General features: G+C 49.4%; 3 protein-coding genes across 6 annotated transcripts; 1 reads left to right on the top strand and 2 right to left on the bottom strand.

Annotated features, from left to right (window-relative positions):
- Positions 1-711: 711 nt before the first annotated feature.
- GTF3C4 (general transcription factor IIIC subunit 4) lies at positions 712-18,735 on the bottom strand. 2 transcript variants are annotated; one of them, XM_070292333.1, is made up of 6 exons: positions 18,215-18,735; positions 10,721-12,532; positions 7,634-7,764; positions 4,717-4,805; positions 3,569-3,855; positions 712-3,325 (listed from the first exon to the last, which is right to left on the bottom strand). In XM_070292333.1, the coding sequence occupies exons 1-6, from the start codon at positions 18,557-18,559 to the stop codon at positions 3,221-3,223; spliced, it is 2,769 nt and encodes a 922-aa protein (XP_070148434.1). In that variant the 5' UTR covers positions 18,560-18,735; the 3' UTR covers positions 712-3,220. The 2 variants fall into 2 exon arrangements, with proteins under 2 accessions (XP_070148434.1, XP_069438202.1); XM_069582101.1 differs by lacking the exon at positions 3,569-3,855 and having other exon boundaries at positions 18,215-18,706.
- A 110-nt stretch (positions 18,736-18,845) lies between these two features.
- Positions 18,846-91,904, top strand: DDX31 (DEAD-box helicase 31). 3 transcript variants are annotated; one of them, XR_011255431.1, is made up of 20 exons: positions 18,846-19,376; positions 23,896-24,152; positions 24,260-24,335; positions 25,315-25,358; positions 26,656-26,726; positions 27,594-27,658; positions 34,054-34,098; positions 35,395-35,436; positions 36,235-36,299; positions 37,820-37,939; positions 38,067-38,173; positions 39,537-39,772; positions 40,515-40,691; positions 43,260-43,319; positions 54,654-54,704; positions 56,193-56,332; positions 60,247-60,328; positions 66,852-66,963; positions 72,800-74,232; positions 74,389-75,174. XR_011255431.1 is itself a non-coding variant. In XM_069582103.1 (20 exons), the coding sequence occupies exons 1-20, from the start codon at positions 19,281-19,283 to the stop codon at positions 90,361-90,363; spliced, it is 2,052 nt and encodes a 683-aa protein (XP_069438204.1). In that variant the 5' UTR covers positions 18,846-19,280; the 3' UTR covers positions 90,364-91,904. The 3 variants fall into 3 exon arrangements, 2 of the variants coding, with proteins under 2 accessions (XP_069438204.1, XP_069438203.1); XM_069582103.1 differs by lacking the exon at positions 74,389-75,174 and adding an exon at positions 90,327-91,904 and having other exon boundaries at positions 72,800-72,968; XM_069582102.1 differs by lacking the exon at positions 74,389-75,174 and adding an exon at positions 91,222-91,904 and having other exon boundaries at positions 72,800-72,968.
- Positions 91,905-96,628: 4,724 nt separating this feature from the next.
- BARHL1 (BarH like homeobox 1) lies at positions 96,629-103,050 on the bottom strand. The gene is made up of 3 exons (XM_069586267.1): positions 102,585-103,050; positions 98,500-98,722; positions 96,629-96,923 (listed from the first exon to the last, which is right to left on the bottom strand). Exons 1-3 carry the CDS (start codon positions 103,048-103,050, stop codon positions 96,629-96,631), a joined length of 984 nt encoding a protein of 327 aa, XP_069442368.1.
- Positions 103,051-106,113: the final 3,063 nt, after the last annotated feature.

Raw genomic sequence — 106,113 nt, forward strand, 5'->3', positions numbered from 1 at the left:
GCATCCACACCTATAGAGCCACAGAGCCTACAGAGCAGTGACAGCTGAAATTAACTTGAAATACACCCCCCAGGCCAGGGACATTTCAGGATGGAAGAGAGCGTACGGTACAAGTAAACCAGGAGAGACGGCCGGTCTGAAGACTCCCGGTGTCCCACCCGCTCTTCCAGGGCTTCACTGCTTGGCACTGTCACCATGTGAGCTGACGTTTGGGACATTCAGAAGGGTACTGTGTCTGTGACGCTGCCATTAACTCACAGTCACCTCTCACCCTCACAGGTCAATGGATTAACCTCCATGGAAGAGGGGAGGGGTGAGGAAACAGAGGAGGACTCCTGACTCAGTGGGCAGAAGTTTAGGCTGAGGCAGGTGTCAGCTGGACTTCAAAGTCTTAAGAATGCTGTTGGGCAGAGCCCCTGTACAGAGAAGCCACTTTCCAGTAAAATAGTTGCCAAGTTTACCCCTACAGATATACAGAATAATAACTCAGGCAACCCTTTTTAAGTTCACTCCTAAGAGTCAAAATTTCCCCCCAAATGCACAATAGATTTGAATAAAAACTTAATGTAAGTTTTAAATGGCAGCCCCACAAAGTTCCGCAATAAGAACAGAACAAGCACTAACTCTGATCTGTCGTTGCTGCTCAGTCCCTCAGGCGTGTCTCTTTGGGACCCCACGGACTGCAGCACGCCAGGCCTCCCTGTCCTTCACCATCTCCCAGAGCTGCTCACACTCACGTCCATTGAGTCAGCGTGCCATCCAATCACCTTGTCCTCTGTTGTCCCTGTCTCCTCCTGCCTTCAATCTTTCCCAGCATCAGGGTCTTTTCTAATGAATCAGCTCTTCACATCAAGTGGTCAAAGTATTGGAGCTTCAGCATCAGTCCTTCTAATGAATATTCAGGACTGATTTCCTTTAAGATTGACTGGTTTGATCTTGCAGTCCAAGGACCAAAAAAGTAAGTGAAACTAAGCATGCTATGGCAGAGAAGGCAATGGTACCCCATTGCAGTACTCTTGCCTGGAGAACCCCATGGGTGGAGGAGCCTGGTAGGCTGAGTCCATGGGGTCGCACAGAGTCGGACACGACTGCAGCGACTTAGCAGCAGTAGCAGTAGGCATGCCATGGGGCTTCCCTCGGGTCACACAGAGTTGGACACGGCTGAAGCGGCTGAGCACACACACAAGCAGGCACACTACGACTGTAACAAACCGCAGCAAGGCCGCGACAGGACCTCAGGTTTTCCTGCCATGCCTGCTGTAAAGGCTACAACTTTCTGGATTGTGCGCTCCATGATCTTCATGAGATTTCCCTGGTGGCTCAGACGGTAAAGCGTCTGCTGGCAATGCAGGAGACCCGGATTCGACCCCTGGGTTGGCAAGATCCCCTGGAGAAGGCAATGGCAACCCACTTCAGTACTCTTGCCTGGAAAATCCCATGGACAGAGGAGCCTGGTAGCTACAGCCCATGGGGTCGCAAAGAGTTGGACACGACTGAGTGACTTTGCTTTCACTTTCTTTCTTCATGATCTTAATGCTGCCTAGCTCTCGTTCTCTTGATAATCAATTGAACATGGTGAACCCTGAAGTCTGGACAAACACTCCACTTGAAATTGCCACCAAAATGAGAAAGACAAGCAGAAGACACCAGCAGAATGAAACAGCAGCAGAAATGCAGAATTAAACACAGGGGACAAAAATGTGAATGGGAAACAAAAGACATTTCCAAGCAGACTGTTTGGAAGCGCCTCATAAAGGCCCGTCTCCAATATGTATGGACAGAGGGGGAAGATACTAGGAGGCAGACACTACAGGAGGGAGCAGTGCTTGTATTACATGCTCTCAAAAGAATAAGAGTTTCTCAGCAAGTCACCTCTGGGAGACAGTGGAGGACAGAGGAGCCTGGCGGGCTGCAGCCTGTGGGGTCGCAAAGAGTCAGACATGACTGAGAGACTGAAAAAAACAACTACTCAGTGAGGGCAAAAGTCTTTCACTAAGGACACAAAAATGAAAGCATGAAGAAGTGTTAGTATCAGTTAAATTTCACATTTTGTATTTCCTATTCAACTTCTCAGAAACAGGCACCTTTTCAAGGTGCGGGCATTACAGTCCTGTTAATAATTAGCACCAATCCCTCAGATACTTATTTAAAAATCCAAGAACACTGTAGTTCTAGAATGTCTATTTTTGATTTTAGGTTTTAAGACCAATTAACGTCTAACATCTCTTAACAGCCCACAGAAAAATACCTGTGTTATAAATACCAAGGATCTTTGCAGAGAGAAGGCATTCCCAGGCTCTGGTTGACCCAGCCACATACACCATAGCACCAAGGCTCAAGGGTCCACATTCTGAGCTGTCCAGCTCTCTCTAGAAGTCTCTAGACAGACTTGGGATAGAAATGAGACATCTGAACATGTCAACATGAAAAATAGTAAGGGTTTTAATACTAGGAGAAAATAAAGGAGAGAATATTCTTTTTCCTCTATGTACAAACATCTCACCTGGTCATCACAGTTAAGTCTGAAGAGAGGTGTGACACAGGTTAACAGGAATACTATGACACCCTCATACACATGGAGGAGTTGGGGCAGAACTGACGACATGGGAGAGATCGTTAAAAAACAAGTCACAATTACGAGAGTCACCTGATCTTCCGACACATTAAAACTAACTTTAGTCTTGGCTTTAACCTCTTAAAAATATATAGTTTTAAGAAAATGGTTTCAATACGCACGAAAAAAAACTGGCGGGATGCAGATCTGAAGCTATTTGTTGAGAACAAAATATCAGGCCCACATACTGTTTTAGACAGTTGAGTATCTGCTAGACACCATGTGCCATGTGCCTGGTAACTAAAGCCTCCTGAAGCCACTAGACAGTTCCAGACCTGGGCCAGGATTAAAGCCTAATTCGGCCTAGCGAGGCCCTTACCCACACTCCCTAGAAGAGGTCACTCTGTTGAGAAACAACAGGGTATCCACTGTGTTCAAACTGCTTCAGTCAATATATTTCAACACTTGAAAAATAAGTGGTAGGAGTGGGGGCTAACATTCATCTCAAAATGACTTAAGATCTCCGCACACAGTCCCTTTACAGATATCCTGTAGTCCCTGGAGATGGAGCACACACTTCAGCAGGGAGTTCCCAGGCTTACCGACCGTCACAAGGGCACCTTTCCACTTGTGGAGGCCAGGCCTGCGCCAGCGCGTCCCAGTGCTTCAGGATAGACGACACTCTCTGTCTTCCCACCGTGGACACTCAGAAGACAGGAGAGTCGCAGAAAGGGCAGGGGCTCTGCAGTAACCTCTTGATCCAGTCAGGGTCTGCCAAAGGGAGACGAGTGATGGTGAGTGCACACTTCAGAGAAGGCAGTCAAATGGGACACGCCCTGGGCCGACCAGTGTGCACATGTGGGTATTCTGGCCCCAATGCTCAGAGGTCCTCACTGTAACATTCCAGACGAGGCTGGACTAAATCTGTGGTTCCCAAAGTTAAATGTGTGATGAAACAGGAAAATAAAGATAACAAGCAAGTGTTTCTCATACATGGTTAATGTTAAAACTTACTCTGAAAACACTGTGTCGACACTCTCCTCCTTTTACAGAACTCCCTGGCCTGTGAAATGCTCTGCTTACTGGTGAGTACTCTCCAGAGCTCAGAGATTCCCATTCTCCACAGGAGCTGTATGTGGCTCGGTGCAAAGTCAACTGGCAGGTGTGCTTGTTTTTGAGTTTGTTCCCATCTTCCCTGATTTCCTGTCTAAACTGTAAACCAATTCTCAGTTGCAACAAGTGTTTAAAAGTCCCCCAAATTTGTTTCAAAATACTGCAGCCAGAGGAGAGGGGGAGGAGGCCTAGAGAGGAATCAAAAGATTATGAGCTGACGATTTCTGAAGCACAGGCACATAAAAGTTTCTCATCCTCTTTTTCTCTACTTTTAGGATTACATTTTCCACATTAAAGAATTAAAACAGAACATAACATGCCAACACGTCCACTTCTCAGAATTAGAGAGCTTCAGCCAGTTTACAGCAAAAATCAAGAAGGCTGTGTGGTTTTACACAGAACATTCTGTGTAAAACATTTGAGACCACACGTTACCCCCAAAGTGTACACTGCCGTACACGTGCTGTCTAGTAAGCTCATTTGGTTAGTGTGATATTAATGAACCTTAGGTTATAAACTGGCATTCATGTGACTATTTAAATCGTCAATTCCTGGTTCATGTCTATGATCTTATTCCAACAGTTGATTCAGGAATGTGCACTTCGTCACTAGGGCTATCAGGAAGGAGAATATTGATGAACCAGAACAATAGCCCCACCGTGTCTACTAGAAGGATGCCTCCAGGTGCATGTCCCGTTTCAGCAAGGCTGTCTTTATCTATGTTACCAGCTGCAGAGTTTTCATTCAAATATAATCTACATATGCCATCTAAAACAAAGTCACTGACATTTTTTGAATGAATAATTTGCAGTGACAGAACAGCAAACTGCAGCCCTACTTACTCACATAGTATAATGCTATTTGGATGTTGGTGATTCCAGTGATCGTATGTTAATCGGTGGTGGGTTCATAACAACACTGTACAGAGTAAAGCGAACCTGCTCACTGTTCCCAATAGCCAAAGACCGAGGTGGGGGAGAGGGGGTGCCCCCGAGGCATCAGCATGTGAGTGTGCTCAACCCCCCTGCCAAGGCCAGGGGAGCACCCACCTTCTGGAATTGGATGGCGAGCGATGCTGTCATGGAGCAAACACCTTCTGTATATCAAACTCTGGCAGGACTGGTAGGTTAGAAAGCACCTGAAAGCAGAGAGATGGTATCATCAGTGCTAGCAACAGTGGAAAGCAGCACAGCGTTGAGGGTTAACTCACCACGGACAATTATCCTCAAATGAGTTAACTAAGTGAAGGGCAAAAATGGTTGACAAATTCACAGCAACCATGTATCCCCCTGCACAGGACAGCTGGCTAGACCCACCACACATTAGTAAAGGGGAAGTGCCTGTGTCAGGCTAAGCCAAGAGATACAAGGCTTCTGATCCAGACAGTCACTGCAGCCTGGGAAAGAATGCAGTCTGTTTATACCCGACGATACTGTGAGTTTTCATACGTTAAAAAAAATCAACTATATATCAGAAATTATTGTTAGTGATTTTTAAGATTAGGTATAAGCACAATGTTTAAGACTAATGGCACAGTGGTGAAACCTTGAAAGATATAGAAGACACAATTAGCGGTACAAAAAAATAAGGGCCATAAACAAACGCTCAGAGATTCAATTCCATCCAATGACCCTTCACTGAGCATCGGCCAGGATCTGGCAAGTAAGGGCAGGTGGGAGCAATGGGAAGTCAGAGAGAGCTGCTGGGTTCTGCAGGGAAGGGTTTCTGAAAGCTAACAGGATTTAGGAAGAGCAATAACGAGTAAATCACACAAAGAAGGGAGGTGGGGGAAGGAGTTCCTCGTCGGTTCACCTTGAGTAAAGACCTGGGTGCATAGGAAGAAAGACTATACCTGAATGAGAGCAGGCAGCCATTCTCACTGGAAGTTACTTCAGTCAGCAAAAATGCAAATGATTTTTGTGGAAGAAGCCATTCGAGTGACAACAGAGGTTATACATGAAAACTCTGGAGCCAGAAGGCCAGGTTCTCAGCTCTGCCACTAACCACCTGTATGACTGTGGACAAATTACTGAACATCCCCAGGCCCCAGTTTCCTCATCTGTGCCCAACATGTGGCTTGAGGTGTGTGCTGCTGAGCACCGTGCCTGGTGCACTGGCAGCACCAAGAAGTGCTGGTTGCTGTTGTTACAAGACCACTACTATTCCTAGTCTCCCCTGAAACGTAAGTCTGAACAGTTAAATTAGAAAAAAGTATAGGTATACAATAAAGACTGGAAAAAAATCCCAATATCAGTCAACAAGTGAGGAAATAATGGAATATCCATACAATGGGAAACTCTACGGCTGTTAAGAATGGAATCTATCCACTGATATAGAAAATAACCACAACATTTTGATAAGAGAATTGGGACATTATTAAGGTAGTTATATGTAGTAAAATCCTGTTTCTATCGAAAATAAAAGTAAACAATTTAGCGAGTGCCTATCACATATCAGACATTGTTCCAGAAATAGCCAGGAACAAAACAACAAAATTCCCTGTCTTCACGAAGCTTTCTACTCTAGAGGGAGGAGAAAAATCCAAAGTAAAAGAATATATTAAGTAGTGATAACTGCTAAGGAGGGAAACAGAGCCAGGATGAGGGATGAAGGCTACCAAGAGGGGAGAGGGATGTCATTGGGTGTCATGATGTTAGGCAGCCTGGTTGGGAAGAAGCCCTGCTGGAAGAGCGGTCCGAGCAGAGAGGACGGCCAGTGCAGATGTCCGGGGTGGGAGGGATGTCGCGTGTACGAGGAAAGACATGGAAGATGGGTTGGGAGATAACTGTAATAATCTGGGCAAGAGATGATGTTTCTTGGACCAGGGATGTAGAGGTGGAGGTAGTGGGAAAAGCTGGATTCAAGTCTGAAATGCCTTTAAAACTTCCAAACAAAGCAACTGAGCAGGTGCTTAGATATGAAGCCTGGACTGAGGGAAGAGATTCAGACTAAAGTGATGTTTACGTCGCCAGTGCACAGATCATACGCAGCAGCCCAGGGAGAGAGCTGTGGGCTTCCCAGGCGGCTCAGTGGTTACAAATCCACTTGCCAGTGCAGGAGCTGCAGGCAACTTGGTTCGATCCCTGGGTTGGGAAGAACCCCTGGAGAAGGGAATGGCAACCCACTCCAGTGTTCTTGCTTGGAGAATCCCAAGGACAGAGGAGCATGGTGGGCCATAGCCCACGGAGTCGCCGAGAGTCGGACATGACTTAGCACACACACTGTAGGGAGAGTGCTGATAGAAGAAAAACAGGTCCAAAGATGGACATCAAGGAGATACTGTGTCCAGGAAGCCAGACGATGCAACGGTGCTCTATGGAGGAGGAAAAGGGCGGGATCAACAGCGTCAAACACAGCCCACAGGGCCACAGAGTGGTCCTCTCAGAGTGAGACTGAGGAGAGAGGAGGGGAAGACTTCTACCCTTTGTTAAACCAAACAGTACAGGAGCACTTTATTTCCTATTAACTTTATTGGCCTTTGCTTTCATCATAATGATTTTTTAAATTTCAGCACTAACTTCAAAGTAAAATAGTATTGTGTGTTAGTCACTCAGTCATGTTTGACTCTGTGACCCCATGGACCATAGCCTGCCAGGCTCCGCTGTCCATGGAATTTTCCAGGCAAGGATACTGGAGCGGGTTGCCATTTCCTTTCCCAGGGCATCTTCCCGACCCAGGGATCGAACCTGGGTCTCCTGCATGGCAGGTGGTTGCTTTACCATCAGAGCTACCAGGGAAGTCGAATATAGTATTACCAAAACTAACAGAGAAACCCCTATTACAACAAGCAGTTACAAAAACACTACTACTAAAGGGTTTCAGTCAAACAGATGGAAAAAAAACCACAGCAGGTTTTATGGCAGCAGCTTTTCTCCAACCTGATGGCATGGGCACCATACCCTTTGGATAAACACTTGACAGTGGTCTGTGGGGCACAGAGCTGGAAAACGCGCAAAAGCAGCTTACCGGAGCCAAATGTGGCCATTGGAGCAGACGGCCTGCTTGCGATCTGTGAACGGCAAGATTTCCTTACACAAACTACAGTGCTCAGGGAAGGTCTGCTTGTTCATCTTCTTTGAGATGTGTCCAATCAGCACCTAGTAAAACAAAGGGGTCAGTGGCACTTCATGGTGAGCACAGGGCTTCCCAACACCAAGGAGAAAAGGACAACTCCGTGGCGTCTTCCACCAGAGAGGAGTGCTGCGTCCCCACGTGGGCCTGCCACACTGTGTAGAAAGTAAAGAAGCTGGACCTTCAACTTGTGTCAACTGGTTGAGTAAAATAAAATAAATTCAGTCAGGCACCCCTGTGACAACGGTGAACTTTACTCACTAAAGGAGAAATGTTCTGAAACACAAATCTTATTATTTGCCTTTACTTGCTTCTGAAAGGACTTCAGAGTTCTGTCAGAAGACAAAGTATTCAGCTATCCTTGCAATGTTTGACTTTTAAGGAAGAAAAGCACAATCTGTACAGGCAAAGTATCATGTGAAATACTAACTCTAAAACAAAACAAATGTCTGTTCTTTCAGAAAAGCTTACAAAGTAAAAAGATGATCGAGATTAAAAATAATACCTTCTCCTTCTGATGGTCCAAAGACCCACGACCAATCTAGTGAGCCCGCGATAGGAGACCCGCCAGCCCCACAGCAAAGGTATGGGGGACCCGCTGTGGAGTAGGGAGGTAGACAGGGGAGCTTGCAGCCTTGGCCCTACTTCAGTTTTGCTTCTTTCTCTGCTTTATTAGGATTGCATCACTTCAATGAAAGTCTGAAAAACACTAAATCTACTTCATTATCTTGTTGGAAAAAACCTTCACAAGCTACGTTTTTGGGAGGCATGGAATATGTCAATCCTTAAGAACCACTTTATCTTATTAGCAGATAATGGCCTTCAAAGTTATAACCCATTTACACTTGAGCTCTCGTGTAAGAAGAACTTACTAGTTTGCCATTCACTAAAATTAGCTCACTCATGTTCTGAAGGGTATCTTAATAGCTCAGAAGGGTGTCTTACCTACTGTGCATATAATTTGCAAATTTAAAGTCCACTAACTTTTGACTTTTTTTAAAGGTCTTGAGAATTCTAATTTATGGTCCCTTACAGCAAGGACAACTACTGTACCAGGTTTGAAAAGATTCATTTTAGGTACACAGAAGGATTTTAAAACAAGACATGTATTGTTTTCAATCTAAACTCAGCTGCTGTAGCTGGGCAGAGGTATAATCTTCCTTTCTTTAAACTGGCTTTGTTGGAACCAAGCCAACTGTGCTAAATGTAGCTTTTCATGCTCATACAGCATGTGCAATAATTATGCTAAACCACTGCAAACCAACCTCCATTTTTAGATTTACTAATAAGTTTTTGTTAATATTTTACACTTATAATATCCTTACTTGGTCCTACGAACCAGTGGTAACCAGAAAACTCCTTCACATCATTGAGATCACAATGAAACGATCTTCAAAAGTTGACTTTCGGAGATGAAAAGTCAGTTACATGAACAGTGGATCTTAACTGCTCCTGAGTGTGAATGAACACACGGCTGCTGTACATCAGTAAACAAAAGGTGCGGCAGCCAGGAGCTATCACGTTACCGCTGCCCAAGGGTGAGCCCTGAGGGAACTCAGGATGGAGGTAGGATGGGCCCCATCCAGCTTTCAGCCACTGCGGTGCCCCCAGTGGGGCATCCTAAGGAGACTGAGGCTGAGAATCACAGGATATGTGGCCCCAGACAGCTGAGGTACACATCACAGTAATGATTTTAGTGAGCCCAGACCCTCTTATCTTCCCATACAGAGAAAAGCCCTAAATTCCTTAACCTGATACGTCTTGGTTTCCTTATTTGCAACAAAGACTATGGTCTTTTGTGTAAAAACGCTTATATATCCTAGCTCCACACCCTTGCCCTTCTGGTGCAGTCTCTCCGAGTTATCTTAGATGCTGTGTCCCAGGCTTAAGTCCTCAGTTTTGCCTGATGAATAAAACATAAGTCAACTTTTAAGGTTGTGCTTTTTCTTTTCCAGTCAACATCAGATTGTTGCAAACATCCTTAAATAAGTTTAGGGGTATTTGGATACATACACACAACTTTCCAACAGAAAAATGCAACAAGTGACTTGTGAATGGTTTAACATTATGCATGAAGATACCTGAATTTATTACCTTCAATTAACACTTTAGATTTTAGATAAGACTTCAGGCAGTGAGAATAAACATCAAATTTCAGAGTAAAAAGGACCATAGTCTTGTCTTCTTGAATATTTTTAGTATACAGTATGTTCCTTAAAACAATTTTTCAGGATTTTAGAAGACGTTAGCTTAGGATTCCTGATTAAAAAGTCTACACAACACTGAACTGCACAAAATTAAAGGCCTCTTTCCTCTAGGAATTCGCAGAACCTTTAGAAGGACGATGTATACTGGAAACCTCGAACAGAAATAAGGCTTGGGATATCCCAAGCTTGGAACCCTACTGTTCTGTCAGAGAACTTTAATTCTGTGAAATACGTTTTAGATAACACTGTAAGGTTGTTTACCACCAAAATAAAGATTATACTCAGTTTTTGCGGGGGGTGGGGGTGGGGTGGGGGGAACAAACACACAATGGATAATCGTTTTACTTCCTATGCCCTTGTAGGCTAAATCAGAAAACCTCCTGAAGTCCTATCAAATGCAAAGAATCCCCGCCACAGGCCTCCCCCTCCCATCTTTCTGCAGACAGGAAGGGGAGGGCGGGCCTGTCATCCTTCCCCTGCAGTGTCTGCCCAAGTTTGCTCCTGGAGCTTATCCACAGGCTGAAATCGCCAACAATCAAAATTTTGACCATCAATCAAAGCGCCAGTAAGAGTAAGAACTGACATAACTCTTAGTGGGACATGAATATGTCCTCTGCGTTAACCTGTTTCCTATTTATTTTCCTGCACCTCTTGCTCATCAATTACCTAAAAATGTCAAAGCAGAGGTTGAGTTTTACGAATTAAGTTTAAGTCATTTCTTTCTCGTGAAGCAAGCAGATTTTTTGGTTTTCAGTTTTTGTCGACAAACACCTACCCGTGCGGTTCTGTCATCATACTCCTCATCAGACATCAGGAAGTTACAGAGTCCCCTGGTGGGGATGCTAGTGTTTTCTGTAATCCAGGTGTGCAGGTACACTTCGCCCAGGACTCGCTTCATGTGCTCCCTCGTCAAGTGCATTTCCACTGCTTCAATTTTTCCCTGGATTTCAAGGAGTTTCTCTTCCATTGGCTCTCGGCCTCCAGTATCCCCAGATTGAGGGAGTGAGTCCTCTGTGGGGTCCTCTGGATCCCCGTCTTTGCCTTGCTTACTAATCTGTTTGGAAGAGGTGCCTTCCTCCTGCTGTTCATCCTCAGCATTGCCCATCCCAGGTGAGTCAACTAGTAAGATTTTTGAGTCCTCGTGGGTGGGTTTGCATAAGGCTTCTGAAGGGGTTTTCTGCATCGACTGGTATAAAATCCTCAGGAGGAAGAGTTTGAAACGCCAGTAATAGGTGGCCCCACTGCTTTCAATCTTTTTTTCCAAAGCTTCATGTAAAAATTGAGGGATATGCTTATCCTTTAAAATCTTCCAGCGTACTAGGTCTATTAAATCTACCTGCTTAAAGAGATTCTGGACAGAAGACTCCAGAAGCTGAGCAGCTGCCTCTTCAAAGGTTTTGAGAGTAACGAACTGAACCTGGTAGTTTTTGTTAACAGGATGGAGGCCGTTGACCATGCCCTCAGTGGTGATGACGGCCAGGTACGCGCCGCAGGGGCTCACGGCTATCCCGTGTGTCCTCACGGAGCCAAACACATCAGAGAGTTTAATCAACTGGTGCTCAAACTTCAACGCCACATCTGTGAAAATGGGGATCAGCTGCCTCACCTTGCCGTCACTGGAGCAAGTATACACTGTCCCATTCTGCTTGTCGGCAGTCATGGAGACGATGGGCAGGGAGTGCAGGCCTGTGACGTGAGAGTTGTGAACATTCAGACCTGCTTTGGAGATCAGGAGAAGACACCAAAACACATAGGATCCTCGTGCGGCTACCACCAAGCTACAGCTGCACTTCTGGTAAGGGTGATACAGCGGCACGCACTTGATGCTGTGGACTGGCAACTGGTCCATTTCTTTCCACAAGACGACAGGCTGCCTTAAGGTGAAATAGCCTTTGACTGCTTTAAGATTGACAGGAAGGATTTTTACAGGCCCGAAAGCACTCCCCACAATAAGGCCGCTCATTTTCCGATTGTTGTGCTCGTATTCCCACCAAAACAAAACGCTAGGAGAGCTGATTCCTGACTCGATGGTGTTGCATGAAGAGATGGACTCCTTCCCTGCGAACGGGAGCTGGAACTGCCACACGGCGATGTTCCCGTTCTCGAAGAGGACCGCCAGGAGCACGCTGCCCACGTCGCGGCACTCGTTGTTGTGCTTGACCTGCTGGGTGGTGCAGATGCCCGACCACTCCATCCGCACCGGCGCCTGCATGCTGTGTCGCCTCTGAAACTCGGCGAAGTCCCTGAGACTGCCCTCCGGGGCCTCATTTCTGGAGAACCTGTAGCTTGTCTCATAGAGACGCTCTCCGTAAATCTCCGTCAGGTCCACCAGCTGGACCCACTGCAGTCTGTTGAGGTTAGCCTGGATGGTCAGGCGATTGTCCATGGTCAGTGCGGCCAGCAGGCACCTGCCGTTAGCGTCACAGCCCACGGGGGACCAGCTAGTGTACTTGAACCCTCTCAGCGGTGGCAGAGCCTTCCCCTCAGGGTTGAACACCCTATCCAACATGAAAGTCTGACTGACTGTGGGGTCTTCAGAGGTGGCAAACCTCTGTTTGCACTCGGCAACCTCCCTTTTTGAGCCAACCTGAAAATAAGATATAAAAACTATCAGATAAATATTTCATTCGAAGAGGAACAGATTTACATTGCATAGGGTGGATTAACTGATCCACATACATATGTACAGTAATTTGACATCAATTCTATTAATACTGACACGACATGCATTTAAAAGATCAAGTACATGTCTAAAACTTAAGCATTTACTCAGGAAATGGCAATTTTTAAAATTTTAGTTTGTTTACAGGAAATGGCAGTATTTTTAAGGGTCAGAGAAAGTGCTGTGGTTACTCACAGCCTGGTTCCCACCTCCTTCTCAGAATTAACAAACGCAGTAGCAATGACAGAAGTGTACTTGATTCTAAAGAGTCAACTAAGCATTCTGCTAAACTAGTCACCAACAGTAAAGGAGTTCAAAAGTCATGAAAACACATGTATCTATATCTATATATAAATATACATATATCTTTGATACAATTAGATGTTTGGATTTTTAACAATGCCTTTGCAATATAAGTCTTCCATCTGAAATTTCACTGACAGATTACTCTGAGAACCAGCTCCAATAGCTCTTTCCACTGTTTCTACAGAATAATGTCCACCCTGCCTTCCCTGGCTCCCTCTTGTGTAGAATTATCTTTCTTCCTGTCTGAACCCATCTATCCTAAAAGGTCAAGCTCTATGAGACTTTCTGAGAACATTCTCGCTTTCACTTATCTCTCTCTCCTCCAAGTTTGCAACATACACGTGCAGTTCTATTTATTTAATGTCGAGGTGTACAATGGTAAGCTCTTTAGAAACATTTTTAAAGGAACATTAAAGATAGAGGAGAGAGAAATGACCAAAAGAAGGTGATCCAGAGTCATAAGAAGATAGCCAGGAAGACTAGAGCCAAAGAGAGCAGAGGTCGGAAGTAGGAAGTAGGAAGAAGGACCTGATCTACTGTCTTGTCTTCTCTTCCAAAGGGAAAGGGTACAGTAAACATGATCAATAAGGGATTCTAGCCTAAATATACATGGATATAACAACAACAACAAACTCACTTTAAATGAGTTTAAGCCCCCAAGCCCAGAAGAATTACACTCCAGAACATAGAAGATGAACTCAGAACTATAACATTCCTCGATAAAGCTCGGACAACCAGAAATGTGTCAGAAAACCATAATGCAATGAATAGTTAACTGCTAGATCACACTAACAAATAAGCTTATAAAGTGGAAGGTAGATAAAGATGCCCTGGAGAAGGAAATGGCAACCCACTCCAGTATTCTTGCTGGGAAAATCCCACTGACAGAGGAGCCTGGCAGGCTAGTCCATGGGGGTCACGAAGAGTTGGACGTGACTGTCCACACAGACATAGATACAAATCCAACAAATGAATTAGAAGACTAACTTTTTCTGAAGCGTGTTAAACAGAACATCACTCTACCAAATTGCCCCTTGAAAAAGTTTTGTAACTAAAACTGTTTTGAAAGTGCTGTTTATTACACATTATTCCCCCTTCAAGAGTTACAGCTGGGAGCTACTATGGAGTAGCTCTGTAGCTACCATAGAGCTACAGAGTTACCTAAACTTTTTTTTAACAACAGAACCTTATGGCGTTGGTGGAGGGGCGGGGCAGTGCAGGGGCAGTTATCTTTCTTCATCCTAAGTAACACTCTGGAAATGGGCTCTTAGGCAGTGTATCTTAATTGCAGGGTAGTCTCTTGGATACACCTATGGATATACTGGAGAAATACAGACCAGAAATTCCAATTAAATAGAGGTGTCACTTGCTAGTCTGTTAATAAAACGACGCTAATCAAAGCCCACAGCTTTGTATGGGGTAGATAAAATTTGATTGAAAATCTGCAGATTGCCTGGATTCAAATCCTGGCTCTGTCACATACTGGCTCTGTGACCCTGAGCAAATTGTTTAAACCTTCTGGCTTTAATTTCCTCATCTATAAAGAGTGCAATGACACATTCTCGCAGAGTTAGGAAGGTTAATTAAGTCAATATATGTAAAGCATATATTAACAAATACTCAATAAATATTATCTGATGACAAGTAGTAGTACTCTCTGAGGATTCAGTAAATGTTAATGAGACCTAATAAAAGTAAAATGCAGGTTAGGTAGGTATTAAGTTGTCTGCCAAATGGAGGGTAGATATAAAATTATTCACCAAATCCCATAATACTACAAACTAAGCAATAATCCTCAGACTAGGATAATTTACTACAATAAAAACTACTATAGAACTGAAAATAAAGAGAACGCATAACTCCAAACAGCAGTACAGAATGAAATAAAGGAAGCTCAAGCTTGGTCCTAACTCACAGCAGCAAGAATCCTTGATAGGATGGACAGCAGCTTGGATGTCAGCCAGTAAGGAAAATCCTTAGGGTTTTGTGCAATAATTTCCATTTTAGGTAATCTGAATTAACCTACTGCACCTCCCCTCAACTCCACACATCACAAAACTGGTTAATGAATCAAAACAAGTACTCAGATGCCCCAGGAGCATGTTAGTTAAGAGTCCAGCTCTCAGAGGCTGACCCCCAGTCAATCTTTTCACTATATGCTATCCTGTTTCTAGTTGGCCACTATGACAACTAATCAGCACATACTTTGTAAGCACCTAACAAAAACTCACTTGAAGCTCGTAGACAGTAAGCTTCTTGAGGGCAGGAGTATAATTCCAAAGACAGGAAACAGTTATTTAACTTAGTGGAGTAGATGGCGTTGATACTACTAAAGTTCCTAACAGTTGAAACAAACAAAAGTAGTCATGCACGTATTATTAGATTTTGGAACTGTCTGCAACTAGATGATTCACTAAATCAGCAGTCCAGTGGGAAGAGAAATTGCAAACTTGTTCTTAAGTCACTACTTCACTGGTTCTCAGATTTATGCCATTCGCTTTTATATCAATGCCCAGGACTGCTGCTGTTAAGTTGCTTCAGTCGTGTCCAACTCTGTGCGACCCCATAGATGGCAGCCCACCAGGCTCCGCTGTCCCTGGGATTCTCCAGGCAAGAACACTGGAGTGGGTTGCTATTTCCTTCTCCAATGCATGAAAGTGAAAAAGGAAAGTGAAGTCGCTCAGTCGTGTCCAACTCTTAGCGACCTCATGGACTGCAGCCTACCAGGCTCCTCCATCCATGGGGTTTTCCAGGCAGGCCCAGGGCAGTAACTTGCAAAGAGCAGACAATATGTGAACTATTATTATAACTGTGTATTTTCCTGAAAAAACACATAATCTAAATAACGATCAGAGCAAAAGCTTTAAAGAGGTTTAGCATCTAGCCTTTTAGCAGTTCTACACACTAAAACTGTGATCTAGGTTGTAGGAGTCCATCTTCCTTGTTGGAGCAAACTGGCCAGCACCAAAGAGATTGCAGTCCCCAGGGCCTACCAGTGGGCAGCGCCACCAAAGCACAGACTTCCTACACTCCCACCATCACTCCAGCGTTACCCTTCAGAGGCCTCTCTCAGAACTGCAGGGGCATCTCAGCCTTCATTTCCCAGGCAGGGCCTGCGAATTAGACTGCCAACTGACCAGTGCTTTCTGTGAGGTGCACACCAAAGCAGAAGGGGAAGACACCACTGACTAATTTCAGGAAAGCAATTGATTACTAGAGCGATATAGAAGGATTTCCTGTTACTCATTTTCCAGTTGTGGAACCAATGACAAGAATCAAATTTTTATCAGAATACAGTGATAAGAGATAACTTTGTATCCATAGCCAAAGCATTAACCAGAGTCCTTCCTTCATATTTGCATGACTGTTTTTTTAACCTGAGCATTTACAGTGTGCCAGGAGCTGTGCTAAGTAATCACATGTGTACATGTGTGTCCATATAGGTTGCCATTTCCTTCTCCAATACATGAAAGTGAAAAGTGAAAGTGAAGTCGCTTAGTCGTGTCCAACTCTTAGCGACCCCATGGACTGTAACCTACCAGGCTCCTCTGTCCATGGGATTTTCCAGGCCAGAGTACTAGAGTGGGGTGCCATTGCCACACTGAGACACACTTAAAATTTTCTCTACCTAATGTGCAAATAGTTAGCAACAGTAAGTTCCTTTTCAGCAGAGGAGACACCTTTTAAAACCCCTCTGTTTTGCCTCCTTCCTTGAGTGTTTCTCAGTTTCATAGGATTATCAACATCTATTCACCTGACTGGTTTATCAGTTGAGTTGCTCAGGCGTGTCCGACTCTTTGCGATCCCATGGACAGTTGCACGCCAGGCTTCCTTGTCCATCACCAACTTCCAGGCGATTGGTTTATACTTGAATCAATTTGTTCACACCCTGTCCAAGATCTTTGAAAGCTGTCATACAAACTTATCAATGATCTAATTCAACATCAAGCTGTCACTTTCAAACTTGGATTAATAAAAGTGGTGTGGGTTCTCTGCACCCCATTCAGTTACTGATCTATATTTTAAATGGCTTGGCAGAGTAGTTTTTTTTTTTTAACTTCTCATTCACAGAAACACTTTCTCTCTATATAGATACATATTACAACTTATTACTACCTATTATTACATTGTTGTTTCTGACCTGTCAAAAGAATGAATGCAAGCTTCAAGAGGACAAGGATTTTGTTTTTGTACAATGTTTTACTTCTGGAGCCTAGATTGATGTCTAGCTGATAAATTGTTGCTGTTGTTTCAGTCACTAAGTCCTACCAAGTCCTAGCCCACCCTTTGGCAACCCCATGGACTGTGTAGCGCCCCAGGCTCCTCAGTCCATGAGATTTCCATAGTGGTACTCAAAAGTGTGTTGAAAGAATGAATGTACACTTGGATAATCACACATATGCATACAGGCCTATAAAGGAAATAGTAATAAAGTTTTAATATTTTTAAACCATTAAATGAACAACACGACTTACTACTTTAAAACTTTGAAAATGGTGATGATCGAACAATAAAACTTGAGCAGCTTTAAAGTTCTGAAGGCAAACTTAGTTAATCTGAAGCCTAAGGCACGAAATCTACATGAAGCATTCAATCTATACGAAGATCTTAAGTTTAAGAGTTGCATTTATTTCCAAAAGCTTTATTTTTCATTCTACATCCCAAAGCCTTTTCCTTACTGAAGAAAAACTGGAGTACTAACGCCCGACATCCAGTATCTATCCATCTGCCCAAGATGAGAAGGACCACACATATAACAAAGTCACTGAAACAGTTAAAGACAAAGCAAAAAAAAAAAAAACAAAAAAACCCATAATTTTCTGTCTTCCAAAGCCAAGGAGGCGGAAGAGGAGGGCACATCACAGTAAACAAAGCCAGCCAGGAGCCTCGGGGACCAGGCCCCAGACAATAGGAGCGGGTGGCAGAGGCAGGTCTGGGGTTGGGTCAACAGCTGGGTGGAGCCTAAGAAAGCACCAAGGGAAGAAATCTGCGCCAGCAGCCGGCCAGAAGCCGGGCCGTAGGGAGAACTCGGCTCCGGAGAGGGACGTTCCGAAATGTACCTGTGTCTCGGGAGTGGGTGGGCGATCCGGGAAACTGGGCATACACGGCGTCCCCCCCCCGCCCCCCGCCCTTAAGCTACGGCGGCGACCCTAAAGACTCAGGGTGCGAGAAGGCGGGAATCCCCGGCCGAGGCAAGGGCCCGGGGATTCCCCCAGGGACCCGCGGGGACAAGGCCGCGGGAAGGGAAGGAGGGAGGCGGGCAGGAGACCCCCAGAGCCCGGGGCGGCGGGCATGACTTACTTTGAGGAAGCAGCTGTGGAGAGGGGCGGGCACCGACGTGCGGTGGATAACCAGGTCCTGGCCCGGGTTGTGCACGTCGCAGATGAGTTCCAGCACGGCGATGCTGCGGGCGGTGGACACCGACACGCGGTGGTCCTCGGACCACGCCAGCGGCTCCAGGCCGCTCACCGCGTACTGCAGCCTCACCGCGGGCTCGCGCCGAGTCACCAGGAGGCGGAACGCCGTGCTGGGCCCCGGGGCCGCGTCCGCCGCCGGCTCCTTCCCGCCGGTCTCAGAGCCCTCCACCTCCTCGGGCGGCGCGGGCCTCTCGGCCGCGGGCCCCACCCGGGTCAGGGCCGTATTCATCTCTCCTCGGAGGCAGAGGCCGGGCCCCGGGGCGCGCGCCAACCTCCCCCCCCCCTTCTCCTCCCCGCCCCGCTCCGCCCCGCCCCGCGTCGCCGTCCAGTTGCCGCCTCCCGCACCGCGGCCGCCGCCGGGCCCCCAGATTTCCTCAGCGGTGGTTTCCCCCCTCAGGCCCGGAGCACCGCCGAACCAGGAAGGACCCCGCCGTTGCTAGGCAACCCAGCCCCTGCCGGGTGGCCAAGGCGCTGCCTGTCAAAAAAATAAATTAAAAAAAAAAAAATCTAACCTTGTAGTGGGGCCGGATCGCGGGTGGGCAAGGGTCAGGGAGTCCCCCCGACCTCCACCCCCGGCGCTGACAACTAAAGTGCTGAGGAGAGTCAAAGGAGGAGGCGTTGGTTCGACGGGACACGCCTCTCCTCTTTCCTGAGAGGAATTTCAAAAGAACGTCAAGAGCAATAACTCTGGGGTTCGGTGTGACTTGGCATCCCCCCACCCCCGGCACAGGCCGCGCCACGAGGGACGGCCCTGTGGCCCGGGGCGCCGCTGATCCGGCCGCTAGTGGCGCGGGCCCCTTCGTGAGGGGGGCGGGGGACCCCAGAAAGCGCGCGCGGGCGCGCAGGACTCGGCGGGACAGCTACAGCGGGGTCCTCGCGCGCGTCCCACGTGGGGTCTCGCGGCGCCTCGCTCCGGGTTTCGCGAGATCCGGACGCGCCTCTCTGTCGACATGGCAGCCGCCAGCGGAGTCCTTCCTCAGGTCCCCGAGCCCCGGCCCGCCGTCTTCAGAACCTTCTCCAAACCCCGCCCGGCCCACGCGAGGCGGGTGAGTTCTGATCCGGTTTTCTGGATGCGTTCGCTCCCGGGGGGAGGCGGGGGGGGAGGTGGGGCCTCGGTGCGCAGGGAAGCTGCCGTCCAGGCCTTCTCCGTCGGGACTCGAATTAATTCCGCGGAGTTGAGGTGGGGAAAAGTCAGACATCGGGCAGCTCCCGGAGGAGTCGCTGAGCCGCGAGTGTCTTAAGAGCCGACCACGGCCCGCAAAGACGCGCTCGGAGCGGGAGCGGGAGCGGGAGCGGGAGCGGGAGCGGGAGCGCAGCGGGCGGAGGCGGGCGGAGCTGGCTGGGGGCCGCTTGTTAGTTGAAGGCGGGGATGAGAGTCTTGTTACCCGAAGTTAGAAACGGACTGTCGGGGCGTTGAGTCCCTTAGCAGCCCCATCTTCTAATCTTCTCTCAGCCACTCTTATGGGTCAGTTTGTTTCGGGAATGAGGACTGGAGGCTAGAAATTTCTTTGAAGAATGTTCGAAACCGAGGTATACATCGACGCGCCATGAAGGGGTGGAAGGGCGGGGAAGAAAAATACAACTCATCAATGTAATATCTTCGTTAGAGAGACAAAGATGCCTGAAATTTAGCCCAAACCAGAGCAGAAAATTGGTTTTTAGGATGGCTGACTTAGTTCCTAGCTAAGAGGAGGACTGTGGGACGGAAAATCTGTTGAAAAATCGTGTTGCCTTAAATAACCAGGAAGGATACAGTTTGCTGCCAAGGAAAGTGCGCGTATGTGTGTGTTTTCTCGAAAAAGCATCATTTAATGCCGTTGAAAAATTATTTGTCAAAGTTCGGTTCAGTTCCTTTCAACTAGTGTAGTGCCGCTGAAGTTCCTTGAATTTACATCAGTTCATAGCAGCTGTCTGGGTTATTGTCTAGACTTTTTTCGTGGTAATCAAGTTTAGGGTTTAGAGGCTTGTGAGTAAAAACTTTTCGGCTGGGCCACGTTGTGGCTTCATCTATTCTGAAGGGGGAGGGAAGTACAAAAGAGCCAGTTGGGCACAGGGGCTTTTGGAATAGGACAGACCTGGGATTAGATGCCAGCGTTGCAACATGCTGGCTCTGTGACCTTGAAGAAAGTACTTCACCTCCCTGATCCTCACTTTTCCTACCTATAATATGGGAACAGTAATTTCGACTTCGTATAAGGTTATAAATCATATTGACTCCATTTTGGGTGATAGAATTGCTCCATCAGGTCACTAAGGTGCTTATACCAAGTACATGCACGACATAGAAAATACTTGCTAAAAGTTCATTGAGTGGGTTGAATAAGTAAACGTAAGATATCTGGTTTTATGATTGCTTGAACCACTGTATCAAAAGGATATTGTTAAACAGCTATCTGTCTGTGTTGGCCTTGTCTGCATATATGTTGTGTTTTGAATGAGAATTCTGTGTATGCTGACCAAATTTGCCTGAACTTGGCATGAGTAGCTAATTTAACTGTACTTGGAAAGACCTTGACAGCTTAAATTATGCTCTAACACTACATGGAATGTTTTTCCTTAAAAAAAAAAAGAAAAGAAAAAAAATATATACAGATTTATTGTAGGGAATTTGGAAAGTAGATTTTTTTTTTTTTTTAAAGCCCACAATTGCCACACTCAGAGATAACTCTGGGTAACATTGTGATGTATGTCCTTCTAGAAAAGAAGCAGAGCAAACTAGGGATCAAACTGCACATGATGTTTTCTAACCAAACAGGATACAGTTTCTAAATGGTATTGCAGCATTACTCTTAGAAACTAGGCTGTGGAATTAATGCTTGGGCAAAGCCTTGATCCCTCAGTGATGCGGGTTCAGGTCACCCCCCATCGCCACCTCAGTGTTGTTACCTTAAGATGGGGCAATACCAGTACTGTATGGCCCAGTGACATCACTCATGTAAGTACTTAGCGTACTGGCTGGTGCATAGTAACTACTTAATATGCTTATTAATATCAAAGACTGTTAGGCCTGGATGGGCCCTGGAGGTTGTCTGCCATATCCCCTTATTAGGCAGGTGGGGGAGCGGACACAAGGACTTGCATATTTTTAAAGAGATCCAGGTATATCTTTTCTCCTCTGTGCTCAGCTGCCACCCCATGAAGCGTTTCTGTACCTTTGCCTCCCTCCCCCTCGCCGTGGGCCACGGTAGTCTTCTTGTTTTGTGCCCTTAGAACGCTTTGTCCACATCTGTTCCGTAGTACAAATACAGGTTTGGTTTGCAGTCTTACACTTTTGTCTCGTCCACTTGTCTCTGACTTCTTCACGGGCTTGTCAGATCTTTGTACCTTTAGAACCAAGCTACTTGGCAGTTACTAAGTGGTCAGTTTTTTGTAATGAATATGTTGTGGATGCTGGGGGCAAGGGGACTGACAAGTAGAACAGTGTCCAGAGTACAGAAAAGGATCATTCCGTGATGTGTTGTTCATTCAGCCACAAGTATTTATTGAGCACTTACTTTGTGCCAAACACGGTCCTGTGCAGGGGATGCAGTGCTATCCAGCACAGGCTTGTCCATTTATAACAATCTAATGGGAAAGACAGACATCACACAGCGAATGACATCCTGTATTTACTGTTGCACTGAGTGCTACAAAGGAGAAGCGTGCCAGAAGAGCCAAGGAGTTTGATAGGTGGAGGCAGGAAGTCTAGAAAGGCTCCTCTGAGGATGTAGCAGGTGAGCCTGGATTTGAGGAATGAGTACAAGAGGGTGGGTTGGGGACTTGGGTTTGGGAGTAGCATGTGCAAAGGCCCTGAGGAGAGAAGGAGTTCGGGACATCCTCAGAATTTAAGGAAGACCAGGATGGCAGAGAGTAAAGCTGAGGCTGGTGAGCTGGACAAAGGCAGATTCTTCATAGCTCAGGTCACACATTCTGGATTTTAGCCTGAGCGCAGTGGAAAGCCCTCCTGATACTGTGTTTAACTCGAAACACTTAGAAAGACGTTGACATGGAAATAAAGAATGACCGGGGTGATAGGGGGTCTAAAGTTTGTGTCGTGTTTGGAATATTTGGTGCAAAGAAGGAGAAAAAAAATGGAATTCTATGGTGAACAGGAGTGTTGTGTATAAGAGTTGGTGCCAAGAACAAACTGCAGACGAGGACTTGGATCTTCCAGGAAACAGATTTTGCCTGAATGTCAGAAAGAACTTCCTGACCCCTGGAATTTGGTTGGGAACAGAATGGGCTGCCTCGTGGGGGTGGAGAACAGTAGGAGGAGGTGCAGGCAGGAGCTGCAGGGCTGCCTGGCAGGGCTCCTGCGATGGGAGGTCCACGCATGCGCAGCGGGAGAGGCCTTTAGGCCTTTTTGTGCTTCAGGAGCCTGTGATTCTATAAACCAAGCAAGATCTGCACATTTCATCCCATCTTGCAAATGAGACCTGATTCTTGACTTCATTTCTTTTTCAGTCTGAATATTAAGGATTTTGTAAAAATAAATTTGTGACATTTGTAAAATGAAGCAGATTATCAATACTAAATGTTAATACCAATGCTAAATATTAATACCAAATATTTGAAGTTATATATATTGAATTAGCTACCCTTAGGGTTGCCAGGAACAGAGAACTGTTGTTAATGCCGGGTTAGTCAGAAGCTGACAGTCACAGTTAAAGCACACAGAAGTCCTGATCTCAAGCCAGGAGGAAGATGGCATGTTCCAAGAGAAACCAGAACTCCAGAATAGTGAGCCCCAGCTACTCAGGGGATGTTTGTATATTCATGTGTAATGTAAATTGGACGAGAAGGTCAAGGAAAATAGAGGAATTGGATATTCTTCTCCTAGGGGAAGTTTGGACGTCATGCATTTAACAACATTCGTGTTATGGAAATAAGAAGCAACAGGCAAGAAAATATCTCATGTTGTTTCCCATAATCGGTGATCAGATGGGGAATGGAAAGGCGAGAAGTGTTGGAAATAATTGCAATGGAGGTGATGGATGGAGCAGAATTCTCATTTGGAATGGAAGCTGGGAGGAGGAATCGTCTCCAAACCCCCTGAATCTGGGGGAGCAGCATGAGGGCAGAGAATGACAGCCATCCAAGCGCTCAGGCTAGGCGGTAATGAAGGTTTCCGCTTCCTGGGCACGTGCAGTAAGCGATGGGCTTTGTTGGTAGAGAGGCAAGATTCATCGCTCCCCTTCCCCGTGCTTGCCGTATAAATGGATTCCTAGGGATTTGGATCACCTTAGCTGCACATTTCACTAGGTGGGTCCTCCCTTCCCTGCAAACAGACTCCAGTTGTTAACATTCAGCCTGAAAAATGTCTCTCTCTTGGTGGTCTTGGTGGAAGTAGAGGTTAAGATGATTGGTAAGGTCTGGTAGATGTATCAGCTGAGATTTGTGGGGGTTTTTTTAAAAAAGGGCCGAATTAAAGAATCTGATTGCATACCCTAAACTTGCTTGACATATGGGGAGTAATGATCTCTGCAGGGAGAGATGCAATTCTGTGGGCAGTCAGGCTTCACTCTGAGGTCTGTCTTCATGGACTGACGCATCTCTTGTCGCTCTTTCCTTTTGGGAACAACGCAGCAAGCAGCAGCCACCAAAAGAAAATGCCAGGCATCCAGCGAGGCTCCCCCAGCGAAACGGAGGAGCAAAGCCTCTTTTCTCCCGGCCAAGAAAACTGCCGCGAAAGAAACTCGCAGGACCCTGAAGGGGAAGGCACAGAGGACGTTTTCTCCCAAGAAGCCCTCAGCCGGCGCGAGGGACGGAGACCAGGAGCAGAAGCCGGGCGCCAAGACTTCATCGCTGTTCAAAAACAACCCTGAGATCCCGGAACTCCCCAGGTATGGCCAGGGGCTGACGCCCTGCGGGAACGAAAGGGATTAAGTGTCTTCTGCCCTTTTCTTTGTCTCTTGGAACTGATGGCCTGCATCTTATTCGTTATTTGCAGACCTGTAGTAGAGCAGGTGCAAGAGAAGGTGTTCACTTCAGATGCTTTTCAAGCCCTGGATCTCCACCCACATCTCGTAAGTATCCCTCCTTGTTTTCTGGGTGTCTCGATTTTGAGGGTCTGTTTGTTCATTCAGAATGTCTGTGAAGTGACAGTTCTAGGAAGAAAAAAAAAATCAAAGAAGGGTTATATCTGCTCCAGGTACCCAGCTAAACTGAGATTGATAAGATGCTTTTCCAGGACAGTTCACGTGAGCTTAGGAATCTGTTCACTGTCCTCACCCCTACCCCAGCCCAGCCCCCTTTTTTGTTTTTTGCTCACCTAACTCACGTTAGGGCTGGGACTCCACTTGCTTGACTTGAAGACCACCTCATATTACTGGATCAGTACGCATCAAGACTGTTTTGGGTGGCCAGTGTCACAGTGACCCTAGGAGAGGGGGATGAATTGTTGTCTTGCTATTAAGGGAGTTATAAGAACTGAAGGAAGAAGGGTCTTTTAGAACATGGACACTTAAGAAACCCAGACAGCCATGAGTGAGTGTTCCAGGCGTGTTTACGAGTAAGGCGAGAAAAGTACATCCACTTCTGGGAAGTCCAGCTTTTCTTGGCTCAGACGGTCATGGCTTCACCTGCTGCTGCTTCTGGGCAGGTTACCTTTGCTCGAATTCTCAGCACAGAGTGCAGCAGCTTTCCGCGTCTGGGTACTGTGCGCGCTGGGAGATGGGACCTCTGTGTCTCAGGGGCTGCCCCGCGTGTTGTAGGATGTTTGGCAGGTCCTGTGCTTACCCACTGCCAGGAGCATCCCTGCCCCCCAGTTGTAACAACCAGCAGTTTCTCCAGATGTTGCCACACGTCCTAGGCAAGCTGGCGGGGAAGCAGTGTGCAGAACCACCCCTAGTTGAGAACCATTGGTTTGGAGGAACTTGATTGGATTGTGATGATCAGTTTTTACCCCAGTATTTTCCCCTTCTTTGCATCCTTATTTGCATTAAATGTATTTATACCAAAAAAATTATATAAAGTATTTAATTTATTTTTTGTCATTTCTCTTAGATTTCCACGATAAATACAGTCTTAAAAATGTCTAGTATGACCAGGTAAGAGTTCTGGGTCACTTGATTTTCTCAGGATTTAAGTGGGTATAAGCAAATAAAATCTGAATTGTCCCTGGAGGACAGCAAACTCATGTCTTGGCTTAGAGAGCAATGCCAGGTTATTAACCCCTGAGGGCTTGGTAACCACTCGGCTTCCCCATGCAGTACGTGGGACTGGGTCTCCATCCCTGCCACCCTCAACTCTAAACTCTTAAGAGGTCTCTCGTCCAGAGGTGGTCTGCGTGGGATGCCACTGTGGTCTGTGCTGCCTGAAAATAATTTGTCTAAAATACAAAATTTATCTTGTCATTTCTTAGTAGTAAGAAGTAGAGTCAGCTACAAGATAGGAGTAAATACTTGGTTGGATGTAATGGGATGCTGAAAAAAGATTTTAAATGGTAGTGACAACTGGAAAATGGAAATGGAGTAGTGGGAGGGAGAGGTCTGGAGCAAAAATGACCCCCACCCCCCACCCCCCCACCGGCCTTGAGTATGTGTGCTCATGCACGTTTTCATGTCGCCCGTCACTTGGAACTGTTAGTAAAAGCATCAAAGAAAAAATGAGCCCCTTTGTTACTGATTTGTTCAGTTTTAGCAATCAAATGTGGTTTCCATATTCTTTCAGTTTTTTTTTAATTTTCTTGAAATAGAATTCGTTTATAATGTCTTAATTTCTGCTGTTACAGCAGAGTGATTCAATTATATATATGTATATTCTTTTTCATGTTCTTTTCCGTTGTAGTTTATCACAGGACATTAGTTCCCTATACTATGCAGTAAGACCTTGTCATTTTAGTTGTTTGTTTTTGAATACACACCTGGACACACATCTTACCGTGTCTGTGGCAGTCATATTTGGTTTTCTAGAGAATGGGCAGCAATTCCTGGCTGTCTGCGGGGCTCACAAGTCTCCCTTTCTCTATTCTGCTTGGGAATCTTTCCATAACGTCTTATTGCTTCGTATTCCCTGGTTCAGAAGATAATGTGATATGCTTTGTAGTGGCTCCAGCTTGTCATCATGCTGGTCACATTTTTCTTTTTAATTAGTGTAGCATACCAGCCAATCTCTGGGCTGCCTCAACTTTTTCAGCCCCAAAAGTTCCAAAAATTTAACTAGGGTTTTGCCCTTCTAACCATCAAGGGTTTCTCAGCCCTTCCCATGACTGTTCAGGTGACCTCCAAGGTGACATAGAGCCTGGGGCAGTTGCATTCTGTGGATCTTGTGTCTCTGCCTGTAAACCTGGGCAGGTAGTAAGTACATCATAGATAAGCATGTGCTCTTTCTTTCGGGCGGCCCAAGCGTTCAGAAGCAGAGCATCCCCGTGTTGCTGGAAGGCAGAGATGCCCTCGTGCGATCCCAGACGGGCTCAGGTCAGTCATCACTTGGTTTCTGCCCTTCCTCCACAGTCATGTGGTGAGCTGTCTGTTGATGATGGTGGCTGCTTTGTTTGGTGGGGGGAGGGGCGCCCGTGCTTGCTTCTGATCAGAGCCTTGAAAGGAGGGGGATGATCACTAGGACCACGATCAGGAATGATCAGAAGGGAGTCAGGTTCCACGGTCATTTCTCAGCGCTCTGGCTAGAGCTGTCCATCTTTACTCCAGTGGCAATGAATTTTTTTTTCTGGTGTTAAAGCACTCTTCCCGTGAACACGCACTGATCAGATGCCAGTTGTTGTGCTCAATCACGGAACACTGGTTTTGTTCCAAAACAGTCTGGAAGGGCTTTTCTGACCTTTTGTGCCTGTAAGAGCAGGTCAGCTGTCCTTTCCGCCCCCGCTCAGCCACTGTCCAGGTGGGCGGAAGCCCAAGGGTTTTGCCATCCATGGTTTCTCCTTGGTTTCTGGAGGCGGGCTCTGGGCTTCCAACTGGCTCCTGACTGTGAAAGCACCACCGAGGACACTTCTGCCTTCAGAAGCTCCTTTGAGAGGTTGAGGGTGACCCTGGGGAGGGGAGCTTCTCTAGTTCCTAGGAACATTCACTGAACTGAGCTTCTGTGAGATTTGGGGAGCGTGTCATTGTCTTCTTTGTTAGACGTTAAAGGAGCGAAGCTGCAGGCTTATTAGAAGCGCTGCATTCACAGAGCAGAGCTGTGACAGACAGGTGCCTTCCGTTTTCCCCTGAATGTGAGTGCACTTTTCCTATCCCCAGACTTCAGAGCGGTGCCAGTTTCCTTTACTATCTTTGGTTTTCTGACGTCCTCAGGCTCTGGTTTTAATTCCTCTTGTCTTCTTTTAAAAGGTAAAACTCTTGCCTATTGCATCCCTATGGTCCAGTCTCTTCAAGCAATGCAATCCAAAATACAGGTGAGTAGGAAGGCTGTCTTTCTGGGAGTTTCCTGGCGGTCCAATGGTTAGGACTTGGAGTTTCACTGCCAGGGCCCTGGGTTCAGTCCCTAGTTGGAGAACAAATGTCCTACAAGCTGCTCGACAAGGCCAAGAAACAAAAGAAAGTGCATTTTTTCTGTTATTGTTCATGGTGCATATGAAACCATCAAACTGAACCAAAGCAGTAAAATCTTTTCACTTAGCTTTGTTTTCCTATCTCTGTTGAATTCATTTACTATATAAGTGTGTTGCATCTAAAGATTGTGCCCAGAGTGGGAGATAGAATAAAAAGTAGAACAAATAATAGACAACTGTAACAGTCATTCTAGCAGGTCTACGAGGGAACATTTGTAAGATGCCACCTCTGTGTCAGACATGGTGCTGTATGCTTTGCTCAGGTTATCTTCTTGGCTTGCTAACTGCCCTAATCGCACTGAATTGGAAGGAATTACTGTTACCTCAATTTGACAAAAAAACAAGGAGACTTGAAGTTAAATACCATTCTAAGGCCATGCGGGGAGTGAGCCTGAAGTTGGGCCTCCACCTCCATTCTCTTTGGCTCCAGAGGCCAAGCTCTTCTTACCAGAAAAGGTTAGCATTGTATTAAAAACAGGGATTTGGCATGAATGGTAGAAGGGCAAAGAAGCACTCCGTTAGTGAGTGTGACAGTTGGGCCGCCTTATGTTTCATATTTTCTTGGACCTCTCTTTAATTGTGAAAGAGGGGCCCACTTAGCACCTGGGCCAGAGGGGCCAGAACTAGGTTCCTTGGCATGGATCCTGAGGAGGCCGCAGGAGTGCCGTGTTCCATGGGCATCAGGATCATCTCAGAACCCAACTTGGAATCTCACGAGTACACCCTGGTTATTCTGAGTTGAGAGGAAACGGTGAGAATAGAAATAGGAAGTGGAGTAGTTCACAGGCAGATGAGAAGAGCTGGTTGGTCACTTTTTTCCTTGGTTTGGGCACGCAGAATTGGATGTGTGTTGAGCCTTCCTGTTATTGCAGTGACAAAATAAATAGTGATAATGTTGGGTTCCTGTCCACAGTCTAAAACAAAGACCCTGAGTCCAAACTGACACAAATGAATTATTGGCTAAACAGACGGGACAAGGGGAAGCCCTTCCTTACAGTAGAATTCCGGTGAATTCGTATAGGACATCATCATATAGCAAGCAGTGATACTGCTTCAGGCAGGAGTCACCAGAGATGCGAGAGTGAGTGGATTAAAGTGTGATGAAAATGGGATATTTACACACTCAAGTTATCTTTCCAGGAAATAGAGGAAACAGTGGTAGCCTTATAGTGGGGGGCCTGGCTGTCACCACCTCGGCCACGTGGTCACGGGGGACCTCACCAGTGCTGGGTTGTGTTGACCTCACAGGTCTCCTGCTAGGGGTATGAAGGATAAAATTGTACTTCCCTGGTTTTCTTTCATGTATATATTTTTTTCTTTTTAATTTTCCTTTATTTTTGCTGTTTGTTTGTTTGTTTTTGGTTGTGCTGGGTCTCCATTGTTACACAGGCTGTTCTCTGGTTGCGGCAGGTGGGGCTGCTCTCTAGGTGTAGTGTGAGGCTTCCGTGGTTGCAGCTCCCAGGCTCTGAGCACAGGCTCAGTAGTCGCGGTGTGTGGGCTTAGTTGCTCCGTGGCATGTAGGATCTTCCAGGGTCAGGGACTGAGCCTGTGTCTCCTGCATTGGCAGCTGGATTCTTTACCACTGAGCCACAAAGGAAGTCCTTCTCTGGTTTTCTTGCCAAAAATGCACAATTCTAATTTGATCACAAACATCAAATAAAGCCAAGTCAAAAGACATTCTACACAGCAACTGCCAAGTACTCTTCAAAAGTATTAAGGTCACAGAAGACAAAGATACACTAAAGCTCTACCCGAGAGTAAAGGAGATGAAAAATACATGACAGCTGAGTGCTGTGTGCGGCCCTGAATTGGATCTGAGTCTGGAAAAAGGCGTGTTAGAAAACCAGGTAACAAAATTTGAATAAGGTCTTTGGATTAACTGATAATATTGATTCAGTGTTAATTTCCAGTGTATCAGGTTGGCCCAAATGTTTGTTCAGATTTTTCCATAAGATCTTAACACAATGATTTTGAGAATCAATGTCATATAAGGAAGCTGGGAGGAGGGGATAAGGGAGTTCTTTGAACTATTTGTGTAGTTTTGTGTAAGCCCGAAATTATTTCAGAATGAACATGTTCAAATTTATTTAAACTTTATTTAGATGATTTTAAGTCAATAAAACAAATCCTACACAATCATTCAAGTGACAGAACCTTATGTAGTTATTGGAAGTGATGTTTTCTTCAGTTCCTCTTTGTGAACTTGATAGGCATTCTTGCTGTGTTAACAAAGGGAGGTTACACAGCAGTGTGTATAATGAGAGTCCAGTTTCATAACTGATGGTGGCGGATGTGCACGTACGTATGTGCGTGCACACTCAGATGAGAAAGACACTTTTCAAACTAATACTGGGTTTCTCTGAGGTGGATGAGTGAGAATTCTGTTTCCTGTGGACGACTGGTGTTTCCTTCCACTGGGTACTTCAGAGTGCTGGGATTCATACAAGGGCTTTCACATTGTACCTGGTACAGGTTAGAGAAGAAATATGAATTCTTAGGTCAGTGTGGTAAAGTCTCAGCCCTTTATAGATACTCCAGGAGAACGTCTGTAGACAGTGGAGGGTTTTTTCCTTCTTGGAAAGTTGCAGGGTTTGGGCGTATATCTGAGTTGGCGTGGGTCCCACAGTTCCAGCGCAGCTGACTCATTTCCTGGACCTGTGAACTAAGGACAGCAGAGATGTAATTGTGTTCCTAGAGCGGACAACGTGGTGGGGCTCTGCTCAGAACCTGGGTCTGAGTGAGACGTTGAGCGCATCATTCCATCCCTGTATGCCCCAGGGGGAGTCACGGGGAGCCTGTGTCCTGGGGTTGCCAGGATTAAGGAAGGTGTTGCACCAGGAGAGTGGAGCCCTGCTTCCCCGATCCTGGCAACAGTACGTGCCCGCTCAGTGTCCTTGTCGTCAGCAACGTGGACTTGTATGAAGGGCAGTGTCCTGAATTGCTTATATTCAGAGCATTAACCAGCCGTGTATGTCATTGCTTTTATTTACTCAAGTGTTTTTTAAATATCAATAACAGCTCATTCTATTAAAGATGGAAGTATTCTGTAGAAACGGTTTTCCAAGCCCAAATTTATTTCAAGTAACATTCAATATAGGCCCTTGTGGTTCAATGTAAACGGATCCGGCCTCTTAAAAACCCGTCTGGAGGGAGCATCGAATTCAAGGCACCCAGCAGAGTCGTCAATTACTGTAGTGATAGGACGAGAATGGACCAATTTTCTGTGTTTCCACGCTTTCAGCTCCTTGGGCTCTCTTTTTTTTTTTTAACATCCCATCCATCCTTCCTCACTCCCTTCTGCCTTGCGCGGAACTGATTGTTCTTTCTTCTTCTCTGTGTAGTAACACCTTTTGAAATGTCAGAATCTCTAACGCTGTGGTGTTGATACCGTTGTACTAACATGTTTACTGTTCCCCGCCCGGGCTTCAGTGCCGTCTTGCAAAGATGTTGAGTACAGACACTCCTAGTTTGAATTCCAAATCTTTTTCTCCTTATGGGTAAATATTTCCTATGCAAAACATGAAAACCATCCTTGTAATTTGATTTGCCACTAAATCTGTGCTTAGCTTCTACACTAATGTGTTTTTTTTTTTTTCCCAAGATTTTTTTTTTTTATGTGGACCATTTTTTTAAAGCCTTTATTGAATTTGGTGCAATATTGCTTCTGTTTTCTCTCTTGATTCTTTGGCTGCGAGGCATGTGGGGTCTTAGTTCCCTGACCAGGGATCGAACCCACACCCCCTGCATTGGAAGGTGAAGTCCTAGCCACTGGACCACCAGGGAAGTTCCCTAACAGAGTTTTGGTTCCTCCCATGTCCCAGCACTTTGGAGACGCAGGGCACCACTGGACTCTTTTCAGATTACTTTGTTTTCTTCTATCATTGTTACTGTTATTTATGGATATAATGTATAGAAAGTGAAAGTGAAGTCGCTCAGGCATGTCCGACTCTTTGCGACCCCGTGGACTATAGCCAGCCAGGCTCCTCTGTCCATGGGATTCTCCAGGCAAGAGTACTGGAGTGGGTTGCCATTTCCTTCTCCAGGGGATCTTCCCGACCCAGGGATTGAACCCGGGTCTCCTGCATTGCAGGCAGACGCTTTATCCTCTGAGCCACCAGGGAAGCCCATGGTAAAAAAAATCTCTTGAAGAGTACCAGAGAACATGCAGTGATCAGTGAGTCGTTCTACTGCCCCTTGGCCCAAATGGCACAGCTCTTAGGATAGTGTGGTCCTTAGCAGCAGCTTCTTGTTTATCCTGCCAGGGATATTCTTTGAGTGTAAAGTAAGTCTGAGTATGCATAGTTCCCCCCACTTTGGCTGAAGTTTTTGTTTGTTTGATACAGAAATGGTTGCTTGCTCTGCATGATTTTGCCTTGCTTTTTTTCACTTAATATGTTTTGGGGATGGTTTCTTATCATTACTGTGTTGACCTGCTTTTTTTTTTATGGCCTTCTAGTATTCCACTATATGTTTGTACCATAAATTATTGAGTCATTCCCTCATTGATGGAATTCATGTTGTATTCAACATTTTGCTACAAAGCAATTAAACAACTTCTTTACACACACTTATGAATCTTTTTGAGAAATTCTTATAAATGGAATTTGTATTTTTATTTGGTAGATAATGCCAAAATTGATCTTAAAAGGAGTTATACCAATTTTCATTCCCACCAACAGTGTACAAGAGTTTCTGTGTCCCTATGCCTTTATCAACACTGTCAGCTGTTTTATTTTTGCTCATTGATGGGAAAAATATTGTGTCATAGTTTTAATTTGAATTTCTCTTGGGAGTAAAGTTGAGCATCTTTTCACATGTTTAAAAGTCATATTTTGAGTTATTATTTCCATAAATTAACTGTTATGCCCTTCTCCATTTTTCTGTTTGAGTTGATGTGTTTTTTATTTTTATTTTTAGTTGAATTACAAACATTTATAAACTAATAAATGGTCCTTTCTCTTATGTATGGCATATTTTTCCCCATGTTATATGATTCAATTTTGTTTAGGTATTACTTTTTCATTGTGAAATTTTAAATTTTTTGTGTAATAAAATTCTTCATGTTTGATAGTTTCTGAGTTTTATGTCATCTATAAAAAGGCCAGCTTAACTCCAACTTTATTTTTCTAGCTTAGTTTTAAAAGGGCATTTAAATTGTTCATCTTTTCATTGCTGATATAAATTGCCTCTTACTGTATTTCCTGACTTTTTATATGTATTTGATTTAATTCTGGACTGTATTTGCTATTATAATCTCTTATGTGCTAGCATCAATTTTTAAAAAACTACTACAGATTTAAGTTGTTTTAACGCTTGATGTTCAGAAATATCTTGATTATTCCTGCACATTTGTTTTTCCATGTGAACTTTGAAATCAGCTTATCTGGTTATGTATATTATTTTTATATGCATGTATATGTATATTTGTGACATTTTATATATGCATAAATATGCATGTTCATGACATTTTTATTAGAATTGTATTACATTTATGGATTGATTTAGGGAGATTGGCTTATTAATAATATTGAGTCTTCTTATCCAAGAATCATTTATTTAAATTTTATCTTATGTTCCTCAGAGGTATTTAACATTTTTTTATTGTATTTTTGTGAAGTGTAGTTTTTATGTTGAGTTTTTTTTTTTTGCTATTCCCAAACATGGTTCCATCTAACTTTCTGCATTGGAAGGTTATTGATTTTTATATATTAATTTTATATTCAGCTAGTTGACGGAGTTGTCTTTCTGTAATAGATTTTCAAGTGATTTCTTAAGCTTTTTTTTTTTCTTTAGGATAAAATATCATCTGCTAATAATGACAACTTTACCTCCTACTTTCCAGATTCATGCATATTTCTTTGTCTGATTGCATGGGTCAGGACTTCTAGATCATTGTTCCATGATAATGGGCTTCCCTGGAGGCTCAGACTATATAGAATCCCAGGGAGACCTGGGTTCGACCCCTGGGTTGGGGAGATCCCCTGGAGGAGAAAATGGCATCCCACTCCGGTACTCTTGCCTGGAGAATCCCATGGACAGGGGAGCCTGGCGGGCTCCAGTCCACGGGGTCACAGAGAGTCAGACACACTGAGCGACTGAGCCCAGGCACAGTGGACCGTCTTGTCACTTTGTTTAAGAAGACTGCTCCTGATGTTTACAAGTGGCTACCCTTAGTATCTCCAGATTCCTATGACCTGTGTTCATTCAACTCATGGCATTTCTTTCCTTCTGTTCAACAGCGTGGTGATGGCCCCTACGCTCTGATACTAGTGCCAACAAGAGAGGTAAGCAGTCCCACTTTCGGGATGTGTGCTGATCACAAGTTCTTTCAGCAATATCATTGAATAAGGTTCAAGTGTTTTAACTATTTTTCTCCCTACTGCACCAATCACCGCACTCTTTTCCTTTGCCAGGGAACCATCCTCTGGTTCCTGACAAGAAGAAAAATTTGAGTAGTCTTAGAAACCAGAAGTTTTTGGTTTTGGAGAAGTGTGTTTCTATTATCTAAAAACTAATGACATTATAGATTTCTTTTAAGAGGAATTAGAATAATTGCATTTTTGTACATTTTTTTTCTTTTACAACTTAATTAAAAATTAAAAGCAGTTGACCCTAAAAATGAACCTTTTTTTTTTTTTTTACTTGTTTTCTGAAAGTTAAGCTTTTTGATATTTTTCTTCTTTCTTGGTGGAAATCTCTTCTATCCAGTTTATTTTATTTGCCTGTGGAGGCAATTGCAGATCAGGATGTGTGTTTCCTATATCAAATGCCAATCACTTCCTTGCAGAGAACAGATCTCGGCGACGGAGGTTTCAGCCCAGCCTTTTGTATATCCTGCAGTGCCCTGTCTCAGCTCCATCCAGTGAAGGAGCAGGCATGGAGCTATTTAAATTTTTACAGCAGCAACCTTGCCTCTTCCCTGGGATGCTTCATGAATACTAAACACATGGAAACTGTGTATCTTCCTTGGATAAAGGGATTACGTAGAGGCTTTGTTGATGGTTGTTAATGGCTGTAACCTACGTTTATTTTCTCTTTCTCTGATTTCCACTGGGCTTGTTGGTTTCTGTGTTATTTCTGCCCCCCTTAATAAACTTGGGAAATGATCATCTCTGTCTTTAGCTGCTGCTCTGCCCCAACATTAGGAAATAGTCATGTCACCTCTACAGCAGCGACCCCAAGGCTAGCCTGTTGCGTCACCATACCCCTTCACACATACTACGTTCTCTCTTTCCAGAGGGAGCCAGATTCAGGTCACCTCTGCTTCATTTTCTTCCATCTTTATGCACCATAGACGGTACCTGTCTGCACGGTACTCTGGGAATTTGAGCCAGCAGAGGGAGCCCAGGACACTGTGTTTGCGTCTGTCCAAGAAATAGACTCTCCAGACTGACAGGTTTCAGCATCGGCCTGAGAACAAGATGTATTTCCCAAGGAGATCCTGTGCATAGGACTTTTTAAATCCTGGCTTGAGGTCCTAGGTTGCATCCTTATCACTTCACACTGTCTAAATTTTAAAAATTAAATGAAAAGGAAGGGCGGGATCTTGCTCATCATTTCTCACTTTTTCATGTTTACAGCTGGCTCTGCAAAGCTTTGATACTGTCCAGAAACTGCTTAAGGTAAGGCAAGCCACGAGTTCAGCTTTGTCTTTTTTTCCTGACTTTTTGAGGAAAGAGATCCCACAGTCTTTTTTTTATTTTCAAAGAGCTAGGAATCACTCCAGTGTCCCTCCATTCCCTGGTTGTCTCTGCTCTCCCCAGGTACAGTTTGTAGGTTTTTGTTGATCTAAACCTATGAATCACTGATCTCTGGCTTAGCGAGTTTACTAATGTTTCCTGGTACTTCCATTCCTATAATCTATTCATCGTCGTCACTAGCAAGCAACGTACAGAGCTTCACAGGTACAACCTTAAGGTGATCCAGTGAAAGCAACTTAACAGGCTGCAAGCAGGGTTTGTTTCAGAATGAAGAGAGAGAGAGCTTCCAAGTCAAAGCCTGCCAGCCCACCAAATTATAATGAGAATTGATCTCTCCTTTTCTTTCATCATGGGTGGCAATGAGGAAGCATTGTATTTGGGTTTGATCTTAACCAAAAAGGAAAAAATAAAAAATGGCAGTAGACTCACTGAAACGTTTTTTCAGTTCAGGCTCTATGGGGAAAGGCAGAGAAGCTCCTTGAATCATTTAAAAAGCTCATATTCCTCTCTCGCAGTGTCAGAAGCTAGTTGAATAGTTGTAATTTAAGTTAGTGCTGGTAACCACTGGCCTGGCAATGCCTTGGAACTGTGTCTGCACAGTATTGCCTCCTGCCCTGAGAAGCTCTCCCTCCCAACTTCCGGAAGGAGCAGGAATTTGCAGTTAGGCTCTGTTCTGTAAACGGGGCTTCACATTGATTATGGTCTGATGTCTTTCTGTAGCCGTTTACCTGGATTGTGCCTGGAGTGTTAATGGGAGGAGAGAAGAGAAAATCAGAAAAGGCCAGGTAGGGAGAGTTTTGTTTGTTGTTAATTCCTCTTTCAATCTGCCCTGTCTTCCTCTTCTCTAAGACTTTGGCCCTTCTCAGTCTGGGGAGAGCCTTGTCCCAGACGGTGGTTCCTAGTCCCAGGATGTACAGACAGCTCGAGTCCCCTTGAGGGATCGTTCTAAACAGTGCTATTTGTTTTAAATATTGATGAGCCTACCAGTGGCTCCCTTTTGATGTGATCAGTGACAGCTCCTTACTTTCTTAACTCGCACCCTCAACCCCTCCCATCCCCCCAATATCCATGGTCCCCCTTGCTAAGGATACATCACCTTAGACTCCCTTTTGTGACATTGGGAGTTTGGGAATTTGTTGTTTGATTTTACAAAAACAAGATTATAAACCTACATGATTCTTTACATCTTGCTTTTTATACCCAAATACATTTATTTGTAATGCTGTGTTAGAATTGGTCATGGGTGTCAGTAGAAAATTGTTGCAAAAAGTACATCCCAAATTGTCTGCATTCTCTTGAAGACGTTTTTATTTTATTGTAGCCTCATGCTTAGTAGTTATGTCCAGCCCTGTGTGTAATGTGTAACCAAGGAGCAGATACTAAACGTGAAATCTTCAAATATTGGCTAGGATGAGATTCCACTCCACTGTAAATAACAGCAACGGTGCCACAAATGATATGGAAGTTTTTTTTTCTTTTTCTTTCACATTTAAGAAGCTGGCTGGCATGGTGCATGCACCAGCATGAGCATCCCTGGCTCATTCTGTGTTTTCTGTGCCATTAAGTGAGGCTTTTGTTTTCAATCTTTCCTCATAGTGTTAGGTAGTTGTTGGAGCTCCAACCATTATATCTAGCTTCCTGTCATACCTCCTTCTTCTAAAGGTACTGAAAGGATTTGCATCTTTCCTTTTTCCACATATCTTATTGCTAGAACATAGCCATGCGTCCACTTAATGACAAGGGCAGCTGGACAATGTACTCACCTGAAGACTGTAAACTTTTATTACCGCGGGCTGATGGGATAAAGGACATCTGGGAAGTAAGAAGTTAAATTTGTTCTGCCTAGTCTATGGGGCAAGGTGGGGTACATTGCCTGGAAGTTACAACAAGGATTCAGTGTAAGAAACCTTCCAGCCATTAGAGCACATTGACATGGGATGACTCATTCATGTAAAGGGATTCCCTGGCACAAGCGAGGTGACAATCTGGAATGTTCTAGAAAGCATCTGTGGATCAGATAAAGGGCATTGGGTTATATAGTAAAGATTCGTTTGAGACTTAACGGTTTTACGATTTTAATAGAATTTCAGCACTTGCAATTATTTTCTGCAAGAAAGGGAAACTACAGGGAAAAGCTAAAACCTAAATGTATCTTTGTATCTCTCTGTTGTCGGGTTTACCATGACTCAGACTGGAGCACCGTGGCTCTGGCCAGGAAACTGTCTTCCTTAACCCTTTCGCTGTGTCTTCCATTGATGCGGCTCTGTCAGATTTACTTTCTGTTGTGATGTATACTTTTAAACAGGCTCCGAAAAGGAATAAATATCCTTATCTCCACTCCTGGGCGCCTGGTGGATCATATAAAATCCACCAAGAGCATCCATTTCCGTCAGATCCGTTGGCTCATTCTGGATGAAGCAGACAGGTGAGCCCTTCCGGGAAGCATGAGAGGTGAAGGGAAAGGGCTGTTGCTGGGTCTTCACTGAAACTTCTGGAGCCCTGTAGCATTCCATGTATTCATGGAGATTAAAACTCCTTCCTTGAAACCACAGAATCTTGGATTTGGGTTTTGAAAAGGACCTCACGGTGATCCTCAACGCTGTGAATGCTGAGTGCCAGGAACGACAGAACGTCTTGCTGTCGGCAACGCTCACGGAAGGTGAGTTGAAAAGAGACTCTTTGTTCTCAGTGAAGAGGAGGGGCTAGACATGAGCTGCCCCTCGGCTGTCTGCCTGGCTTGGTTCTCAGCCTCAAGGTAGGGGCCGGGGAGGCAAGGAGGAAGATGTCCTGAGAGGACTGCTCTCCAAACCGCATGTCCTGCGTGCCCGGCCTCCTCCCCCCACATCCTGACTCTCCAGTCCCTGGCGTCTGGGCAGAAGGAGAAAGGGCAGGTCCCAGGTCCAGCACCCTCACGGGAGGGAGAGGCTGCTGGCACTCACGTCAGTGTGGAGGTAGGAGGAGGCTGGTGGTCTCTAAAGGTTGTGATGGCGGGTGCTGCCCACTGAGGGCAGGGCTCCTGTCCTGAAGGAGGTGACCTTTCTGCCAGCACATTTCTAAGTATCATCATCCTGACTTTCTCCTAAAGACACTATGGTGGTGTTTAGTTGCTCAGTCGTGTCTGACTCTTGCGACCGTCAGGCTCCTCTGTCCTTGGGATTTTCCAGGCAAGAATACTGGAGTGGGTTGCCATTTCCTTCTCCAGGAGATCTTCCCAACCCAGGGACTGAAGCCACATCTGCATTGGCAGGTGGTTTCTTTACCACTGAGCCACCAGGGAAGCCCAGCTGGGACTTTTAAGGCTCTTTTTAAATTAAACCTGAAAAGTACATTCCGTGAACTCATTTCTGTCTTTTCATCCTCGTGAGATGGGGCTTCTTAGCTCTCTGTCGTAGATGGGAGCACTGAGGCTCCACCAGGATCCCCTGCACGCAGAGCACTGCAGGGCGCTTCAGCTCCCGTGTTCCTGTTTGACCTGGTTTACCAGCCAGTGCACGTGTATCAGACGCCATCCGCCTGCCCTACCAGCAGTTCTCAGAGTGTGTTCCAACTAGCAGTGACCTGAGAGAGAATCCGTGAAAAAGGGATTCTGTGCTCAAAGAGTGGGGGAAATGCCACATTCCTACCCCTTAGGAGGTTCATGGGCACAGTCACACAAGTAAAGGTCCTGACAAGGCCTGTAAACATGGGAAGCCCTGTGAAAGAATCCCAGGAAACCTTTTTATCAGGATTTCCATAATTTGCTTGACCACCGAAGCCTTTCTGGGGAGTGATGGGCAGACATCTGTTGCAGTGGTCTTCCACAGGTCAGAGTTTAGAGACATTGGTGGTGTATATGGGTTTTTAGACCCTGGGAAGAAATTGGTGGATCCCTGGGAGACTGACAGTGGGGCAGATGAGTGTTAGCGTTTGGAGGTACCCATCAGGGATTTCTTAGTAAGCCTGGATGTGTGGTGTCGGCGTCTGCGGATGTGGCGGTTGTACAGCGCACGCCTGTCAGCTGTTCTTCTCGCTTTCTCTCAAAGGTGTAGCGCGGCTAGCTGACATCAGTTTACACGACCCTGTCAGCATCTCCGTCCTGGATGAGAGCCACGACCTGTCGAGCCCAGAGAGCGAGGCCTCTCTCGAAGCTTCTCCTCCACAGGCGACTGACGAGCTGGACAGCTTCGCCATCCCAGCCGGTCTCGAGCAGCATGTGGTGGTGGTCCCCAGCAAGCTGAGACTCGTCTGCCTGGCGGCCTTCATCCTGCAGAAGTGCAAGGTAGGTCTGAGGGCTGGGCCTGACCTGATCCTGAAAGGACCACAGTATTGTTTACGTCAGGTATGGAGGGCAGTGAACTGAGATGCACGTGAAGTTACCAGCTCCACCGTGGTGGCGAGTGCAGGCCATAGCAGAGCTCTTCTCAGTCAGTGGTTCTAGAATTGCAGTAAGGACTCAAGGTTCACTGTGTGCAACTTGAGATCTGCCTCATAGACCAGTCCTAGACTGACACCAGGGACGTCACGTGGTTGAAGCATGCCGGATGTGAGCCAGATTACATGGGTCTGTGTGCGTGTTTTTAGAGACTCATCCTATTTGTGTGTTTACTGGATCCATGTGATAACTTTCTCTGGTACATGGAAAAATAGTACGTGGAAGGGCTTGAGGGTGCAGCTTCTAGACTGCCTGCGATCTCAGGGTCCCCATGAGGAGGGCTGTGCGTGGCAAGCCCTGAGTGAGTGAGGGAGGCCGAGCTCACATCAGCTTAGCTCTGAAGCGTATTTGTTTTCTCAGATGCAGGAGGCCTGTTTGAGGTGGCAGCTAAGTCATTTTCCTGTCCTGCATTCTTTGTATGAATAGTGTGGCAGACCAGTGTTGTTTTAAAAAATAATTCAAAGCCATCTGTCACCTCTGTTTCCAGTTCGGGGCCAGCCTGCCCACGTGTTTTATAGAGAGATTCATTTTAGTGTCACCTGATCTTAAAAATACATGGTGGTGTTTTCCCCCCTTTGTGTCCGTGCAGTTTGAGAGAGACCAGAAGGTGATTGTCTTCTTCTCAAGTTGCGAGCTGGTGGAGTTCCACTACACCCTCTTCCTCCAGACCCTGCTGAGCGACTCAGGGGCCCTGGCCCCAGAGCGTTTGCCAGCCACCTCCATGCCGTTAAAATTCCTGCGGCTGCACAGCGCCCTGGAGCAAGAGGTGAGCCCTGGCCTCCCCGGACTGGGACCCTGCTGGACCAGGGAAGAGCGTGGCTAAAGTGGGCGACCCCCTGGAGGCCACAGCGGGTGACACAGCCATTCTCCCGGCGGAGGTGGTGAGGAGCCCCTTGTTCCTGTTCACTTGTGCTCCAGGAGCGGGTCTCTTCCACCTGAGAGAGCGCGCGGGCCGGCTTGGCCGGACTCTGCCCCCGCCAGCTGTTAAGGCAACAGAGCACCACTAAGTAGCTGGCACCAGGGAAGGCTTTTGCCTTTTTAGTACCCAGTGTGTAATTAGGGCTTGATGTCTTCAAATTAAGAGCATTAATGGAGCTAAATTGTGGCTCCCATATGGTACTGCTGAGCGTGACTGCTGTCACTGTCAACAAGATGCAGAGCTTTCCCTCGGAGCACTCGGGCCGAGAGAGGACGCGGGCGCCAGGGGCTGCGGGGGCTCCGCGCGGCGAGTGGTTCTGAGCAGGAAGGAGGGTGAAACACTCTCTTCATCTTGGGTAGTTAGGTACTGAGCTGCGTTCACTCTCATTCCGCAGCTGGTCACCGAGCCAGCCGTTCGGGGAGTCGAGCAGGATGTAGGACAAGGTGAGCTTGCCGGAACTGTGGCAGGAGCGACAGGCAGGCCTTGAAGAGGGAGCCAGCTTGTCTTAGAGGAGAGGCTACCAGGCGGCTGAGGAAACGGAGAGCCCGAAAGCAGAGGATGGTTTGGCTAGAGCCACCTTAGGAAAGTCCGAGCGTTTTTGGAGCCAGAGAAGGCCGTCAAGTCTAGCCCCTGTTTATGTTATTGCTTTTTTGTTTTAATAATTAAGGAAATGGAGGCTCAGAAAAATGAAGTTACTCAAGGTCACTCAAGGACACAGCTTCTTAACATAAGACTATGCCAAATGTCCTGAATAGTCCAGCCTTAATGAGTTTTGTAAACTCTTGAGTTTTACCTCCAGGTTCCCCATTTCAGTTGAGTTTGTTGATTTCATAATGTAATGCCATTTATGGTTTGTTTTTTAACTCAGTTTACTAGTCCTCTAGGTCTCTTTTCTCCAGAGTCATCCCTCAGAGGAGGTGTGAGGATAAAGAAGAAGCTGAATGTGAGCTCAGGAGCATCTAGGACTTGCAGTTAGGGTGTTTCAGACAGTGCATCTCATAGGGTAGCAGGGCGTTTACAGCTGTGTGCGCTGGGGCAGGCTGCCATTCACTGGCTGTGTGACCTCAGGGAAGGATCTGGCCTCTCTGTGCTCGGTGTCCAGGCCTCAAAAGTGGAGAGAACAGTTGTACAGACTTCCGGAGTTGTGGCGGTTCACTGAGTTAGTGCAGACCGAGTGCTCAGTACATGTCAGGGGCCATCCTTGTTATTTCTCTTTGAGAAAAAGTAATTTTTTCATCATTAAATAATTTCTAGTATTTTATTCATGTTGTCCTGTTTGTTAGGTGTTTAGCCGTCACACCCTCCCTGTGAGATGGGCAGGAGGTTGAAGGGAGGGTCTCTATTTAGTTTTGTAAACACGAGTGAAGTGTGTTGTCCCGAGGACTAAGCTAAAACCAGGCCCATCACATCTTCCTGGCTAGTTGCCCTGCCCACTGTTCCACGTGATCTCAGTGTGGTCTCCCTGAGTGGCCAACTCAGTGCTTTACGAGCATCACAGAGGGGCTGCTGTTGAAGGAGTTGTCTCCTGATGGCCATGCTGAATCCTCAGGGGTCTGGTCATTGTATTCCTTACTCCATGTCTGCATACAGCATGTCCTGCCTTTAAGGTGTTCATGGGTTCTTAGGAACTTTTTTGGTTTTGACTCCACGGAGAAGCCATGAACTCCCAGGGTTCAGAAACCAGTTCAGCCCTTCGCTAACAGTGGATGCACGTTAGGAGGCAAGTCCCTTAGCCTGTTGCGCCTCAGTTTCTCCCCCTGGCCTGGGGGCAGGTGACAGTGCCTGCGCAGATCGGGCACGTTCAGGCTCGCAGAGCGCAGGCCAGCTCTGGCACCTGGGAGCCCTCCGTAGGAGCCCTCAGAGGGAGCCCCATGAGGTTGCCAGCTGTGCGGTTTGCTTTAAGAGGTGGGATGATTTCATTTCCTTCCTTTGACTTGAAATATTTTTCTCCAGTTAAGACATATGGTTCTTAACAATTTTACAATCATTTTAAAAATAAATTTTAAAAAAATGGCTCTATAGGAAAGGTTGGTTGCTGTTCATCCTCCAGACCACCTCTAGAAAAGGTGTTAGAATAAATTCTGAGTTGGGACCCCCAAGGGCAGGCACTTGCCTTCGGCACCCCTATTCTTGGTGTTGGCCGTCTCTGGAGGGTGTGCCCCCTCCCTGCATTATCTTAATGAAACGTGCTGCTCTCCATTATTTGCCTCTGTCTGGAAGAAGCCTAGTGCTGTAGGAACAGGGTCTTGTTGGATGATATGAAGAATCCACTTCTTCCTCTTCCTCGGCAAAACCTTTCTGTGCCTAGAAGTGGTTACAGTAGTAGGACGTCGGGAGACTTGTGAGAATCTAAGCCCACCACCTAGCTGGCATTGAGCTGAGTTATAAAGACCCTATTTTTTCTTGTTTTTGTAGGAAAGAACAGCAGTGTTTCAAGATTTCACGCATTCCAAAACAGGCATTCTTTTTTGCACGGTATGTATCGCTCTGTGCTCCATGGGAAGGTTGGAAATTGATGGTGGTGGTGGTGGTTGCAATCTTTTGTCTCTGGACGGTTTGCCTTGCAGTCAGCGCCCTACAGGGAGCAGGGTTCCCGGGGGCCACTGGCCGTGCTGGTCTCCTTGCCCTCCTGGTTTGTCACCCCGCTGCCACGGGTGGCGGGCTGCCACTGCCCAGAAGACTTGGCGATTTGCTCACTAATGGTGGCAGCTGTTGGTCTGAAAATGTGTGAATCTTGGTGATTTCTATCCACCAAGAACTTGTAAATTACAGCTATCGGGAGTAATTAGAGCTGAGAAAGCTTTTTCACAACAAAATCACTCTGCTTGCCTCTGCTCACCTTTTCTTAAAGGAAACTAGACACGCTTGGACAGATTCTGTGTGCTCTTGTTTAAACCTACCATTTGCCCTACAGTTTTCAGAGCCATTTCACTCGGCCTCGGTCTTGACGATTGTGGTTAGTCGGCCTCTCCGGTACCGCTCTGACCTTTTTCCTGCACATCTCTTGCGCTCTTTCAAGCTTGGAAACACACTTTCAATGTGCCCGCTTCTCCAGGGACTCACTTCACCAAAGGTGCTGCTCGCTCCCAAGATTAAAATGCCTTCCCCATGTGTTCCATCTCAGAAGATATAACTTAATCCCCAGCGGTTGTTTAAGAAATCCGTATCTATGCAGTAATGAAATCTCACCGTGGATTTAGTAACCCCGTCAACAAGTGCGAGGTAGAAACAAAGACAGTTGGCTCTTGGAAGGCCTCTTTAGGGCTCACTTAATACAGTTACTTTTGAAGGGACCCTTGTTTTCTATTTAGTTTTGAAGGTAATAGAGATGGTTTTCTTTCTAAATTGAGAGTTTATGAGTGAGTATAACTTTGTTACTTGTGTGTATGTACATACGATCATCTACAAGACAGGCCTGCCTGGTCACCTGCTGACGATTCTCAAGTGCACACGCGTGTGTGTGTGTGTGTGTGCGCGCGCGCATGTGTGTGTGCCCAGCAGTGTTTCTGCTGGCCCTGGTGATTCAGATCTTAGAGCAGCGACTGCTGGAACACTTGCCTGCAAAGGAGGTCTGAGTCTGGCCAAGTAGCCCTTGTCTTTATGACCCCCATCAAGTCAGATGCTTGTGTTTATCCTAAACCATCTTTACATGTCCAGAGTAAAGAGAAGATAAGTCCAGACAGTCTACTTGACACAGAAATTTGTTAAGAATCCTATGTCCGTTGACACTTCTGGAGCCTGACCCCTTCCTGTCCCTTCTGTCCCCACTTTCCCCTTATGCCGCATCCTTCAGCCAAACAGGCCCCTCTCTCGGCTCCTTCTGGCCTAAGGGCTCTAGTACATGAATTCCCTCCTTCTGGGACACCCCACCCTGACTTAGACTCACCCGTTCTTAGGTCTCAGCTTCATTGTCATTTTTTCTGGAAACAGAAGCCCCCGTGCTTCCCCATGAGACACTGCCAGGGCAGCCTGCGTTTCTCAGTGATGCTCCTCCCAGCTGGCCTCGGTGTCTTCCCACCGAACCCCAAGCTTATGAAGCTGGGGGCTGTGTGCTGTTTGCAGTCCTGTCCCAGCGCCTGGCACAGAGCAGTGTGCAGTAGGCACCGATATTTGTGGGTTAAATGGGTGGATACTTGGGGATCAGTGTTGAGAACCACTGATACATATCTTCGTCTAAAGACTGAGGCTGACATTAGTATACTTGTTCACTAGGGAATACTACTCAGCCATAACAGAATGGAATCATGCATTTGCAGCAACGTGGGTGGGCCTAGAGATGACCATTTTGAGTGAAATAGGCAGACTGGACTGCGAAGACAGATATCAAATGGTATCACTTAAATGTGGGATCTAAAGTACTGTACAAATGAACTCATTTATAAAACAGAGACGGACTCACAGAAATAGAAAACAAACTTACGGTTATCAAAAGGGAATGAGGGAGGGATAAAATAGTTTGGGATTAGCAGATACAAACTGTATATGTAAAACAGATGGACAACAGGCTCTTAACTATATAGCATAGGGAACTATATTCAGTTTCCTGAAATAAACGACAATGGAAAATAATACAAAAAAGAATATGTGTGTGTATATACAGACACACACACACATAAACTGAATTACTTTGCTCTACACCAGAAACTAATACAACATTGTAAGTCAACCGTACCTCAATAAAAAAATAATAAAATAAAAATTCAGTTTTACCCATGGGATTCTCGTAAACATTCCTATAAAGGATTGTTTATGACATCTTTTTTTTAAAGTGCTCATTGGGAATCAGTTTACTTTTTCATGTCCATGGTGTTTTCTGAAGAATGAGCGTTGGAGATCACCTATGTTGAAACAGAAGGCAGCAGGAGCCCTTGTGTTGGAGTTTGGGTTAGGACCGGAACAAAGTGCTTTCTTTGACCCTTACGATGCTGGAAATGTCCCTGGTGGGGAATTGTCAAGTCTCCCAAGGTAAGCAAATGCGACTGTGTATTTCACAGATGTGGGTGAGCTCCAAGTCTCAAAGAAAACTTCAGGTATTTGAAGTTCAGTTTTTGGTTTTTGTCTTTTTCTAGTAGCTCCATGGAAGCAAAGATCATTTTCTGAAATGCAGCTCTTGGTGGGGTCAAGAGCACTTGATGGCTTTCCTGGTTCAGCCTGGCTGCTGCCTGCAAGCAGGTGATGTCAGCTAGATGATGAGTACTCCTGACTTGGCAACATGCGGCGCCCCCCACCTCTGCCCCCTACCAGGCCCCGGTGCCATGTGAAAAGCACCCTCTTGCCATCATCTGATTTCTCTAAGCCCCTGAGTGTTCATTTGCTGGTCTAGGTCGCGTCTAGTATGCTGAGCCTCTGCCAGTCTCTTCTTTATTCTGCTTGAAGAAATGACTGGAAGAGAGCCGGGTGGGGGCTCGTTTCCCTCCATTTCTAAGCCAGGATGCCAGCCCAGGTCCCTGATGATACGAAGTTCTTCATTTCTGCTCGGTCTTCCTCCTCCTTCTGCCGCATGTGGTCGCTGTGGCCCGAAACTTGGGGCGTCTGAGACTCGCAGGCTGTTATCGGTGGTGCCTGGGTTGGGGAGGCGTTGTCACTGCATCTCTGGCAGCAGTCTGTTGCTCACCACGCTCTGACTGCTCTCCGGGAGCCTCCTGGGTGCTAATGAGCAGTGGGGCCACAGGACGAGGCAGATGGAGACTCATGTCTTCGCATGAAGGGAACCCACGTTGTTAACTGTTGCGTGGAGACTTTCTGCCTTTGTACCGTCTCTTTTGCCATTTTGATTTTTCCCAAGATTCTTTTAACAAGGCCAGAAGGCTGAATGTCTTGTGTGGGAAATTGGGAATTGTGGTGTAAGCACACAAAAGTTCACATTTCTGCTATTTCCTTTTCTTCTAGAAAGTACCTTCCTGCTCCCCATTCCCCTCCATTGTATTTTTTCTGTGGTGAAGGAAGTTAAGGGTGTGCGTGTCTGTGTGTTTAACTATAAACATCTTAAAAGCAAGGACTACCTTAATTTCATGAAGTCTTTCAGGACCTGATATATGACTATATAACATGAGTTCTCGGTGCACATGTGACCGCAGTGGCGTGGAGTCTGGGCAGAGGTGAAAGGATACTTGGGCAGGAGAGACCAATCTGGGAAAGAAGAGTTCTTACATACTTGGAATGTAATTCTGTGTAATTTTCCAGCTTTTTCTAGAAAACTGGATCTAAAGAAACCAAGGTAAGGAGGGAGCAAAGTACTAGCAGGAAGGAGTCATTTGAAAGTTCAGAGCCCACTTTCCTCAATGAAATTAAGAAATCAGAAGAACCAGACAGAGGAGATGGGCTTATCTTCATGCTAATTCCTTTGGCTCATAGTGAAGCACTCAGGCAAAGCCAGAGGTTTTGAACATCACTGTTAAATCGAGCGGTTGGGAAAGAGAAACCCCAGTAAGTGGCTTCAGTGTGGCGTCTCCAGTTCCTTCTGGCCTTAGGGCTGGCAGGCGGCCCTCCTTGGTTGTCCCTGGTGGTGCCCAGTGCTGTGGCCCCCCGGCAAGGACGGGCCCTTCCTGCTCCGCCCGCGTCTGCTGGCTGAGCCTCTTGGAATGTGTGTGGTTGCCCGCACAGGCCTTATGTTTCAGAAGAGACCTAAAGCGCCCGTGCTGCTCTCCTTCACCTGCTCGCGTTCTCTTTTTTTGCTTGAATCACACCATTAGGTCTCTGCACTTCTTAATTTCCTTTCCTCCTGGGGAATTTCCGCAGTGCCAGGTGGCCAGGAGACAAAGGATGCTTCTACACGTCCCAAGAATGTCCCTTCACTGCCCCTAAGAAATGGAGACTTTCTGGGTTTTCTCTGGCCTATGCCTTTTAGGTGAAATTTATTTTTTCCGCTCGTATTTCATCCCTGTTCATGGCGAGATCATTTGGAGACGGTCGGCTGTTGACTCAGTTACGCTAACTCATGTTGCCAGGTTTCTGGCGGCTCCAGCCAAGCTCTCGCGCCTCTGACAGCTTCTGCGCGCTCTCCTTCCCCCTCTGATTACGCAGCCCAATCTGTCACCCGGACGACGGGGGCCCGGACCCCGCTGATGGCTTTCCACACACGGCAGTAATGACTTCTGGCAGGCCGGGAAGGCGGCAGAGGCGAATTTGCTGCGTCCCTTGCTCAGAGAGCCACAGGCCCCCTCTCCCTGTTAGTAAAAGCACTTTGTGAGGTTCTTGGGTAAATAAATGAGTCATTTTAATCCAACTGACAGGCTGGCACCTGAGCAAGCTGCCTTCCATCTGTACCCCTCGGTCTCGTGGAGGCAGCCAATTGTCAGCCCACGGCCTTCAAGGCCTCGCCCGCGAGTGTCTTTCAGAACTGACTTTAGTGAGTTCTTTCATCTGAATTAGGTTAAAGGAATACAGGCGGGTTGGATCGTAAGTTCTGAGGGTGGGCACGGAACTGAGTCTTGGCCGCGTCTTGTGCAGGTCAGAGTCCTCTGGTCTGGTCCTGCCACAGCATCCGGGAGGATGGAGCCGTCTCCCCCTCCTCTTCAGTCCTCTGCCTGCGTAGGGTGACGGGCTGTGAGTGGGGAAGAGAACCCAGAAGCTTTGACAGTCCCACCTCATTGCCTGCATGCCCGTTTCTACTTCATCACCAGCCAGAACACTCAGATCAGTGATTCTCAAGACACTTTTCACGTCCACTGTCTCATTGGATCGTCATAGCAACCTGGGGAGATAAATCAATTGCAGCCATTTTATAGGTGGGTAAACTGAGGCTCGGAGAGCAGAGTTGACTTGCCCAGATTGGATGGCTGCCTCAGTTGTCCTGGAGTCCAGTTCTTCATGTTCCTCCCTCCCACCCTCAGTGTAGCCCCAGCCGAGACTGCCAAGAATTGCTGAAGGAAACAGCAGGGTTGAGTCCAAGCAGTGGCTGGCTGTGAGGTGATCCCTCCCCAACACCAGGAGTCGTGGGAAGTGGGAGACTCTCAGCCTGGAGTCCTGGGCTGGCTCTCCCAGCCTGAGTGGGAAAACCATGAATGGTCTGATGGCGGTGGCTGCCGAGCCCCCCGACTCACTGATTCAGTGTGTTTGTGCTTGGAGTGATTTTCCTGAACATCACATGCTGTGTGAGAGTTCCATCTGTGTTCTTTAGTTGGATTTACTAAACCAATGAGTACTAAATTTTTTACAAAGCCTGTCTTTAAATCTCAGACAGCCGTTGTCGCCATGCCTCTCCCACTGCAGAGCGCCTAAATGAAATAAATCATTTCTTCACGAGAGCTTTGCAGATTTAAGAGCCTGACAGTTTCTCTAAAGACAGTGACTGGTTTGTGTCAAGAACACTCTGAGTTGTGTTCTCAGAGGCATCGGCCCCGGAACATCCGCCTTCAGCTTTCAGGGCACCTGGGAGCTGTCAGGAAACACTTCCTGGGTGGTTGACACACTTCTACTACATGAAATGTCTACGTAACACCCACAAACGCAGCGTCTTGCCACCGTTCAGAGGGGACCTGCAATCCAGGTGGGATTTAATCAGCGAGAAGGCAGCCCACCCTGACCTGCCCACTGGTAGTCGTTCTGGCGTGCTCAGGTGACGGGTAGTGTCTTCCTCGGGTCCTGCTCTGACCCTGGAAGATCCGGGAGTGGTGTTTTAATGTGGTTCTTGCAGAACTTTGCATTGAGTTGTTGTTGTTTTTTTAAGAAACTTTATAGGGATGTCCTTGGTGATCCAGTGGTGAAGACTACCCATCCAGTGCAGGAGGTGCAGGTTCAGTCCCTGTCGGGGAACTAAAATCCCACATGCCATATGGTGTGGCCAAAAAACAGTAAAAGCTGCTTTATATACAAATAAATCCTTAATGATACTGAAAAGTGAGGGGAGAGGCAGAAAAGCTGTCCTTTACAGAAGGGTGCCAGTTATGAAATGGAAGCGGTCATAGGCTTAGAAAGCCCTCATCTGGTAGCCATCAGGGTATCAACTGATAGAGGCAAGCAGCCTCGACAGATGCGAATCCCACTGGGCAGAAGGTTCTGGGAATCAGTCTCAGGGTTTCCCTCACTCATCACAAGGAGAAAGGGCCCTCCTTGAGGGAGGGCGAGGGTGGCCGCCACCTGCTCCGGCGACTGAGCCCAGCTTCCCCACACAGGAGAGACTGTGTCTCCTGAGGTCACGTGCTGGGCAGCACACCCCACCCTGGTGGTGTCCTTCTGCCAGGACGCTCTACCTGAATCTTGCCACAAGGAGTCAGAAAAACTCCAGATTCTGGGATGTGCCTCCAGACAGTTGGACTCCTCAAAAACTGTTAATATATTAAAAAAGTAAATGTTAAGGGCAGGGATACACCATTCTAGGTTAAGGAAGGCTGTTGTTTAGTCGCTAAGTCGTGCACGACTCTTTGTGACCCCATGGACTGCAGCACACCAGGCTTCCCTGTCCTCCACTATCTCCTGGAATTTGCTCACGTTCATGTCCATTGAGCTGGTGATGCTATCTGACTGTCTCATCCTCTGCTCCCCTCTTATGGATCAGCCTTGTCGTGGCGAAGGGGCTTACATAACTCAGTGAAGCTCTGAACCATGCCATGCAGGGCGCCCCAAGACGGACAGGTCGTAGTGGAGAGTTCTTAAACAGTGTGGTCCACTGGAGGAGGAAATGGGAAACCACCCCAGTATTCTTGCTGCGAGAACCCCATGAACAGTACAATTAGGAAGGCTAGATGGCTGTAATAAAAATAGAACACAGTGATCTAGGCTTTAGTCCAGGGTTAGGGAAGGAAAACTGTTAAGGTTGGTGCAAAAGTAATTGCGGTTTTGCATTGTTGAACTTCGTTGTTTGATATTGGGATGCATTCTTAAGTAAATGTGGTAATGTTATACATCATTTTAATGTGCATTTCTCACTTTATGTTTTTTTTGCTAATGATACTACTTGCTGTGTATTTTATATTTATTTTAGACTAGGGTGATGTTGTTAGACAAAAAGCAAATTCAAGCAGTTTTCTTAATTCAAGTTCAATTTGGCCAAGGAACTGCTAACTAATGTACAGTGTGGTGGTGGTTCAGGATTCTGCAAAGGAAACGAGAGCCTTGAAGATGAGCATAGTGGCTGGCCATCAGAAGTTGAAAACGACCAATTGAGAGGATCTTCGAAGCTGATCCTCTTACAACTACACAAGAAATTGTGGGACAACTCACTGTCGACCATTCTACGGTCATTAGGCATTTGAAGCAAATTAGAAAGATGAAAATGCTTGATAAGTGGGTCCCTCATGAGCTAACCCCAAATCAAAAAAAGTAATCATTCCGAAGTGTCGTCATCTCTTCCTGTATGCAACAGCAGTGACCCATTTCTCAATTGGATTCTGACATATGACGAAAAGTGGATTTTACATGACAACCAGTGACAACCAGCTCAGTGGTTGGACAGAGAGAAAGCTCCAAAGCACTTCCCAAAGCCAAACTTGCACTGAAAAAAGGTCCTGGTCACTGTTTGTTGGTCTGTTACTAGTCTGATCGACAACTTTCTGAATCCCAGTGAAACCATTCCATCTGAGAAGTGTGCTCAGCGAATCGGTAAGATGTCTAGAAAACTGCCGAACCTGCAGTCAGCACGGGTCAACAAGAAGGGGCCAGTTCTCTGCAATAATGTCCGCCCACACGCCACACAGCCAACACTGCAAGAGTTGAACAAATGGGACTACGAAGTTTCGCCTCGTCCGCCATGTTCACCTGACCTCTTGGCAACCGCCTACCACTTCTTCAAGCATTTCAAAAAGTTTTTGCAGGGAAAACACTTCCACAACCAACAGAAGGCAGAAAATGCTTTCCAAGAGTTTGTTGAATCATGAAGCACGAATTTTTACACTACAGGAGTAAACTTATTTCTCGCTGGCAAAAATGTGTCGATTGCAGTGGTTCCTGTTTTGATTAATAAAGATACGTTTGAGCCTAGTTACAATGACTTAAAATCACAATACTTTTTCACTGACCTATTATAAAAGTCATCTCAGGTACAGTTGGTGAAACTTGAAATGGACTGATTATTAGAAAATAAAATTATTTAAAGTTTTGTAGGTGTGCCCAGAGTGTTGTGACTGGTAGGAGAATGTCATTTTACTGAGGCGATCTGTGCTGAAGTATGAGGGGCGAGATGTCATCATATTTGCAACTTCCTTTCGGGAGGTTCTGAAAAATGTGACTGTACAGAGAGGAAAAAAACAGATGTGACAGTTTAGCAGTTGGAGAATCGGGAGGAAGGGTTGACAAGTGTTAATGGTACTATTCTTTCGGTTTTTTGTAGGTTTAAATCTTTCTAAAATAAAAATGGGGGGGTTAATATACATTCATTGTCAAAAGAAAAATGAAGCAAAGGACACAGGAAACTGCAGAAAGTGAAAGTGAAAGTCGCTCAGTCATGTCCAGCTCTTTGCAACCCATGGTCTATATAGTCCATGGGATTCTCCAGGCCAAAATACTGGAGTGGGTAACTGTTCCCTTCTCCAGGGGATCTTCTCAACTCAGGGATCAAACCTAGGTCTCTTGCATTGCAGGTGGATTCTTTACCAGCTGAGTCACCAGGGAAGCCCAAGTATACTGGAGTGGATAGCCTATAATGCCCCCAAGCCTCTGGACCTGGGGATAACCACAGCTGACAGTTTGGTGAACCTCCTTCCAGGTGTCGGTTCTTGGAATGTCAGTCTGTCTATCCATTTATCCATCTGCCTAATGTCTTCTATGTATTTCTTTGGGTGCGTCAGCCCTGTCTTAGTTGCAGCACATAGAATCTTTGCAGGACACAGACTCTCTGTTTGTGGCCTGCAGGCTAGTTGCCCCATGGGATGTGGGATCTTAGTTCCTGGACCAGGGATTGAACCTGTGTCCCCTGCGTTGTAAGGCAGATTCTTAACCACCGGACCACCAGGGAAGTCTTCCCCCTAAAGTTTTCTATTTTTATTACCCTCCTTTTTTTGCCCTGGACTTTTTAGCTGAAGAAAGACTGTTATTCTTTAGAATAAATACCCTGCATCCCGGATTTGGCTAGTTGTGTCCTTAAGGTGCTGTTTGCCTTGTTCTTCCCTCCCCGCAGTAGGTGTGGACATTCGTTTAGATTACAGTCTTAGGATTTTGTTTGTGTTTTGGCAAGAATGTGTCATGGGTGACACTCTGTCCTTCCTGTTGCGTGACAGCAGGTTGTCTTCCTTTTTAATTGCATTGAAACATGGTCTCAGGGTTAGAATTATAAGGGCCTTAAAGGCGTACAGGACCCATCCCGGTCCCCTCCCCCCTGTTCTCTTCTTTTCCCTTTAGCTCACTATTTTTATAAGCTTTGGGGTTTTCCCCTCCAGTATTTCCTTTTGAAATATGAGCCCAGTATATTTGTATTTTCTCCACTCCTTATGCAAAAGCATACTATTTGCACTCAAAATATGGCCTCAATGATCTCCATGTCAGTGCAGAGGCGCCTCCCTCTTTTTGAAGCTGTGTTCTGTTGCTCTGTTCTAACAGTGTGGTGGTTATTGCCATGTTTTATTCAGCCTGTCTCCTGCTGGACACTGGGGTGTTCACCAGACCTGCAGTCATAAGCAGTGCGAAATGAAGAGCCTTGTGCATTAGTCATTTACATTTTCACCAGTGTACCTTTGGGATGGATTTCTAGAGGGGAGATCGCTTTGGGTTAGAGAGCAACTGCGTGTGTAATTTTTCTGGCTATCCCCAGATTCCTTGCCATAGTATTTTGCATTCCCACCGCGTACAAGGGACACAGCGTCGTCTTTGATGGCGGAACCGTGCAGTGTAATTTGGTCTTAGAAAAGAGCAGACCTGGGTGGGCGGGCTGCCCTCTGCTTGTTGGCTGTGTGTCCCTGGACAAGTTCCTTAACCTCTCTGAATCTTGGTTCCCCTCTGTTTTGAGGCATTATTTTGACGATGAGTTAAGATAACGCAGGTACAGTGTTCTCATGTACCGCGAGTGCTCAGAGCCTGCTGCCTGGGGCTGCTCTTGGTATGTCTCGCCCTTGGAGGTGGATGCTGGCTGTGTGTTTACTGCCAAAGACGGAAAGATTCCCATTTTCCAGTCTCCCTGCCAGAGTGGCCATACATACCAGCAAGCAGAGTCTTTGCTCTTGAGACGGTGGCCAGCGCAAAGGAAAAGAGCAGTCTCCATTGCTTTTGTACTTTGTGTCCGTCTGGTTAAATCTCTGGCTGGTGTTCTGATTGTAACCACCTATCAGAAGAGGGAGCGTCGTTCGGTCCTTCTCGCTCTCCAAGGCCCATGAGCAGCGTCCTTGGTCAGTGACTCTGGGGCTCACCCTCATGAGGACGTATCTCGGGGTGACCTTCCAGAATTATGCCTCAAAGCACATTATCGTTCAGCATTGCTAATAAGACCAGGCATATACCAGGCAGATTCTTAACCACCGGACCACCAGGGAAGTCTTCCCCCTAAAGTTTTCCATTGCTAATAAGACCAGGCAATACCCATGACTGTGTTCACCATAAAGGGGTGTTTCTGATAAAATGTAAAGCATGCCAGCAGTTCTCTGAATTCCTAACACGACACAACAGCCCACGACTCATTCCAGTTCTCCGGTCTGCATGCAGGTGGTGTTTTGCAGTGAAGTGGGTTGCGGCCGCCTCACCGCAGGTTCAGTAGAACTCATCCCTAAATCAGAATTTTACCCACAGGTGGACAACAGTGCATTCTTGAAGTTGTATGCACGCCTGTGCACGTTCCCAGGGATGAGCCCTCAGTGTTTGAACTAGATCATCAAATGGGCCTAGGACCCCAAAAAGGTTGAAAACTCCATCCTAAGCCATGTTCTTTTGTTCTTTTCTGTTTTGAAGGATATTGCGGCTCGGGGCTTGGATCTCCCTCAAGTCACATGGATTGTCCAGGTAACATCTCTCGTTTTTATGGTGCAGGCTTGAGGCCGGAATGTATGATCACGAGCAGATGCATTGGCTCGAAGTAGAGTAATTATTAAGATCCTCTTGGGTGTTGCCCTGGTCCCTAGGCAGCCACCAGCCTGATCTGCACCATTCTCCTGCCGTCTCTCCTTACCCCAGCCCCCCTGACCATCACAGCTCAGCCTCCAGGCTGCACAGCTGCGGGAAGGAGGGGCGGGCTCCCCAGCCCCCAGACAAATGCGTGTCACACCCCGAGTTTCAGCACTCTGAAAATAATGGGAACCACTGGGCCCCTGGGAAGACAGTGGCTCAGCTGTCCTGAGAGCTGCCGGTGCACGCTGACCTGCGGGGGCAATTAAGGCCTGACAGCATCTTAGCGCACACCTCCGGCCTTCGCCGCCTTGCCAGAGGGTACTGGTGTCAGCCCTGGAGCCTGGTGGTTTCAGTTGTGTTTTTTCTTTTCGTTAGTCTGCAGAGTGGTATTTTTAAGCCCTTCTGTGAGAGGGCTAGGGGACACATGCCCTGTTTACGTGAGTCATAGTTTATTCACATTTTAGTGGAATTGCAGGATTGGCACCGGCTAGAGATCTGCTCTGCTCACCGCACATGACGACTTTGCTACCAGAGGCATTGTGTCTTCTCTCCTGCCGGCCACAGGGCAGATGTGAACTAGGATGATTTTAATGTGTGGGAAACGAGCCACGTAGAATTGATCATTGACTGCCTCCTTGTAATTGTGGGTGTTGATTAGCTTAATATGCCTGGCCTGCCGCTGTGGTCATCTTGGCCCGTGGTCTTTGAGTCGGGTAGCAGCAGAGGACAAAAGGGCAGAATGAGCGCAGGGTCAGTCAGCGCTGATGATGACCAGTTACTGCCAGGGAGCACGCCTGTTCTGCCGAGTTCGAGCATTTGCCTGTCTCCCGGGCCAGGAACGCTGTCCGCAGGAGCAGCATGTGTCCCTTAGGAAGGGAACCTGCCCCTGAATCCGCCTGCAGCCCCGCTTCACAGGGACTGGGGACCCTGCGGCGAGGCGCTGGGACCTGATCCCTCTCTACCCTGTGCGCCATCTTCCATGCCCGCAGCCCTGCTGTTCTGTCTCTCGAGGAAGTAGGCCAAGGTCGTGCGGCCATCCTGCCTGCATTCTCACCTTGCCCAGTCACCTCGGTGAAAAGATGCAAATAGGAAAGCGAGGAGACCTGTGGAGAAGTGAAATTAAAAAGGAGATATTGGGACGGGAAGATGTCTCGTTTATCTGAAACTTGGCCACTGTTCCCGTTGGCATGTCGGAGCCTTGTTATTTCCAGTGAAGCCGGGAGTTTCAGGGTTGAGTGACTTCTCCTTGTGATGGTGGTGGGGTAACCATAGCACCAGGATTTAATTCTTGGGATACCTGGAGGCAGGTGAGGGGTATTGCACTTCCAATTAATGGCAATCCCTTGATCTGTGAATGCCTTCCTTTTCATGCCCCTCTTTTAGTACAATCCTCCGTCTTCACCTGCCGAGTACATCCACCGGGTCGGGAGGACGGCCCGGATTGGCTGCCATGGGAGCAGCCTGCTCGTCTTGGCTCCTTCGGAGGCAGAATATGTCAACTCGTTGGCTTCTCACAAAATCAAGTGAGTCAGAAACCTGAACGGGGTTTCCGCTGATCTCTCCTAATTAACTCTCTGTCGCTTCTTACAGTGGCTGGGCCTTGTAAGCCTACGAAGAGCCATTAACCCTTGTGATCCCTCATTGAGTCCCAGAATAGCCAGTGGCAAAGACTAAAACCCTTCATGCCGCCAGCACATGACAGCTGTGAGTCAGGGAGTGAGCGGTTGCAGTCCGTCTCTCTTTTGGGGAGAGGTCTGCACTCCCTCGCTCTTGCCGTGGAGTGAGTATGCACCACCCTCCCAGCCAGCTCCACTGCGGTCTCTTACTGTCATCGAGTTTTGTCTCTTGCAGTTCATTAACGTTTTGGACCTTTAGAGGTGATTTATCTGTGAGAAAAATGATGCTTTGGATTCATCACTTTCCCTCCTCCTGGAAAGTACGCCGAGGGAGGAAACCGTTCCTAGCGGGTGAATTATTGTGCACCCCACGTTTGTGGGCAAGGGCGCCCAGTCAGATGGCAGTGTCTCACATCCCCCAGTGTGAAGCCCCAGTCCCCACTCCCTCCACCTGGGCTGGGGACCCCACAGGGCTCGGCAGCTTGGAACCTGGGCCGGGGGCTTCCATCCAACCCCGATCTCCCCAAGCAAGGACAAAGACGGAGGGCAGCAGCTCAAGCTGGCCAGGCAGTTCTGATGAAAGCAGGGAGTGTTGACCTGGGCCCCAGAGATGAGGTGGTTTTGTCACGTTTTCTGTAAAATCTCCAACACCTGCAGTAATAGGCCCTCAAAATGGGCTTCAAAAGGCATGTGTGAAAAACTCACACTCATCTACATAGGTTCACGCGTTTCCTCTGCTCAAAGCACAGTGATGCCAAGAGCATGTTCGGAACGCAGGCTGGCGGCCCAGTGCACACTGGGCACGAGAGTGGCCGGCTGCTGTGACATCACGCGGTGACGTGGTGCACAGCGTAGCTAACTGGAGGGTTGCGTTTCTGGGTGGCTTCCTCACCCAGCCTGTGTTTTACGTAACAAGGCTTTTCCCCTTGAAGTGCAGAGCTGGGAACGCAATCGCCTTGCCATCTGCACTGACATGCCCCGGCTGCCCGCTCGGACGGGAGAACTCTGCGTGGCTGTCCCCACGGGGAGCACCCCACTCCCCGCCCTGCGCCTCAGCCAACTGCAGCACTCCCAGCACTGTTGCGGTTGCTGGTGTGGTGGTTCATGGGGTGCAGCTTCCTCAGAAACCACGCTCCCCACCCTTCAGGGTTGGGGAGGGCGGGGCCTGCTCTGATGGGTCCGGGGGGTCATGTCAGGAGGGTCCGAGTAAAAGCTGGAGCTTTCCTCTCAGTTCTCTCATCTCATCTCTTACTCTGTCAGGCCAAAGAGTGTTTTTGTTTGTTTCAGTAAGGCGTGCGTCTTTTCTCTTGTGAGAAAAGACTACTACTTTGGCTACCCCTGGCTACTTTGTGGGTGAGCTCTGGTCACCCTGAGTGTGACCAGGTCTGCTGCCGCGGTACTGCCGAGCGTTGTTACACATGCCGGTTTCCGTTCAAGGCAGGGCTGTCTGCGGGGGAAGTGTATGCAGACTGTTTCTTTGATTTCATACAGTAAAATTAAATCTAACAAGTCATTCCAAAGTGTGCTGTGGGAAAAGGCAGACTTGAAGATTTTTGAAATCCAAAAGGTACACATGTAAACATCCAAAAAACAGGAAGAAGAAGGAGTATGTGCCTATCTGGTGTCTGAGGACCTGAGAGCCAGGCGGTGGGATGCTGGCTGATGAGTTACAGGGAAGATTCAGGAAGGCAGGCGGCAGCAAGGGCCATCACAGCGAACTGCCACCCACCTCCATGCGCCTAGCGCCGCTGAACCAGCCCGGACAGTGTACTTCAGCAGAGGGAGCGAGAGACCCGGGCCATGCCGCCTCTGAGTGCATACTCAGAGCTTTGTCTCTGCATCCTTGTGACTTCTTGGTTTTTGCCAACTTCTTCACTTTTCCCCACTTCTCCTTAAAATGTTTTTCTAATGAAAGTCACTGTAGGTTTATTAAAATGGGAAAACCTCCTCAAAATGCATGTCTCTTAGATCAGGCTTAAGAAAGACAGTTCCTTGAATCTGTTCCCGCTCTCTCTCCATAGCCAGGTGGGGGTGACTCAGGTCTGTTGATAGAACCATACATAGGCAAAATAGATTGGCTTTGTTCCTCAGAAGTAGTGGCGTCTTAGACAAGGAGGAGGCCCTTTTAAACTGTAAATCTCTGTGGGCCAGCCCCAGCTCCTGCTCACCTCAGGGAAACAGTGCCCCACCACAGCCCACGCGCGGTGCCGGCTGCACGACAGCACTCCCACGCACCTGAGGAAACTGCCCCTTCCTCTGGCATTATTGTTCTCTGTATCCCTGGCGGTGAACGACACTGTACCTGCCTTCCTTCTTCTCACTTCAGGATCTGACCCCAAGTTTTTACATTGCTTTCCCTTTTGTTTTCTTCCTCTTCTTTTTTTTTAATAGAGGCAAGGCAGCTGGACAAAGGGAAAGACGGGACTGGGCTCTGGTTTTTACTTTGCTCCAGCTTTGCAGGCATAAGTAAGAGGCAAATTCAATACCCATAACATTTTTCTCCCACATGAAAAAATAGATTTTCCAGGAAACTATGAACAGTTTCTCCAGCTCCTACCCTCTCCGCATGTACCTCGCCTTCTTGGGTTGAGTCTTAACTGCCGTGAAAAGATGTCCTGAATCTGGCAGCCGAGAAGGAGCGGTGCGGGCTGGGGACTGAGGGCGTTTCGGGAAAGCAGTGACACAGCGCAGGTACATCGCTGTCAGAGACGTGACGTGTTCATTCATAGCTTTGTCAGAGTCACCTTTGGGGGAGGGAATGGGGGTTGTCTTCTCCCTCAGAAGAGGTTGCCATTCACATTCTAATTTGCTGTTACATTTTGAAAAAACAACATACAAGAAAAGCGGTTTTTCCTTTTTTTTTTTTTTTTTTGGCTGCGCTGAGTCATTGTGGCACGCAGGCTTTTCTCTGCGCCTCACAGGGACTTCTTTAGTTGTGGCCCCAGGGCTGAATTGCCCTGTGGCGTGTGGGATCTTTGTTCCTTGACCAGGGATCGAACCCACGTCCCCTGCATCGGAGGGAGGTGGATTCTTAACCACTGGACCACCAGGGAAGTCCCGAAAGTCATTTACCTTTTTAGAATCTGTTTTCCTGCCCTAGAACTCCTCTTTCCCTCTCCCTTCCTCCCTGGGAAGTCTGTTCTCCTTGTCTCTGCCTCAGGACTCTGATGTGTGCCCTTCCCCAGGGCAAAGGCTGGGGCCTTCCAGAGCCAAGGGGGACAGTGTGCTGTCCAGACTCCCCCAAGAAGCTGCTTGGAGATCTCATCCAGAACTCAGGCTTCCCCTGTGAATGGGAGCCACGAGGAGCCAGGGAGGTCACAGGAAGGTCCCCCAGGGTGGATTAGGATGGAGTTCTGCTGCTGTCAGTGGGAGACATTGGTCAGCTGTTTACTTTCACTCAGGTGTTTGTTTACCCCACTGTTAAGGGTCTTCAGCCACCTTAATGTTTTTTTGGCTTGTTGCCTTCTGCTCAAGTCCAGGTAATAATATGTCAATAAGCAGACCTATGTAGTTTTCCAGATCTGTTAAGAAATAATGATGTGATCCCCATAAAGGAGATTGTAAACGTAGCCTCTGTACATGTATCCGAGAGGATGAGAATTGGTGGCGATGTCACCCCTTCTGTCCTTCTAATACCATAGAGTCCTCTTCCTTCTGAATTCCTGGAAGGTTAGGAAAACATTCCCTTTCCCATGACCAAGCATCACTTCTCCTTTATTTCTGATTAGCCGGAAGAGAGGCCAGTGTTATGCATCACAGTTGATAGAATAATGTTTTTGGAAGAATGGAAAGCTTACCTCTATATGTCCTTCTTTTTACAGCGTTTCTGAGATGAAGATGGAAGACATTTTGTCTGTTCTGACAAAGGATGATTGTTTTAAAGGGAGACGAGGGGGAGGCCAGGTGAGTTTCATTGTTGACTGTGCTTGCTGCTCACAGATATGACTCATCTCCTGGTGTGGGGAGGCAGCGACTCTGAGAACTGGGCAGTTCCTGCCACTGGCGAGTAAAGTGTGTGTTTTCGGGACCATGAACATTAGACGAGGCCACATCTTGCTGGCGTTTCTCTCTCTTTGCTTCTGGATGCATTTGCTGGCCCGTCCAGTTAATGGGCCCCCATCCATCCTGGGTGTCTGCCAGGTGGCAGCAGGCTCCCCAAAAGGAGGGCTCGTCCCCAGCCAGAAAGAGTCTGGAGGCAGCAGCGCTCCGTGCTCAGCCCTGGTGGTCCCCCTCCAGCTTACCCACACGGACACCTGGCCTGACCTGTCCACCCAGGGCTGCGTGGCAAAAATAAATGTCTCAGAACCTCCTTTCAGACACACTTAATTCATCCATTTTTTACCGTGTGCTGTACACAGAGGAAGAGCAAAGCCGAGGCCGTTAGGAAGAAGAATCTTTATCATCTGAGCACTTCCATAATAGAGATCCTGAGCAGCGCGGGCATCCCTGGACAGCCTTTCCTGCTGCTTTCCAAGGCCTCCCCCTGCTCAGAAGCACTTCCACCCCCACTCTACTGTGTTCCAGGTGTACTACGTAGACTTGTATGTGTGTATCTGTGTGTGTGTAGTGTTGCTCTGTATAATTTTGTCCTTGAAATTTTAATATTTGGATATTTTTGCATCTCTATTCTGATGCCTGTGGATAGACTGGAAAATCGGAGCCAAATAGGTGAAGTTTAAGAGTCTCTTTTGTTCGTCAGTACATGTCTTTGTTTGGAGCAGTATTCTCCCTGAGGCAAGAAATCCGTTTGCCTGACCCCGATTTAAGTTCTCCTGTTTGAGAGAACCTGCCGAAATGCAGTAAAGAAAGGACAGGAGCAGATGCCTGTTGCCTACCATGTGTTCTGGGCCTGGCTCTGTGCTGATGAGCTCTTCCCATGCTTGGTCCCGTCTTAGCCTCTCAGCAGCCCACAAGGCGGGTGTTACTCTCCCACTTCATAGATGAGAAAACTGAGGCTTAGAGAGCTGAAGGAACATCCGTGAGGGTGCACTGATAATTGTGGGTCCTTTTGGTGTGAAAGCAGGCCACTTGTCCTTCACAGTATACCAGCAAGCCTCCATTAGTGCTAATTAGACCAAGTAAATGAAACTAAAATGCTTTCTAAATTGGGTAACGTTAGCGGTTTTCGTGGCTTCCCCGGTGGTTCAGTGGGTAAAGAACCCGCTTGTGAATGCAGGAGACGCAGATTCAATCCCTGGGTTGGGAAGATCCCCTGAGAAGGCAGTGGCAACCCATTCCAGTATTCTTGCCTGGAGAATTCCGTAGACAGAGGAGCCTGGTGGGCTACTGTCCATGGGGTCCCAAAGAGTTGGACATGACTGAGCAACTAAGCAGCTGTGTTCATAGAGGTAAAATTTGGCCAGTAAATGGTACCACAGCAACAATCCCCATGAACAAGAAAAGCTATTAAGGACTTGGTTGATCAACCTGTTATATTAAGTGATATTTCACTACAGAGGGTCCTGGCTCCACAGGCCTTCAGGCCATCCCATAATAATAGACTGTTGTCATGGGAACTGGCTGGAAACTATAGAGAATCATGGGTCTTGGCACACTTCTCTGTTCTTCTGAAACTACTGCAAATTCTAGTTAGGGGGCAGGGTTTGTTTTCTGTTTTTCCAGATGTTCCCACAGCTATGTAATTACAGCCCCAGGGCAGCTCTGTGGGCTGAGCAGGGGCACCCGGGGAGCTGTGTGAGGATGGGATAGCTCAGTGGTCAGGAGCACGGCCTTTGGGCCTGAGTCCCATCTCACCAGCTGTGTGGCTTTGGGCCAGGACTAGACCTTGGGGTCAATTTCTTCCTGTGTACAACTGAGATAATTTTAGTTTTCTTCTCAGAAGGAGATTGAAGAATTGAGCGAAAAATAACCCAAGAGTTCCAACACCGGGACCGAGTGTATTTATTGTTATTATTATTATATCACATCAGTTAATAGTACAAGCATATATGGAATTGAAGCTCAGACTCATTGACACGAAGCCCAGTGCCTTTTTTTTTTTGCAGTTTCACACTAAGTGGAAAATTGGCACTTGGCTTCCCTGGTGGCTCAGACGGTAAAGAATCTGCCTGCAATGTGGGACACCTGGGTTCTATCCCTGTTTGGGGAAGATCCCCTGGAGAAGGGAATGGCTACCCATTCCAGTATTCTTACCTGGAGAATTCCATGAACAGAGAAGCCTGGCAGGCTACAGTCCATGGGGTCACAAAGAGTCAGACACGACTGAGCAACTTTCACTTTGACCATTCTCCAGAATTAAGAGCAAGCAGCCAAGTTACACAAGGAGATGGTGAAGGGTCCAGTAACCTTGTCTTCACCTACACTGTTGCCAGGACCGGCTTTGGTGTCCGTATTTATCCCCGAGCACAGCCCAGTTCTGTCCCGGGTGGTCATGTGTCTCCCGAGTATCTCTGGGGAGGCTGTGGATGGGCCCAGGGTGCCTCCTGCAGGACGCTTCCCCAGAGCAAGAGAGCCTTCCTCTGCTCTCTCCAAAACGAGCCACAGCCATTCTATAAACATCTGCCCTGTGGCTGGTGGCCCTAGTTCCTCTCCTTAAGCCTTTTCTGTGGCTCGAGACCAGCCTGGAAGGCTGGCTGGGGTTTGAGGAGCCCTCCTGAGATGGTGGGTGAGAGGCGGGGCCCAGAGTCCGACAGGCTCGGATCACGAGTCCTGGCTTCACAGTCAGTCATTCTGCAACCTGGGGCAGATTTTCCCCAGCCTGGGTTTTCCCCGCTGGAGAAGGAAGACGTCTTGAGTACCTGTCCTGCCAGGCCGCTGTGAGGTTTAAATAGAACAAGACATGGAGCGCTGTGCACACTCTGGGTCATGTGAGTTCACCTCTGCCCTGAACTGCTGCCTTGATGGACATGATGTTTCGATATTTTTACGGTCTGGTGATCTTTGAAAGAGAAAAAGCGCTAAGTAAGGCCGGGCTTTCACCACACCAAAATAACTAACTGGTTAACTTAGAAAACTCAACTAGTCATGCCAGATTCTAGATGTCACATCCATCAGCACCACCTGTTTGACCACATTTACCTTTCATTCACAGGACAAAGCAAAGCAAAAACTAAGTTGGCTGCATTACTGATTATCATGTAGATTACTGCCTTCAAGTGTGCGTGAATCCTATGAATGGTAAAGAGAATAAAGTGAATGGTGGACACAACTTTTGATTCTGTTTCGCCTGAAAGATGCAGTGCCCTAATTGGCATCTTTGATGTGGGCGATTCTTGCTGGTGTACCAGCCAGTGCCTGGCACACAAAGGTGGGTGCAGTGGCTGGGCCTTCATGCCGAGCCAGATGCCTCACCATGAAGCCCATCCTCGCCCAGCTTGGTTGAAGGCCATTGTAAATGTCCCTGTGGCACATACATTTTAGGGCTTCCGTGAACAGAAAGCAAGTGAGTGAAGCATCTGTAAAATGTATATTTCATATTTAGGTATATAAAATATATATAGCTGCATCTGGGCGCGCGAATGTTCACCCACCTACAAAGAGAATAAATCTGATCTTTCAACTTGACTGGGAAGTGCTCAGAGGGTTCTAGGGACTGTGGCGGTAGAACTCAGCTTGGCAGCAAAGTGATTAAAACAAAGTCCTTCCATTTAGTTTAAAAGCACCTCAGAAGTTGTCGATGTCAAGACACGTGCTTCAGACCAAAAAAAGTCTCCCACCCCAACTGCTCCCACCTAAAACTTTTTGCAACAAAAATAACCCCATCCAGCTCTCTTGGACTCATCTGTTGACTCTTGATAGGCATGAATTTCCATCTCCACAGTATAAACATACACCCAAACATATTCTTCCTAAAAGTTTTTTTTGTCCAATGAGATGCACCTATAAGCTCATCCTAACAGAAAGCTCCCTGGCATCATGAGAGATTAAGATCACTAGCCATCGCCTGGTTTTTGTGGTCTGTTTCTTCTTGCCAAGACCAGTAGAATCTCTGCAGACACAGAGTATCGAGTGTGTCTAGACCTTTGGAAATGTTTTTTTTTCCTAAACCACCCACCGTCTGCTAGTTGCAAGCTGCTTCATTAAGCGGGAGTAAGTCTGCGTCTTTGAGGGTTAGGGGGGCCGGTCCTCGGAGATGTGCCTTCTGGGGTCTCACCCCCCTCATTATGGGAGCTTCTTCCCTGTCTGGGGCTGAGCCAGTGCTGCCTGACTCTGCCCCCTCTGTCTTCAGTTTAAATTTAGACTGTCCTCCCCAGAAGACAACGGAAAAATACCTCGTTCATTCTCAAGAGGGGCAATTTTAAAATAAAGTATTTCTGGAAGTGGCAAGGGGCGGGGGGGCTAAGACCTGCTTTCTCTTCAGTGTATGATGTTTCCTGCCATTAACTTTTTCTTACATTCTACTAAAACTGACCTCATCATTTCAAATGTGCGAACCTAGTTTTATCGCCTTTTTTCTACATATTTTACTGGTATACACACATATATATGTGTATATGTAATTTTTTTTTTTTTGGTTGGAAAGAAAAGATGCCTCATTTTGAAACCTAAAGGGGGGAATAAGAAAAGCCCTTTGTAATATATTGCCATATTATCACTAAATCCCCTGACAGTTGTGACACAGAAGCAAGTCACCTGTCACTTAAGCTTGAGGTCTCTTTAATTTTCTCCTGGAATTCGCACCAGGCTGTCTTTAATTTGAGGCCTTTATTGGAATTCTGAAACCTCTCTGCCTCCCTGGCTCTCAGATCTATTCTGAGAGCTGTTACAGAATGTATACAATAACCAACAGAGGGATTGGAGAGGGCTGGAGCTCTGTTTATTTAACACTCTGGAGGGATTTTTGTGCTTATTCGGTCCTGGCTGCCCGGCTTTCAATATCGCTTTGACAACCATTCTGCCCTTCTCATTAATTTTAAACAGTTAAAACACAGGAAAAAGAGGAAAAAGTTTTCATTATTAAAGTGCTTTACTTTTTAATAACAGAGGATTCTGTCCGCCAGGGGAAAGGGCATCCTTGCTAATTTCACATTCATATTAAAAAAAAAAAAGTGCGAGGAAGGTGACAGTTTCGTTGCTGAGGTGGCTTAACGAAAGGAGGACGGCAAAAAAAAAAAAGTTTGCATTTCACATCAGTTAAGAGGGTAAAAAAAAAAATCCTTGTTAATGACAACAGCAAATGTCCACTTTCGTAACACAGCTCCTGAGTGACTTTTCTCTTGACATTTGAGTGGATAAAACCCTTAGGGGGACCATGTACTGTGAAATCAGCTAGACTGTCATCAGCCAAACAGGTAGCAGGAATGATTTGACTAAACTACAACCATTTTCAGGTTGTTAAGTCTCTATTAACACAGAGACTGCTCCCAGGAAGGAGGCTTTTTCTCCTCCCGCCCCGCCCTTCATTCTTCCTGCAGCAGCTTTCACCATGAAAGATGCCAGGGCGCCTGGGAGAGGCGCGGCCAGGAGACCCTGGAGCATGCCCCTGTCCTCTACAGGAGTCAAAAAGGAGCATGAACTGGTTCTCACGCTGGTTTTCTCCTGGTGACCCACATGGGGCGTGGCGGGTAAGGAGGGCTGGAGCTTCATTAGCACCATCCAAAGGATCAGCACCTCTGGGAAGGTGGGTTAGCCAAGTTTGGGGTCACATTCAGGAGACAGCGTTCCTGTCAAGATACAGGACACATAAGCCACGTGTTTTCAGGGAGATGTAAAGAAAGGAAATCTTTTCTCTGGGGTTGCTAAAGGTTGAAAAGAAATGAAATTTTGGTTTTATTCACATTTTCCACCTGTAGGGTCTTTTGTGCATACAAATATGACTTCTTACAGAGGGACCGTTGGCTGCAGAGATGCGTGGCAGCGGCCTCGCATGGTTGGCGGGAACAGCCCAGTTCTCCGTGGGTTCCTGGGCACAGGGGTCTGGGCTGCAAGAATGCTTCTGGAACACTGAGAGTCTGGACCTCTCAGGAGTGAGGACACGTGCTCTGTGATTCAGGGACAGACTACCTTGTGGGCAGATGGCTGTGGGTTGCTCTTAGACAGAAATGGCCTGGGCTCCACTGATGAATGCCAGGCAGGGGGCAGGTTGAAAGCCTGAGTGGGACACACAAGGTTCCTCTGAAACCGCTTCTGTCCCATCATGTTTTAAAGGCCTGAATTGGACTTGGAAAATTCCAAGGTGTCTCCCATAGACTTTCACCTTAAACATGAGTGATGAGAGGCCAGGAAGAAAAGTAAACAAGTAAATAAATAAGAGACCCGACCTACTCCCTCACAAAGCCATCCTCATCTTTGCTTGACTTTAACATCTTTATCGTTCCCTTTTCTTCCCTAGTAATATTGAAAGGATTACCCTTTTTGGCCCCTTGGTGGTTACTGTGTGATTTTACTGTTATTAAATCTATTATAAACCGCTTCATTATTCCTGACTCTGACTGACTGTCCTCTAATCCTTCCGTCACCTTCCCAGAAATCCCGCGCCACTGGCCCCCAGGAAATCCAAGAACGAGCCACGGTCTTGCAGACGGTGTTTGAAGATTATGTGCACTCCAGTGAGGAGACAGTCTCCAGTGCCAAGAAAGGTTGGTCAATTTCTTGGGTGGTTTTAGATGGATAACCCAACCGGGCATTGTCCCACGTCCACCCACATGCCCCCAGACAGGTTGGGAGGCCAACCAGGCAGCTCTGCTCACCAGCCAAAGGCTTCAATCTCCCTAATTCTGCAGGGATTGGAAGCTGGCACGGAAGGCTTTAAAGTGATATTAAATGTTAATTTCATCCATCCTCGCATTTTGCACAAATGAGGCTTTATCTTGGCTTACGTCAGGTCTAGAGCTGTGACCCAGCAACTTGGGTCTCCGGGACCCATTTTCCTCTTTCTTTGAAAACTGGATAGATGAGATTCGGCACGTCGGTAGGAGTTGTAGAGATGGAAATCAGAGATGAAGGCAAGGTCTGGAAATGTTAGACCAAAGCAGTTCCTCCTTGAAAATACAAAGAAAAACTAGAAAGAGCAGTGCTGAGGAAGGGCCGCAGACCATGAACCCAGCTCCTGGGAAATTTATGAAAGGGTTAGGTATTAATTCAGTATTCAGCACCTTTGTAGCATAAATTGGCCCCTGGGATCACCAGGCATTAGGTGTGGACTCAGTAGTTCACTCTGAGCGCCGAACAGAGCGCAGGGGAGGAGAGCTCAGAACAGCCCAATGTCTTCCATGCTGGAATGTGTGTGTCTTGGCTACTGACTGTCCCATGTCTGCTGATGAGACTCACCCCCGCTATGGGGAGATCCACAGTGACCCATGATTTGGAGAAGAATGCCAGGCTGGCTTACCAAGAGATAAACGCTGCAGCCTGTTGTTTTCTTCTTTTTATGAACTGAAACGTTTTTTTTAAATTCCTTTAATATTTATTGAATTGGGCACCATTCCCGGTGCTTGGCACACACCAGGGATCAGAAGACACAAAAATCGTCACCTTTGTACCATTCTAGTGGGGAAGCAGACAGTGAAAGTAATAAACATAATGAATGAATCACGCATAAGTTAGATAGTCTCGGGACTTCACTGGTGGTCCAGTGGCTAAGACTCCGAGCTCCCAATGCAGGGGACCTGGGTTCAAGCTCTGGTCAGGGAACTAAATCCCACGGGCTGCAGCTAAGAGTTCTCGTGCCACAACTGAAGATTCTGTGTGCCACAACTAAGACTTGGCAAAGCCAGATAATTAATTAGTTTAATTCAGTAGTCCAGTGAAAGGTGATGAGAGCGATAGAGGGAACAGAGCAGATGAGGGAGATGGAGGGCTAAGGGCAGACTGAGCCGTGTTGGGATGGTTGCCATGCGAGCGAAACTTTGAAGAAGGGCCACCCTGGGGCTCTGACTGAGGGCATCCAGGCAGGCACCTTGTGCAGTATGCCCAGAAGGAGGGGAGGGGCAGCAGAGGCAGGGCGTGGAGGCGTCCAGGGCACCCAGCTACCCTGAGCGAAAGGGGAGCCATCGGAGGCCTTGGGACAGGGAGGTGGTCTGGCGGTTCTGAGAAGGTCACGTGCGGCTGGGTGAGAATAGACCCGGATAAAGATGAAGGCCAGGAGACCAGCTCCCAGGCAGTTACAGTAATCAGGAAACCAATGAAGTCTGGTTTCTAATAATATCCCATTCACGTGTCTCCCTGCAGTGAATTCAGCAACTCCTAAGGTTCTTCCTGAGAACCTGCCTTTGGAGATGTACTAGAACATTCTCTCATGGAGAACAGAATGTCTCGGGGAGGGTTTGGGCACATGTTGAAAGTTCGACGAACTCAACTTGCTGTGGGATACCTGACCAAGTGTTGGCCACAAGGTTGATAACAGAGTTGGAGTGAAGAAGAGAAAGCAAAGCCACACCAGCGCTGTATTGCTGGTGTCAGAGGTGCTTTGGATATCCTAGCGAGCCCACAACTATTTCAGCGTGTCTGGGTCATCAGGCTAAAAGTGACAGTGAATGGTCCTTAGAGAATATGGTTTTGGGTTGTCTCTTCATCATTACCATTGAACTTACTAACACCAAGAGGCTGGCAGGGTTACTTGTCTTCTTTTCAAAGGATGTTGAAATGGGGCCACTCTCAATGTTTATGGGCCAAGAAGGAATTAAATACATTATCTTTTAAGGGAACTGCCTATAGAACATCTTGGTCACCCCACAGCAGGCATTGGTCCTCTGCCCTGCTCTGCTCTTAGGACTGACTTCTGGAGGTTTGAGGAGAGGAGACCTGTAATTGCCATACCCCAGGAGCTGATACTGTCTTTTGCATTTCCCTATCTCCATATGCAATTCTCTACCCCTGACTCTCCTCCCTTTTAGCCATTTCAGAACCCACCTCATGAATAACTAACAAAAGCAGCTGGGTTTTGCCTTCATGGCAGAAAACTAGTTGCAAACTGGGCCAAGTATGCATTTGTTTTCCTTTTGTCCTTTCTGACCCAGCTATTGCTAATATCCAGCATTTCATCATGGTCAGTTTCCAGAAGCAGTTAGCCCTTTTCCCCCTCACATCTTGCATCTTGTGAGTAGAGCTTCAAGTAGTAAAAATCGTGGTAATATAAGTTTGAACTCCAGACTCCTGAACAAAAATTTCAGAAAGCGGAGTCCTTCAGCTGTGCGGCACCGCTTCCACTTCCTCTTGGGGGTCCTCCCCGAAGAGCAGGAGTTATGTGTTAGGGCTGCGCCTGGCTCGGGAGGGATCATCCCTCCCTGTGATTAGAGGGAGGCTGGCTCCTTGGTCACTTAGCCTTTAAGAGAATTGGTGCAAGCCGCCTCTCCCACTCCCTTTGGGTGGTTGTCACTGTTAATATGCCAGACGTGTGCTCCTCTGGGGCAGGACTGGGGTTGGGAGGAGCAAGGATGGGCAGCACCTTCCAGACTGGAGTTTCGCTCCTTTCGGCCTCCTTGACCCTGAGCATCATCCGCAAGACGCTGCTCTCCCTGACCAGATGCCCAAGAATAGACTCGGTTTATTGCTCAAAAGGACAAAATGTCCTATGTCCTTGGAAGGTATTTTGAAATAGATTTCCCTAAATCCTGTCATCCTTACGGCTCTGAAATGGGATTCAGTGAGAGCACCAGCTCTGAGTGGCTGGAGCGTCATCCGACTTGCATCCCACAAGTCTCCTATCATGAAAGGTCTCCTTCCATGACCTCTCCTCTTCTGCCCCATCTCCGCCTCACAGCCCCTCTTCCTTCCACTCATTCCTGGCACTGCCAGCACGAGCCACTTCCTGCCCCCTGGAAGTACAACCTGCCTGTCGAGGGGGAGAACTCTGCTGCCATTTCCTGGCAGACCCCTTTCCCCGTAGCTGTTCGGTCAGTCAGTTCAGTCTCTCAGTCGTGTCCAGCTGTTTGCAACCCCATGGACTGCAGCACACCAGGCCTCCCTGTCTATCACCAACTCCGGGAGTTCACTCAGATTCATGTCCATTGAGTCAGTGATGCCATCCAACTATCTCATCCTCTGTCGTCCCCTTCTCCTCCTGCCTTCGATCTTTCCAGCATCAGGGTCTTTTCCAATGAGTCAGTACTTCACATCAGGTGGCCAAAGTATTGGAGTTTCAGCTTCAGCATCAGTCCTTCCAATGAATATTCAGGATGGATTTCCTTTAGGATGGACTGGTTGGATCTCCTTGCAGTCCAAGGGACTCTCAAGAGTCTTCTCCAACACCACAGTTCAGAAGCATCAGTTCTTTGGTGCTCAGCTTTCTTTATAGTCCAGCTCTCACATCCATACATGGATGGATTAGCTATTAGTGGAGCACCTATATCTCCCAGGACTAGGCTCTGCAGCCTCAGCTCTCAGGATTGGTGTGGAGAAGAGCAGTTGTTCTAATCTGCTCCAGCACAAGGGCAGTGTGAGTGAGGAGGCCTGGGCCAGCATTGGGGTAAATGAGCTTTTAAAGGTGCAGACTCTTTGGCGTGTCCTGGTCCCAGCCTGCTCTTTCTGTCTAGAGTAGTTGTTGGGGGTTGGGAAGAGGCAGAATCTCCCAGGTCGTGGTGGTTGTAGCACTTTCCCCTCTGAGGACTTGAATTCATGTCAGAACCTTCCCAACTGCAGAGACCATTTGAAGCATTAAAGATCTTCCTTGAAAAACCTCGTCCCCAGTTATTAAAAAGGGGAGTGAACACAGATGACAAGAGGGGTGCAGAGGAGTCGCCTTGGTTATTATTTCTCATCGATTGGGAAAAGGAGTTCACTTTGCTCAGTAAATAGAGCTTTGATGGGTTCCCAGGATCCTTCCAGGAGCTGATCTGCTAAAATGACACTTTTTATTACTGTTCATAAACGCCGATCTCCAGGTGCTGCCTGGATATTACATTTAAGCTGTGGGCAAACTTGCCAGTCCAGTGGCTCAAACAGTGAGGGCGAGGGAGACTGGTGCCTGCTTCCAGCAACTGGGTGGAGAGGGGCGGGGCTACGACTGGGCCAGGAAGGCAGGGACGCTCAGTCCGTGGATGAGGAAGAGCGCCGGTGAGGAAAGGGCAAGATACTTGACTGTCACTGTTGTCCAGAGACATTCCGGGGAAACCAGGGATGGAAGAATGGTTCCTCCAGGGAGCATCCAGTGAAGGTGGATCCAGAGTGCCGCCTGCCTGGGAGCCACCTCTGGCTTCTCTCTGGCCAGTGAGAGGTCCAGAACACGGGCCTCTCTCTAGCTTTAAAACAGGACCCAGACGTTCCTGGTTAGACTGTGGTGAATAGCTCTAAACCCATGGCGATCAATGACTGTTTTGAGAGCTCGTTTAGAAACTACATCCTTTTCTTTCTCCTCTTTAAAATTTCTTTTTTCATTTTTTACACAGTCTTTGAATGGGTAAGAAACACTGCATTGGTCAATCCTGCATGCTTTCACGTGAATTTGGTTTTAAAATTTCATGAGTCTATGGCGAACTGGTGTCAGTGATTCCTGTGGCTGGGGAGCTGGAGGTGTGGCTCCGGGTGGAGGCAGGGTTTATAATAACATTGATAATAATAACGTGTAGGAATAATGAGCATGACCTACAATCATGATACAGCCTTGTGGACCTTTCGGATTTTATAACATTTGTTTGTGTTAGCTATTCAAAAAACTAAAATGTGATAGAAAATGTGTTCCCAGTGTAAAGATCTAATGGCTTCATTTTTCATGAGAAACTGGTATGCATTGATCCTGTCTCAGTTTCTTCTCTCATTCTCTTGCTCATTCACTTGCACAACAGAGACCTACTGTGGGGCTTCCCTAGAAGTCCAGTGGTTAAGACTCCATGCTTCCAGCACAACGGGCATGGGTTCGATTCTTGGTGGGGGCACTGAGATTCCACATGTCATGTGGTGCAGCCAAAAAAAAACATGCTGTCTGCCAGGTACTGTGCTGGCCCCAAGTCTATAATGAGGAAGAAGACAGGACCCTGCCTTCTAGGCTCATTATAAGCTACACTGTAAAATCTGAGATAATATCAGGTTTATTAAAGTGAAGTTATGTTGGGTTTATTCACTGTGTCCAGTGTTAGTCACTCAGTCATACCTGGCTCTTTGTGACCCCATGGACTGCAGCCCACTAGGTTCCTCTGTCCATGAGATTTTCCAGGCAAGGATACTGGAGTAGGTTGCCATTTCCTTCTCCAGAGGTTCTTCCCAACCCAGGGATCGAACCCAGGTCTCCTGCATTGCAGGCAGATTCTTTAGCAACTGAGCTACAGGGGAAGCCCGTAGACTTCCCCTGTGGCCAGTAGACTTATTTATTTTAGGAATGAAACAAATATGTGAGTATACATTTAGGTTGTTCATATCTGTCACGCCATCCTGGTTGTGTGTCCGTCGTTGCCTGGCAGGGTGAACTGCACAGGACGGGCCTTAGGCTGGGGCAGCAGAGACCTGTCCTGACACCCCCACCCCCACCCCACTGTCTTCCAGCCCTGCAGTCCTTCATCCGGGCCTATGCTACCTACCCCCGGGAGCTGAAGCATATCTTCCACATCCGACTGCTCCACCTCGGGCACATGGCTAAGAGCTTTGGGCTGAGAGATGCCCCTAAAAATCTTTGCGCCTCGGCCATGAAGAAGAAGAAAGCAAACCTGAAAAGGTAAGGCGGACAAGAGGCTGAGGGTCAGGTGGGTGTCAAGGGCCCTGTTCAGATTGGCGGTGGTGTGGTGGGCTGCTGTGTGCTTAGGGTAGACTCTGCCAGCTCAGGTTTTTGCGATTCTCTCAGCATACTGAGTGCTTGGATCAACCGGGAGAATGCCTAATCTGAACGCTTTTAAGGCATCTGCAGGAAGTTGGTGATGTCTCCTTTTGGGTCCTGAGTGGTGGGGATTATTGGACCTACAAGACAAATTCACTGGACCATCTTCACTGCCCACGGGTAGAGTAACTCAGGGCTTGCCAGGGTCAGAGCTCTGGATGTGCTGTGGGCTGCGGTCCACCCTGGAAGACTGGGGTGTCCATGAAACTCTGTTGAGGCCTCCGGGGGCCCCCAGCACCGCGTGCTGCTCTCCGTGGTGCTAATGTGCAACCTCCCATGGAGAGGTTGCACTGGCATCATCTCCCACCCATCTCCCCCCTAAAAACACCTTAGCAACTGCCCAGGGGCCCTGGTGAGAGGAGAGCCTATGTGAGGAGGGTTGCCCAGCGGTTGGGCGCTGGGCTCTGAGGCCATCTTCACAATTTCAGGAAGCCCTGAGATGATTCCCCTCAGCAAAATGCAGTTGTGAGAGCTCTTCTTTCTCTCCTCAGAGATGGGGTGTTCTCTCGGTACCAGCTCCAGGCTGTGTGGAAGCTAGAGTACCTTAGATGCCAAGAGCTGCTTTTACGGGGAGTTTGGGTGGATCGTGGTTACTACTTGTGTAATGTGTGGGTGGGAAGGACTCAGAGAACCCCCAAGTGCTCCGGACAGTTATCTCCCAGTGTCCATCCTTTTTGCACGTTAGTTACAAATGCCAGTACATCCTTGCCTGCTGCCGAGCGCCTGTGGGCAGCACCGCACTGTCACCTGTTCCCACGCTGCGTCTGTCTGGCACATTCACCCAGAAGTGCTGATCACATGATCAGCCTCTCTGGGGCCTGGTTTCTCTGCTGTGAAATGACAGAGGGGCGAGGCCATTGGTCTTGGAGTCGCGGGACTTGGCCTTCAGCTCCAGCTCCAGTTCTGATGTGAGCCTGTGAGCCTCAGACCATATCTTTGCTTAATGTCTCAGAGCCTTGTTTTCCTCAACCATAAGAGGGAAGAGGAAATCTGTGCTTTTAGCTACTTCACAAGAAGCAGAGGTCTGTGATGCGTGTCACTGTGCCTTTTGAAGCATGAAGGGCCATCGAGATGAAACACCGTAGGGCAGAGAGCTGGAGGCCAGGTGAGTTAGGATTTCAGAACACCCAGCGGGAGCTGTCCAGGGGCTTGGCCCTCATGAAGCTCTTCATGATGGATAAAAGGTTACCTGATTTTAGTTTCCGTTTTGGAATTTTTAAGATGCTCGGTCTTTTCTCTTATACCGACCCCTGTCATATAGGACCACACTCCAGTGCTTCTGCAAGGCAGGCGCTTCTCCACATGCCCTTCTCTGATGCCTGGAGGAGACGGAGACGCGTCCAGCTCTGATTTCTTCCAGGCGGTTCCGAGTTGCAGAGCATTGCCTGCTGCCCCACACCGGCTGTCCTGGGTGAGGCTGTGGCCAGAGACCCCTCTGCTGGAGCCAGGTCCTCCCAGAGGGAAAGGGTGCCCCAGCTCCACCCAGATTTGGGGCGCTGTGCACCAGAGTTAGCTTCCTGCCCTTGGGTTTGGGGTAGCTGTCGTCTGTCCATGGTAACTGATTTTTAAGAATGTGGCAAAACCCTGAGGCTCACAGTCAGATCTGGAGTGACTGCCTAGTGGTCCGGAAGCCTGACCGTCGTGTCACCATCTCTAAAATGCTGACACTTGCAGAGGTAAGACTCGAGCTGCCAGGTGGAGGCTGGTAAGAGACTCGCGTCGTGTATCCCCTCCCTGCAGATCAGTGTGGCCCCAGCAGCTCACTGTCGGCGGCTGAGGTGCCTCTGCCAGCGTCGGCAGCAGCCCCTCTGCCAGGGCGTGCCTGCCCTCGCCCCAGGAGCACAGGGCAGGAGGCGGGGGCTCGGCGCCGGCATTGTCCTCACCTTGCGAAGCCACCAGGGAGCGCGCCAGCCGCCGCCTCCCGCCCCTGCTGACCCGCGCTGGCAGATGGGCACCAGGACGAGTGTCCCCCTGCGAGCAGGGGATTTAACAGGGCTTTATTTAAGGAAGAATGGGCTGATTAGCCAATAAAGAGCATGTAAGATGGTATGGGGCAGCCTTTGATGTCTGGCTGGCGCGGCAGGGAGCCAGGCGCTGAGTGACAGCAGTGTGTCACAGGATTACTTCGCCCGGGACAATGCCGCGTGCTGTTCCTGCCATGTCACTGCCCTGATACAGCCACTTTCCCGTTGTTACGCCCGTCTTTTGAAGGCATTTCTTCCGTCACCCCTTGCACCCTCCCGCCCCACCCCTGACTCGCCAAGGCAGACGGGCCCTCAAGGATACAGTAAGGTACTTTTTCTTAGTGGGCGGGGGCGGGGGGAGGATTCTTGTTGCCCCTGGAAGAAGAATGGCCGCGCAGCTAATCTGCTCATGGACCGTGTCATCATGGCCAGGGAGGCGGCAGAGAGACCTGACAAATTCTCCACACCTCAGGCAGTGCTCGAGCCAGTGCCAGTTGCTGCTCTTTGAGGACGGGAAAGAAAAGTCCATTAAACTCTGCACGAGTGTGGAGAGTTATGCCACGGCCACAATAATCGTTCCGAGCTGAGGCGTCTCCTCTGAAATCCATCTGTTGAGAAAGAGAACAGCTTCCCTGGGTTTTGTATGGGTGGATAAAATAATAGTGCTAAATTCTCCAAACTATTCTGCAGTCCATTTAATGGTGTTTACTTCCTCGAAGAATTATGTCAGGCGTAAACCTCTGATAATCTGCAAACCAAATTTATGAGACCATAAGCATAATCCCGACTCACCTGCCATCACCACCCAGGGTTCAGCCAGGTGTTAGCAGGTGAGGCCAGGGCAGGGCAGGCGAGGTGATGGCCAGGCATTTCTATGCAGTGACAACGGGACTTCTGTCTCCTCTACATGCCTTTATTTCAGAGAAAGGAAAGACCGAGCTACTGTCTCCAAATGAGACCTCGCTCAGCAGGCATGTCTCCGTCTCCCCCTTCAGTCCTCCATTCTGGAAGGGGACAGTAAGTGCCTTTCCCCTGTGCACAGAACTCTCCTGACGCTGACACCCAGACCTGTCAGACAGCCCCCACCCCGGACACCGGCACACCATGCACACAGGGAGTCGGTGCTGCTGGCAAAATACTGAGTGGCCCCTTAGCAACATCCAGCACAAACACAGCATCTTCTTCTCGTGAAACGTGGTTCTTAGTTTAAAGCCAGGTGTATTCAGCAATTCCTGAAAGGAAACGTACCTTCCAAAATCTCCATCTTCCCCGAAGACAGCACTGTCAGCCCTGGGAGGGCAGAGTTGTGTTGTTCACCAGGGTGTTTGTCTGCCTCTCTAGGCAGTCACGTGTGTGAGTAGAACCTGTCCAGCACCAGTGAGCAGACAGTTCCCTCATCTGCTTGACACTCCGTGAACAGTGGTTCAGGGATGTGGAAACTCTGAGCCTCGAGGAAGGGCTTACTGCTACAGTGGCAGTGTGGAAGGGCCTTAAATCAGCCTGTCTAATTTGGATTATATGCTATAATTGTAAATTTATCAAGACTTTTTCCCAGTCTAGTTTGTAGCTACCTGAGACCGGCCCCACCCCTGGCTTCTACCATCTGGGTCTTTCTGATGTTGCTGTTAATGCATAGATACATCTTTCAATAAATTTTCTCACACCAGCTGAGCTAAGTGTTACCTGGTGGTACTAATTTGATCAAACAGGTGAACAGTCTAAACGTAGGGCTCTCTGGTCCCTTGGTGCTCCCTGAGTGCACTCTCAGGGCCTGGCAGGCTGGGATCCGCAGTGGAAGGGGGCGTGGGCTGGTCCCCTTTGTCCTGCCCTTACCTCCCAGTCACCATCCCCAGCACCACAGAGCACGTCCTTCACCTCTGTTACTCCAAAGTTCTACATTTAGTGTGCTGGCTAAAATGAGGAAACGTCCTTGGGGGCGGAATCATACTGCCAGACTTTGCTCATCTGTGAAATGCTTCATCACTAAAATTCAAATCAGATTGCGCAAACCTTTTCTTCAGTGTCTTACAATCTTGTGGCTGCACTCGCCGTCCACAGTGACTCTGGAGCCCAAGAAAATAAAGTCTGTCACTGTTTCCACTTTTACCCATCTATTTGCCAAGAAGTGATGGAACCAGATACCATGATCTTAGTGTTTTGAATGTTGAGTTTTAAGCCAGCTTTTTCACTCTCCTCTTTCAAGAGGCTCTTTAGTTTCTCTTCACTTTCTGCCTTTAGCCTGGTATCATCTGCATATCTGAGGTTGTTGATATTTCCCCTGGCAATCTTAATTCCAGCTTGTGCTTCATCCAGCCCAGCATTTCGCATGATGTCCCCTGCATAGAAGTTAAATAAGCAGGGTGACACTGTACAGCCCTGACGGACTCGTTTCCCAGTTTGGAACCAGCCCGTTGTTCCATGTCCAGTTCTAACCGCTGCTTCTTAACCGCCATCCAGGTTCCTCAGGAGATAGGTAAGGTGGTCTGGTATTCCCATCTCTAAGAATTTTCTGCAGTTTGTTGTGGTCAACAGAGTCAAAGGCTTTAATATAGTCAATGAAGCAGAAGTAGATGTTTTTCTGGAATTCTCTTGGTTTTTCTATAATTCAGTGGATGTTGGCAATTTGATCTCTGGTTCCTCTGCCTTTTCTAAAGTCAATTTGTACATCTGGAAGTTCTCAGTTCACGTACTGTTGAAGCCTAGCTTGAAGGACTTTGAGCATTACCTTGCTAGCATGTGAAATGAGTGCAGTTGTGCAGTAGTTTGAGCACCCTTTGGCATTGCCTGTTTTTGAAATTGGAGTGAAAACTGACCTTTTCCAGTCCTGGGGCCACTGGTGAGTTTTCCAAATTTGTTGGCATATTGAGTGCAGCACTTTCGCAGCATCATCTTTTAGGAGATGAAATAGCTCAGCTGGAATTCTATCGTTTCCATTAGCTTTGTTCGTAGTAATGCTTCCTAAGGCCCACCTGACTTCACACTCCAGGATGTCCGGCTGTAGGTGAGTGATCACACCATTGTGGTTATCTGGGTCATGAAGATCTTTTTTGTACAGTTCTTCTGTGTATTCTTGCCACCTCTTTTTGATCTCACCTGCTTCTGTTAGGTTCATACCATTTCTGCCCTTTATTGTGCACTTCTTTGCATGAAATGTTCCTTTGGTATCTCCAGTTTTCTTGAAGAAATCTCTAGTCTTTCCCATTCTGTTGTTTTCCTCTATTTCTTTGCATTGTTCACTTAAGAAGGCTTTCTTGTCTCTCCTTGCTATTCTCTGGAACTCTGCATTCAGTGGGGTATGGTATCTTCCCTTTCTCTTTTGCCTTTTTCTTCTCTTCTTTTCTCAGCTATTTGTAAGGCCTTCTCAGACAATCACTTTGCCTTCTTGAATTTCTTTTTCTTTGGGGTGCTTTTGGTCACTGCCTCCTCTGCAGTGTTGCAAACCACCATCCATAATTCTTCAGGCACTCTGTCTTACCACATCTAATCCCTCGAATCTATTTATCATCTCCATTGTATAGTCATACACTTTGCTTATGGTTCAGCTGGTAAAGAATTTGCCCACAGTGCGGGAGACCTGGGTTTGATTCCTGGGTTGGGAAGATCCCCTGGAGAAGGGAAAGGCAGAATTCCATGGACTGCATGAGGTCACAAAGAGTTGGACACAACTGAGCAACTTTCACTTACAGTGTATAATCATAAGGAATTTGATTTAGGTCATATCTAAATGGTCTAGTGATTTTCCCTACTCTTTTCAGTTTAAGCCTGAATTTTGCAATAAGGAGCTCATGATCTGAGCCACAGTCACCTGCAGGTCTTGTTTTTGCTGTTTGAATGGAGCTTTGCCATCTTCAGTTGTAAAGAATATAACCAGTCTGATTTCAGTATTAGTATTGACCATGTGGTGATGTCCATGTGTAGAGTCATCTCTTGTGTTGGTAGAAGAGGGTGTTTGTTCTGACCAGTGGGTTCTCATGGCAAAACTCAGTTTGCCTTTGCCCTGCCTCATCCTGTACTCCAAGGCCAGACTTCCCCTCTGCTGTATACACGGTAATGTGTACATTTCAATGCTACTTTCTTAGTCTGTCCCACCCTCTCCTTTGTGTATCTGTTTTGTATACAGCAGTGTTATCTGTTTATCCCAAACTCCTAATTTATCCCTCCCCTGCCTTTCCCCTTCGGTAACCGTAATTTTGGTTTCTACTTTCTGGGAGTCTGTTTCTATTTTGGAAGTAAGTTTATTTGTATCATTCTTTAGATTCCACATAAAAGTGGTGTCTTGGTATTTTGTCTTTGTCAGACTTGCTCATTTAGTATGGTCATCTCTAGATAACATCCTTGTTGCCGCAAGTGACGTCACCTCATTCCTCTCTATGGCTGAGTAGTGCTCCTTTGTAAATGTCCGCATCTGCTCTACCCATCCCTCTGCCAGGGGACACTTAGGCTGCTTCCATGTCTTGGCTACTGTGGCTAGTGCTGCCATGAGCATTAGGGTCCATGCGTCTTTTTGAGTGAGAGTTTCCTCCCATTTTTCATCTTTAAAGGCCTTTGCTCTGTTCTTCTCTGATTCTCACTTGTTTAATAACTGTTAATAACCTGCAAGAGTTACCATGTTGAATCTACTCTGGTATGAGAAGTTCTTGGGGCTCAGATGGTAAAGAATCTACCTTGCCCCCATCAGCCATCTCCTTGCCCTCCTCATTCCTTAAACGCTGATTGTGTCATGCAGTGATGAAGGGGCTGGGTTTTGCCCACACGGGCATCTTGGTTGGATCACTTACCATTTCTGGGGATCAACCAGGTGATGAGTACAAAGCCTCAACACCATGTCTGGGACTGGACTTGGGCGCACTTGTGGATATGCTGACCGGGATAGGAGTGCTGGTTCTTCCCGCCGGCCTACATGACACTTAAGTGTCCGTGGAGCAGAGAGCGTGAACGTGCCATTCACTGCCAACCTTTTAGCACCTTGAACTTTGCTTATCAGGAAGCACCTTGAACACACGAGCTGGTGCCTGCAAGACAAACATGAAGACACTGCAGCTGCATCTCCCTGCAAAGCAATATTCTCATCGTTAGGAGCAGCTTGCCTGCCAGTTTTTATGTGGCATTTACAACCTCCCTAATATCACTTAATTAGCTGAAGGCAATCCTGGAATCTTGCCCACTGTGAGATTTCTCTCCATTTCGTGGAGCCAGTTGTCATTCTGTCAGAAGACAGATCGGCCAGACGTGAGTGCAGAGGCTGGAGCGAGCCCACCTTGGACGCATGGGGTATCTCTCTGCCCCCAGTCTCAGGGCAGTGTCTTGCTCTGCTGACCCATCTCCTGGCCCCTCTGGCCTCCTGGTGGTGATGGTCTCTTCCCTTAGCTCCCCAGCACCATCTGCCATGAATCCCCGCAACTGCACTGCTGGAACAGTCCGCTGTTGAGTCTCCTGTGGCCCCTGTGCTCCCTGCTGACCGGCGCTCCCCTCACCCCATCAGCCCCTTGCTCCTTCCAGTGTTTCGGTGAGGTCTCCGTACTCTTGTGATGAGAACACACCCTGGCTTCCCGCAGCCCGGCTGACACCCCTGCTCCCTCGTGCTCCTGTTGGGCCTTTGCCCAGCGTGCTGCAAGCCTGGGCCTCTCCCCTCTCCTTTTTGCCTTCAGGCCTTCGTCCATCCTGCAGGGAAGCCTTCTCTGGCCCGCCTGCCCAGGCGGACACCTCACCATCCCTCAACACGCTGCCGTCGCCACAGCCCTCCGCCGTCTGTGGTGTCTGCATGTGTGGGTTGAGCCTGCTCCTCCTCTGCCCCCATGTAGCTCAGGGTGGAAACTCTGTCTGGTTTTTCTCATCACTGACCTGGCACGTAGTAGGTGCTCGGGAAGTATTTTCGAATAGATGGCTGGAACCTCAGAGCCTGAGAGGAAGACAAAGGGAAAGAGAAGAGAAGAATTGTTGCTGCGTGGGAACCAGGCAGATGCTTCTTAATTGTTTCATGAGCCCAGCAAACAGCAAATCCTGCTTTTTGAAGCCCCGACCACTCCTCGGCTAGTCTGTCCTTATAGAACAAGCACACAGTCACTTTCGTCATAGCGTGAAGCAGTCCCAAGAAGGACCAAGCTTCTGGCCCTGTTTGCCTGATGTTGCAGTGTAGGAGGCATGGGGACTGACCTGCAGAACGTAGAGACGAGTGGGTTTGCAATGGCGGCCTCCACCAGCCTGGACAAGACCAGAGCAGATGCCCCGTGGAGGGTCAGTTCGCTGGACCTTAGCCTGAAGGAAGTGTGGAATCCTGAAGAGTGAGATGGAAGTGGCCCTGAACTTGACTGTTAAACCTGGAACATCTAGACCATGTCAGCCCCTGGGAACCTGGAAGAGTGTGTCTTCAGAACAGGTGATGGGGTATCCCCAAGACAGGAGGGCAGTGAGGAGCTCGCCACGTGAACCTGTGGTTTAAAGATGAGTTAGGATTAAGATTTTATTTTCTTGGGTTCCAGAATCACTGTGGATGGTGACTGCAGCCACTTGTTTCTTTGAAGAAAAGCTATCACAAACATAGTGTATCAAAAAGTAGAGACATTACTTTGCTGACAAAGGTTCGTACAGTCAAAGCTATGATTTTTCCAATCCAGTGGTCATGAGTGGGTGTGAGAGTTGGACTGTAAAGAAGGCTGAGTGCCAAAGAACTGATGCTTTCAAATTGTGATGCTAGAGAAGAGTTGAGAGTCCCTTGGATAGCAAGGAGATCAAATTAGTCAATCCTAAAGGAAATCAACCCTGAATATTCATTTGAAGGATTGGTGCTGAAGCTGAAGTTATAGTGTTTTGGCCACCTGATGCCAAGACGTGACTCATTGGAAAAGCCCCTGATGCTGGGAAAGATTGAGGGCAGGAAGAGAAGAGGGCAGCAGAGGATGAGATGATTGGATAGCATCACCAAGTCAGTGAACCTGAATTTGAGCAAACTCTGGGAGATAGTAAAGGACAGGGAAGCCTGGTGTGCTGCAGTCCGTGGGGATGCAGAGTCGGACATGACTTAGTGACTCAACAACAATGATTAAAAGAGAATTTTCACATAGAACCTGGGTAAGCTGTACAGGGTGTAGACAAGAGTATATTCTCCCAGCCTCTCTGTCAAGGGCAGCCTTGAAGCCTACACTGGATTGTCTCTGGGACAATTGTACGAAAAAGAAGCCTCCAGACTGAGACACAGGGCAGGACCAGCGCTGTCGTCGGTGACTGGGCCGCTTCTGGGCGGAGAACCCAGGTACACTGTGGTCGCTCAGGGATGATGTGTTTACTGGGTCCTCGGTCATCTTCACAGGCAGCCCGGCAGGCTGAGCCTTGCAGGCAGGGCTCTGCAGAGAACTGGCCCTCCTGCTCTCAGCACACTGCTGCGGCCGTCGGTCGCCCCCTGCCCTCCGCTGCAGCCCAGCTCCATGTGATGACAACTCTGCACACCCGCCCCTTTGCATCTGGCCCTTGCTTCTACCCCTGTTTATTTCCTACCTGACACCGTGCAATTACCAGCTCTCTGCCTCCTCATGGAGCACACGCCCCCTGGTCCCCACCAGGCTAATGAGGCGATTAGAGGGATTTCATGGTGACCCTGCGCTTCCTCCGCACCTGGGTCACCTGCAGACAGCAGGAACCATGGGGCACACTTTCAGGCAAGCAGTCCGGACTGACAAGAAAGAGCAGGAACCCAGCCAGCTTCTCCCGGGAGGCTGCTGGGATGGCCGCATTCACCGTTGGAGCCTTCCTGGCGCGGGAACCAGGAGATGTGGCCGGCCCAGCATTCATCAGCAGACGCCAGACAAGCCCTCGTGCAGCAGAAGACACAGCCCTCCATCGCCTTGTCCTGGCTTAAGGCTCCCCTAGTTCAGACCGACGGAGAAGTCAGGAGGGAGCACGCCGGTCCCACAGTTCTCCACGTGCTGCTCACACAGCTTCTGTTCCCCTAAAGGCGACCACTCCCCTCCTCTCACCTCTCCCCACATTCCTTGGGCTCCTTCCCGTCGCCAGCGTTCCACGTCCTCTCTGCTTTTACGACCCAGAGCCTTTCCGTCTGGTTAGGGCCCACACAAAATGCCTCCAGGTCTCTTTCAGAGGTGACCTGTCTGCGTTGTGGTCCTGAGGTTCTGGCAGCAGTCTGAAGCATGGAGGGATGTCTTACCCACCGAACAGCCCAGAAGGGGGACGTGGTTTGAGAACCAACATCCCAGGGTGTGGTGTGTGGCTCTTTGCCTGTGGGTTTTCTGTTCTTTGCTGGTGACAGCAGCATCTCTCCCAAGGGCACCTGTATGCCCTTGGCTGTGTAGAATCTGTGCGCGTGGTCTTGGTGACGTCACGTGGCCCCAAGTCTGGGTGACCCCAGAGCCTGCGTGCCTGGTGCTTTGCTGCCTTGCATGCACCCTCAAGAGCCTTCTGGCTTCTGGAGTCAGTACTGGGCTGAGTAACAGGTAGATGGATTCTGTGAAGAGTGTTTTTTCCACGTGAACAGATAATTCTCTGTGTAACAGAAGTAGACTTGGCATGAGAGGTGTTTTGGTGCCTGTGTGGAAGGATTTGATCTGGAGCCAGCAGAGCAGCGACCCTTCCTGGAGTGAGTTGGAGATGCTTTCTGCTCCTGAGACAGATCTTTGAGAAGAGACAGCTGCGGGCAAGATGTGGGTCCGACTTTTTCTCTTGTTTCCTTCCCAGTCTAAGCAGAGGGTGCAGGGGAAAGGGGCTGGGTTGGATGATCAGCTCGTGTGGAGTGTGGGGAGAGATGACAGACACGCGGCGCCCAGCCAGGCTTGGAGTCGTTGTCCAGTAAATGCTGTTCCCTTCCCCCTGCCCGCTTCTCTCCGAGCCTGTGAACAAACAGTGCAGGCTTCACAGACGCGTCCTGAACGCTCCCGCACGCCCGCGCCCTGTGCCGTTGGTCACAGTGCTCCTTGGTCTTCCGTAAGGCCTGTGTTTCCAGCTCCTGGTGGAGGTAGGGTGCTCACAGCCTCCAGGGTGGACCCTGCTCACTAGTTGGGGCTCCTGAAATAAGCCCAAAGTGACCATTTTCATCTTCCACCTTTTAGTCTCTGAGATTGAAATGCCAAATGTGCATGGTTTACAAACAGAACAGTCAGTGTTGTTCTCACTGATCAAAGCTGCCCCGGGTGCGCGTGACAGTGCGCCAGGAGTCTGATGACGCCCCTTGCCTGCTCTCTTCTCGCCGCTGATGACAGTAGCGCTTCCCGAGTGCCTTCATGATCGGTTCTGATACTTGCTTTAGTTCGTTGGTTCGTTTCATCCTTTGAGAGTAAGCAGACTGGCACTGGGAGAGCTGGATGCCTTGAAACTCAGAGAGCAGGTCCCATGGCCGCTGCAGGGTCCTCCCCCACCCGTGGCTGCCCCATGCCTAGCCCGGCATCTGGGTGGCTTTTCTCTCCCCCCAGGTTCTTTTCAAAATCTGGCTCATCCAGCTGCCTAAACATGTAGTAGAGACCGGCCAGCCCAGAGAGGAGGGCGGTCACGTCTGTCACCGCAGCCAGTGGTGACAGCGGGGGTCACGGTTGCCCACGTGGCACTCAGCCCCAGCCGGGCTCCCGCAGAGCCATGGGACTCCTCCTCTGGTCCTCCGTGTCCTCAGGTACTGTCCCTCCCCAGAGCAGGGCAGGGTAGGGACTCACACCCAGGCCTCCTGGCATCACACTGTAGCTTCTCCCATCCTTGGCATCAGGTCCGCCCCGCGGTTCAGGTGGAAACTCCTGGCAGCCTACCCCCTGCCCATGTGCAGGTGTGACGATCCAGACCACCCACCTTCTCTGACCCACCAGCAAGCCCTCCAGTGGCCCCAATCTAGGGTCGCCTTTCAGCGAGCCTATCTTTCCGGCCTGCTGGGGTGTTGTGGGTGTCCTGGCATCCGTTGTGTTAGCCTCCCTGCTGGCTTCCTGTCTGCAGGTGTGATAAACACACCTCGTAATGTCATGCAAGTCACTGATAATAGTGTCAAGCAGGACAGGCCCAGAGGGACTGGTCCCGGAATCCTGCCCCGAGCTCATCTGTCTCAGGCAGTATTCACGGGATGCGGTCACACCAGCGCCAAAATTTCATCGTTTCCGTGTCCAGCCTGTGCTTCTCCATCTTGACAGTTTCACAGAGAATTAGACTTTATAAAGCGTTGTTTTCCCTTCACACAACCCCTACCACACCCCGTAGAGGCCTTTCCTGACATGTAAGGAATCTCAGCTTAGAGGAAGCCGCCGACTCTGGAGGGCCGTCAGGGGAGGGCATGCTGGGCCATCAGAGTCCTCGGCTGCATCCTGCTGGGACCCGTGGAAGGTTTCTGGCACTTGGGTAACCCTGAAGCTCCCCACACTTCTGGGGTTCTCACTCAGGGTGTTACTCTCAGGCCCTGGCTATCCCTGGGCATTGTCTCTGTCCCCCTTCCAGCATGGCGCCTCTCCAGGCAGGCGGCAGGGCAGGCCGGCATCTCCCTACTGATCACCTGGGACCTGCACGGCCTGACACCTGCCCGTGCCCGGCTCCTCGCGGGGGCCGGCGCTCAGGGGTGAGGCTGAGACCCACTTTTCTTCCATCTCTGTGTCCACGAGCCACTCAGGCACTTTGCTGGGATAGCATGTACAGCCCTAACAGGGCTCCCCTGGAATGCAGTGTCTTCTGGGGCCCTGGAGTTTTACAGACGCTCGAGTTGGTTTGATCCTAAGATGCCGCAGAGAAGGCATCCTTAAGACAGGCTGCCCACCAGTGCCTGTCTCTGCCAGAACAGAAGCTGGGGTTGAAGAGCCTGATGCCCTTCCTTCCCTTCCGTGGCTGTCAGAGGTCTGACAGTGTGTGTTCCTTCAGTGTGCTGACCTTCCTGTCCACACTAGCGGATTCTGTGCCTGAACGACTTTGTTGCACATGGAGGGCTGCCTGTCACCTTCTCCCTGGAGTTATCAGTCACTCTCACTGTCACCAGAGAGCCACCCAAACCCCCTCAGATTCGGGGCCTTTCTTCATCCGCAAGGGTAGGGGCCAGGCAGGAGGGTACAGACCTGGAGGCGGCCTCAAGCCATCTTTTCAGTGGCTATGACTTGACTTGCTTCCGTATTTAGGTTTGCTGACCACCCCCGTGGTTCTTACCTGCCTGTGTGTTAATGTTTGGTGGGCCTGTTGCCCGGCCAGCTTGCCAGCATCACCATCACCATTATCATGTACTCTCTAAGTTGGCCAGTAGAGAGTGTTCTGAGAGTCTGAAGGAGTGTTCTGAGAGTCTGAAGGAATGTTCTAGAGGGAGATTTCAAGACCATGGGGAAAGAGTTCTTGTCCAATGACTGTGGTAACTGGATAACTCTTGGGAAGAAAAGGTTGAATTTGCCACATCCTACCGTAAACCAAAACAAAATCTAGATAGAATTAAAGCAGTGGAAAGTGAAGTCACTCATCGTGTCCGACTCTTTGTGACCCCAAGGAGTGTAGCTTACCAAGCTTCTCGGTCCATGGGATTTTCCAGGCAATAGTACTGGAGTGGATTGCCATTTCCTTCTCTAGAGGATCTTCCCGACCCAGGGATTAAACCTGGGTCTCCCGCGTTGTAGACAGACGCTTTACCGCCTGAGCCACCAGGGAAGTAACGTAAAATTAAAGCAATAGCAGGCTCAAAGAAAATTATTGTTGTTCAGTTACTAAGTTGTGTCCGACCCTTTAAGACCCCCTGGACTGCAGCGTACCAGGCTTCCCTGTCTACCACCAACTCCCGAAGTTTGTTCAGACTCATGTCCATTGAGTCAGCAATGCCATCCAACCATCTCATCCTCTGCCACCCCTTCTTCTTTTTCCCTCAGTCTTTCCAGCATCAGGATCTTTTCCAGTGAGGCAGCTCTTCGCATCAGGTGGCCAAAGTATTGGAGCTTCAGCCTCAGCATCAGTCCTTCCAATGAATACTCAGGGTTGATTTCCTTTGGGATTGACTAGTTTGATCTCCTTTCAAGAAAGACAGTATACTTGAATATTTTAAAAAGCTGGAATGAGGAAGACTTTCCTAAGCATGATCCTAAAGCTATAAAATGTAAAGTTTTGAGAGACTAGACAATACATAAAAATGCATTGTTATCCTCTGATGCAATTTACAGTTCTGTCCTGCAAAAGCATGCCATGTGTGTTAGACTGACTTTTTACCTAGGATGGTTGTCTCTGAATTTATTGGTGCTGTTGGGAGAAGGTCCTGAGAGCTCTCCTTTTCAATGGTCATCCTTGCAGGCGTATGGATTTCCTAATTAGGCTGGATTTCACCTCATTGGCAGTGGAAGTGGCATCTGCCTGTCCTGCTGGGTAATCCAGCCTGGTAACGAGGGGGGGTTATCCAGCCTTCACTACAAGGGAGTTCCCTGTGGTTAGATAAACTGATCTGTTGCTTGGTAACCACGGGATTACTCCGGTGGATGCTCAGGATGCCCACTTGAGAGGGGCTTGGGTGTTTGGAGGGCAAGGAGGGCAAGAAAGTTGGCAAGTTTCTGGGAGAACTGCAGCTTGGCAGGAGAAGGAGCCGAGGCCCCATGCACCCGTCGTTTCATCTTCCCATCTGTACTTCGCCCATTCGGGCGTTGGGCCCCAGAACAAAGGAGAAGCAGGCGGCGAGCCGGCCGAGTGAAAGGAGGGTCCCGTCAGGGTGTCTCCTGACAGCAGGGGGAACCTGTGCAGGGCTGACCCTGAGGCCCTTCCTCCCGCAGGAGAGGACCCAGCCTGGAAGGCAGGACCCCCTGTTTGCTCTCTGGACAGTCACTCAAGAGCTGGAGTTTGGGTCTCAAGTCGGAAGAATAGTGATTAGAGTAAAATCATAAAATAGCTAGGAAATGTTGAGATCATAACCTCAAGACAAGCACATCCGACTTCCTGCCAGCATCTTCTGCCTCAGTCAGGGTAGACTCGGAGACCCTGAGAAATGTTCCTGATCAACGCACCACTTGCCCAGCAGAGGTCACCCTCCAGAGCCCCAGGCCTGGATCAAGGGTAGGAGCCACCCCCAGGTCACCTTCCCAGCCCAGGCCTGGCTGAGTTTGTCAGCCAGGAAGGACCGATCTCCCATGACTCGGAGGCAGAATGAGGGGGGACCTCGGGGGTGGCGTGTGTATACAGTTACGCGTCACACTGTGTGTGTGTACACACTGGTACATCGCAGCGTGTGTGTGTGTACAGTCACGCATCACTCTGTGTGCGTGTACAGTTACGCATCACTCTGTGTGTGTACGTGTGTATACACTGGTATATTGCACGTGCGTGTGTGTATACAGTTATGTGTCACTGTGTGTGTGTGTCTGTGTGTATACACTGGTACATTGCACGCATGTGTGTGTGTGTATACAGTTGTCACTGTGTGTGTGTATACACTGGTACATTGCACGCGTGTGTGTGTATACAGTTATGTGTCACTGTGTGTGTGTGTCTGTGTGTATACACTGGTACATCGCACATGTGTGTACAGTTACGCATCACTCTGTACACTGGTACATTGCACGCATGTGTGTAGTTATGCATCACACTGTGTGTGTGTATACACTGGTATATTGCACGTGTGTGTGCATACAGTTATGCATCACTGTGTGTGTGTATACACTGGTATATTGCACATGTGTATGTGTACAATTATGCATCACTGTGTGTGCGTGTGTGTGTACACTGGTACATTGCACACGCGTATGTGTACAGTTATGTGTCACTCTGTGTGTGTGTGTGTATGCACGCGCACGCATTGGTGCATCGGCATGGCCTCTGATGCCAGGTCTAGAGCCCAGTGGCCTGAGCACAGGCGGCTGCTGAGCCCCTGGGCTGGAAGCGGGCCGCATCCTTGCTCTGCGCCCGGGCTGCCAGCAATTAGCGTATTAATCCCTGTAAGATGCCGGTTATTTATGTTGCCTTAACAGTGGCAGGAGCCAGCATCGGAGTGGTAGCGCTTAGGCTGCTGGGAGGATATTTTGACTGAAATTTTGCATATTTTGAAACTCGGGTTGTTACATTTAAAATTATACACGATGTGAATACCTGGCTTCAAACAAGAGGGGGAGAAAAAGCATTCCTTCCTGTCAGAACCTTTCCAGTCTGTCTGTCATGTCACCTGACTAAAAATAAACCGCACGTCCGGGAACTGGCAGCATTCCGTTTGGAACACGCTGGGCGCATTCAGCAGCAGGCCCATTTCCCACTGCGTGCCACCCGCACATGAGCCCCGAGGGTGGACGGACCTCCACCAGGGCCCGGGGGTCAGAGCCACTGCCCATCTGAAAGGGTGAGCCCAGCACTGACATCAAGACCCCAGAGTCGGTCCCAGCTCCCCTGTGGCCTGGCGGGAGTCTCTTGGCCCTCTGGACTTCAGCTGCCCTGGTTTTAACTGTGGTTGTCTGCAGCCCACGTGCCAGCCACCAGCCAGCACTCCATATGTCTTATTCTCTTTCATGTTCACAAAGCCTGTGAACTACATTTCAGGGATCGTCCCCATTTTTCAGATGCGGAAGCCCAAGTTCCCCGTCGATGTCATTCAGCTAGTGAGTGACAGAGCAGGGTTCCAGGCCCGGACCCCCCCTTCACGCTGCAGCTCTCCCCTCACAGCTGCCCCTGTCCTCCGGCCTCCACCCACATTGCCCCACCGAAACATCCCTGTGAGGCGCGAAGGCCTCCTCCGTGTCAAATCGTGGTGGCTTGTCATCCTTGATCCTGCTGGGGCCTCCTGTCCCGCCCGATGGTTTCATCCGGGACCTGCTGGTGGGAGGAGCTCAGGCTTGAGTCCATGGCCCGTGTGTGCATCGGGCTTACGGTCTTGGGGCGGTACTTGCCCTCCTCCGGCCTCAGTTTCCTTGTCTGTAACGTGAGATGGTGACCGAGCCTGCCTTGTGGAGTGACAGTCCTCCCCCGGCCCGCTCTGACCTCCTCACCACGCCCTGTCCTACACTGACACACAGGCGTGTTGCTGCAGACGCCTGACCCTTAACCGTAGGGCACTGTCCGGCCTCGAGTCTTCTTCCCCGCACAGGTTGCCTTTGCATTTCTCCCCGTTTGTGACAGTGGAAATGTGACTGGCATGGATTGAGACCCCCGCCCCCCACATCGCATGCACCCCGCCCTCTGCAGTGTGAGGGTAAAGGGAGACGGTAGCTTTAACCTAGTTACAGACTTTGTAATCACTTTACCGGCACAGTATTGGTCTCGTAGTTAATTCCTGGGCTTTGAAGGAGTTCTGTTGTATTTATTTTCAGTCTGATGTATCCTCTGATTTTTACAGCAAAGGGAATGCTGTCGATGCAGGTAGCAGAGGGTAGCGTCTGCCTTCTTTTGGAGCCTGCGCTGTTGCCACCTCAGGGTTGAAGGCACCATGGGCACAACAAGATGGACCCTGTTGTTTTGGATAAAATCCTGTCTTAAGCATTATTTTACTGTTCAGTTTTCATAATCGTTTTTTCTGTGTACGATTGAACTTCTACAAATTTCCCCCTCTGATCTTCCGATCAAATAAATGATGAAGCGGCTGCCTTTTGAAACCAGTTACTAGGATTCACCATCTGCCATTGATTTCCAGGCTTCGGGACTTTCCGTGTGGGTCGAGTCCATCCCTGGTGCAGATGCTGCACCGCCGTCTGCCCAGGCGCACCTGGGTGTGGGACTGTCAGGGTCAGAAATGATCTCTTCCGTCAGGGAAGAGGTGTCGGTGGCAGGCACCGCAGCCCCCACCAGCCTCCCAGCCGGGGCCGCAGGAGGCAGCCGAGGGCAGGGGCTCCCAGGCACTGGCGTGCAGAGTGCTGTGAATTTCAGGGCCGGTTTTCCCCCCACCCTTTGGCAAACTGCTGTATCATACACCTCATTCGCCATCAGAGTGTGAGTGTGTTTCATTCTTTTCTTTCCGTGAAAACAACACAGAACAAAGCCTCACTTTTAAAAATGCCATGATATTTTGCCACCGTTATGAAAATCTGTCAGCAGCGTATCTAATCTTGCGGTGCATAGAATATCAAAACAAGCGCTATTGAAGGGATTGTACTTCTGTTAATACAAAAATGTCAGTTCCGCACTCTCGGAACCAGCTGCCATCCGCCTCTTCCCAAATGGAAAAGGAAAAAAGAGAGAATAATAAAGTTTCCTTTCTCCCCCCTCCCCACCACCCCACTGTCGCTGCTCCCCAGGCCTGACCTTCAGAGGAAGAAGACCCAGAGTAAGCAGCGCCTGGCTGAAATCTTGCGTTCCGAATATGCCAGTGGGATGGAGACCGGCGGCGCCAAGGTCAGGAAGCAGAACACGCGCGGGGGGCCGGCCAGCCAGCCCCGTGGCGCCGCCCGCACCCCGGGCCCAGCCTCCGAGGGAACAGATTAAACACAACCCCCCTCCCACCCCAGGCCTCCCGGAGGGACGGGGAGACGTCCCAGAAAGTATGTTAACCTCTGCCTGCACAGGGACGCCTGGAGTGGGCGTCCTGTTCTCATCAGGAGCCCTGTGAGAACTGAGGGTGCCACCGCCACCCCCTGCAGACCCCTGCCCCTGCGGGGGCAGGGGTCAACAGAGGGTGGATTAGCTGATTACCCTGCCTTGTGTAAGACCCCTCTCAGATGTATTCCATCACTGCCCGTAGATCACATGAGCACTTAATCACTTAATGTAAATCCTGACGTCCTGCGGCACCCACCCGGAGGGGATCCTGCCTGGTGGTGCCGTTCTGAAGAAGTTTCACCGTTCACTTTAAGCTGCCCTCTACACGTATGTTAGCCTGAATTTTGTAAAACAGGATTTTAAAAACTGGAATTGGTAGAGAAAAGCCTATCAGATCCTTTTCTTGATGTATACAAATGCTTTATTAAAAAGGACCAAATGAGCTTTTGGTGTGGGTCACAAATGCCTCCGGGGTCTCAGTTCCCGCGTATGCAGGCAGCTCTGAGCGCCCACGTCACACTCACCTGCTGCTCTGTCCTTCTTGTCAAGGGGAAAATGTACTTTCTTGGGACTAATTGATTTACTGTTGCCTTTTTCTAGTTTGCCTTTGAAGTCAAAAGGCACCGCTGTCCTGAGCGTTCTCTTCCATCTTGCGCTCCAGAAAGGCTCGGGGTCTGTACTGTGGCCCGGGCCACAGCTGCCCCTCCCCCATTGTGTTTTCTGGGAGGTCTGAAGGAGAACCCCCCGGGTCGTATTGATTTCCCAATAAATGTAAGATTTGGGCGGGGTAACTCCAGTGGCCCAGGAGAGGGGAGCAGAGCCTCCTGGCCTTCTGTCCTCGGGCAGTACTGTCTCCACCTCTCCTCTTGTTCTCTCCCCCATTCTCTGAAGTTACTAGCACAAGTGTGGAGGCCCCCCTAGCCCCTCCAGAGCCATGTGAGCTCAAGGGCCCGGCGAGGATGGTGAGCGTTACACAGGCAAGTGGTCTGCAGGAGCCATGGGGAGGGGAGGCCTCCTGGCCTCCACCCCTCAAGTGTAAGGTGAACATGGCTGGACATCCCACCAGAAGGGACGTGTCCTGAAGGTGAGGGTGAGTCTCAGAAGCCCTGGCCCACCAGTGCAGGGAAATGTGACCTCAGAGACTTGGCTGTCGCATCGGAATTAATAGGGGTCTTTGGTGAAATCTGTAACAGTGATAATAAATAAATACACTTGCACACACGCCATACTGACTGGGTAAATCTGCCACCTACTTTTTATTTCCATATGTGAGGGTCCACAAGATTGGGATGAGAAAAGGGGGGATCAAACTTTGTCAACAAAACCCAGCTGTCTGAGAGAGGGTTAATGCCAGTGATCTGGAATGATCAAAGAGAAACTCTGCTTTGCGCCCCCCCCCCCCCCCACACACACACAAAGTACTCATTCCATGAAAGGAGGACTCTGCCCTGGGAGCGGGCAGAAGTGCTAGGGCCCTGCAAAGCATTTAGGTGACTGTAATTTTGAGATCTAAACTTCCTCTTCATGTGCTGAGACTTAAGTGAAGGTTTCTTGCCATGGATGCTATCCGGGCCTGTTTCTAAGTAGAATCAATACATTACCCCCAGTTAATAAAGAAACATGGATTTAGCAGATTTAGGGTTAATATTATCTAAATTTAAATAACCTTAAAATAAATCTCTTTCTCTCTTATTATGGCTCTTGACAGATTATATATTTCAGGCATCAATTAGGGAAAGCTTTAGCCTAATTCCACTATACATATCCTAATTTTGTGTGTATTTCTAATCTTGCTCTTTTTCTAATTTCCCAAACTTACCTCTTTCTCTGTCTCATAAACCTGATCCCCATATTTAGAAGTCAGAATCTGGACATTTCATGGAATGTTGCAGCCTAAAGCTTTTTTCCCTCATGGGCTTGTAAAATGCTCTTTTTTAAAATTCCAGACATCTTCATGTTTGGAACCCTGTGGGCTGCACATCTTCACAGGGGCCCCCATTCTCACACACTACAGGGCAGAGAGCCCTCGGTGAGTGATTAAGGAAGGCCGCGCTGATGCAACGCAAGCGGCATTTTCCACTTGCAGAGAAGCGGAGCCAACCGACTCAGAGCAAAGGACATTCTGACAAAGCCTGGTGGATTCCTTTGATTTTTTTTTTTTTCTTCCCCACTGTGGTGAAGGGAGGTGAGATTTAGGGAAGAGAGAAGAGTCAATGAGAGCCCGTAAGGCAGGTATATCCAAATGGCTAGCACCCTAGGTATTTAGCACTTAAGCCCTTCAGTGGAAAGTCAGCGGAAGCCATTAGAATCCAGCCGTGGCTTCCAGGAGACAGAAATTTAAGGCTCCCCCCCCCCCTCCACTGGAGAAGTTGTCCTCCTTGCAAAGGGCGCTCCACTGGTCTTGTTAAATTGCCTGCGTGACCACGATGCCTTATCTCTTAATCTGCTCCACCAGAGGAGAAGTTCAGAGCAAAGCCTTTCAGCATGGAGGCGGCTGAGCACCCCTTAAAATCAGCTCGACTTCTAAAACAGGCTCGGAAGCCTCGCAACAAGACTGCTAGGGGAATCTCGACTTCTTTTCAGCTCTGTTGCCCCTGCTCCCCTGGAGTCTAGGTTTCTAAGCAGGGTGGGGGTGGGTCAGTGGAGGCGCTGAGCCGCTGCTTTCTCAGTGCCTCTTCTATTGTCTTGCCTGCTGGGGGGCTCACACATCCCTTCTTTTTTTTTCTATCTTAAGGGAGAGTTCACCCAGCCCCCGGGGTTGGGAACAGAGAAACCGATTTAGCCTTCTAAATGGATGAAAACCGAAGCCCACCTCACTGCGGAGGTTGTAAAGTTATTATTACAGATGGGAAGTGCAGGACAATTTAAAATACTGTAATTATAAACTTGTCGGGGAGCCTTGTTCTTCATTAGTGTAAGATATGAAATCAGCTTGGAGGTACAAGGACGATTACATAGTTGGGACTGTGTCTGTGATTTACACGGCCGCTGTGTAAATGTAAGGGTGGTTGCTCCAGTCTATCTCCTTCCCTTGCACAAAATGAAAAGCACACCAGTGCAAGTTGTCCTTTGATAGATTTTTAATATGATTTTAAAGAGTTTTGTTTGGTCTCATTCTTATTCAATGAGATTAATTTAAAGCACTTATCCCCTGGGTTTAAGTCAATCCATGTAGGATTTGGGCAGGGTGTGTTGCGTGGGGGTGGGGGTTTGTTTGCAGGAGGCTGTGAGAGACTTCTTTCCCACTTCATTAACCCTGAGTTGGGGACAGTCCCCCCTTGCCCCCTCCTCCAGCCAGAGCTGAGGATTTACCAACCCCCATTCACATGCAAAAGAACTCGAAAGCCGAGGGGCTCCTTGACTTAATTAGCTGCTGTGCATTTGGCAAAATTAGAATAATACCCTCCTCACCCTAGGAGAGAAAAGGGGAGGCGAGAGGGTGCTGGCGGGGAGGCGGGAGGAAGCTGTAGCAGAGGCCAGCGGAGGGGAGTCAAGAGTGGAATCCGAACCCCACCCCTCCTCCACCAGGCAGTCCTCTCCTGGAGCAGTCCACCACAAACCCGGAGGGGGGCTGGGCTTGCTGGGCCCCCAAACTTCCCAGCTCCAGGCGCCTCCTGGGAGTCTGAGCTGCAGGTGGTGTGTGGGAGCGGACCACCTGAGCCCAACTCCCCTGTGAGCAGCGGGGCCCCAGGAGGTAACCTTGGCCCTTTGAACGGGAACGTGAAGTCTGGAGTCTGGCTGGAGACTGAAATCCCTGTCCTGAGACCTGAAGTCAGAGGCTGGGGCCCCGGAGCGGACAACGGGGATTCGGCTTCCCTCTGGGTGGTGTCCCCAACATGGTCATGGGGTGAAGGGGCAGTGAGAAAATGGGGGAGTCGGGTTCCCCAGCGAGGGCTCGTCAGGTCCTACCCGGGGCAGGGGCCGGGAGCTGCCTCGCCAGCCGCTGATGCACGCCGCCGAGGCGCAGGGCGGAGAGGCCCACGGGGGGAGCAGCCTCGGAGCCCATCTGTCGGCCCCCGCGCCGGGCCGGCCGGTCACCAGCTGCTGGCGCCCTTGTTGCGGCCAGATGAGCTGGCTCAGCCAGGGCACCGCATCCCGGCCCGCAGCCGAGCCTGCCCGGGCGCTGACCCCACCCCGGCCCCCGGGACCGGCTGAACAGCGCGGAACCAGATGGAGAGGCAGGAGCAGGTGGGGGAGCCACGCGCTCGCCTCACTATAGAGATGGGAAGACTGAGGCCCGGGAGGGGGACTCCTGCCCCAAACCGCAGCTCCCAGGAAGAGAGGGAGATGAGTCACAGTGCTTCCTTACTGAGGGTGAAGAGCCTGAGTCCCAGAAGCGGGAAAGGAACCTTTGGGAGGAATGGGGAAGGGCCGAGCGCGGACCGACCAACGGAGCGCGCGGACAAGCGCCTGGTCATTTGTAAGAAGTTTATTTTCGACATTAAAAAAGAGAGAGAACCCGAGGGGTCTGACTGTCCCCCAGACGGAAGCTGGACGCGGGGGTTGGGGTGCGGGTGGGCAAGTCCCTTGGCCTCGGCCTGCCCCGCCTGGCACTGCGGGCGGTGGGTGGGCACAGGCCACAGGCTCACTGATTCACAGACACAGTCACGGGCTGATGGGTCACGAATAAATAACTTCATATACACTTTGCACACGGTATGTACAGCTCTACTGCCGGCCCTGGCGCGGGGGTGGGGGTGGGGGCGGCGGGGGGCTCCGCACTCCCCTTCCCCTCCGTGTGTCAGGGCTGCGGGGTGAGGGCTTGGTGTACAGCTGGAACGGGAAGGGGGAGAGCGCTGCAAGGAGGTCGCCCCACCTGCTCCCGGGAGGGGGCGCGCCGGTGGCGGGGTTGGGGGGGGTGGGGTGAGGGGATAGGACGTATGTACACCGGATGGAAGTGGCTCCCTGATGGAGTGACCGGGAGAGAGGACGGCGCGGGGGGGTTAGGGGGACTCAGTCCGGGGGTCCGGGCCTTAGAAGACTTGGCATTTGGCCCTTTTGAGGACCCTGGGCCCGACGACAGGGAGGGCAGGTCGGGGAGCCGCCCCCGCCCCGGGAAGAGGCGTGAAACCCTGCGCCCTCCCAGAGCGCGGAGGACCCAGCGCGGAGCCCCGGGGCAGGGGGCCGGGTGCTCCCGGGCGGGCGGGCCGGCGGGCGGGCGGGCGTTCACCGAGGCTGCGCGGCGCGCGGGAGGACGCCGGCCAGCGGGGGCAGCGGCGGCGGCGGCTCGCTGGCGCCCTGGAGTCCGTGGATAAGGATGCGAGGGACCAGAGGTCTCTGCAGCGTGGGCGGCGGTGCGCTGGGCCCGCGGTACAGATAGAGCGCGGCGCCGGGATCCAGGTTGGAAACCAGACTCTGCGGGTAGAAATAAGGCGACGGGAACATCCGCTGGAGCGCCGAGTAATTGCCCGCCTCGGCCAGCAGCTCCAACCCGACGGCCGTCTGTCGCTTCCACTTAGTCCTAGGGACCGAAATAAACGCGCAAGGCAGGGATCAGGACTGGGGCGCTCGGAGACCCCTGCCCCTCAGAGTGCCTGCCCCGGAGCGCCTGCAGAGAGGCCAGGAGGGAGCCCACTAATTCGTTCAGATCACTAAATCACGGGTTGCTGGGCATCGTTATCGCGTATTAAAGGCATCTATGCTATTAATCTTCCACGAACCTTCCATGACTGTCATCCCCGCTTACAGATAAGAGAACTGAGGAGTGGGTCAGATCTCAGGACGGCCTAGAAAGAGGAGACCCCGGGTTCTAAGCTAGGCTGTTTTATCCCCAAAGCCCGGGGTCTAAGCTCGCCACACTTCGCGCAGGGTATCCCAGCCTGGGCGCTTGGGCGGGATGTCGGAGCTCTCCGCCCCGCGCCCCCGTGCATCGGCCCCCTGGGGAGGCCTTGGAACGAAAGATCACCCCGGAAAGGGCCGCAGGGGGTGCCGGGGTCGGTCTGCTCGCGGCGGAATGGGGAGCGGTTGATGCTGCCAGCCGCCCCACCGGCCCGGAGGAGACCAGCCTTGCCGCGGGACCACAGTTGGCCACGGTTCTGCGGAAGCCCGCGGACCAGACACCGCGGCGACTGCAGGGGAAGAGCGCACGGCCACATCCGCCGCACCCCGCGCGCAGGTCTGAGGCTTGGGGCCAGCCCCACAGTCTGTCCGGTCCCGAAGCCGGGAGGCCCCCATCCGAGTGCCGGCTGGGGTTGCAGGAAGGCAAGGAAGCGAGGCCACGCTGGTTGCCAGGGCTGCGGCCGGACTCCTGGGTGCACCTGGCCCGTGAGGTAGCCCCACTGAGCCGGACTCAGCCACACCAACCCCCGTTTTCCTGCCTGAATTATTCATCATCATCATAATTGTGTAATTACTGTAACGGGCCTTAATTATTAATGCCCGAAGCAGTAATCGGTATTTATTATTAATGGGGCAGCGTGTTCTGAGCTTGTTTATGGAAAGCAACATTCCAGCCTCCGCTAAGAGTGTGCGGGTGACTGTGGGTGTGTTTGTATTAGTGAGTTGTGTCGACGTGAGTGTGTGACTGGACTGAGCGAATGGCTGTGTGTGTGTTTTGTATGCGCTTATGTTTCTCTTTATCCTGCGAATGTCTTGGGAAGGAAGATTAGGAAACACCAGGTTTGAGGCCAGTGCCCAGCACCAATTTTCCAGTCCCCCAGGCCCCAAGGAGCTGGTTCTGGGCCCCTTCCCTCCTTGAGTTTCAGGGACTAGAAAGACTGGGGAGGCCTGAAGAATCCTGGCAAAGCTCAGTGCCACCCCCTCTACCCCAGCGGCTGCCCAGGGCTGGAGGGAGGTGGTAGGACGTGGCCTGGGTGGGCAGGCTTGGCCCTCCCGTGGTCCGCATGTCTATCTGTCCACCTGATCGAGTCCTCCCTCTATCCCTCACTGTGGGCTTCCGGCAAGGCTTTCTCTCTCTGCCCGAGGCCTCACTTTCCCAGTTTCACAGAATGGGGAAAGTTCAGAGGTCCTCCGGGCAGTCAGACCCGTGTCCCAGGCGGGTCCGTGAAAGGGCGGGGAGGAGAGGGAGGGGGCCTCACCTGCGGTTCTGGTACCAGGTCTTGACCTGCGTGTCGGTGAGGTTGAGCGAGGCTGCGAGCTCCATGCGGTCCTGCACGCTCAGGTACTTCTGCCGCTCGAAGCTGCGCTCCAGCTGTGCCAGCTGGTGGTCGGTGAAGGCCGTGCGCGCCTTGCGTGGCTTTTTCAGGCGCACCGGAGGGCTGTCCCTGGAGCTGGAGATCTCCCGGTCGCCCTCCTCCTTCACTGCGGAGACACAGCCGTGCATCAGGGCCCAGCCTCGCCACCCGCCCGCCCTTACGGTCTTGTAAATGTGGCTCCCGGTGGTGGTGGCCCCGCTGCACTCGAGCCCGTGGGGCCGCGGCAAAGCTGCTCAGGGCTGAGACCTCCCAGCCCTCAGACCGAGGAGGATCGACACCTCCAAGAAGTAACCCAAAGCCTAGAGAGAACTCGACCCAGCTCCCACACTGCAGGGCACTCCCTGGAGGGATTAGAGGACTGACTGGGTGGATCTGCCAGGGGAGGGGATCGGCGGGGAGGGGACCCAGGAGTTCCAGCCTGGTGGGCTGCTCCGATGCATGCTCCGGGGTTTAGGACTGTGCCCCCGATTCTCTGGCTGCATCTGGGCCAGGAAGAGAGGAAGCTGAGGACCAGAGTCTGGGGAGAAGAACCCATGTCGAGGGACAAAAACCTGTTCACCCTGGAGTGGACGGTGGTCCTGAAGGACACCCATGTCTCGCCTGGCCCCTCTTTGGGTGCGAATCTACAGGGATGGTTCCCCTGTTTCTTAAATTAAAACAGTGCACAGCGCAAAATGCAAACTGCCAGGTGCCCGATCTGGGAGCACAAAGCGTTTGGAAAAATAAGTGACATGTTTACCCCTCAGATGCACACATCTCTGAGGTCCGTGTGTCCTTGTCATTTGCCTACGGTAGCTGCCCTGTGTTTCCCCCGATGGTCGAGACACACCAGCAGGGTTCCCGCTCCTGAGTCACAAGGATGGGACTGGACAGTGTGGTTTCTTTTTTCCCCAGCACTTTCCTTTAGAATTGACTGCACCAAAAATGCACACTTGCTGGAGCAAGCTCAATGACCTCCCTCCTTCTTCCCCTAAAGTGATGATATCACCAGAGACCATCTCCCCAAAATGGGCATGGGGCTTCCCTCCCTCTTTTTCTCTATTTTTCCTTTATGCTGAGTTTCACTGAGCATGGCGTTTGCAGTGACAGGGTTCAGCTGAATGCGAGTTGATTTCTCTCTGTAGGAAACAATAATCCGGTTAATTGAGCCACGAGGGAGCAAGACTTTTCAACCAGAAAGTGGTTCGAGACTGGGAGGGCGCCGGTCACTGGGTACACCCCAGCGGTTGAGCCAGGAGAGCGATAGCCGGTGAGAAACCGGTGAGAAGCCGGTGAGCGGGGGTCCACGCCTTCCCACTGCCTCCTCCAGACCAGCTCGCCGGCTTCTCCCTGCCCGCCTGGACTCAGGCCACGTTTGGGCAAGGCTGCCTCAGGAGATGGGGATCTGTTAGGATGGGGGATCTTTTCTGTCTAGGCCAGGCAGGTAAAGTTGGAACAAGTTTGAGGAAACGATTATCCAAACCTCTAACTTGATATTGTGGAAACCTTACTTTTTGACCTCATTGTCTGGCCTATTTGTAAAAACCCCCCATTTCTCAGGACTGAGCTCCAAGGTTGGGGGGTGGGGTGGAGGTTGAGTTTAGGGTGTCCAGAAGAACGGGTTGGCTCCTGGGGCTTTTTCTCTAATTCCTCTCTCAGGCGCAGGTTGGAGCCTTCAGATACACACTCGCGGGTGCCCAGCCTCAACCTCCGAAGCAGGCTCAGTCAATCTCAACGCCTGAGAGTTCCAGGCCCACCCCCCCCCCCCACACCCCCCGCCCCAACCCTCCTGGCTGGGAGCACAGTGCCCGTTCATTTCTCCATGGATATCGGCTCTTGCAAGCCAGGCCGTGTGCTGCAGAACGCCTGACTTCAAAGCCCGGTTCCGCTTCTTTAAATGCTATGCTGAGGAACCTTTGATGCCAAAACTTGGGATAGGACTGACCTTCCCTGCGTGCCCTCCTTGGAGGAGGGACTCTTTGCATGGTAGGTGGATAGGGGAGTCGCTTAGCTGCCAACCCCGTGTGTCTGTCTGTCTCTCTGTCTCTCAGTAAGGTCTCCTGCTTCGGGTCCGCCTTTGAGAAATGCTCCGGAGGCGGTTATTTCTTCTTCTTCACCCGGGACTTTGTTGATGCAAATGTTGGGGAGACCTTCCTCTATCTTCAGCTCCAACCCTGTTTAAGTGATATGTGGACAGCCGGCCCTCATCACAACCCCGATCAGATATCATCAGGGACAAGAGAAGAAAATTGATATTCCAATTATCTTAACCGAAACCTTGACTCAAAATCCCACCTATGGGCAAAAAAATAAACAAATAAAGAGACACAAGCCAAACTCTTTCACCAGCAACACGCGGTGCAGGAGGGTCTTGCGGCTTACTCTAACTATAAATCTGGGTGTTGTTGAGAATTATAAATAATAAAATATGGTGTTACACATATATATTTACCTTGCCTCCCTTGCTCCCCCTCACTTCCCCACCACACACCTGTTTTTCTCCCAGGCAAGTTTTTCTTGTCTCTCTAAACAGACCTGGGGGGAGGAGCAGGGGTCCCTGGGCCACAGGCATCTGGACCCCCTTCTTCTAGCTCCAGCCCAACCTGCCCATCTAGCACGGCTGACCCAGGGAGACCTCGGAGTCTCCACCGGTTGCTTGGGGCAGTGGAGGAGGGAATGAGATGTGGAGTGGGGCCCCATATGGGTTTTGGTTTGAGGTCAGGGCGTGTCCACAATGAATTCTTGGTTGGGAGGAAAGTGTTAAATGAGCCTTCCTAAATTTTTGTGATGACTTAGTGCAAATATGGGTCAGGAGATGTAGGGCCCCCAAGACAATATAGAAGTTGGCTTTATAGGGAAGCTTTATCTCATGGAAAGCATACCGGGAATTAATTATAAGGCTGAAAGAGCTCTGAACAGCCCCTGCCAGCCCTTCTTTTTCTACTGGATGGGGACACAGTGCTCTGAAACTCCTTCCCTTCCTGCCTCCTGACTTCTCCCTGAGAAAAAACTTTGTGCCTCTGGCCTCACCAAAGACCTAAAGTCAAGGCAGTGGCCAGGACGAGAAACAAAATTAAGGAATTCTTTCTCTCCTTCCTTCTTTTTTCCCTTTCTTTCTTCTTTTTTTCCTTTCTTTCTTCTTTCCTTCCTCCTTCCCTCTTCCCTCTTAGTGCTGATCTCAGCACTCTGGTTAAGGAGGATGGAAAGGAAACTATGGAAAGATTCACTGGGAGAAAAAGCAAGTAAAGGGTCCTGCAACCCCAGTATAGGCTGGGTGCTAGGGGATCTCTGGGTCCCACACACACAGCCCAAAGTTGATTGTTCAGTGCACTTCAAATGAAATCCAGTGAGAACAGTTGGGTGAGCACGGAGACCTCTGAACTCGATCCCAGCCAGCCAGCCGCCTGCCCGACTGCTGTTTCTACTTTGAACTGAGCATTTCTTTTGCAGGATTCCCTGGACCCGGATCACACCGGGGGCCAACAGGAGAGGAAGCTGAATTCCCCTCCCCATCTGGATATTCAAATTAAAGGGTGGAAAATTGACTGTTCTCAGCGCTCCAGCTGAAATTTCCTGCTAGGTTTTCCCCCTTATAAAAAAGCATTCGAGCAGAACCCATTGGGTCTTCCGTTGCTTCTGCAAGGTCTTTTCCCAGAGAGCCACTGGCCTGAGAGGAACTTGCTTCTCCCACCGGAGGGTTGGTTAGTCCCAGCCGAAGTTTGGAAAGTTTGCTTTGTATGTTTTCGGGAATCTCTCCAGGGTCACATAGAATTCCTCTCCTCGCTCTCTCCGCTGGACTCTTTGTTGCTCAAAAGCATAACCACGGGGCTGACTGACTGAAAGCTTCAGATGAGACCAGCGGCTCTGCCTGGGCTCGGGGGCGCTCCGGGTGAGCATGTGCGTGTCCCTGCGTGTGTGCACCCCAGTTTTAATGCCATGTTCAGAAATGGAGCCCCCCTCCCCTAGGTTTTCATCTCCCACTTTCTTACCTTTATACTCAGAGTCCGATGAGGCGTTGCTGCCACTTTTGTCCAGCTTGTCTCTAAAGTCCTCCCCAGCCTTGGCCGCAAGACGGCCCCCAGGGTCAGGAGCGGCTGGCTGCCCGCTGCTAGAGTAGGGTGCACAGGCCGCAAGCGGTTTGCAGTCGGCAAGGATGTCCCTGATCAGAAAGGAGGAGGTCACGGTGCGAGACTGGGCTGGGGCCGAGAGCTGCCCAGGCTGCAGGTGGGAGTCCAAACCTGGTCCCGAAGCCCCGCCAGGCCGCTGGGCTCCCGTCTCCAGACAGTCCCTTCCTGGCGAGGCTGGTGAAGAGCAGTCGCTGCTGCTCTCTGAGCGAGGACTCAGCTCCAGGGGAGAGCGGCAGTCCCCGAGCAAGGGGTCCCCCTTGGGAAGGGCGGGGCTGCCCGCTCGGTGGGAGAGAATGGAGTCGATCCCAAAGCCATTGGAGCCTTCCATAGCCAAGCTGCGACCTGTCCTCCCCAAAAGCTCCCCACCCACCCCCAACCCCAGCCGCCGCTGCCCCTGCCCCTAGCTGCGGGCTGGCATGGGGAAGGCGGGCAGGGAGCCTGCGGGCACCTTGGATGGAGTTCAGCCTTGGGGGAGCCCAGGAGCTCTGGGCCAACCTCCTCTGCGCATTAGATCCAAAAGGGCTCAGCGCGTCTTCTGCAGCATCGCACCGAGCAGCCGAGCCGAGGGGGGGTGGTGGGAGTGTCAGGGAGAAACGGGAGGGAGGGTGCGCCAAGTTGGGGAGAGCCAAGGGGGAGATGGACGGTCTGAGCTCCCCTTTGGCACAGAAGAGATGCGAAGACGCTGGAATCTAAATAAAGAAGGGCTTAAAAAAAAAAATCCAAACTGTACGCTTCTTCCAGGCGAGCGGTGGCCGAGGGCAGCGGGGTCAGCACCGCGGATAGCAGTGGGCCCGAGCCGCGCTACCAGCCAGGGGATCGGAGCGCACCTGGCGGCGTCAGCACCGCGGATAGCGGCGGCGGCGGCCCTCGGCGCATGACGCTCCACCTGGCCGGGGAGGTCTTCTCTCCACGCTCCCACCGCTCCGGGGGCCCCGTCAGCACCGTGGACAGCGCCTCCCAGCTCCTCGGTTGCAGCTCTCCGCCTGTCCTCCGCGCGCGCCTTCGCCTCCCCCCCTTTCCTTTAAAAAATGAACTTGTGTCACTTTTACTTTGGGGCTGGGTTTTTTTTTTTCGTTTCTTTTTTTTTTTTCCGTTGTGTTTTGTGTGTGTGTGTGTGTGTGTTTTTAAGGGGACTCGCCCACGTGTCCCCGGAGTGATGACGCTGATTGGCTCTGGCCGATTTTGGGGGTGATGTCACGGCTCCGCAAGCCACTGCCCGATTCCTTTCAGTTTGATTAAAAGAGACACTGAATTAATTACAGCACAGACCCAACTGTTTACCGGCGATTTCCACACGGTTTGCTTTCATTAGGCCAGTGATGAGGCTCCTAATGAGGGTGATTAGCCGAGGGGGGTACAGGCGGGCAGGGAGGGGTCCAAAGCTCGGCTGCCGCTGCCATTGGGTTAGGACGTAAGGTTTTTAAGTTTTTCCCCTACACGTTCCCACAGTTATTCAAATTATTCTTCCATCGGGCTGTCAATGATACCTTTTCTACCCCCTCCTTACCTCCCTGCCCTGCCGGGTTTTTTTTTTTTTTTTTTCCTTCCTCTAGCAAGAAAAAGGGACTAAACCCAGCAGAAAAAGAATTGTATGTGTGGAGAAGAGATTTTAATTTGTTGCATCGTTTTCGGGCATTTCCTTTGGGGTCTACATGTTTTTCGGGAAGGAAAATCTGTAGCCCCCCTCTCTGACCTCTTTGGATCCGGTGGGCCTGGCAGGGGTGGGGAAAGCTTGGAGTCTGCGCCTGGAAGGAGACAGAACCACGGCTTCACTGTGGGGCGAGGCTGGAAAGCTGGGCAGGTCGAGTCTGGGACGTTAGAGGGACCCCAAGAAACCCGTGTGGCCCGAGAGGGGCCGCGCAAAGGACCCCAACCCAGCCGACAGTCTCTCCTGCGGCGGAGCGTGTCTCGGGGGTCGGGTGTTTTTGTGCCTCTAAAGAGGAACCTGCGCTAGCTTCTGAGTGCGAGTGTAGACGTCTGCTAACGACTTCATATTTCGCGAGCAGCGAAAGCGCGCCCGAGGATTTGTTTTCAAAGCAGCGCTGGAAACACGGTCTTTTGGCTGTGAATAACTCGCCCCCTCCACCCTCCCCAACTCCGCCACGGTGGTACTCCAGCTCTGCTCCTTTCAGGGTTCGGCCTCCCGCTCGGGGCCCAGGGCTGCGGGCAGATCTGAAGCGCGCCTGGGGCCTGGATCCTCTAGAGGCTACCCCAGGGGTGGGCGACCAGCTCTGCGGTCAAAGGGCGGAGGAAAACCAACCCTCGGGCCTACCAGAGGCGCCCTTCACCCGCCCTGCGCCCGGAGCTCAGGTCTTTCCAAGCGGGCAGGCACCCTCCTGGCCCCTCTACCCTCGGGCCCCAAGAAAATACCGTAGCCCCGCTTCAGACAGAGCATCTAAGATCGCTGCGGAATAGCGAAGCGCCCCAATCGCCCTACACCCGAGACCCGGCCGGGGAAGGCCGGTGCAGCTGGACGGAGCAGAAACTTTCTTCTCCCTCGAGCCAGGCCGGCGGTGGCCCCTTGCCCGGCTCCCCGCGCTCTCCCTCTGAGCCTCCTGGCAGATTGGAAGCGGCCTCGCCCCGGCCGAGCTGGGGGCGAGGACGGGCGGCTCCCCAGGGACGGCGGGCCCGGCTCGGCTGCAAGCTGTCGGGGGAGGCGGGAGGACAGGCGCCGAGGGGCCAGGAGCCCACAGGCCCCCGCCCTGGCCCGGCAGCCGCTGCAGCGGGCGCCTCGCCCGCCCGGACCGAGCCGGCAATTGCCGGTTTTCGTTTGGTGGATGGAGAGGGGGCCATAAATTAGGAGGACCACGGACCGCCCTCGCCCTTCCCGGCCAGTCCTCGACTTGGGCCTCGCTCCCTCTCCAGGCACCTCCGGAGGCTCCGCCACCCCCTCTACTGCTCACCCCACCCCCGCTCCCAGCCCGCTGCCTGCACCTCGGGAAGAATCTCATCTCCCCCAGATCCCAGGGTCCCAGCTTGGGTCAGCGGGCCCGTCATCCTGGGCCTGTTAGAGATCTTGCATGCCCCGGGCCCGCATCCGTGGCATGCGCTAAGCCGCAAGCAAGTCGGGTCCCGCTCCGCCCGCGGCGGTCCGAGCTGCCCCTGCCTTGGGCGGACTTTTTCTGGCCTTGGAGTCTTATGCTGGGGTTTGGATGCCCGGCCCAGCGAAATCGATGCCTCTGGCAGTGAAAGACACTGCGTGGGTATGGGGGGTGAGTAGTAAAGGTTGGGGGGCAACCTTTTACCGTGGAAATAAAAAAGGCTAACCGCTCCCCCTCCAACCTGCTGCAGCCCTAGCCGGCTTCTCTGCGATTCTTCAAGCCCAAGAATACTTAACAGGTTGTTATACTATCAGCTTTGAATTATCCTAGTATGTGGTGATAAAAACATG

The sequence above is a fragment of the Ovis canadensis genome, chromosome 3 (assembly GCF_042477335.2).
Source record: "Ovis canadensis isolate MfBH-ARS-UI-01 breed Bighorn chromosome 3, ARS-UI_OviCan_v2, whole genome shotgun sequence".
Taxonomy (NCBI): Eukaryota; Metazoa; Chordata; class Mammalia; order Artiodactyla; family Bovidae; genus Ovis; species Ovis canadensis.

Coding starts and splice junctions, on each gene's coding strand:
- GTF3C4 (XM_070292333.1), bottom strand. CDS start 18,559: ATGAATACGGCCCTGACCCGGGTGGGGCCCGCGGCCGAGAGGCCCGCG. Junction 3,856..4,716: donor TCGCCATCCAATTCCAGAAG/GTGGGTGCTCCC, acceptor ATTCCTCTCTAG/GCCTCCTCCCCCTCTCCTCT. Junction 3,326..3,568: donor GTCGACACAGTGTTTTCAGA/GTAAGTTTTAAC, acceptor TCCCTTTGGCAG/ACCCTGACTGGATCAAGAGG.
- DDX31 (XM_069582102.1), top strand. CDS start 19,281: ATGGCAGCCGCCAGCGGAGTCCTTCCTCAGGTCCCCGAGCCCCGGCCC. Junction 38,174..39,536: donor GTCGGCAACGCTCACGGAAG/GTGAGTTGAAAA, acceptor TTTCTCTCAAAG/GTGTAGCGCGGCTAGCTGAC. Junction 72,969..91,221: donor AAGAAAGCAAACCTGAAAAG/GTAAGGCGGACA, acceptor GCTGCTCCCCAG/GCCTGACCTTCAGAGGAAGA.
- BARHL1 (XM_069586267.1), bottom strand. CDS start 103,050: ATGGAAGGCTCCAATGGCTTTGGGATCGACTCCATTCTCTCCCACCGA. Junction 98,723..102,584: donor ATCGGACTCTGAGTATAAAG/GTAAGAAAGTGG, acceptor GTGTCTCCGCAG/TGAAGGAGGAGGGCGACCGG. Junction 96,924..98,499: donor ACCTGGTACCAGAACCGCAG/GTGAGGCCCCCT, acceptor TTCGGTCCCTAG/GACTAAGTGGAAGCGACAGA.